This window comes from Mercenaria mercenaria, chromosome 3 (assembly GCF_021730395.1).
Source record: "Mercenaria mercenaria strain notata chromosome 3, MADL_Memer_1, whole genome shotgun sequence".
In the NCBI taxonomy this organism is placed as follows: domain Eukaryota; kingdom Metazoa; phylum Mollusca; class Bivalvia; order Venerida; family Veneridae; genus Mercenaria; species Mercenaria mercenaria.
Window position 1 is genome coordinate 73,992,365 of NC_069363.1, and position 138,227 is coordinate 74,130,591.

The 138,227-nt window shown below is 33.9% G+C and overlaps 2 protein-coding genes across 10 annotated transcripts; both read right to left on the reverse strand.

Moving 5' to 3' along the window:
• Positions 1–10,159: 10,159 nt before the first annotated feature.
• Positions 10,160–19,176, reverse strand: LOC128555926 (uncharacterized). The gene is made up of 3 exons (XM_053539751.1): positions 19,137–19,176; positions 10,923–11,360; positions 10,160–10,697 (listed from the first exon to the last, which is right to left on the reverse strand). The coding sequence occupies exons 1-3, from the start codon at positions 19,174–19,176 to the stop codon at positions 10,378–10,380; spliced, it is 798 nt and encodes a 265-aa protein (XP_053395726.1). The 3' UTR covers positions 10,160–10,377.
• Positions 19,177–25,121: 5,945 nt separating this feature from the next.
• Positions 25,122–118,645, reverse strand: LOC123524389 (prostaglandin E2 receptor EP4 subtype-like). Of its 9 annotated transcripts, none has more exons than XM_045302546.2 (4): positions 73,896–74,054; positions 40,875–40,918; positions 27,856–28,738; positions 25,122–26,956 (listed from the first exon to the last, which is right to left on the reverse strand). In XM_045302546.2, exons 3-4 carry the CDS (start codon positions 28,729–28,731, stop codon positions 26,255–26,257), a joined length of 1,578 nt encoding a protein of 525 aa, XP_045158481.2. In that variant the 5' UTR covers positions 28,732–28,738; positions 40,875–40,918; positions 73,896–74,054; the 3' UTR covers positions 25,122–26,254. The 9 variants fall into 9 exon arrangements, with proteins under 9 accessions (XP_045158481.2, XP_045158483.2, XP_053394881.1 ...); XM_045302548.2 differs by lacking the exon at positions 73,896–74,054 and adding an exon at positions 46,873–46,972; XM_053538906.1 differs by lacking the exons at positions 40,875–40,918; positions 73,896–74,054 and adding an exon at positions 118,611–118,645.
• Positions 118,646–138,227: the final 19,582 nt, after the last annotated feature.

Consider the following 138,227-nt stretch of genomic DNA (forward strand, 5'->3'; position numbering starts at 1 on the left):
GATATTTTAATATCACATCGTACATCGCACATCGTTACGAACATATCAAATTTCTCAAAAACATATCAGCTTTAAATGGATACGGTGAAGTTAGTCGGTAGAGATAGTACGGGGGCCAATAAGGTCTACCATGCATCCCCCTAGACTTGTTTTCATAGATACCAAATTGTTCGTCAGCGCCAACTCTTTGAAAATAAAAAAGTTCCCATGAAAAAACTCTTTTGAACTATATATGATTTCACTTTTTCCATGGCAACCGTTCATTTTTGAAAAGGACAACCATATAGATAATAAACAGTCATATCCTGGTCAGTTTATTATTATTATTATTATTTACCAGATTTTTATAGCGCTCTTTTCATCTATAAAATAAATGCTCAAAAGCGCTATACAAACTACATAGCACAGAATTATATGGACATACAATACAACACAAAAAAAATAAATCAACAATAAAAGGTATTTAGCCTTTTACCCTACATTTTAATTGTCCTGAATATTTTTTAAAGAACAATTAACAATAGGAAATAATTTCCATTGCAAAGCTTGTTTTCCAGTGCAAAGTGAGTTTCAATAAATCTTGAAGAAAAAGTGTGTTTTCAATGATCGTGTAACGATTACTGAATGCATAAAGGGAAGTAATTGCATTAATATGCAAATTTGTAAACCTGTCAATTGTCATTGGAGTAAAATGACAGTATATATGCACATTAAATCACCTTTGGTGATGAGCTAGCTTTTCACCGACGGGATTTGTGTGGCACTGAAACGTTACAAATGGTGGCAGCGGTGGGATGAAGTCAACTGCCGGACTGGAGTTGCCTTACCCATGTATTTCCTAGGCCAAATCTCGGGACGAGATTTCTCGGAGGGGAAAGTAATGTGACGATTACTGAATGCATAAAGGGAAGTAATTGCATTAATATGCAAATTTGTAAACCTGTCAATTGTCATTGGAGTAAAATGACAGTATATATGCACATTAAATCACCAAATCACCCTTTATGCATTCAGTAATCATTACAATCGTTTGAAAGCATCCAAAGCTTTTAGTGTCTCTAATGCAAATATGGTAGCCGGAAGAGCATTCCATAACTTCGGTGCAGCTGATGAAAAACTACGATCACCGTACTTCACAGTTTTGCTTTTTGGAACAATTAGTTGTTTTGAGTTGTTCTTGGATCTCAAATTTCTTGCTGGCTGATAGACTTCCAGCAAGTCTTTAACACAGACCGGTGATTGGTCATGCAATGCTTTGTATGTGTGAACTAGAATCTTAAAGTCCACTCTATGAGTAACTGGTATCCAATGCAGTTCTTTTAATACCGGCGTAATGTGATCATAACGCGATATTCTAGTTTAGGTGATAAAACGATAAAAAATGGTGTCACAATCGAGCTAAGACATTGGCCTTTAAATAGCAACATTTTTACGTTAATTTACTAATTTGCATATTCATGAAAATTAATGAGAATGTTACAAATCACAAAATTATGTTAAAAAATAAGATTTTCTAAGTTTCAAATCAATTTAAATGTACCAAACAGCTTTGATCTGGTCTTAAAGTCTAAAGGTGTGTTTTAATAATTATATTATTTTGTTACTCTTATGGTATTTATTTTTTACTCAAAACTGGATATGTTCATCTAATTTGCATAAAATAAACCAGCGTCACAATCAACAAGTAAAATTCTGAGACCATTAAAACTGAATAAAATGATATAATTATTTGTTATCAATGAATTAACAATTTTTTGTTGTGGTCTATTATGTCCGCAGACATCGCGTTAACATTTTATTGAAGAAAGTTTAAAAATGTAACATACATTACACATGTTACGTTATTTTAACAACCTTGTTATACTGCATCAATTATTTAGAAAATATTCCAGAAACATAAAAATATATCTTATTTTGTACTATAATAATACAATATGCTTCTTTATTTGTCAGACAGGACTATTTTTTCCGTAACACACTTTAAAATACGCTACCACTACCATTTCTTTTTAAAAAGATATTTAAGAAGAAATTGAAGCCCAAATTGTCACACACTGATTTATTTAAAACTGTTAGTGGTTAGTTTTAAGAAGGTTTTCTTCTGTTATTTCAGAAACTGCCTAAAATACATATTGCAACATCCATCTATAATTTTAGCTGGAATTTCAATAAAACATACAATAATACCCATCTGTGCGTTCATAATATTATGATCATACAGGTGATATGTGCCGTCGTCCTGTGAGTAAAAATCAGGTTCTATAAAAGTGTTGTTTTTTTTTTTTATAATTTTAGAAATAGTTTTATACGAACACTAGCTCGATAGGACGAATCATAGGGTCTTGAGTCAGATATCTGCATGAGGCCTTTGCTCTCCATGACGATCCAATAAAGAATAGTTTGTCTGAAGTCAACAGACTTACACCTTTATAATACGGAGAACTTAGCACTTGCTTGTAGAGAACTGAGTAATTCCGGTACAGAATCCGGTTAGGTTAACTGCTCAACATTACATGACTGAATTTCTGTTGCAAAGCGGTGCTGAACCAAACCAACAAACAGAAGAAAATATGCAGGTATATTTAAGTAAACACTTTAGATTTAAAACTTTTACCAAGTTGACAAAACTGTTTTAGTGATACTCGATCAAGAAGTATATAGAAAACTATTGTTGTCATTTTGAAACATTTACAAGAATGACAGAATGTACAAAATGTTTTTTAATATTTTAAATTGTACAGACAAGGACTAAATTGTATTATGCGATGGAATATTCCTGGATATACCGGAACATTTAGAGAAACACTACTCAGAGAAGCTATGCATCAATCATAACAAAGTTTGATTATCAATTAAGTTACATACCAGAGATTATGACAAAGGCATGACCCGTCTTTATCAAAAGTTCAAACTGTAGCAAGTAACTAGAGACCACGATACAAATTGCTTCAGAATCAAAGTGTAATCAAATGTCATTCATAAAAATAAAGTGAATTTTGAGAATATGAAAATATGTATGATCTTCTTTTGTCAGATGCTTTCTATTTTATAAATAATATGTTATAAAGCAACATATTATTCATAACAGCTAACCAACAAAAGAGCAAATATGCTATCTTAGGTAACATTAAGTGAAAACATATTAAGTCACATCTTAATCAAGACGTGCAGAATGTGAGTTTCTCTAACACTGCTGCCTCGAATTGTGTGAAGTTCATATTTTCCCGAAATTTCATTTAATTTTAGATTCAGATTTTAACTAATCCATTCAATTTTACTATTACAGAACGCTGTTGAAGTTAGTGCTGGGGGTGTGAGGGCAATTTCACATTTCACTACATCTAACGAACAGACACAATCAAATCAAATCAGCTGTTATTTTGCTTGGTTTTGTTGTTATGCTTCCAAAGGATCATCTTAAAAAATATTTATTATCGCAAAAAAGTCTTTAAGTGCCATGTGATGTTTATAAAATGTCTCCTTGTACTCGGTTTCGGTGTTGTCAGATTTTCTGGCCCTTTTGGATCATGTATACATACTAAAACAGAATTACTCTTAAGCCAGTGCTAGGGGGCGTAAGTTTCACATTTCGTTATATAATGACGTGGGACTTCCAGTACGTCTGAATAAAGTTGTCTTTAAAGATTCTTAACGTGGGAGAATTCCTGTGATCTAATAATAGCTGGTTCCAGTCTGTGACAGTTGATGGCAGATAGGAGTTAGCAAAGAGTTGAGTGTGACAATGCAGGTTTCTAGTATCATCGGCATTTCTAAGATTGTATACGGAGGTTTCTGCAACAGTTTTTAGGTACCAAGGAAGAAAGATACTGGGGAGTTCATTGATTTTTCATTTTACAGAAAAGAGAAAGTTTGTGTTTTTGTCTTCTGAATTTTAGGGGCTGGAAACCAGTTTCTTTGTAAAGATTGTCAAAGGAAACGAGTTTAGTGGCTCCAGTGATGATTCTGCATGCTTCGAGTTGGATTTTCTCAAGTTCAAATTCATCATACTGGATGATGTTATCCCATACGACATCAGAGTATTCCAGGAGAGGCCGTATAAAAGACAAATAGATAGTTTCGAGTGATTTGCAGTCAAGTATAAATTTTAGGGTTCTCATTATGTTTATACGTTTCCATACTTTTTCTTTGATGCTATCGATATGTTCGTGCCAGTTTCCGTCGTTAGAGAATATAACTCCAAGATGCTTGTGAGACGTCACCTCGTTTATTGGAACACCATTCATATATAGAGTAGGGTGTTGTGGCTTGTTCGTTTTACGAGAAATGAGAAGAGATTCAGTTTTGGAGGGTTAAAATCGACCAGCCATTGCTTTGCCCACTCATCTTTTTTCATTAGGTCCGAATTTAGGTTTGCGGCTGCAATGATGGGATTGTCAACAACAATGTACAGGCTAGTTTCATCTGCAAAATGTCTGATGATTGATCTGATATTAAGGACAATGTCATTGATAAAGACGATGAAAAGAAGACGGCCTAGATTGGAACCTTGTGGTACCCCTGCTGAGATATATACAGTATTAGAAGAACCTCCTGGAAGAACTACTTTCTGCCTTCTACCGAAAAAGTAGTCATGAAACCAATTTAACAGACATCCAGATATACCGGTAGATTCCAGCTTGAACAGAAGACCTTTGTTCCATACTCGGTCAAAGGCTTTAGAGATGTCACAGAAGACGGCGCGAACTTCTTTGCCTTCATCTTATGCTTGACAAAAAGTATTATATATAGAAACAAGTTAGTTGATAGTTGAGTCATTGGGAACAAATCCGGATTGGAGAGCTGAGATAGTTGTTTGCTGTAAAGAAGTTATAAACATGTTTATGAATGATTTTTTCTAGTGATTTGCTGATAGAGGATAGTGCTAAGAAGCGATATAGGTCTGTAATTAGCTTGCAAGCTGTGGATCATTTTTCTTAAGGGTTTCGTTCTGAAGTTTGTTTGAAATATTTTGTGAAAGTTGTGCTTTAGCATTTCGTAATAATTGTGTAGTTGTGTTTCTTATTTGTTTGTAAGTATTCCAGTGATGTTCAGTTTGGGTTTGCTTGGCCTTGTCGTACGCTCTCTTTCTCTTTCTGATGTGATTTCTTATATTGTTTCAGCATCCAGGGAGGGTCTGCTTGTCTGATGGTTACGTTTATGTTTGGAATATGGTTTTTTGATATGGATAGGATTGTATCAGTAATTTTGCCAGCATATATGTCAATATCATCATCAATTAAGGAGTCCCAGTTTACGGAGGCAGCTTCTCGTCTCAGGTTGACATAATCCCCTTGATCGAACTTCCATATATTACGTTTATAATTTTTTGAGTTGGGCTTTGAGCAATTAAGACAACAATAGACGGGACAATGAAATCTAAGATTTTGATCAAGAAAGGGATCTCCAACTCCAGATGTATAAACACTACATGTAGAAGATATCAAAAAAGATCTGTAAGAGAGTGAGATGTTTCAGTGAAATGAGTTGGTTCATTTATGATTTGGTTCATGTTGTACTGTGTAGCTATGTCGTTTACTTTTCTGTGTGTTGCTGGTTTCATCATATCTAGATTAAAGTCACCTGTAATAAGTATATTGTTTATGTTTGTGTCGAAGGCACGACCGATAGAATTTTCTATATTTGACAAAAGAATAGGAGAGGAGTTTGGAGGGTGGTAGAAAGTACCAAAAAGAATTTGTTTACACATATGTCTAAGTTCTATGCATATACACTCGACTCCAGCTATCTCTAGATCAAATCTCCTAATAGCAGGTATGTTGTTTTTAACGTAAACAATAACTCCACTATGGTTGTCTTCTAGTCTGTCTTTTCTGAAAGGTACAGCATAATTATCGAACATGATAGAGTCAGACTCAGTGTCATTACTTAGCCAGGTTTCTGTATAAGAGATGACTTTGAAATGCTGGAGTTCTCCTTGTAATATATCTCGTTTATGGAAAAAACTCTGAACATTATAGTGTACGAATGAGAGAGCTTCTTTAAACTATCTATGAGATCAGATATAGACAAAAACAAAACAAATTTTAATCCAAGTGTTTTGTTTATAACATATTGTATATGTAATACAATATTGTTTATACATTCGTGACAGATATCAGTTCATTATGTTATACTGCAGTAGAGCAAATTAGGTGCCTACCAGTAGGGGACTTTGTATTGCATGGCAATACTTCATCAATTCACTCGTTCTATATAAAAATAACCTATTTCCAATGACCGCTGCACACATCCGGACTCATTTTAAATGTCTGTAAGCTACATTTTCTTGAAGTATATTGTCAGTGCTAAAAAAAAATCAAAAGAAAAGTAGGGGGGTCATGTATGATGCAAGAAAAACAAGTGAATGAAGTATTACCATGCAATACAAAGTCCCCTACTGGAAGGCACAAAATCTTCTCTTCTGCCGTATAACATAATGAACTGATATCTGTCTATGATGTATAAACAATATTGTACTATACATACAATATGTTATAACAGAACACTTGGATTAAAATTTGCATAATGGAATTTTTTGGCCGATTATAAAAAAGTTATTATATCAGTTATTTATAGTAACAACAAAGGGAAATTAATCCTAAAAAAAATCTATATAATATAAGTCCACAAGAAACTCTTTACCAGGTAGAGATAGGTCAAAATACACCTAAAAATTGAATGTAACATGGATATTGTACCACAGAAAAGTGGTCTCGATTTTCCCCTACAGCCAGTAATAAAAATGTTATAATATAATCTATTTATAGTAACAACAAAGGGAGGTAATTCTAAAAACAATGCTGCCTCATGGTGCTGAACATTTGTGCCAAGTTACATCAAACTGCCTCCATGCATGAAGAAGAAATCTCCGGACAAAGTCATTGTTGAATTTGACCTTTGATCTGCAAGTGTAACCTTGACCTTTTAGCTAGGGTTCTGTGTGTTGTGCATGACACGTCGTCTCATCATGGGGTAAATTAATGCCAGGTAATATTGTAATACCTTGATACATGACAGAGTCCTGGACCGGACACGAAAAATGTCCTATTGACTTTTGACCTCCTCCAGTTGTGACCTTGACCTTTGAGCTAGGGGTCAATGGTTTACGCATGACATGTTGCCTTATCATGGGGAACATTTGTGCCAAGTAATATTAAAATCCCTTCATGAATAGCAGAGTTATGGACCGGACAGGAAAAAAGTCCTGTTGACCTTTGTCCTCCAATTGTGACCTTGACCTTTAAGCAAAGGGTTCGAGATTTGCGCATGACACATTGTCTCATCATGGGGAACATTTGTGCCAAGTAATATTAAAATCCCTTGAGTTATGGACCGGACACAAAACAGACCCTGTTCATGCCATGTTAACATTTGACTGCCAAGTGTGACCTTGACCTTTAAGCTAAGGGTCTGAAAAGTGTGCATGACACATCATCTGATTATGAGGTACATTTGTGCTAAGTAATATTAAAATTACTTCATGGATGCCAGCAGAGTTGTGGACCGGACAGGAAAAAAGCACTGTTGACCTTTGACTTCCAATTGTGACATTGACCTTTGAGCTAGGGATCCGAATTTTGCGCGTGCCACGTTGTCTTATCATAGGTAACATTTGTGCCAAGTAATATTAAAATCCCTTCATGGATGGCAGAGTCCTGGACCGGACAGGAAAAAAGTCCCGTTGACCTTTGACCTCCAATTTTGAACTTGACCTCTAAGCTAGGGGTCCGGGTTTTGCGCATGACACGTCGTCTTATCGTAGGGAACATTTGTACGAAGTAATATTAAAATCCCTTCATGGATGGCAGAGTTATGGACCGGGCAGGAAAATAGCCCTGTTGACATTTGACCTCCAATTGTGACCTTGACCTTCGAGCTAGGGGTCCGGGATTTGCACATGATACGTCGTCTCATCATGGGAAACATTTGTGCCAAGTAATATTAAAATCCCTTCATGAATGACAGAGTTATGGACCGGACACGAAGTTGCGGACGGACGGACGGACTGAATGACGGAATTACGGACGGAAAAGCGCATTCCTATAGTCCGTCCCCGAAACTTGTTTTCAACCAGTAAGGGACTTATAATTTCAGTTAAACACACAAACTGCTAAAACATCTAAAGAATGAGGCCCCAATTTATACTGGTGATGTATGATCTAAGTTTCCATGAAAAAAAAATTTTGTCATGTTATTTCATTATGAAAATGCTACCTACATGTCAAGCATAGATCTGTCATGTGATTTTAGCAAAAAATGCAAAGAAAGTGAGAAAAATAGCTCTACAGTGCAAAAAACAAAACAAAACAAAAAAAAACAAACAAAAAACAAAAAACTGAGGACTATTTGTATCCGCCATTATGCGACTACCATTTGTTTACGCGCCATTTTTCTATTTCGTGTCTGTATGCCCCAAGCGACACCGAAAATCAAACATATCCTGTTAACCGTATTTATATGCTAACAATAAATAAAGAAAAACTGAAATTCAGAAGCCTGTTTCAAGGTCATTGGTATCGATAGTCATGCTTATTTAAGATATTTCTCGAGTACAATATCAGACTGATATTTGAAAGGACAACGATTCAACAGAAATAATCAGGTATAAAAACACAACCTCCCAAACACGAATCACTACTACATCAGTGCATGTTTTGGATGTGAAGTTGTTATCTTACAAAAGAATTTTCTATTCCTTGTCTAAAGAAAAGATGGAGTGTAATTGTTTTGTGTTTCTGGCCTTTTAAAGAATAAATCCATCTTTTTATGTTAGCTGATTTCTTTTCTACACAAGTAACTGCCAAAGTCTTCAATGAGTCTGAGGCAGAGATTGAATAAGAATTACTTCAAAAGCAATGTCTTCCCTCAGATAAGCCCACCCGCTTAGCTCAGTAGATAAGAGCGTTGGTCTACGGATCGCGGGGTCGTGAGTTCGATCCTTGGGCGAGGCGTATATTCTGCGTGACTATTTTATAAACTACATTGTGTCTGAAATCATTAGTCCTCCACCTCTGATTTATGTGGGGAAGTTGGCAGTTACTTGCGGAGAACAGGCATGTACTGGTATAGAATCCAGGAACACTTATTAGGTTAACTGCCCGCCGTTACATGACTGAAATACTGTTGAAAAACGGCGTTAAACCCAAAACAAACAAACAAACAAATTTCATGGATATCTGTTACATTTTTTTACAGATACCATCAAAATCAATCTACGTCGTCACATCTTGAGAGACAGTTTTACATTTTGTCCAAATAGACACCGTCATTCAGGGGCGGCGCGTAATCTTACGTGCTTAATTATACTATAAAGCAGTCTGCTGTAATTTTGCTAACGTCACATACTTAGAGAGGACAATTTTAGGATAATTAATGTGCGGCTGAAGGTTAGAAATTCCGCTTGTTATATCAGGGTTGATACATTGAATAAAGGTACAGATGAATGAATATGCGAGCAAATATAAAAGAAAAAATAACAGAAAATTTAATCAGTCTCTGCAAATATTACGCTTGTGACACAGAAATTAGATCCACTTTTAAACATGAAAATTTAATTTTAAAACATCTTATCCAAAAATATGAATTCTAACACGATCCGATTCATTTTCCTATTAAACAAAGAAGGCTGGAAACAGTGAATTATTAAACAACAATTCACTGTTCTGACGTCACAATTATTACGTCATAGCGTCAAGCGGCGTAGCGGCGCGCTGGAAAAGAACCCGATTGAAAACGGGCAAATATTTAATGCATACCGACAATGATGTACTTTAAAGTCCTTAATAACGTGTTAGAATCAAAATAATATATCTCATTTAGTGATTTGCTCTTGAATAAATCACTGTTTGTCGTTCAGATGCGAAGCATTATATCACTCGGGCTGCACACTCATGATATAATTCCTTCGCATCTGAACTCCAAACAGTGATTTATTCAGCGACAAATCACCGATGAGATAAATTATTTCTTAAATATACCATAAACTTACATTTATAATTTATAACACAGATCACTAGTCACTGTGTATATTAATTAAACTTTCCATACTGTTTTAAAATTCCTCACTAGATCTACCCTTGCTTTAAATGTTGATATAAAATGTATTTTAGTCCCTTTTTTCTAACAATTAACTCAAAAAACGAGAGCCTCTTACAAACCGTGAAAGAAACTGCATTTATTAGTAAAGAAGATAACATCAAAGCATTGAATGAGATCCAAAGAAAATTGTAACAATCATTGTAGAGAGTGCAGTATAGTATGTAGCTGTTTTCAATGATATAGTGTAACATTTAATGCCAAAACAGGACGATGTTAGCCTTTGTGAGAATGTCGAATCTTATAGATTATCAAAAAAAGTAAACTCCTATATGTTTTTTTCTAAAATTTTGATCTTAGAGCATGACAACTTAAGCTTTGCGAAAACATGTATAACATAAAATAGACACAGTAAATAATGATATTGATTAACAAAAGAGTTTCAGTATAGTCTATATATCTTGCCAAAACACTGCTTCCTGTAGAAAATGTCTCTTGAATGTCACATAGTTTTCCTGTCCAACCTTGCATACAACTAGAGCAATATTCCATTGAACACAGTTCCTCATCACAATTTCTAAAACACCGCCTTAATCGGTTCTCTTTGGGACATTCAGTCCAGACGGCATGGGTGCAGGGATGTTCTTCTGAGCACTGGTAACCTTGAATATAAAAAAATGTGTCTACATTTGGGATTATTATTTTAAAAACAGTGTCTGGTCAAGGACTATAAATGCTTAGTTTTGTATTCTGTTCGGTTTTAACGATACAATAGTCGAAAAAGCTTAAATTGAGGAAGCGCGTGCAAAGTATGTTAAGTATATCTCCTGTTTACAAATAATTGGGGATTTTTAGGATAGAATTATTTAGGACTGGCATATACGTACCTGTCAGTCCCATGTCACATTCGCAGAACATGACGTCATACCTATCATTACAAGTAGAGTTTGTATGACATAAATAACCGTACATATATATGGTGCAGGTTTCTTCCATCGCATAGTCGGATGTAGAGTTTGGTGATTCTGTTAAATCCGAAATTATCGATTCCATAACTTTATAGTCATCTTCCATTTGTGGTCCGTTTGTATAGGTATCTAAATTCATTAAATAAGTTGGCAGGTCCCATTCTTTGGTATTATGAAACTTTGTATCTCTTGCTTTATCCCAAATATATACAAATGTACTCGCGCGTTTGCTTGAATCTGAATATCCAACTGTTGAAGTGAAGTACTCCCAAAAATCAGTGTCAGAACTTCTGTCAAAACCATCGCTAGTTATATCCTCCAAAGGAAAACTGTTGCAAAGGCAGGATTTTGACAGACCTGAAATATATCATTGTTTTACATGAAACAAAAGGCAGCTGATTATATGACTGGAGGATATTACGTATTCCGTATGTTGTTACTGAAGACAGCATTATAAATTATTATTATGTATATTCTAGTAATATATACTGTCTTCAAAAATGAAAACATTTCCATAAAAAATTGAATAACTGATTCATGAAAAATCAGTCCTTTATCTTGAAATATATTTGTATTGTTTTCATTCTTTAATCCTTTTTCAGTTATAAATACAATTTTCTCCAATTCTATTAGTACCCAATAAACGTAAGTACTTGAGCATAATATAGAAATTGAAATAACACTCCTGACTGCCTCCATGTCTCGATATATTCTGAATCGTTAGTGTCTTATAAACTAAAAATAGAGAGCCATTCAGTCTGTAGTCGCTTTTCTGTAACTAAATGCACACTGTTTGTAAAGCATTATTGTGAAACTTAATAGATCTACACCTTTTTAATCAAAGTCATTAAAAATAAATATATTTGACCAAACGTAATGTTTTGTTCGGAGACTACAGACATATTTTCGAAACGAAATTTTAAAAACAAGTCCATACCGTACAATTCACATTTAATAAAAACTAGTTTCATTCGCACTTGTAACTATGAATACTTTTGGCTATTCTTGCCTACCTAGCGGGAAAAGTATACATTTATCCGAGCACGCGCCGGGGAATATCAATTTAGTGCATTCACATAGTATTGGTACCATTATGACGTCATAAACTTTATAAATAATGTCAGGAAATACCAAAAACCTATTTGTCTCCACGATCTATTTTGAACATGATAAGCAAGAAATTTTAAAATGATCCTACATGTCTGCCTGTGTAAGACAGCTGTTTTCAATACCCTCAGCTAATGCTCGGTTTTCCATTCCACACTGTCCCTCGAGTAGGGAAAACCCCGTCTTACACAGGCATGCATGTAAGATCCTTGTATTATCCCCCAAAAATGCGTTACAAACAGATTTGTAATAAAAACCAGATTTGTAATAACTATAACATTTCTCGTTTTTATTACAAAAGTAGTTGCAAAGGTTCAACCACATTTGTAATAACCAGATTTGTAATAAAAATCGCAAACTTTTTTGGGGGAGATGTGTTTTCCCACGTGATATTCAAGCTTATGCATGAGTTATTAAGTACGTGCAGGTCGAATTAAACTGTCCTCGGTCATTTAAGACTCCAAATGTTTTACCTGAAAGTCTTGTTCATGGACATATTTTACTTTAAAGAATTATTACATTTCTCGTTTTAATTACAAAAGTGGTTGCAAAGGTTCAACCACATTTGTAATAACCAGATTTGTAATAAAAAATGGCAAACTATTTTTTCGGGAGATGTGTTTTCCCACGTGATATTCAAGCATATGCATGCGTTATTAAGCACCTGCAGGTCGAATTAAACTGTCCTGGGTCATTTAAGACTCCAAATGTTTTACCTGAAATCTTTGTTCGTGGACCTATTTTAGTTTAAAAAATTATTACATTTATCGTTTATATTACAAAAGTAGTTGCAAAGGTTTAACCACATTTGTAATAACCAGATTTGTAATAAAAATCGCAAACATTTTTTTTCGGGAGATGTGTTTTCCCACGTGATATTCAAGATTATGCCTGTGTTATTAAGCACTTGCAGGTCGAATTAAACTGTCATGGGTCATTAAGAACTCCGAATTTTACCTGAAGTCCTTGTTCATAGACCTATTTTACTTTAAAGAAATTTTTACATTTCTCGTTTTTATTACAAAAGTGGTTGCAAATGTTCAACCACATTTGTAATAACCAGATTTGAAATAAAAATCGCATTTTTTAGGGATATATGTTTTCCCACGTGATATTCAAGCTTATGCATGAGTTATTAAGCACGTTATTAACCAGATTTGTAAAAAATGGCAAACATTTTTTTCGGGAGATGTGTTTTCCCATGTGATATTCAAGCTTATGCATGCGTTATTAAGCACGTGCAGGTTGAATTAAACTGTCCTGGGTCATTTAAGACTCCAAATGTTTTACCTGAAATCTTTGTTCGTGGACCTATTTTACTTTAACATATTTTGGGGCAGGTGTGTTTTCCCACGTTATGTTCAAGCTTATGCCTGCGTTATTAAGTACGTGCAAGTCGAATTAAACTGTCCAGGTCATTTAAGCATTCCGTGTGTTTTACCTGAACCTTGTTCATGGACCTATTTTACTTTAAAGAAATTTTTACATTTCTCGTTTTTATTACAAAAGTGGTTGCAAAGGTTCAACCACATTTGTAATAACCAGATTTGTAATAAAAATCGCAAACATTTTTTTTCGTTTCGGGAGATGTGTTTTCCCACGTGATATTCAAGATTATGCCTGTGTTATTAAGCACGTGCAGGTCGAATTAAACTGTCCTGGGTCATTAAGAACTCCGAATTTTACCTGAAGTCCTTGTTCATAGACCTATTTTACTTTAAAGAAATTTTTACATTTCTCGTTTTTATTACAAAAGTGGTTGCAAAGGTTCAACCACATTTGTAATAACCAGATTTGTAATAAAAATCGCATTTTTTCGGGATATATGTTTTCCCACGTGATATTCAAGCTTATGCATGAGTTATTAAGCACGTTATTAACCAGATTTGTAAAAAATGGCAAACATTTTTTTCGGGAGATGTGTTTTCCCACGTGATATTCAAGCTTATGCGTGCGTTATTAAGCACGTGCAGGTCGAATTAAACTGTCCTGGGTCATTTAAGACTCCAAATGTTTTACCTGAAATCCTTGTTCATGGACATAATTTTACTTTAAAAAATTATTACATTTCTCGTTTTTTATTACAAAAGTGGTTGCAAAGGTTCAACCACATTTGAAATAACCTGATTTGTATTAAAAATCGCTAACTTTTTTTCTCGGAAGATGTGTTTTCCCACGTGATATTCAAGCATATGCATGCGTTATTAAGCACCTGCAGGTCGAATTAAACTGTCCTTGGTCATTTAAGACTCCAAATGTTTTACCTGAAATCCTTGTTCATGGACATATTTTACTTTAAAAAAATTATTACATTTCTCGTTAACCAGGTTTTCAACGAAAACCTGAGTTATTAGATTGGGGTAGATGTCGGGCGGGCGGCGGCGGCGGCGGTGGCGTCAAACTGGTGTTTCCGGTCAATAACTTTTGTTTCGGTAAAGATATTTGAATAAAACTTGGTATGTATGTAGCTTATATCAAGACAAAGGCTGGGATTGATTTTGGGGTTTCTGGAGTCAAGGTCAAGGTCACTGTTACTTAAAATAAAAAAAGGGTTTCCGGTCAATAACTTAACTTAGGAATGAGCTATCATGATGAAACTTGGTGTATAGAAAACTTATAAAAAGTTGTAGCTTGGGATTGATGTTGGGATTTCTGGGATAAAGGTCAAGGTCATTGTTACTAAAAATAGGGTTAGGGTTAGGGTTAGCATATCTTCTACATGCATGGAGGGATTTTGATGAAAGTTGGCACAAACTCGAAAACTTTTCTTTTCGGGAGATGTGTTTTCCCACGTGATATTCATGCATGCGTTATTAAGCACCTGCAGGTCGAATTAAACTGTCCTTAGTCATTTAAGAACTCCGAATGCTTTACCTGATACCTTTTTCATGGACCTATTTTAGTTTAAAAAAATTATTACATTTCTCGTTTTTATTACAAAAGTGGTTGCAAAGGTTCAACCACATTTGTAATAACCAGATTTGTAATAGAAATCGCAAACTTTTCTTTTCGGGAGATGTGTTTTCCAACGTGATATTCAAGCTTATGCATGCGTTATTAGGCACTTGCAGGTTGAATTGAACTCTCTTGGGTCATTTAAGAACTCCAAATGTATTACTTGAAATCTCTGTATAAATATTTGTCCTAAGACACTGAACTGGCATTTGTAAATGTTCTAGCTTGATAGAAGATTTCGGAAAATAGTTATGAATCTATTCTAGAAATTCTTACGTATATTTATCTTTTCAAGCAAATTTTACTTGCCATAAGGCCTGTAAACAAAAGCCATTTCATATCGGCAGATTTTAGTAGATTCTTTATGTAAGCTAATTCGTAGCTATATATCACACATGCGCAAAATAACTTGTGTTGGGATTAATTCCTCAAAATTTCATAAATACAATCTACTTTTAATTCTAAATGACCCTAATCCCGTTGTAAACAGTTGTCGTCTTGGGGTATTCAAGATCATCTTTAGTGAAAGGTCGTTTTTGCATTAAGCCTATACCCTTACAGCTTACTTGACACATGGACATAGACACGAACACCAATGGCAAATATTGTACTTCAGCAGAATCTTTTATATTTATCTTATATTAATATAGTTAAAAAAGCTTGTGCATTTTAATTATGTCTGAAAGATTTAAGATGCTATTGTTTTCATAGCTTCTCAGGTGAGCTGAGACGCAACGGAAATTTAAACTGGTATATTGTATAATGACTCTGCAGAAATGCTGAAGAAATTGATACCTTTTCAGTCACAATTTATGACTTCTAGTTCAAATAAATTGCAGTTATAACTTGCACTTTTACATTAAATTTGAAGTGTTTTATAGATTTATGACATAATACCCATATTAGAACCTTTCATATGTCGAATTGTTTTTCTTTAATTTGTGTCTGCAGATGAAATAAACACCTAAAATGATTACAGCAAAAAGTTTAAATGAGAATCTGCTGTTTCGACAAAGTCATCCACAAAGTATGAAATAACATATTATGCTTTAGCAAACCTAGCCACACCCGATGAAACATTTAAGAAATAATTTATAGCTAAACAATGCTTTATCACTATTTATACACGATGGGCGGTTATACGTCGGGCGTTATAATTTCACGAGGCCGTAGCCCGAGTGAAATTATTTCGGACGACGTATAACCGCCCGAGTGTATAAATGGTGATAAAGCACTGTTTTGCTATAAATTATTTCGATTCTAATATGTACTTTATTGTAAAATTTATATCAGATATGATGGAACTGTTTCTTCGCGCAAGCATGGCGCCAATAGTAGGTATTTGTTAAAACATGCCAGGACCGGAAACGGTAATACGTCTTGCGGCAGAATTCATTTTGAATGAAAATTATTGCGAATTATTTAGCAAAGCGAATAACTAATTCAATATGTGTATAAATTAATCAAAACATTTGTGCAGTGTGACATTTCGTTTAAAACATGTTATTAAGTAAAATAGTTCATGAAATTTGAAGGCGCTATTTCTTGATGCGTATCTGGCGCTAAGAATCACGTTGACGTGACGTCAACATAACATCGTTGTGATGATAAAAGCATTTTATCACATGTTTGACGTCGCTGGAGTGTAATAAAGCCATTAAATAAAAACGATAATACACTAGTGTAATAAAGCTTTGACGTCGACGTCGTTTTTAGTACTGGAAACGTTGGTCAAATTGACTTGTTTATATAGTAAAAGAAAGTAAATTTTTTGACGTTTCGACAGTAAAGACTAACATGTGATAAAAAGAATATTACATTTGTGACTTTCCATATTGAATTTATTAAACTCGTTGAATAGAATTGATAAAATGCTCGGCAGAGCCTCGCATTTTATCATTTCATTCAACTCGTTTAATAAATTCAATATGGAAAGACACTCATGTAATATCCTCTATGTGAGCCATATTAGAATATTGAATTAAAGACCTACAATATAGTACCAGTATTCCGTTTTAGCTTATACTAATCTATTTAAGTCCGACGGTGACGAAAACATCAATATTTTTTAACCACTCTCGAAACCGCTTCCTAGAAAAAGCCTGTACTAGAGTCACGTGAGAAGGCGTGGTCGAGACTCCAGTTAGCTCGAACACATGGCCTCTTGATTGAGCGGCTGACACCATATCCACTAGACAACTGTTCACTTTCTTTTTTCTTTTAATTTGATATACCTATGAATTTTAACGAATACAAAATACTATATATTCATCTCTGATCGGATACAGAAAATATTCAGTTGTGAATGACGAAATATAGAGAATAATAGGTTAGTGCCGTAGATGAGAAAGTTTATCTGGCGAGGTGGAGGAGGTTATCGGGTGAGCCGAAGGCGAACCTGATAACGTCCGGAGCCGAGCCAGATAAACTTTCTACATCTTAGGCACTAACCTATTATTCTATTTATCTTGTCATTACTTCATTTTCCGATATTTGGCAATTTATTTTACAAAAATAAGTGTGCGACAACCGTTTTAATGACGTCATATTCGTAATGACGTCACTTATAATATATTATGATGACGTAATCACCGAAAAAATCGCAATAACTTCTTCGTTTTTGAATAAAAACTCATTATTTGACCACTCATTGTCTTAATTCGGACATTTCCAATACAATGGTGATGGTTTCAATGCAAAATTTCTTATGACAACAATATCGATTATAAGGTCACATGATCAACTGACCGTATATCACTGGTCACGTGTCAGCTGACGGTATATCAAGAAAGATATACGGCACCCTGATATCGGGACGAAAATACTGCAAGTGACAGGATAAAATGGCATTCCATCATAAGTTCACCGTTTCAAACTAGGTTTTAGTCTTGTAAAATCTATCCAAAAACGATTGTCAGTTTGAACCAATAAAATAAGACGGGCATTATGTTAATTTAAAAAGATAAATTTGATAAGTAAAATACTATATGAAAGCAGATACAGTTTTGTTGTTAAAAACATGTACTTCCTAGTTTTAAATCAAGAGGTATACATTCATGTGATTTTTTTTTATATGTAGATAATCTGTCCTTGGCAATATTGGTTGGTACAATTATTCGTGAAATACACGTTAGTATATATAGATAGAAGGATCTACAGAACTTGCCATATGGGGTATATAAACATGTAAACCATCTTATTTCATGCAGAGACGTTACGCAAGATGTGTGTATGCCGAATGGTAATGTCGGAAACGTCAAAATCTGACGTCAAAATTAACGTTTTAAAGATTATGCAAGACGTTACTGAAATAAAAAACAAAAATGTAAATGACAGTATTTTTGAAGATAATTAAGAAAAGCAGGTTTCTAAATTGCTGTAACATTAGTAACTGTCAGTGAGTTTGACAAGACCTCTTTTCTTGAAAACCATGCTGCAATTTATAGAACATATCGTTCTTTGAGAAGCGTTTTGTTATGCTAGAGGATACAATGTGTTCCAGGGTTTTACACAAGATACAGGTAAGAGAGATTGGGCGATAGTTGGCTGGGTCTGACCTAGAGCCCTTCTTAAAGATGGGAGCGACATTCGCCATTTTTCATATATCTGACAGAGTGAATAGAGGAGATCTCTTGGCTAATATTCATAAGCACGACCGGTCTTATTTGGTCGAGCCCTACAACTTTATAGGGATTAAGGTTACAAACAAGTTTCTCGATACCTTGTGTTAAAATTTCAATATCAGACACAGAGCTCTAGGTTTTTGTGGGCTGTACGTTTCTTTTCCTGGGATCTATTTATGAGGACGCATTGGTTGAGAGGGCAAAGACGCTTTCCTACGGAGGTGAAGGCTCCTGATTCGAATCCTGGCTACTCCCATTGCGGTGTGTCCATGGGCAAGGTCCTTTATCATGATTGCCTCAGTCGACCCAGCTGTAAACGGGTACCAGCAACTTGCTGGGGTGAGGTATAATTGGTTTTAACTGTTCTTAATCATGAATATAGGGTCGCAGAAAAGCTCTATAGAGCTTATGTTAATTGTTTCACCAAGCGACGGTAAATAAAACTTACCTTTACCTTTACCTGTATCTGTGATATCCTGGACCTTCATATCAGCCAAAGATTTCAGAGAGAGAGGAGATTTTGAAGTAAAAACTGATTACTGAAATTGCTTATTGAGTATAGTGGCTTTGTCAGGGTCCTATGTGTGAAGTTTGTTGTCATGTTTGAGTGTGTCAATGCTAGTGGAATCTTGTTTTGAGTGTTTGAGAAGGCTGTATAATTTCTTGGTACTTTGTCTGTTTTGCTTGCGTTTGATTCTGTATCAGTACAAACCTGTTCTCCGCAAATAACTGACAACTTCCCCACATGAATTATCGGAGGTAGAGGACGAATGATATCAGACACAATGTCTTTTATCGAATGATCACGGAGAACATACGCCCCGCCAGGGGATCGAACTCGCGACACCGCGATCCGTAGACCAACGCTCTCCCTACTGAGCCGAGTTAAGCATAAAACTATAAGCACGGGGCCAGAGTTTACTGTACTTGTAACGAACCTTTCGTAACACCGCAATTGGCTTGTAGTACCGTCTGTTTGATATGTTAGGAAAGCTATGAAAGGAGTCGAGTTTCTGTTGTTTTCGTGTCTGCTATTTTGTGTCATTAATTGCTTTTATTCTGGCACTTTCTGTTGAAGTCATAATAGCTTTCCTAAAGCAAAGAGTTAAATATTGCAGTATTATGCAGTGTATTATGATAAAGTATAGAAGTTAAGTGAAAAGAAATATTTTACAAAATACATGGGATCAGTTTCCTAAATCTATTCTATGTAGGCTACATGAATGAATACATAATCATAAACTATAGAAAAAAACGCTACATACAGTACTATAACGTCAAGGAAATAAGACGTTACGACAATTTTTGTGACATTTTCACTGGACATTTAATTATAATGATAAAGTAATCATATATCTACAAATTTAATTACCGAGTAAAATTTCGAAATTATCTTGAAAATAACGTTACATGTAAATATCACGATAAAGTAAATATTCAGGTTGCATACATCGCCAAAACTTGCAACATTGCCGCGGTTACTTTTCTACTTTGTGACATTATTACTAGACACAGACTTTGAAATTAATTCCAATTTCTAACAAGGTTTGTATCATTTAAAATTATTTGCAAGAACATTTAGCCTGCAAGAATGAAAATATGGAAACAAATCTTAAATAAGATATATAATTTTTATAAAATTTTCAAATAAACCCGCTTACCGTTCTAAACTTTTCGCAAAATATCTGATGTCTGCTTGTTTATGTCTATCTATCTATCTATCTATAAATACTGCATGACACCCTTGCGAGTATTTTATGCAGGTGCGCGTCAGTGCATAAGAGTTTAAAAGCAGGAATGTACAGGAGAATTAAAGTAATACATAAAGTATTTGTGAGAATTTGAGAAAAAGCTGATAGTGCTAATAAAAAGGCGAAATGTACAGTAAAAGGATTAAAAACAGCCTGGTCACTCAGAAGTCCTGGCCCAGTTTGGTTACCCCTTGCCTAAACTGGTCCAGGGTAGGTGCTTGAGCAATGTCAGCCGGCAAAGAATTCCAGAGAATGATGGTAGCCGGGTAGAAAGAGAACTTGTAATAATTACAGGGTGTTTGAATTTGCCGGAAAGATTGGGAATGCATGTGTCTAGTGAGCCGGGTAGGAGGTAAAATATAAGATGGCATTGGCACTGCAACCAGTCCATGGACAATCTTGTAAAACATCAGTAGCCTGGCATCATTTCTTCTGTTTGCAAGGGAACGCCACCCCAATTGCTTTAACATGTGTGTGACACTGCTGTAATTTGAATAGTCTTGGAGTTATCTTTTTTAGGATTTGATTTGTGCGTATGACGTCAAATATTTTCAGCTCCGTCAATGACGTGATCTGCAGACGGCATTCAGGGTAACGATATTTGGCGTTATTAACAAATTTAACCTTCAGCCTGCTCAAGGCAAGTGATTCCATTCCGTCTTTGCGACCAGTGTAGACCAAGATCAGCCTGCACATCCGTATAGTCTGATCGTGGCCTGCACTGTTCGCTATTCAGTTAGTAAATTTTCAGTAAAGACCCCTTTGAACCATAAATGATATTGCCCTAATTGAATAATGGACCACTCCATTATAGCGAGCGTTGGAATGTATTCTGGTTGTGAAAATGTGTGATAACGGCACTCGCTCTACACGAATTTACGCAAAATAAAGTGGAAAATTAGGATCTACTTACTTTGGACTTCTTTTTATACCCCGGAAGATCATTTTCAATCGAATGCCTGACCTCATATAATACATATTATATATGTTAATAGTTTTAACTGTTTGTGAATAAGATTCATGTGACTTTTGTTTCGTTTGCTGTGACAGATGCTTTCTACTTCATATTAGAATCGAAACCATATAAATTGGCAATGTACTTGGAGCAAACTTGCACACAGTAAGTTCATTTGTTAAGGGTTCAATAAAGCGTGTTAGTCGATATGTGTGCGTATTTTTGTCATATAAAACAAAGAGAAGGAATAATAAGATTTATAAATGTTTTCCAAATACAAGTCACTTTAAAACAATGATGTGTCATAAAACCGCCTTTCAGACACGAATTGACAAAATATTTAAAAACAAGAATTAGAAGTAAAAAAATAATGTATTTTCAATTAAGCATAACATTTTGGTCAGCTCTTTGGTGGAGATGGGTTGGGGGAGGAACAATTAAATTGAATTAAAAGTCTTTTTAGTTGCACAGGACTCAAGATGGCTACTGTATTATATGTTTTATAAATTACCACCATTTTTCCAATATAACAAAATTTCAGAAATGCTTAAACAGTGAGTGAAGAGTGTTTGACTTGAAAAATATCTGAGTTGACGAAACCAAAGATAGTAGGTTATCAAGTATTACAACGTTCATACGTTTGAAGTCGTATAAGAAATTAAAAAGAAATATCATGGGCTCCCAAAGATTTAAGACCATTTCAGAACTCTCAACTCCTGTCGGATTTGTTTTTTTAAACGCCCGGGCCCTTATGATGGAATAACACCATGCGTTCTTTATGTGTATTTCTAGAATTATCGTATAGCCTGCAAAATTTTCGAAGACTAATACTAAAATTCAACACACTTCGAGAAAGTTAGCAAGCTAAATTAAGGGAGATATTTCTGTAGTGTCACACCTTAGAATGGTAGCAGTTACCTCCCGTATATCTTATTAGAAACTAATCATGTTTTAACATTAACATTAAAAGTTGATTACTTGTTGATTGAGTTCAGAAAAACTAAGCTAGCTGCGATTTTTTTTTTGCTATTAAACTTAGCGTGTTTAAGAGGCCTATACTGTATTGTAAACATGTTGTTGTTGTTGTTGTTGTTTTTTTTTTTGGGGGGGGGGGGGTGTATTTAATTTCAAACATTATTTATCATAAATTAGAATTATTATATTCTTACTTACATTCGCAGCTTGTGCATCAGGGTTTGAATACTGAAAAGATCGTAATTTGGTGTCCCAGCTCCAATATATAACGAACGCACGTGGATTTCGAGTGATTTTGGTGTTTGTTTCCCGGGAGAAACAGTATGGTTGAAGACCGATGTTGTCGGGACTACATTTGTTTAGTCTAGTCACATAAGGAACCCTTGGAGATTTCGAATGACTTATAAAAAAACCTAAACATAATTGAGCCATGCCATGGGAAAACCAACATAGTGGGTGTGCGACCAGCATGGATCCAGACCAGCCTGCGCATCCGCGCAGTCTGGTCAGGATCCATGCTGTTCGCTAACAGTTTCTCCAATTCCAATAGGCTTTAAAAGCGAACAGCATGGAGCCTGACCAGACTGCGCGGATGCGCAGGCTGGTCTGGATCCATGCTGGTCGCACACCCACTATGTTGGTTTTCTCATGGCACGGCTCATATTCATAATAGATGAGATACCGTTTATTAAATACATCACGGTTATCATTAATGGTAACATTTTTCATAATGAATTAGTTTTCTATGGAATTTTATAACATGTTTTATTCATATGATAAATCGTTTGATCAATAACGTCGCCGCTATCAAAATCATCAAATACCTGTCATGTAGTATAAAACCAGAATGGTTTGATTATACCATGTTGACAATTATATGCCTTGATTAATATGGAGTTATGTTTCTCTGTGCTGAGTAAAATCAGCTAAAAATGGGACGAAAACCAGTTTACTGAAACATGAACTTATTTCTCACCTTCTCTTGTCATTTAAGCTAATACATCCGTTACGCAGAGGAAACGACTTTCATTTACAAAGAGTCTCTTTGAGTTTACAACTGCAATAACTGAATCTCAGGTTGACATTGCATTTGCAATCACTCGCACAGAAAGCAGGGTAAAAAGCCTCCATTGGATCGGCAAGCTTCGGTCGTTTTCGTTGTTTTTAAACAAAAATCAATTCTATCATAATATCGTCACGTCAAGACGGTCAGGAAAACGCCCCCTACCGTTTAATAAAAACACAGCTCTTTGTCTTATAAAAATATAGCTTAAACATTAGTTAAAGGTATTTTATGGTTTAGTGTCTCATACGTCATTATCTGATAAGGTGTAGAATTTTACTGCATTTTAGTTATTTTATTGAAAATATCGACTAATCTTTTACATACGGCACTTAAATAAACAATAAAATTGTAACTGTAAAAAAATGTTGTAATGTTAAAACAATCATTTCAAAACGGTTATATATCAAATATAATAGAGTCATGAAAGCTCATAAGAATGTTTTTCAGCATGCGAAGTTGTGCACCTGGTCTTACCCATTCCATGCATTTTCACTGCAACAATGTTTTTTTGTTTTTTTTTATACCTTCTTATCATATTTATACAGCATGTTATAATGTTATAAACGTACACTATACCATAGTTTTCATTTTAAACTTTATAATGGAGTAACGGCCTTGTCCTAAATATCTTGTTTCGTTATTTTATGTGATTGTGTTACTTACATGTACATTTATCAAAAAAAAACTTTATCACCCATTTCATTCATTTAATTAACTGAGCACCAATAGTGGTTTTACATTGCCACGTGGCGGTCGTAAAATGTCTTCCCGTACTTCGATTCAGGGTTGTTATATTTTCTGGTTCTTTGGGACCATGGAGCCGATTCAACGTATATGTAACAGAGTTCCGCTTAAGCCGGTGCTGTTTTGCACATTTCGTTACCTCTCATGAACAGACTCAATAAAACCGAATGTGTTATTATTCTTCTTGGTTGCATTCTTTGCTTCCAAAGGATCTTTTACAGGTATTTTTTTTGTTTTAGTTGATTATACCTTTGCGGTTTTGTAATGTTTTGTATATATGTTTCATTTATATGAAGTCCAGCATTATCAAGACAGATTTTTGGGCGACTGCGTTAATACAGTTACGTGTTTTTCAAACACAGAGATTAGCTAGTGCTTTGTCCCAAAGACCGGCTAATGTATAGATGTGTATTGAACTGTTTATTTATAAAACAAATTCTGATAACTGTAGATACCTTTTGAACAGCTTAGTCTTGTTTTCTTTCAACAAAGTTTTTTTATGTTTTTTATGAGTGAAAATTATATTTTGTTTGATTTCTATGCAATACCAGTGTAAGCTTTCATTGTACTCTTAAGAGTATGAATTCCGCTACTCAGACCAACCAAATAATAACGTCTTTGGGGAATAATTTTACTTTCGAGTTTTGTTTCTGGAAAAACAATGTATGTTTATGCAAGACCTGCATTATTTTTTTGCTCAGTCCAATGAAAAACGCAGATTATTTCTAGCGTCTGTACATGTCAGTCATTATTGTAAGTTCAATTACTTTATGAAACGCTTTTATAGCGTATCCAGTTAGTTATAGTACATTTCTGGAAAAAGATTACTGTGTTGCAATTAAGATGTATTTAATGGCTACATTGGGATCAATCCCACGATGTTACGACTATTACCTTATGCTATAAGCTACTGGACAGGGAAAGAGAATAACAACAAAAAAGCAGATTTACAACATGTTACCCGTACATTGACTTTCAAAATTTCATCACTGTTGCACTATTCACTTAAAAAACATTTTATAACCATCACGTGTTATTGATAAACACATAAAATACAGTCTTGCTGTAACAGAAGTAGATTTTTTTCCGCAGTTAATTCAGACAAAAGCAATATTTTGCTCTATGCTCCTACTTGATTTTTATGAATCATGACATGTTCATAAACAACGAATCATGTGCCGTAACACTGATCTCCGGAAAGTGAATCAACTGCATTTTTATTACGTCCACTTGTTTGTATATTCTGAGAAGTATAGTCACGTGGTCGGTCCTACAACAAAAACTGATCCAATTTAAGTCAATCTTTTTACAGACTTTATTTAAAGTTTGTTACAAGAAAATATTGACGATTTCACTTTAGGTGGTCATAAGAATAACTTTTTCCCGAAACTTATACCACGTGGGTGTATTTTGGCATTTATGACAGAAAGAATGACAAAACGTTGAAGGGTAAGATATAACAAAAACATTCGACGTGTTAAATACAACACCACATCAGTTTACAGTGTAATTTTGATATAGTTCTATATAGTTCTATAGAAATCCTCTTAGAAGACATATGACCTATACTTTTTTTGTTTCATTATAATAGTATGTAAATTTTAGATTGTTCTTCAAAATGATGTGAGGATTAAACATTGAATTGTATAATGTACATATAACATTTCTGGGAATAGAATTTAATTCACCTAGAATTGAAACAGATATTATGTTATGTATTTTGTTCAACAAGAGTAATAAACACCTCAAACTAATTAAATATAAATACTACTTTAAAGATTCAGGATACTCCGTGTGAATTCATTTGAACAACATAGTATATTTCGAAAAGATGCGCGCGTCTCGGTTCCGACTGAATAACAAGAAATTGGTATACATCGGGATAGCTGAGCAGATACAAACAAGTGGCCCCAGTTATATTGCCTGCAATATCCCGGCATTAAGGACGATAGTCAATTTCATATAAAATACATTTTAGTGAGTCTGCTTATTCCTTTTTCCAAGATTGGAGTGTGCGTCTTTTCATCATTTCTTGCACATTTTTACTCTTCTTAAGAAATGCATTCGTCCTCTCGTTAGCTCAAATCTGTTAGTGACATATGAATACTTTCGCGTCGTGATTTGTTGAGACAAGAAACCCCGCTATCAGGCCTACTGCTAAATTCATGACTACGCGATACTTCATCCAGCAAATGGAGTTTGTCCATGCTTCTACTTTCTGAAATTGATGATAACACCATCATTTTAGGACGATTAGCAAAACAGAATAAACAAGAGGAATGTTTCATATGTAAACTGCATTTGTGCCCCTTTGGTACTCTTATCAAAAGAGTCGACTCGTCCTTTGCTTCGCCTTCCTCTACTGGAGAGTCGGTGCGATTTTCAAACGATGACTGTTTTTCTAGCTCAGGTTTTGTTTTAAAGGCATTATTGTCATTTTGATTTTGATTGTCATCACGTTTAGTGTTTAAAAGATCGCTTTCTCTTTTGATGTGAACATAATCACTTTCATATTTAATAAAAGGCAAGTTTCTCCTCTTCCCGCCATGCAGCCCATCTCTTTCACTATTGTTCTGAATACTATCTTTGCAAATACAATGACAATGGTCAGACAGCATGACCTTTAAACACCTATAGGCTCTAGCAAATAATTCCTTTCTGAATAGAATGTAAATCCACGGGTCAAGAATCTGGTTTAATGATGCTAGTCGAAGGGCGTGAAGATCCGCTTTCACATCTATTTGTTTCTGGTGTGTTTGGTTGACCAGTAATCGAATCTGTAAATACAAGTATAATTAAAATTAAATAGTTTATTGAACAACTATTTTGTGTATATATCGGTGCAATGATTTTAACCCAGTTATCACATACTAGTAGCTATACTGTATTCTAAATCACTGCTATTTTGGGTATTTATTGCTTATACAAAAATTATAACGAGAATAAAAACTTCTTATATAAATCACGGTCCATATAGTTTGTGCTATTGATCGGTCAGTAGTTCGACACTAAACATTGCTGGGCTAAAGTCAAAACAAGTAGAAAAATATATGAAAGCATGATTTCTGATTTGGGTAAAACTTACTGAATTTATTCACTTATTAAATGACTTGCTGGTCAATGGTCAAGAGTAAACGGACGGATCACAGGGTCGCCAGTTCGGTCCTCGGGGCGAGGCGTATGTTCTCCGTGACTATTTGATAAAAACGACATTGTGTCTGAAATCATTAGTCCTCCACCACTGATAATTCGTGTGGGGAAGTCGGCAGTTACTTGCGGAGAACAAGTTTGTATCGGTATAGAATCCAGGAACACTGGTTAGGTTAACTGCCCGCCGTTACATGACTGAAACACTGTTGCAAAACGGCGTTAAACCCAAAACAAACAAACAAACAAACAAGAGTACTCGGACATCGGGCAATATTATACACTTATTAAATGACTTGCTGGTCAATAGTCAAGAGTAGTCGGACATCGGGCAATAATATACACTTATTAAATGACTTGCTGGTCAATTGTCGAGAGTAGTCGGACATCGGGAAATAATATACACTTGTTAAATGACTTGCTGGTCAATTGTCGAGAGTAGTCGGACATCGGGCAAGTCATCTAAAATAAAAAGCATGATGTAAGTCAGGAAGCGTGTCGATTGAATCTATTAATGAAATTTACATACCAAAAATGGACACCAACAGGTGGAAAAGATGAAGATAATGCCCATCAGTAACACCATCATTTGTAACTCGCTGTCGCATGTCTTTGCGTTCGTCATGTTCATCATCTTTATGGCTTTGCGTCTCATTTTTACTAACACCATTGACACAACAATGTTCGAGATTGCCGTCATACCAATGACTAATAGCCCGATTATAGCGTAGAGGTAAGCAAATATCTGGTTCTTTACTTCGGCGCTTGTAAAGTTAAAGAAGCACCAGGAACCAGGAAATTGGTTAATATTTTCACCGAGCCCCATGATCGGTAGGCAGCCCATAAAGGCTGAAAAACACCAAATTCCGATGATGATGTATTTAGCGCGACCAGGGATAATATGTGTGTCGTAAAAGAATGGAAATTTAATTGCCAAAAACCGGTCCAATGCCATGGTTCCTATTATACATATCGTAGCGTACCCGGCAAAAATGAGCATGAATGACTCATAATTGCACAGAGGAACTCCACCGACCCATTTAAGATTGTTTGCATAAACAGCTAACGTCACCGGGGATGTTGCGCAAGTTCCAAATAAATCCGTGCACGCAAGGGCTCCAACGAGCCTATAAAATACCGTCTGTTTGTGTTCACGAGAAGAACGTGCTAACACAAAAATAGCTAACAGATTGCCAAACACTCCTGATGCAAACATTATCGCCGGAACCCTCAATGATATAAGCGGATCTTTTTCCGCACCATCTGTAGCGTTGTCAAAAGTCATTGGATATGACGTATTCCTCGAGACATTATATATATGAGAGGAATTCCAAGCGTCCTTGGCAACGTGTATCGCTCGAAATCCTTCATGGCTCACCTCCCCATTTTCTGCATCAGCCGGCATGGCGTATCTATAAAAATAGAACAAAGAACTTTTCATAAGACGAAAATAATAAAATCACATTCAAGTTGGCAAAACCGGCATCAGGGATTTTTCTAGTGAGTAATTCATCGCCTATCATCTCCTATCATAATATCCACAGAAAGTCCCTATGACAGTGCAGATAACAAATGGTACTTTCAATGTGAAATCTGAATTAATCTCAAACATATTTGCAGACTTAAAACTTTGCAACAGAAATATATCCTATACTATTATATATTTGTATAAACAAAAGTGTATAAACCACACACATATTTGTATGTTTTACAGTGAGTTACTGACCTGAAACAGTGGAACAGATCTATTTATTTTTCATTGGTACATAGCTTTAAAATGAGGAAGTAAAATTTGGTTTGATACAACCATTGAAATAGCAGCTGGAACAGACGTGTACAAGCATGTAACATAAAAACAAATTTCGGTGTATTTTCGCAAACATTACATCTATTGTTCACTCGGTGAAAAATATTTCTATCTTGCACTGAAACAAACACTATCCTCTACAGCATAATTTCATCTTTACAGATTTACTGATGAGGTTAGTGTTGCCGCCTGTCGTTTAAAGTTATAAAAGAACTGATCCGTATTCTTAACTGATGACGATACCATTTAGTAATTACACCACGTTAATAATTATCTTTTACCCTGCTAAATTTCCAAAATGGGCTGGTCCATCATTCACTTTGGGCATTACCATTTATTATTCAAAGGAGTATTCACTTAAAATTTACTGACTGAATAGCGAACAGTGCAGACCATGATCTTGGTCAGCACTGGTCGTAAAGGCAGAAACATTTGCCGCCATCAGGCTAAAGGTTAATGATATCATTTTTATAACACATTATTTTTTTATGATATGAAAGTTCTGTTAGATTTTATTACATGTTTTATTAATGTTATGAATCATTTAATCAATGCTATGAAATAGATTGATTATATTACGAAAGAAATGTTATCATGGTTATTATAAACATAGACTATGATGATTAGATTATATCATGCTAAAACAAAGTCACTTAATCTCTGGCGATATATCTGGAATTATCTCCCTTGAAGTTATATATTGCGATGAAAATCATCTTTCGCTTTGTTGAGAAACAGTAATTTAACATGCGATGAAAATGATCTGTAACTTATATTTCTCTTGAGGATTCCTTTTTTCGCACATTAATTGATATATAATCTGCATGATTTGCACTGACATGAATAAAAGATTAACCAGTTCTCACAAGCGGGAGTTACGCGTCCAGCATCGACACAGCGTTAATCAAAATAGCTTTTCACTGATTTTATGTTCCAATGGAAGTATTATTAATAACATGAATACTCCTTTAAACGATACGGGTACCACTTGAGAAATAAAACCAGAATAATGAAATATAAACACATGTTTCAAAGCACAAAATAAGTTATTTCCTTCCCAATTATCAGTGACCGTTTATGGGCTATAGTCGTGACCAAGTGGTTTGTTTTCATAATCCTTCTACATGAACTGAAACTACGATTTGTAATCTAAGACGAACTCAGTTTCCGTTCACTTTATAAATATATCTAACATTTGAGCTAAATACTTTGGCAAAGACTTAAAGTCTTATATCTAACATTTGAGCTAAATACTTTGGCAAAGACTTAAAGTCTTATATCTAACATTTGAGCTAAATACTTTGGCAAAGACTTAAAGTCTTTTGTCTTGGATATGATTTACATACAAATTGGTAATTATAACACGCCGTTCAATAGTTCTGTCATTCTTGCAAGTTTTAACAATATCTTTTACATTTTTTTTTCATTTCTGTAATTTCTATATTCAAAGCATACAACTTGTAGATCTAGAAAACTTTTTGTTGCTTCTACCATCCATACAGAAAAGCTAAATATGAAAAAAAAATCTAAGTTTTTTTTTTTTTTTTTTTTTTTTTTTTTTTTTTTTTTTTTTTAACAGTACAATACTTTTTTAATGAATTGTGTGCGTGTTAACGTATGTTTAAGACACGATCTGGGAAATTCATTATATTACAGCAGCGAATAAACATTTGTTGTTACAAGGCAACAATATAACATAAGTTAGGTAGTGGGACTAAAAATATAAAAAAAAAAATCAAGCAGCCAGAACTTATTTTAGATGGATATGTAGTTTAGAGCTTGAAAGGCATTAGAGGTAATAAAACTGCAACATACACTTCGCCCTCTAGCAATTTTTTAATAAATTAGTTGGCTAAAGGGACCATAAAATATTTAGCAGAGATATATAGATAAATGTAGTACAAGAAATAGACAGCCCCACAAACACAGACAGGAATATAATAGGGCACCGCCTTAGAACTATTCAAGCATTTGTATGTAGTGAAGAACTTACATTGGCAATCATTACATGAGCCGCGCCATGAGAAATCCAAAATGGCGCGCCCGCGACCAGCATGGATCCAGACCAGCCCGCACATCCGCTCAGTCTGGTCAGGATCCTTGCTGTTCTCTTACGATTTCTCTAATTGCAATAGGCTTTGAAAGCGAACAGCGTAGATCCTGACCAGACTGCGCGGATGCGCAGGCTGGTCCGGATCCATGCCGGTCGCAAACGCACTACGTTGGTCTTCTCATGGCGCGGCTCTTATAGGGTTATAGAGGATTAACGTTCATTCGTCTGTAAAATAAACAGTCTGATTTGTAAACACGTTTGTTCAAAAATCACACGGTTTTAGCTCACTTTTTTAGGAACACATGAGTGTTTGTATTGTGTCTCTCTAAATAGTTTTTTTTCTTTAATACAAACTTTAGCTTGAAAACATATTTCATTCAAACATTGCATTGCTTTATACCATACCGCAAAACCATATCAAATTTTTTTTTTTTTTTTTTTTTTTTTTTTTTTTTTTTTTGTAACCCCGTTTATTTCAAATTGTATACATATATAGATACATATAAACACATGATGCAAACGTACATATATAGATACATATAAACACATGATGCAAACGTACAATTACATGAGTTAATAATGTAAATATCAAGACATATTGTTCAACATGTAATCTTAGTGATCTATTATGTATACATATTTTTATAACTACTTCATATACTATCTTAAGTCGTATATTGCCATTGACAGTTGTTATCAGGCAATTTACAAATTGGGGTAATATTTTACGAAAATATGATGAAGTGTGTATGAGAAAAAAAAATATAGACAGGGAAAAAAAAGAGCACATATTTAACAGAAATATGCGCAAGTTGTTTAAGAAAAAAAAAAAAAGAAAAGAGGAAGAAAAAAGTGAAAAATGGGGGAAACTGATTTAATAAAATGAAAAATCCCTTAATAACTCTTAGTAGACAGTTATGGTTAGCTCTATTAATAAAAGATCGGAATTAACAAGTTTTTATTTTTCAATATTTTGGTATTATTAAAGATGATCTTTTGGCAGGTTAGGAAATATTTTACTTTGCTTTATTTCTTAAATTCTGTTGTTAATTTTTGCTTAGTTATCTATCGTTTCGATAACTTGAGACCAATTCTTTTCGAATTCAGATATTTTATTATTTATGGCTGAAATGTATTTCAAACTTATAAGTTTATCTTTAAAATAAACTTTGAACATTGGTACAGAGAGGTACCTACAACAGTTTTCTTTAAACTTTGTTTTATAAACATAATACTTTAGAAGTAAAGCAAGATAATTTCCAGCTCGATTGGTACAGGTATCATACGAAAAAATGAAATTTTTTTCCTGTAAATTAATGTCAATATTAAATCTTTCTTTTGCCCAATTACTTAAGTCAAATAAAAACTTATTAACATGTGCACATTCAAATGTTAAATGTTCTATTGTCTCTTGTTGTTGACGACAATATGAACATAAATTGCTGTCGACTTTATTTATTTTATACAAAAATGATTTAGTTACTAGAATGTTTTGATTTATCTTAAATTGAAATTTTTTTAGTTTGATTTCCTTGATTGTTTCTATATTTTTGCAAAATAATTTAAATTCTAATTCTGAGATATGTCCTAATGTTTGGTTCCATTTATTTGGTATGTATATTTCCTTAATTCTTGTAATGGTATTATAAAAAGAGCTACTGCCCTTTTTATCTTTAACAAGTAATCTTAAGTATGGGTTAATATCTACGTTGTATTTGCGGACAGCTGTTTTATTATTTCTTATCTTTTCTTTCCACTCGTTTGGTATATTATTCATAATTCTATGTAGGTCTAAAATGTACCATTTACTGAATATATACGTTTTAACTCATCTATCGTATAAAAATTTCCATTTTCATTTAGAAGATCTATAACATTGATAATCTTATTCTTGTACCAATTGTTATTCATATATGTTTTGAATCTGAAGTTGTGATTATTCCAAAGAGGAGAATATAAAATGTGTTGCAGGTCTGTAATATCAATAGATTCACAAAGACAGTACCAACTTTTAAGAACGTCTTTCCAAAATGGATTTTGTATTCTCCCTGCCATTAACTTGGCATAACTTGCACCTAAAGTGAAAATGTTCTTGAAAGGAAAATTTATTAAATCTTTCCAAGTATCACAATTATTCAATGAAAGTCTTCTTAACCAGCTCAACTTCAAACTATGTATAAATGTGTTAATATTTATCATCTTTAAACCACCGGAATCAACATCATTTGTTATAATTGATCTCTTTACTCTATCCGGTCCATTATTCCATAAAAATTTAAATGCTATATTATTTAATTGATTAATTAAGATTGACGGGGGATTTGGTAATGCTATAAACAAATGCACAAATTTCGAAATTACAAGCGATTTGATAACTGTTACTTTGCCAAATAAAGTTAAGTTTCTCTTTGACCACGAGCGTATCAAATCTTTGCATTTTTCTAAAACAAGTGGACCATTTAAATCCCAAATATCTTTGACATGTGAAGAAAAAGTTACACCTAATATTTTTAGAGGTGTTTGCGACCAGTCTAAATGTAAATCTGGACATAATTTTATCAATGACTGACTCAATGATCCTATCCAAAGTGCTCTTGTCTTTTCAATGTTTATTTTCAATCCCGAAATTTTATAAAACTTGTCTAGTGTACTCAAACAGTGACATAAAGATTGTTCAGTTCCATCTAGAAACAACTGCGTATCGTCTGCGTATTGACTCATTTTATATTCTTTGTTACTAATAGTTACACCTGAAATATTATTGTTCATTCTTATCATTAATCCAAGTATTTCTGCACACAAAATAAAAAGATAAGGAGATATTGGATCTCCTTGTCTGCAACCTCTTTCTAAACGAAAAAAATCTGACAAATGCCCATTTTGTAAAATACAAGTCTCACTTCCTTGCTGAAATAATTTTATCCATTTTCTAAAGGAAGGTCCAAAATTGAAATATTCTAATGTTTTATGAATAAAATCCCATGAAATAGAATCAAAAGCTTGTTGAAAATCTATTGATAACAATAGTCCTGGAATATTTTGTTTTTCAGTTTCAAACAAAATGTCATAAATCAATCTTATATTTTCTCCAATGAATCTGCCTGCAATAAATCCCTTCTGATCGGTGTGAACTATTTTGTCTAAAAACATTTTAAGGCGGTTCGAAATGACTGTCGAAGCTAGTTTATAAATGACATTTAAAAGGGATATTGGTCTCCAATTTTTAAGGTATTGTCTATTTTTATTCGGTTTTGGTAAACAAGTAATAACACCCTGTTTTTGTGTCACTGACAATCTATCATTATTATACCCAAAATTAATTGACCGCAAGATAAAATGTGCAATGTCTTTCCAAAAAAAGCTAAAAAACTCTACAGTATATCCATCTAGACCGGGGCTTTTATTTTTTTTCATACCATTTATTGCAGCAGTGAGTTCGTCAAGTGTAATTTCTCCTTCTAGCTTCTGTGATTCCATATCAGAAAGTTTAAATATGTTTTCGCCAAAACTTTCAGTCAACGATACATCTGATGGTATAAAATTGTTTTTTATATAATTTGCCATAGTACTCTTTCTGGTAAGATAAAATATCTTTAGTGTTAAAAAGTTCTTTTCCATTCTCATCTATGAGTTTGTTAATTGTTTTATTTATAAAGTTTCTACTTTCTAGACCTAAAAAATAGCTAGTTGGTTTTTCACCAAGATCTTCATATCTACATTTTGATCTTAACATAACACCTTCTAACTTATGTTTCCGTAAGTTTTCGAGATCTGTCTTCTTTTCTTGAAGTTGGACTAATATCATGTTATCTATAGTGTTATAATTGTTTTGTATATCATTTTCTATTGAAACAATTTCTTTTTCTAAATCAATTTCCTTTTCATACTTTCTTTCTTCTTATATGATGAGTATTTGATAGTTTCACCACGGACAATGACTAAAAATGTTTCCAAAAATAAATGATCGTCTATATCTAAATTAATATGCTGATGATTAAAGTTGTCATCTTCTACTGGTATATTTTCATTCTGGTTGACTACCGTATGTACCTCAATTAAATTTTTAAGGTATTTTTAACTAAACTTATATAGTCTTCATCTTTCAGTAATGAGTTATTAAATTTCCAGTAGCCTTTTCCTTTTTCATTATTATTCAATTTTAATTTGAGTGTTATAGCTGAATGATCGGTTCTGTAACCAGGGATGATATTAGAATCAGTTACAAAGTTCATGGTATTTTCAGTTATTAGAAAAAAATCAAGTCTAGATTGCTTACGGGTTGGGTTTTTTCTCCGCCATGTGAATTTTTTCTTATTATCATGTAAAATACGCCATATGTCAATAAAATGTTCATTTTCAATTAAGTTCGTTACAATTTTTCTTGCTTTTGGGTTATTGATAGATACATAGTTTTCATAGTCTAAACTGGGATCAATGACTAAATTCCAGTCACCACAAAAAATAACATTATCATTTCCAATGTTATAAACTTTCTGGTAAATATTTTGATAAAATGATGGATTATCTTCATTCGGGCCATATAGGTTAACTAATGTAAATCTTATTTGAAATATATATAAATCTAGAATAAGAAAGTTTCCGTTTTCATCTTTTATAACATTTTCAACTTTTTGTTCAAAATTATTTGGTAGAAGGGTCATAACTCCTCGACTATTGCTTGTAAATGGGCAAATATATATTTCGTTTCCCCATTCAGACTTTACAAACGCACAAAGTTGTTTTGTTATGTGAATATCTTGCAAACATATTATATTATATTTTTTACTTCTAACATAATGAAATAAGTCTCTTCTCTTTTGACAATTTCCTAAACCCTGACAGTTTTGTGAAAAGATTACTACATTATCACCTATCTGGATATTTCAAGACACGTAACATAAAGCTACCATAATGTAAGTAATATAAAAAAATAACGGTAAGAAAAAAATAGGGACTTTCGTGAAAGTTATATGAAAATAAACAAAGAAGAACGTAGAATGAGAACAGTTTGTTTTGACAGTGCATTATATAGCACATCGTATAGTTACAAAACTAAAAGTCGGAACACAGGTGTTTTTTTTATATACTTTGTCTCCCTTGAACAAATGTTAAAGATATAGTTTAATAGTTTAATAGTTTAAGTAATACTGTGAACTTCTATACCATTACTATACATTGTCAGTAAAGTGCGAATAAAGACAAAAAAAATCTAAGTTATTAAGCATTTTCCCTTATCAAAATTATACGTACTTAAAATGTATTATGATATTCTAAGAAAATCTTCTATGCACTTTTTTTCAATATTTCATCAAATGTTAGACTTATTACAGCCTGAAAAGTATGCACGTACACAGGACATGAATACTTGAACTGAGAATCAGTTTAAGCTGACATTATTGTTAAGCTATTATAGACAGTTTTATAATGGTATCTCTAATTTTTGCATCAAAAGTATTTTTTAATATTCGGACGCAAAGTCGAAACAACACGATTTAACAATCTACTTACTTATAATTCTGTTAAGGATAGCATATGTATTTTCATTAGATTTTATTATGTTTCTTTTTCTGTGTTAAAATACGATGAGACGTAAATAAACTGTCTGAATTGAATTGAATTGAATTTGAATTTGAATTCAACTTCATTGCAATTCAAGTATCAAATAAAACGCAAACATTTTGAAATACACATTCTATTCAAAAAGTACACACCACTTTTGTTGCATCTGAATTCACCAAATCCTACGTATTTTATGCTACTTGTTTTTTAACACAAATTATTTCGTACTCCTTCCAAAGCAACCTAAATGCGGCCAACGAATGGGTGCACAAATTAAACCATCGCTTTTTTCTCGATGCAGGAGACAAACTATTCAATCGTGATGAAAAATTTGTTATGCATTTATTTGTTTGTTGCCTGCTTTTAGAAAATATTGTTTAGTGTTATCTGCACAGAATGAATTACACATTTTTGCTTTAATTGAAAACAGCGGCAACAGTTGTCTAATTATGAATTATCGAAGTCCAGCTACTCCTGTGCGAAACCAAATCATAAATGTAATTCGTACAATCTGATTAAAAATAATTAAGTCAAAATTGTATGCGATAAACGATTTTATCGGCAACGGTCAATCAGTAAACTTCCGTAAGTTGCTCTTGATGTATATTGCACTATGTAAAATTTACTTTCTTGTTCACAAATATTTGTCAAAATATTCGTAAAATAAAGATCACACTTCAGATTAAATTTCTTCAATAACATACAAGCTAGCAAATATATTTGTAATGTTGCTACGATACATATGTGCACCATGTCTTAAACTTTTCTGTTTATGAATTCATTTCCAAAGTATTATAAAACGTATCAACAAGAAAGTTTCTATGAATGTGTTGATAACATTATTTTTATCATACAATACTTAATGAAATATTATTGCACTAATTATGAAGAAAAGAAAAGAAATAAGACTTGCTACATGTATAACAGTATAACTTGATATTTATAATTTTAATGTTATTGTGAAAGGAATATCTAAAACCAGGTAGTTCTCACTTGTAACAGCAATTTAAGCGCTTGGCATTAGGAAACCTACCAGTTGTTTAGAACTCCGCCAATCATTCAAGTATTCATAATTCCACTTTTTTTAAACAGCCCAATTTGAATACATTAAGAAACTGCGCAATGTATTTTCATTTCAGTTCAGTTTATTTCAATGTTATGAAACAGTTAGTTCTGTATTTAATTGATATTGCAACGAAGCAAATGAAAAATGAAAAAAAAGTCAAATATGCAAAACATTCTTTTACAAATACAACTTACTGTTCTATCATTTGCTAAGTATTCCAATGTCTGTATTTTCCAGCTATCTTTCCATGTGCAATACAAATGGGTGGTGCGGCTTATTATAATATATTTATATCAGTTTTTGTTACGTAGGAGTCAAAGCCTCTTTCGAGACAGGCTGTTTAACCCAATCATGTTATATAATTAATTAGAATTCTACCATTTCTTCCAGTTTCATACAATTTTATAACAATGTAAAAGAAATTCAATATACTGTCTATTTGTATGTTGTCACAATTTATTATGTCGTTATCCGTTGTTTGTTACAGCCGAATTTTCTAAATATCCCGTTGGAGTATAACTGAAGAAAATATTGATACATCTACACACTTGTGATATTGTCTATGTTGTGTATTTTATCTTCCTACATGTAAATAAGTACGTATGTTCTTACTCTCGCTTGAAATCATTGTACCTTAAAACTGCGGTTTATTATAAAAGCGTAACGTCTATAAAATCAAATTTGTCCTTAATATCTACCTTTTCACTTTTATAGGTATTAAATTGTAATCGACAGCCAAAAAGAAATATCGCGGTTTTTATATATATATTGATACTTCATTGAAGGCGGACAGAATTCATAGTTCGTAGCTATGCTACAGCACAGAAGGCGAACAGAATTCTTAGTTCGTAGCTATGCTACAGCACAGAAGGCGAACAGAATTCTTAGTTCGTAGCTATGCTACAGCACAGAAGGCGAACAGGTCGTAGTGCTGATATTAATAAATATTGTTCAAGCAGAGCAAGAGAAAAAGATTAAAAGCATAGAAGGCGATCACACTTCTTAAGGCATAGTGAAGATACATCATTAAAGTCAAACTTAATTTATATGTCGTTAGTGATACCACAGCATGAAAGGCGAACAGAATTTGTAAGTCGTGTTAATGCTACATTTCTATTTTACAATATGTCGTACAGAAAGGAAGGAAAACACTTTACTCCTGTCGTTACATACATGAATTGTTTTCACCAGCTGCTGCTAAATTACAATAGCATTATTGATATTGCAAATTCGTTTGCCGGATGAGAGCAATTAGATACATAAAATGATGCACAAAGTTCCCGCGACAGAAAAATTGAAGGCAGTCAATGGATAATATATTCCAATATTTTGAAGCAAATTGAATTGTCAAATTCAAACACAGAGCGATCTAAAAATATATCAGTACCCAACGCGCAGTATTATCTGGTGTCTGACATTTGTATGCTAAGTGGTCCTAAAGCAAAGGCCATTGTTCACCGCAACCAAATACCATTTAGGTTGTCCCTAAACCATCGACCATCGGATTTAAATATCCACTCCAAAACCACAATGTTGCACACAATCATTTTTTGTTCTATTTCGTCTTGTTGTTAGGTGCTTCGAATACAGACGAGGTAAGTTAAAACAGAACTTACTTCTGAAACAATTTATCTAATCAACAGTTTCATCCCCACAATGTCCAGTATCGTTATAAGTGTGATAGCTCTTTATCCGTTCATTATCAAATGAAAACGGTATCCAACATATGTTGATTTAATACATAGTTATTTCACCTATGAGAATAATTCTGTAGATTTTTTTTTATTTGATGTTACACTGTCAAATTACGATGATTATCTGTAAATAACATGGCCAGTATTATCGGCCGCCACAGAAGCATTTATCTGGGTTTAGAGGGCGTTTGTTATGGAATCATGACAGACTGATACAGTGGTAACAACGGGAAAGTAACCCCAGTGAATTTCAGCGACTGAGTATAGTTTGGTTGTCATACAACACTTCAGCTTCTCGTTGATGAGTCACATTTTGCCATAATTATACCGAAGATATTCAATATAATTTTTATCGTAATGAATGAATATCCCTCAAACAGGATTTTAGTAATTACATTATGCTGATCTGATTTCATTTACATAATGCATTAATTTTATGAAATATCAAAGTTCTATGTAATTTTATACGTTTTGTAAGCACATGGTTAATAACGCCTACACTGTTAAATTGATTATAAAACTGACAAGACGGGATGTGGAAATTCACCGAAAACCAGGTTTTTCAAACGTGTTCCATTTCAGTAACAGTTGACCTGACAGTGACCTTGACCTAGTGGCCACAAAATAAATCCCTGAAACTTTCTTCCCTATTAAGCTACCCACCTGGAAAGTTTCATTGCTATATGCTGGAAATCAGATTTCTAATTTTAGTAACAGCTACCCTAAGTTTGATAGCAATATATCAATCCTTATTCAGATTTCAATTTGATGGTATTAGCGAACAAAAATCTATCTGTAGATGACCCCTGTGTCATCTAATCTAAAGCTCGGACCAAGATTAGAGCCACAAGTCTTCTGCTGCCCTACAAAATTTCCGTATTCAAAAAGACATGGGGTATATAATTCTTATCCTCCAAAACATAATACATTGGAATTTAAGTGTTTCCCTGTTTTATTCTATTCTATTTCGTTCTTATTAACTGCAAATACAAACTTTTGCGAATCCACCTACCCTGACCTTGCAGGAAAAAACGATTTTAAGGGTTGTTCAATTAAATCTGATTTGTAAAAACAAATGAATTCTGCTAATAAAAGTAACAACAACAACAACAATTATTTGATTTCAGCAAGGTTGGATTCACTTTATTTTTGACAGAACAAAATAATTCCAAGTAGTTCTGATATGATATTATATAGTATCTCCCCCACATCTTTCAAGTCCAAAATACTTCAAATGAGTAATGATTAGTTAGGCCTAGGTTTAAGGAATATTTCAGTCTTTCGTTCATCCAAAACAAGTGATATGTCGACAACTATTAAATTAATTACGACTGAAAAGTGATAATTTCTAAGTACAAAGGCAAAGTACCTTTAATGGAGGAAAGTCTGGTGTCCGCCAGTCATTTCCTGAACCTAGGAAAAATGGAAAATGAAAAAATAAATATCAGTTTCGAAAGGTCATTATTTTAGAAAATAAGAAAAGTTTCCCAAGAGGTCATTTGTAACTAGGGCTTAAAGATATTTTCTTTAAGATAGGTACGAAAGACAGCATGTAATGACTGTGTTATAATATAGACTATTTCTATGTATAATAATTGGCAATTAAGCAAGGTTTTCGTGTGGTTTATCGTCTCATTAACGACGGTTTAGAGTTATGAACCACGAGGGCGTAAGCAAGCACCTGGCTGTTAAACCGTGGCTAATCCGAATATAAACCACACGAAGATATTCATTCTAAGATGTAAATTGAATTATTATAATAAAAATTATGTTAAATTCATCAACCCTAGAAGAAATGAAGCGCACATCATGTGTCTTTCTGGCGTCATAAAAAACGTCATAATGTTCTCTCAGCGGTCCGCGCGTCAAACGTTGTTTTTGGCAAATTTTATCACCATTGTTGTTTTCCTTTTTTAACTAAACAATAAATCAGATAATGTAAGAATTGTTCCTATAATAATTATATTCATTGTTCAAGTAGTATTTACTAATGTAAACTGCACAGTAACTTTTTACTGTTGGGATGTGTCTTTTATTAAAGCAATTAAACGTTCACCGTACAAATTCTAATCTAAATTCGTTCTTATTATGTCCAAATAAGGAAAGCTTTGAATACATAGTGATAACGCATTCGTTGATTTTATGGTCGGAGGCAAACCCCATGGTGTAGGATGAATCTCGTGCTACAAATGACGTATATCGAATTATTTATAATACGCAGCAGAAATGTGCGGTAAGTTTTATCGTATTATGTAAATCCGGATGAAAGTCAAATACCTTGATAATTTTTTTTTTAATTTTATTACGTAAATCCGGATGCACATTAAATACCTTGATAATTCCTCTTTGTTTCTCTTGGCACATTTCTCAATTCCTAAAACGTTATATGAAAAAAGAAACAAAACAAAACAAAAAAAAAAAAAAAATAAAACAAGAAAAAAAAACAAAAAAAAAAAACAACAACATAGCGTTACGCTATATATGATAATATATTACCGGAACTCAACCTTTGTGGATGTGAATTTCCCGCGCTGTGTTTGAATACGATACTGTAATCCAAGGAACGAAGATTTTCGTTTGATTTTATTTTCATTTATTTTTGTGTTGAAATGACATGCTTAAAATAATTCTACCGCTTGCTGTATGCTATTCAGATCTGCACTAACAACTAGATAAAGATCTTTCTATATTTTAACATGACTACTTGTTTTTTTACTTCGGAAAACCATAACAGATTAATGTCTGCGTCTACTGCAAATATTGGAAGCAAAGAAAATGCAGTAAATGAATGTGCACAAATTAAAGTTTTTAAAATTTCTTACAGCGTTTCAATTCTGTGCATTTATGTGGGATACAATGTATTTACCATAGGGGAAAAGTCTGTGATCCATTTATTTGTTTTCTGATATGCTATTTGATTAATTTTGCAAACAAATTCTTTTTGTATTGGAAATTAACACGATCCAGATTTCCCTGTAGGAAAGCAAAAATTTAAATGAGCCGCGCCATGAGAAAACCAACATTGTGCGTTTGCCACCAGCACGGCTCTAGACCAGCCTGCGCATTTGCGCAATCTGGACAGGGTCCATGCTGTTCGCTAACGGTTTCCCTAATCGCTATAGGCTTTGAAAGCGAACAACATGGATCCTGACAAGACTGCGCGGATGCGCAGGCTGGTCTGGATCCATGCTGGTCGCAAAGCCACTATGTTGGTTTTCTCATGGCGCGGCTCAAATGTTATTGGCAGTGTTGGCCAAAAATTGTGATAAATGATTCTATCGATATTTATCAATTAGTGAATTTCCGTGATCCATATATATATTCACGATGCTTTTCCTTATTGAACTGTATAAAATTTATTTTTGGTTTATGACAACGGAAGGCTTTAATGAGATGGCTAATTTAAGTTCATAAATTTATTCATTCACGTCTATCTTTAGTAAAATCATTAAACTGATGTTACTTTACACTTAATAAATCTGTGTACGATAACTTTAACTTTTCTGATCATCTACTTATTTAAGTACAAGGTCTTATATATGGTGCATTAATTTCTTCAAACATTTTATATCATTAAATGTATCAACAAGAAAGTTGCTATGAAGTGTGTGTAGGAGTAACGTTAATTTTATCATACACAATCTTGATCTGAAGAAAAGAAATCCTTTATATGCATTACTATTTAAGTCTTTATGTATATTTTCCAGCTGAATATATTTTCTTTTTAAAGGTTTTTACTCCTTGTAAATTGCAAAAAAAAAAAAAAAAAAAAAAAAAAAAAAGACAAAATGAGTAAATATAAAAATAGCCCATGTTAGTACAATCTATTTTTCCGTCATATATTAAGCCCATTCCATTTATCTATGTACAGTTTGCAATGTTTTGTTGTTGTTTTTCAGCACGAATGTTTGACTAATCGCATTTAATGGTTATTGTAATACTCGTCAGATAGCATCAAATAACCTTACTTTTGTAGAAAATGAGTATATTGTGAAACTGATCGTTGTCAGAAAGGTTATTTACGTATATACATTAAAAATGCCCAATCCGTTGTTTAAGACCCTCTTTTTAAATCCTAAATGCGAGTTTCACTTTTATCGTCTGTCTTCGTGTCGTTACCATATTTTTGCTTTATTTCTAGTTAACAGTTAGCAATTACAAATGGGTTTTCAAGCTAGGAACAAGGCCTTTCCAAATGAAAAGTGCTTTTGTTTTCCTTTTTGAGTAACTGGTCGACGGTATACCAGTATATTTGGTTCCCAAATCTTCCAGTCTCAATTATGTAGAACATTAGCATAATACACGAGCTGCTGATAGCTAACATGGATTGGCCTTATATAATGGTTAAAGTCGTTACCAAGCGTTTAATAAAAAGAAATCTTTTTTTTTCTCTGTCATTTCTTTTATAGTACACACATCCCAACTAGTTCTAATAGCAACCACCTTTGAAATAAAATCTTGAAAATTACATGAGAAATTTTCTATGCCTAAGTTTAACGTTTCTTTACTTCAAATATAACCAATACAGCATTTATTATTAGATTAATTATATCTTACAACTTCACATGTGCGGAGGATGAGAACACTCGAATGGAGGAAAGTATAGTTTCCGCCAATCATTCCATGTAAAAGAGAAAAATGGAAGCACGCAGAGATATTCATGTATCACCCTGAACGTTCATTATTGTAGAAACCTCAAACAGAAATATAAGAAATCTTTTGTTCGAAAGAAATGGCATGTCAAACGTTGCAATTATCGATGATTGATGACTTTACATTAGTACCGTACAAGACAAGATAATAAAACTAAACCTGATTATTATGTTGTTTTTTTTTCACCAACAAAACGTTATGTTTCTTCGAGGGCGTATTTCCTGCGTTTCATATAAATTCACTTCTGTAAGAAAATATAATGCTGTATAAAAAGTGAATCATTTCGTTTATCTTCTTCTTACGGTACGAAAAAGTATATATAAACATGAGGTATTTTACCCGACACAGCATGGTTACCTCCTAATATTCCCATCTGCACTTACAGCCAGTAAAATACTCTTAACAGTCGCAATGTCGCGCTATAATTTCTTACAAGAAAGCTAGAATGACGTTCGCTCGGTTCTTTTGGTGAAATGACAATATCATCTGTAGGAGGGTCCTTTGGAAGCATATAACCAACCAAGCGAAATAATTGCAGACTGGTGCGATTGAGCCTGTTAATGGGAGGTAATGAATATGCGACGAATCTCATGCTCCCTAACACCGGCTTAAGCGTAATACTGTCATATAGCAAAATTGAATGATCGCCATCATCCCAAAGGACCAGCAACAATGAGACCATGTAAGGGTTGACTTTTTACAGCCGCCATACGGCATTTGAAAACTGGTGTTGAGATAGTTAATGAAATCAGTAAGGAACAGAACTCATCGAGGCGAAATAATAGCAGCCTGGTTCGACTGAATCTGTTTGTGAAAGGTAATGAAATATGTAACACCTTCCACGTCCCCTATCACTTGTGTATGTAGAGTTCTATTACAGTCCTATGATGCCAAAATACCAGATATATAACAACACTCGAGTCCGCATACGGGGAGACAATTCACGACCGCCAAAGAAGATCCTTTGGAAGCATGGAAAGCAGCGAAACGAAATAATATTAGATTCGACAGACAGAAATGGAAGCCACATTGTTCTTTCTGCCACATTGAACGCTTCTTCATTTGTTTCTTTCCGCGCCACTGAACACTTTTTGTTCGGTAATGATGGCGCTAAGCTGGTTCCATCTCTTTCAAAATGACCGGTTATACTTTAAAAGTCCCATTTATATTGGTCACTTTTTGATAAACCAGCCGCCCTTCATCTTTCATAGTATTTCGTCACCAGCTTCATATTCGTAAAGAAAGGAGAAGGTACAAGCTATGCACTTCCTGTTTCTGGAAAACTTCCGGCGCTTTAGGTACTTAGTAGTTTTTATAGTAAAGTCCTACCCGTAAAATAGTCTCGCCTACAAGCAAAGCCCGCATTACGCATCTTCAAATGTACAGTCCATAAAATAAACAAACATTGTTTGTAAACATGGACGGGTCCAAACGGAAGGTGAAGAAGCATTTTATAGAAATATTTCGATGGCAGAATACAATACATATCCGTAGCATAGGGCTGTCATTGATAGAAACGATATCGATGTATCAACGATATTTTTTTGTCGATCGATTATCGATTCCCATTTTTAAAAATCGATTTTTTACAGAGAGAAAAAACTATCCAGATAAACAACTCGACCCCAAGGATCAACTTAAGTTTCACAAGGTTTGCAAATTTGGTAAATGCCAAGAACGAGTGAAGGCAAAATAAAATTTATTGATGTATTAATTTTATTTACTTCTTTTATTTCATAATAAATACAAAATCAAACTGTAATATGAAAGTAGGCAATAAAATAAATGTACATTTACAGGAAGGTATTGTAGGGCATATGAACAAATAGGCTGTTATCTAACTAAATAAAGATAATCGATGTATCGTCGATATTTGTCTTCTGATATATCGGTATCGTCGATATGCTTAAGACCCAATCAATGACAGCCCTACCGTAGCCCTGACCAACCTATAAACCTAACCAGGCTATTTTATATGTACAACAACACGGTTGAGCCATTTAAACGAGCTGTACCATGTCTTTAACCTAATCAGTGTTTTTGGATTCTGTACCAGTACAAACCTGTTCTCCGCAAATAACTGCCAACTTCCCCACATGAATCAGAGGCGGAGGACGAATGTCTTTTATCAAATCGTCACGGAGAACATACGCCTGTTAAGGGATCAAACTCGCGACTCCGCGATCGGTAGGTCTGCGCTCTCCCTATTTGTATTCGGTTCGAGTGGATTTTGCCAGATCGGATGACACGAGGCGCGCAAGCGCCGAGTGTGATCCCACCTGTCAATATCCACTCGAGCCGTATCTGGCTATTGATATATTGACCATTTTATTATATACCTCTACTTGTTTGTATGTTAATTTGTTAAAGATCGAAATATTCAATGATTTAACAGTTTATCGATGTTAAAATTTCAGAACTGAATTAATTTTTTGTGTGCGCTATTTGTAGAACTGTGTCAGGTCATGCATATCAAATGAAAGTAGTCTTGCAACATGCACTACAAAAGGTACAGTACGGATTTGTTTTCTGTCTGTTCTTATTTGTTTGTAAAATACAAGTCCTACTTTTGACAGAATTTATACAGGTATATAATAAAAATAAGATTTGTCAAATCCAAATATGCAAACACAGAATATAGATATAGAATAAAAAGAATTCGACGTTTGACTTTCCATAACAAAATAATAATCTATTTACGAAATTGTACTTACACTTTTAATATTAACCCTGATAATCCTCATTTTTCCCTTTCGATCTTTAACTTTCACATAAAAATGAGTCTAAATTCACACACAAAATCGAAACAGCAATCTGTAACATTACACTGAATCTCATAAGTTTAGAATTCGAGCAAGTATCAAATAACTACTCAAACATACTCTACTTAAGACTAGCAGGCAACATTGTAACAATTGTTTTACAATATAGGCTCCAAATGCAAAGTGATAATCTGAGAATGTATTCAAATAATATCTGCTCAATGAAACAGTACACTTAAACTGGTTTGTTTTATTCATGCAAGTATCAAATAAGGTGCAAAATCGTCAGCTAAATTCGGCCTGACAATGTATAGATATAAGGAGTGTTTTGAATAAAATTATGTAATTTCAAAGTGCACTACAGTAAACTTTAATAGCTTTAATTAACACCGTTTTCATATGCGACCTGTTGACACTTTTCAAAGTAATGTAAATGCATTCAATAAACGTGCACAAGTTAGACACCACTTTTCATGTTTTTCTTTTCATCAACAGCGTCATGACATTTTTCCTGCGTGTTACAATGCACAATGTTCTTAACAAGATTAGAAACCAGTATAATAGTTATATTTTATATTGGCATATAAAAAAACAGCGGTAAAGTGCTTTAATAAGTAAAAGTCAAGCTGTAGCTATCCTTTGTAAGTCTAAAAAGGAATAATTAAGTCAAAAATTGTAAGCGATAAGGCCACACCAAACTGAAAAGTTGTTCATCGGATTTTTTTCTGAGAAAAATTGAGGCGGCGAGCGTAAAAATAATTTAAACATTTTGTTTTTTGTTTTTTGAGAAAATCAGGAGCGAGCGAAGAGCGAAGAAATATATTTGGCTTGATTTGGCTCTCGACCGATTAATAAAAACCTTAAAATAGAATATACAGCCATTTTACATTTAAAAATAATTCACCTGGGATTGAAAAAATTGACCTGCAGATGCACAACAAAGCAAACTCAAAAGGTAATAAAATTGGCATACAGTACAGTGTAATCACATAATGTATGCTTTTGAAAATGCTGTTAGAAAATATGTAATATACAACAATGCACAGTCTTAAACCATAATCATGACATAGATATGTGACTTGAATATTTACTGCTATGAAAATGTAGCATTTTTAGCTCGACTTTTCGATGTTTTTGATCAAAGATCTCTGTTACTATTAAAGCTTTTGACTTGAAAGTTAAAATAGTTATTTACTATCAAAGTCTACACCAGGAGAAACAATCCCCATAACTCTGAATTTTGACAGAGTTGTGCCCCTTTTTACCTTAGACTAGTTTTGTTTAAGTTTTATATAACATCCAATAGCTCTGTTACTTTCAAAGCTTTTGACTATTATGTCCCTTTTATTGGCAAAGCTCTAATTCAGAGTCAAGCACTTAGAAAACTTACGGACATCTCTTGTTCTAACTATTAAATTTCCTAACAGATTTATCATTAAACTTGTTAAAACAAAGTCTCAATTAAAGTCTGAAATGGATATTAACGTTGATTAACATTATTCTACTCAAGGATTGGAAAATTTGAAAATCCAAACTGGTCTGAACACAACTCAAAATGTAAATTCCTTACCCCACCCACTTTCGTATACAAATGCTGATCATCTGGACAGGAAAAACAGAAAACAGAAAACAGAAAAGTGGCATGAATCAATACGTATTTACCCTTACCAAACTAATGTAGATTGATGTTATCAAATAAATTAGTATGTTTTTCATCCGATTTTCAATTAAATAAATCCGATTTTTGTAGCAACACTATTTGGTAAACATTTGAAGAAAATGGCGTAACTGCATCAAGGGGAAATAGCTTTAATTCAACTGAAAATAAACATTATGATACATTATTGACGATGTGTGCGTAGTATGTATTTATTGTGATTAAAGTTCATTTTAAAACAATCTGGGACTGGAATTATAAGCATTTGTACATTGTTACGTCCGTAAAACGTAGCGCACCAAAACATATTGGCACGTGTGTTTCTGAAAATATACGAGCGGCAAATCCGATGAACAATTTTTTAATTTGGTGAGGCCTAAATGATTTTATCAATATATACCATATTATATATTACATGTATACACGTGTCACTGAATGTGTAAAATAAATGCAATATTAAAGATGATAAAATTTAAGTGAAAGTCTTTTATAGTAAATATTATTTAAAGGTTTTTGATACATTGTAGGATATGCTTTTTATTTACACAGTTGAACTTGTTTGTTTGCTCTCATACATCCAAACCTTTGGAAATGGTACATTTGTTTCATTATTCAATTTCAAAGTAGGTATGGATCTGATGAAGAGTGTTTCGGAACATACGCCTCTTTAACTGTTACTTTTTACTTCTTTACGTCAAAAAAAAAGTAAATAAGTAAAGAAAATAAATAAAATTAAAAAGAAATACTGAAAACAATCCTACATTATGTATGTCTAATATTGCGTTAGCATTGTTTCATATAGTTTATATTTAGTATAGTAAGTTCTGTAATAAAGATAATTGAAAATAAAAGCATGAAAAAAGTAAAACAGTAAAGTAAAGCGAAAAGTAGTCAATACTACTGCAACTTACTATTTCCCTCAAATACAAAATTATTCCAATGTAATTGAAATTCCAGCTCTCCATGTTCGCATTCACTAACATTTTATTTAAAGTGCGCCTCGACTTCATTTATATAAAGTTTTTGTTACGTCACATTTTGTGTCAAAACCAATAATCCGATATAGTTTTTTACAGTATAAATGCTCTACTTGCACATTATTAAAGAGCTCTTTGATACCATTCCATATTCATTTTAGTTTTGTATGTATTTTTATATGTTGTTTATATATTTGTTGTCGATCACCAAATTAATCTAAACATTGTTTATTCCGGCCTTCTTGCCAAATATCCACCTTGGTTTTAAAAAAATAAAGGTATCGCCACAGAGTTGCAATATTGTTCATGCTAATTTCAAATATGTGTCGGTGTTGCGTATTTTAATCTTCTTGAATGCTTCTAGATATGTACTAAAACATGCACGCTTGTAATCATTGTATTCATAGTTAGGTTTATTACAAAAGCATTAAATCTGTAAAAGCTATAAACTGCAAAAATGGCGTCATTTTAACTGTTAATAGATATTAATCCGTACTAAATATCAACGCTATAACACATCTTGCTTAAAGTTAGTTGAGCAAACCGGCTAGAAATTTCTAATAATGCACACTCGCAATTACACAACATAATCAAAGTACTGAAAGTACAGAAAGGCTGGCTACCACAAAACACTGGATAGAATATGTGCGGGAAAGATGTTTGCAAAACCTTAGATATTATGGGTTTTCCATATCAAACTAAAACGAGCATAGGGTATTGATGTGATGAACCATCTTGATTAACTTGTGAAGGTAGTGTAAGGATATTACAGACTACAGATGGTGAAAAAAAACACTGTGTTTGCTTCATTGAGGATAACATAATTAGTGAGACAAACGGCACATAATGCTCACTAGGGAATCTGAAACCACAACAATTAATATCTTACAAAATAGTCAGGTTCCGAGAACGTAATCCAATCAAACCACATAGGATAATGAACGAAATTCATAGTTTATTCGCGAAACGTAGTTTATCAAAATTAAACCATGGTTTACGGTCGATATATCAGGATTAAAAAATCAACCATGAATTTCGGATGTGAACCTGCGTTTACGAATCTTGAACCCCTGCATTGTACCACGCCCAGGTTTATGATCTAGAACCATAGTTTACAGACGTGACTTGTATGGAAATCTTCCAATAATTACGTGAATCCAGGTTCACAGTCGAAAACTAGGATTCACGATAGATAAACTAGGTTATTCAAACTTAAAAGCATGTAAACCTATTCTTTCGCGCGAAAACAAAGGATAACGTCGTAAACCATAGTTCACACTCGTAAACATATGTCCACGTTTGTAAACCCAAGTTAAATTCAAACGAGAAACCTAGTTTATCGAACATAAACATGGATTCAGCGTAAACTATGGTTTACGCCTGTTGTCCTATGTTTTCGCTCGAAAATATATGTTAGTATTCGATAATCCTAGTTTTTCGACCAAGAATATAATGATTGGATTGCCGCGAACCATTGTTTACGAGATGAACCATAGTTTACGAACGTGATCCTAGGTTTACGTTAGTAAAATTGGTTTCTCGAACAAAACTATGATTTTTGGTCGTAATCCTATGTTCATGAGCCAGAACCTATGTTTACGGTCGTAAACCCATTTTCACGGTCGTAAACTTAAGTTCTCGATCGTTAACATATGTTCACGTTCATAAACTATGGTTTACACTCGTGAACCATGGATTACGCCCGTAAACACCGCCCGTTATCTTATGTTCCGCTCGAAAATATCGGTAAGTGTTTGAAAAACTTGGTTTTACGTTCGAAAAACCTAGTCTGTCGATTGTTGATTCTAGTTTTTCGATCATGAACCTGGGTTCACGTTATCATTGGGCAACTGGCGAGCCATAACCGTTTATATATGTTTATAAAGAAGCAGTAATAAACATTGAGGGACATAATATCAGATAAAGTATAAAGGTAGCAAACACAACATTTATACTTCGATATACAAAGCCCCCCCCCTCCCCAACACACACACAAACACATTTATCAATGTATGAACACTGATCAGATGGGGTGATTTTCTTGTCGGTATCAGGGAATACCACTATAAACCGGACTGTTATCATTGGTCTAGTCCTGTTCCTTCCCTATTACGATGATTAGGAAAATTGCCGGACCCGTAATAGTATACCTCCTTTTTTTGAAAAGTATTCCATTCCTACCATAGGCTGCTTTAACTAATTTTTCAGGAAGGCGTAGGTTCAAGCCCCACTTGGACCAAACTTTGTTCATTATATTTCTTCTTTCAAGTAAGATAAACTGTTTTTTTTACAATACTTATTATCATTGATTTGTCGTACAAAAGCGGAAATTTTTCATTTGATTAGCCATTTCTTGCTGTTTAAAATGAATTTAACCTGAAGGGTGAATGTTTAGACACCTTTGAAAATACTTTGTTATATTTTGCATAAGTTCTTGATTTTGCTTTAGTTTACAAAGTTTGGAAGAAATGTAGGTAGGTTTTACTTCTGTCCCATGGTTCTTTTTGAATGCAGAGAGCAAGGCTATAATTCTTAAGAGTTGGAGCTTAATTTCTGTCCCATTAAATTCTCTTACTCGAGGCTCCGAAGAAAAATTGTTATGGACAATTTTATTTTGTGTTTTGTAATTGTTACGCAATACCTTGAGGTTTCATTTAGAAAAATATGAGGTAAAATGACTTCTCTGCGATCGTTTTGCGCAATGCCTATCACTCTGAAACTTGTCTCTGTTTCAGCTGGAGGAAAAACATAATTTATACAAGATTAACAAATAAAAAAAAAAACAATCAAACAACAACGACACAGTAAAAGCCGTTTAAAGATGCAACACAGTGCGAAAGAGTGTTAACTTCAGGACTATATCAATTAATGCATTTGTTAAACATTACCATTACGGGTCCACTATCTTAATATAACCTGAAATACAGTTGAAAACGTGTCTTTAAACAAAAATCGGTTACATCTATGCCCCCACCCTTTAAACAAAATGGTGATAAAGCACTTTTTACAATATATCTTTCAGCATTTACCAGAATGTTTCTAAAATGAATTTAGTATAGAAATATCAAAAAAAAAGAAAGAAAGGAAAAAAGAGTATATAACATGGTCACTCTTTAGACATACAACTCGTAGAAAGTGGTCATTTGTTTCTTTTCACGTTACTGTGGCAATTCCACGCAGCGGTTAAGTCCCGTAGTACCTATAGCAAATGATCTGAAAGAATAGATTCTTACAACTTTAGCCCTAAATATAAGACCTAACATAACTCATATCACTCTATGTTCATTTTAATTGATATTTCATATTTCTCATTTTCCATGTTATGTCAGGTCGTCGAATAATGCACAGTGTAACTCAAATCGACAATTGTTTCTCGGAACCAGCGCTTGTTTAATTAGCTATTTACAGACCGGGGTCATAATTTATAACGAAACGGTCAACAGTGTTGAGTTACGAAAAAGTTCCATTTATACAGACATTTCATTCATAGGGGCGAATTGATTTACCATCATAATGTAATATTTTCTAATATTATCTTTCAAGTATTTACCGTTAGAAAAATAAAACATTAATATAACATGTTAAAGCAAATAGATTTACTGAAACAGGTAAGTTTAACAATCTTTATACAACTCTATGGCAAAACTGATAAACGTGGCGAACTATTTGAATTGCGCATGAAATGGTTTTGTGTTGTCAGTCTCAGCACCTTTGAACTTTAGTTGAACTGTGTAGAATTTCGATTTATGGTTATAGTAGTCTGGCGAATAAATTTGCCAGCCTAAAAAGCGTATACAGAGCTTATACGTTTTATTTTTTAGCTTGTATTTTGTTATCAGCAATTTTCAAAAGAAAAGAAATGTTAACATGGTTACGAAAGCGCATCTTCCGACTTATGTTTTTACCTACATCATTTGTTTTCACCAGCTGCTGTTTCATTGCAATACGAATATCGGCAATACACATAAGTTTACCCAATAAATAAACAGACAATTAAAGTACATAGAATCTTCTATTATCAGATGCACTCGGATGGAACAGCTTCATCACATGTAAGAATTCTACATCCACTCGGCCATGGAGACCTTCTATAGAGCTAGATCTTATTTTACATCGAACGTGTCATTAAGTAGAACAACTCCAACTGCCAGATTTACTGATGTTTGACTCGTCTTTTACTGCTTCTTCGAAATGTTTGTGTTTCACGGTATAAGAAAATGTGGAGACCGTAGTCAAATTCCAATTTTGTGCCAAAAGCCATCGGCATTAGACTTAAATGAGTGACATCCTTTTCGAAATTACTGTGTTTAAACAAAGAACAATAGTTCTAGGAGCGAGTAGCTCTATTCTATATTGGTTTGATTTGGCTGTTTTGATTATCTAAATACAGGCGCATTGAGACTCTCAGTCACCCTCAAAATAATGAATCTTTCGTCGCTGCAATGCCTAACCAATGCTGTTATAACTTGGCAATTCATTATCAGCATATCAAATAAAAACGGTAATATTAGATTTGACTCCATCAAATGTGGACACAATACCTTTTATTTCACCTGAGAGAATAATTAGAGGCTAAACTGATGATTATTTGTAAACAATAACAGGGAACGCATTATTAGTCGTCGCTGAAGTGGTAACATAATATTGGTTTGGTTTTTGAAACTGATGAGGAAGGAGAAATTATTGCCATTGAATTACATCGATTTTCATTGCTTTCCAAAATATTACATCAGGCACAAGAAGCTCAATAAAATGCAATTGTCCGCTTAAAATCTCTGCATTTGATAAATGACCCCTTCGGAAATCGGCTCCTGTACAGCCCGGACGAGTCTACCCAGATCTTATAAAGAGGAACCGTGCGATCTGGACTATGTTTTAGAATGGTTTTGAATACACATTGTAACAAATAAGATGTTACGTTAATGTTTGGAATAATCATATCTACAGGTTTTAGAATGTGTTCTTAATATATAGTCATGAAAACCGGAGTCAAGATATTTAACTGATACTATAATAATCTTATTGTGCAATTATAAATAGTAATTTCAAATAATTTTGTTAATTGGTAAAGGGTATAGTAAGTGGTTTATAGCGACTTTGATATTATGCATGCTTTTCTGATTAATTCATATCATTAATACAGGGGCGTTAGAAGCATTTACTGTATCATTACCTTCAATAATAGGAAAAAATTAATACGCGAAAAAGCCAACGAAAATAGGACTCATTTAGTATTCCATTCCAAAACGATACGTCTACCGTTGCTGTGGCCATTGGCTACTGAGTGGATTTCCTGTTACGGTCACTCATTCAAAGCTCACAATATTTATGTTTTGGGAAACAAAGACGTATGATAATAATAATAATAATAATAATTTTACATGATGATAATTAATGTAATGATGATAGTAGTAATAATAATAATAATAGCTGTAGTAGTTATAAAACATTTAACAACAAGTGATGGTGACAGGCGGTAAATCCAAAATAAACCCTCAGCTGCACAACTGCACATGCTGAAAAACATTCCTAACAAGTTTTATTACTCCATGTAAAATACTTTTTGCGACACATACGACAAAAACATTTTTGCATTTTAATGCATATTTCTGATAAAGTTAAGAAAAATGGAATTTCAGAGTGAATCCCAAATACCCTAGACGCGCATTACCACATACTGAATAACATTCCTCTTTGGTGTTATGGCCTTAGGTCAAATACTGTTTTTAGATATGTGCGAAACAAACTTTTAAGTCCTTCGTACATATTTTGTACAAAGCCAAGGGTCATAACTTTGATCTAACTGAGAGATATCCAAAACAAAATCTCAGGTGCACAATTTCAAATGCTATATAATAATCCCTAAATGTTTCATGACTAGGTCAAATACTTTTTGAGATACAGATGACACAAACTTTCATGCACTTTATGTATATTTTGACTTCCTAAACAACCTCACGTACACAAATTTTAAGGTTTTTGTAAATATTTTAGACTAAGTCAAGGGCCATGACACTGATCTAGTTGCTTAAAATCCCCAATCCCCCCTAAACACCCCCACCCCCAAGGTCCTAAGCTTAGAAATCATTTAGTATTTTATGACTCTATGTCAAATACTTTTTGAAATGCCTGCAACACAAACCTTTATGTTCTTTGTAACGTGCCATAACTCTAGTCTGACTGGGTAAAATCCAAAATAAATCCAAAGGGCACAACTTCACATGTTGAATAACAATCGTATGATGTTTTATGATTCTAGGTCAAATATTTTTGATATGCACCACACCAATCGGAAGGACAGACGGATATTCGGACTGAACACGGTAAATGTAAGTCCTCCTCCCCCTCCCCCCCCCCACCCCTGTTAAAATAGAAATGTGCGAGCCGCAATATGTTATTTGCAATCCGCGCACATTACACTTACAAATCTGTTGAGATCAAGTAATCTGTAATCATCCAGTTTATTTCTTCATTTAGTAAATTTTTTTCAGAAAGAGCTATGAAAGAGGATTTTGTGGAAGAGATATTTATGTTAAGGACACTAGCGACTGATGTAAGTACATGAAAGGGTTAGGTGACTTTAAAGACGAAATATTATTGTTGCAAAGAAATTCACCATGCTTTCAGAAAGCATTAAACATTTTTGCATTTTAATGCATATTTCTGATAAAGTTAAGAAAAATGGAATTTCAGAGTGAATCCCAAATACCCTAGACGCGCATTACTACATACTGAATAACATTCCTCTTTGGTGTTATGGCCTTAGGTCAAATACTGTTTTTAGATATGTGCGAAACAAACTTTTAAGTCCTTCGTACATATTTTGTACAAAGCCAAGGGTCATAACTTTGATCTAACTGAGAGATATCCAAAACAAAATCTCAGGTGCACAATTTCAAATGCTATATAATAATCCCTAAATGTTTCATGACTAGGTCAAATACTTTTTGAGATACAGATGACACAAACTTTCATGCACTTTATGTATATTTTGACTTCCTAAACAACCTCACGTACACAAATTTTAAGGTTTTTGTAAATATTTTAGACTAAGTCAAGGGCCATGACACTGATCTAGTTGCTTAAAATCCCCAATCCCCCTAAACACCCCACCCCCAAGGTCCTAAGCTTAGAAATAATTTAGTATTTTATGACTCTATGTCAAATACTTTTTGAAATGCCTGCAACACAAACCTTTATGTTCTTTGTAACGTGCCATAACTCTAGTCTGACTGGGTAAAATCCAAAATAAATCCAAAGGGCACAACTTCACATGTTGAATAACAATCGTATGATGTTTTATGATTCTAGGTCAAATATTTTTGATATGCACCACACCAATCGGAAGGACAGACGGATATTCGGACTGAACACGGTAAATGTAAGTCCTCCTCCCCCTCCCCCGCCCAACCCCTGTTAAAATAGAAATGTGCGAGCCGCAATATGTTATTTGCAATCCGCGCACATTACACTTACAAATCTGTTGAGATCAAGTAATCTGTAATCATCCAGTTTATTTCTTCATTTAGTAAATTTTTTTCAGAAAGAGCTATGAAAGAGGATTTTGTGGAAGAGATATTTATGTTAAGGACACTAGCGACTGATGTAAGTACATGAAAGGGTTAGGTGACTTTAAAGACGAAATATTATTGTTGCAAAGAAGTTCACCATGCTTTCAGAAAGTCGACGGAAGCTAAACATATGTAAATAAACAGGCTTAAACTGATAAAATTTCAACTTTTAAACAGCAAGCGTTAGAGAATGACAGGAACATAAACTATATTTCAGTTTGATTTAAAGTACATTTAATTAATACAATATAAAAAGTTCTAACGGGTGTAAAAACTAATTTATTCTATATTATATTGATTTTACCGGTTACTAGTGTTTTGTCACAAATGAATACCTGAAAATCAAACAGTTAATGTGGCGTAGAGAACCAACATCTCAACATATAATGCAAAGGTATTACTTCAAGATAAAAGACTCATTAATACCTGTGGGAATGCCTTTCAACACTGTGATATTTTGATCTTCTGGAAGTCAAGTTTAGTCAATCAACAATTTTACCAGAATGTATGTATATACATTGGCTATGATGATATTGTTTTAGCCAGAAAGCACGATTTTTTCCAGCAAGAAACTGATGCTGACTAAAATATTTTATGCAGATATTTATTTTTTTTTACGTCTTTTTTCACGTACTCGCTCTTGAACGTTATTTTATGTATTTTATGTATATTCTCTTGTATGTTGGTTTTATATAAAAATGAGGCGCCGTATTCAGGAAAGTTCATATTGCATGAAGACAGTGTGATTTGAATTGACGTTTGATACAAAATGAGGCCTTTTGAATTTAGTACAAATTGTAACATACTATTAGGATCATATCAACCTTGTTTGCCTGTAAAATGTGTTGTTTACTTGTTTTTGTTCTGCTCTTTAAAAGTAGCTATATTATATTTCTATGAAGGCTTTGCAATTACATAATAATAAAAGTTCTACAACGTTATATGGGCACAATGCTTTAAAAATCAAACATTATCTTCCAATTAATTTGAAAGGAAAAAATTACTATTTACAGGAACACCTGAACCAAGTTATCATACAGACAAATCTTTTCGTTAAATTAAGGAAAAATACAATGTTTTCTTTGCTCGAATTTATAGAAGATTCTATTTTTAAACGTTGTTCAAACATATTTCAAGAATTCATTGTAAGTTTATACATTTGTACTAACTTATCTTAAGTCGATTACGGAACAAGTGTTCTACAGCTTACATTCATCACTCCCGGTCCCTCATTATTGATTGAATCCATAACCACGAGGGTATCAGAAAAGAGCAGCTATTTTCTGTTACAGATACCATTTTAACGTCTTTGATATGACGCGACAGAGGATCGAATCCACGACCTCCAGCTGTCAAATGATTCGTTGCTCAACTTGCTAAACCACTGACCACTTTATTTAAAATTCAATCTATAATTATCGTCTATTAATACGAAAAAGAACGTTTCCATTCTTCTTTCAAATGTTGTTTTCTATGCATAGCTATTGGATGACAAAGTAAGATATTCGCGGAAGCTGAAGAGCAAACTGACCTTTTTACTTGTCTGTCCCATGATAAATACAAGTTTTACACTCGGAATAAAAAGAAATCAGTATATATTTGACAGAAAAGGAACTTTGTTTGATAAAGACCACAGTTGCCTTAGTTGAAAAATAATTTGAGTCGTCTGTCTTTAATTTATATCTATTATTATCATTATTATTATTATTATTATACCACATTTATATAACACTCTTTTGAACTGTATAAACACTTTCGAAAGAACTTTACAGAACACATTGCAATATTTAAACGATTAGAATTCAAAGTTCTTTTTTGATGTTAGAGAAACTAAAAGATATTCACGCATTTTTTTTCAGACAGAGTATTAATATAAAATACAATTAATAGCTTTCAAACTTAACAAATCGTGCAAGCATATTGTGAATTTCACTGACTCCGTCTAATAAACGTTCATTACGGTATTGTTTCCTTTGAGTTGTCCTCCAATAATTACAGTCTCGGGTACCGATGAAATGGAATAACAGCAGCGAAGGACAAATAGGAAAAAGTAAGCAAATTATTTGTTACACAGGATATTTAACAGTAAAAATACGCAACATGATTTGGAAGAAATTGTATCCGCCAAATGTTATACAACTATATAGTACACTTAAACTGCCCGTATAAAAGCTTAAATAATAATGTGCAGATTTGCTTTTATTCAAGGTAGCACTTTGTTATATAATCATGTACAAGACGTTTTTTTTTTAAAATATGTATAGATGATAGCAGTTTGTTGGAGATACAATGTTAAACGAATTCTCAATTATATTTGCTCCATACCTTCAGACAGTTTTAATAAACATTAGCTTATCTATGACCTATAAGCAAATTTTAAAGTACATTCCATAAATGCACATTAGTTCTTTATGCAGGGGTACTTGATATAATTTAAGTAAAAAAATCTAAGTAAAAAAATTTGTGTCTGTCTGTCTATCTATCTATCTATCTATTGTGTACTATTTGAAAATAATTTTATATCAATCTGTTCAAGTGGAATTATACCAGGAAATGATTAAAATTGGAATGACCAGGCTCCGGCTTTCGTCGGGATTTTTTTTTTATCTATAAGTCAAATAAAAAATGTAATTTGCAAAGCAAGTTAGAACTTCTATGTAATTTGTTTGATCGACCGGTACCCTCTGATATACGTTGATTATTTATTGAACAAAAGGTTTTAATTAAGAATTATTTAAGCAAAAAATTGTTACAATAAAATAATATTGAAATTCATACAAAATTTTCAAAAGTGAAAACACACTTTTTCAGTAAATGTATATATACAATTGAAGATTGTAACTTTATAGCGAATTTACATCTATGATAATTGGTTGAATAAATCTATTATTCATATTCGTTGGTTTCAAAACCTTTCTACATGGTTACTGAAATCATATAATCGTTATATATCTTAACCAAGGACTTAATGAAGAATGTTTGGGAATGTAACAAAAATATCATATGGACAAAAAAAAATTCACTTAGTCTAGCATTTCTCTTTTTTAACAACTTCTTGCATATCATTGTTAGAAACTGTATAGTCTCACTCAGTTCTGTATATTCTGTTAGATGTTTAATTGATACCGTATCAAAATATGAACAAATGAAACAAGCGAAGAAAAGATGTCTTACTTTTCCCTAACGTGCAAGTGAATTCCAGTGTAGTATTTTCCAGCTATTCGTGCACTGTTTTCTAATATTTTGTATTTTTCAATACAAATGGGCGTGCGACTCGGCTTTATATCCGTTTTTGTTACGTATGACATAAAACCTGTTTATGTCAAGAGGGTCTTTTTTAAACCAATAATCCGATACAGCTTTTGTTATAAGAGTTTGTTTTGTATCATTAGAGCTTTGTTACCACTTTATCCGCTTTGATACAATTCAAACACCATTTTTGTCAAGGTTATTTTCTAGTTTATAAAATAATCAGTTGACCACTTTAGTCATCTTTGCAAAACATTTTCTCTTTCACAATACTAGATTCAAGATTTTCAAGATTTTATTCATAACACTTAGTTTGCACTTTGGTACAAATACAACAGCAATATCAGACTATGATCATAGTAAATATTGTTTGCTTCTCTAGTGTAATACATCTGCAAACGTGCGAAATTATTTGCGAGCTTTATCGAATTTTCAGCTTGAGACATCACCAAACAGGCTTTTCTCATGAATCCATCAGGTTGTAGAGTAGAAAGTGATTTCCTTAATCCCGTCTATTTAACTTGATAATTTGTATGTATAATTTGTATGATAACGTCTATGTAACGTACCTTGGTTTGACAGAAAAATACAAGTTAGACAATATAATGCAAGAAGGCAATATGCAGAGACTCAATGTATATATCACCTGCGTTGTCAAGAAAGAAAATACATAGCGCTTATTCTCTGTTTTCAATTTCTTTCGGTACCTACATCAGCTCCATCAGTAAGAGACAGCTGCTGCTACAAAGCATTAAGTTGATTGGCATGTATCACTTCCCGGTAAATAAACATGTTAACGGTCAATTAAACATTACTGAGATCCCATGTTTTACACAATATGTCACATTATACACACTAATCGCATATACAAATTAGATAACAAAGATATTGTACAAATAATAATTGTAATTTGCAGCAAGCTTTAACAAGAGTGAGATTGTTGGGGCAAATACATCGGTGGTCAATACAATTTGTACAAAGACAAAAATGAATTGTCATATTTGCGTCCAAAGAACCACAACTTTTTATATACAAATGTATTGAAGCTCAAGGACCCAATATTTACAAATTAGGTTTCATGACGAAATCTGTTGCACTTTTAATGTTACCAAAGGCTCTATATTTCATTCGAGTCTGATAGAAAGATAGGCAGACAGACAAATAGTATAATAATGTACGTCTTTTTCTCCGTATTACATTATATCTATATCCCACGTTACATGAAACTATATAAAAGAATCCACCGTGATTTCGTTTTTTGTCATATTGTTTTTTTTTATTTCAGGCACATTTGATGCATATTTTCCATATTGTGATCCGTGTAGGGACCACGTTTCATGAACTGTAATATTCTAGCAGAGTACCGTATTGTGTGTTTGATGGACATACGGTGAGCGTTGTGATGGCGGGGGTGGGGGCAAACCATAACTCCCGTCCGAATTAATCGACAAGGGAATTACAAGGAGCATGTCTGCCAATTACTTTGAAAACTGCCAAGCAGATTTAGGGGACTCTTCAATAGAATCATATTGAGAAATTTAGATTTGCTCCTTTCAAGTCATTGTTTTTATTTTCCGGCTTGAAAGACTTTGTATTTCAAAATCATACCAGCTATTTTTCTATTTTTCTGTTTTAAGCTCTGGTGGCATTTCAATCTTGGAGTCATTAACGGGAAACAATTTAGAAATCGGGTCAGCAGTTTTTGACAAGACGATTTTTAATATTACCATTACATACATATTGCGGAAGTGCCCACGACATCTGACAGTCATGTTTTTTTCTCTTTTTTTTTTTATTTTCTTTTTTGAAAAATCGGAATAATTGAATTATCTTGGTAACGAACATTTGTATCAAATTAATTCTGACCAGCAGTTGAGGAGAAGCTGCCGTATCTTGACTCTGATAGCAAATATTTGTAATCAAGCTAAACTTTTGAACAATTTTTGTAGGGGACCAAAGTTATTTTACATCAGCTTCCGTAAGAGAACATGTCGTTTAATTAAAGAAAAGTGTGAACGGTCAGTGTGAACGGTCAGACGTACGTATGGCGGTCAGTAAGCATGTGAGTTAAAGACGAAATCTGTATGGTGTTGTTGCAAGTGGACTGTAAATCAAATTGAAACGAAAGGCGCAATCAGTATGTGATTATACACAGACCGTATAGACATTGACTGGGTTCTTTGTTCAAATTTTACTGACAAGAAAATTACTTCACATAAGAAAACGGACAAAGTGTAGCATTCACAGCTGCAGAAATTTAGATATCATAAGAAGTTATCTTAAGACCCACAAAATATAGGGACTGATTGATGACTTCTTTTACAGAATAACAAAAACATCCCGACATAAATGGAAACCAAAACTAATTACAATACAGGCTAAAACTGATATATGTTACATTATTACACTTTTATATTGCTATACTTTATAAAGAACGTAAGAAAATGACAGCTATATAAACTGCAATTTTATTTTGTTTTAAAATTAAAAACCGTTCCTTTTAATGCTTAAGAAAGTTTAGGAAGTGTTCTTCAAGTAACTTACCTATAACATGTTTACTTTACTCTATATGTTTAAACGTATTGAACATGTTTTATTACAGGTAACGTATGTTGAAGCAATCAAAAGTTTCTGCTTAGTTAATGAAGCGTTGAAAACTTACATTTGTACGATGGATACAAAGGTATGACTTAAAAGACAAATAAAAGACAAGGTAAATATCCATGGGGAATGAATTTCAACACTTTAGTAGTTAAGATCTTCTGCACGTCAAAAAGATAAGTAAATCAATCAACAACTAAGCAAGAATGTGTTTGTGCAATGAGCTTGATGATGTTGTTTTAACCAGAAAACACTCAAGTTACTCCGGTGAGAAAAACAATGCTATCAATGATATTTTAGAGAGTTATCTAGTGCGTATGTTCGTATAAGAAAAACGTGTCATTTCAGAACATTTTTGTTATTTTTGATTCAAAGAATTAAGATGATAATGAGACGCCACTTCCTAAATATCATCTTACATAACAACACTTTAAAGCGATATGACGTTTTATATGAATTGACCTCGCATCTTTTTTAAAATCATAATAATCTCTTAAATCATAAACCAGATGTCTATGTAAAAATATAACATTTTGATTTTGCACATGCAAAATAATCAGTGTATAATGTCGGATAAGGACAACGATATTGAAAATATATGTCCTAATTTATTTCTCGCCAATATTTTGAAACCATTGTAATATTTAAGGACACAAAAGTTCTTACAGTAATGCGGGGAACAATTTTTCTACAAATAAAATCAAAAACGAAATTCACACTATCTGTTAAGAATGACTGAACTTAAGATTGCAGCGATAAAGGATGTTAGTCAACTTCCGTGATCTTCGTTGACTTTGTGTATTGATCCATATAACGTATAATTCAAATTAATATTGCAAAACAATAAAATACTGCTTTAAAACATATTATATAGTTCAAGTGAATACAATTTACTGCTTCCTCAAATCCTCTGTAGTAAGTGCATGTTAGCTATCCATATACATTTTCCTGATATAATGTTTTGTTCATTACAAATATCCAGTTTTGTTGTAAAGTCTGTCAAGTGAGACTGTTTAAAGCAACAATTCGTGTAATAATATTGATTTTTTGCAACTTAGTATCCGCTTCGGTACCATAGACATTATCCTTTCAATTTTAATAACATTTAAATAATTCTTTTGTTCTCATGATATATTAATGTTACAATGCTTTAAGAACTGTTTACAAATTTAATCGTCTGTGCCTAATCCATTAATGTTATTATAATGTAATAAGTTCGAAAAATCTGTTTCAGTATGCAAAGTATTTTAAAGTAGCAGATCCGAATATTTTGTCTGACCACTGCTTGATTGATTTTACTTTTGTCTTTGATAAGCCTCATATGAATACAAAATGTGAAGATAATTGTTATGAGCAAGTAAATTATAAATATACTTGGAATAATGAAAAGGTGAGTGAATTTAAAGAGGGTTTGTCAGCGAATGATACAAAAGTTAAGTTGCAGACTTTACAAGCAGATATTGAGAAATGTACATGTAATGATGATATTAATTACTTTATACATGAACTTGCCGATATTGTTGACGGAGTTGCTTCCCCTTTGTTTAAGCGGAATGTAAATTCTGAAAAAAATGATTATGTTGAAAACGGTCAGAAGTGGTATACTGTAGAATGTGAAAATAAAAGACGTTTATTTTATTGTGCATTAAACCAGTACAGGGCTGAAAGATCAGCTTTTAATAGAAATAATATGGTAAATGCAAGATCACAGTATAAATCTTGTTTACGAAAATCTAGATATGAATATGATAAAAATGAAACTAATAGGTTGGTAGAGGCGAAATATAAAAACGCAAAGTTATACTGGAAGATGTTAAAAAGCTGTGCTGGTATCAAAGAAACAAATATATCAATAGATGTTTTTGAACAGTATTTTAAATCTGTTAATAATCCAGACGATCATTTTTTCAATGCTGACGAAGATGTATTATATTTCATTGAAAGATATGAACAAGGGGAGTTTAATATTATGTTCGAAGAATTAAATGTGCCATTCACCACATACGATTTATCGAAAGCGATAAAGCAATTAAGCACAAATAAAAGTGGTGGCCTAGATTTATATCTAAATGAATTCTTTATACATGGAAAGTGTACTTTAACCCCAATTTTGTTATCATTGTTTAATAAGATTTTTGCAGTTGGGTATTTCCCCGAAAGCTGGTCTGAAGGGTTTGTAATACCGTTACACAAAAAAGGTAGTATAAATGACTCAATAATTATAGAGGCATTACACTTTTGAGCACATTAGGTAAACTTTTTACAAGAATGTTAGACAACCGATTAAAAGATTGGGCTGAAAATTATAGTGTGTATATTGAGGCACAGGCAGGTTTCCGTTCTAAATTAGGCACAGTAGATAATATATTTGTTTTACATGGTCTTATAAACCATATGATTAATAGTGGTAACCGATTATATTGTGCATTCATAGACTTTAGTAAGGCTTTTGACTTCGTAAATCGAGAAAATTTATGGCAGAAATTAATTCAAATAGGTATTCGAGGTAATATTTTGAATATTATAAGGTCAATGTACAAAACAGTAAAGTCAAGAGTTAAGTATTGTAACGAGCTTAGTGACAGCTTTGAATGTGTTTTAGGGGTCAGACAGGGTGAATGTCTATCTCCTTTTCTCTTTTCAATGTTCATCAATGATATTGAAGATATATATGTAAAAAATGGTTTTGAGGGTATAGATGTTAATTTGTTTAAAATATTTTTGATATTGTATGCAGATGATATAGTTATATTTGCAAATAATAGAGAAGAGGTACAAGCCAGTTTAAATTTATTATTGGATTATTGTAATAAATGGAAAATGGTTGTCAATACTGTTAAAACAAAGGTAATGATATTTAGAAAAGGTGGTCGTTTATCAGAAAACATAAATTTTTATTATAATGATACCATTGTTGAAATTGTTAACAAGTTTGCATATCTTGGTATAGTTTTTACAACAGGTGGGTCTTTCTCACAGGCTCAAAATACTTTGGCAGGACAAGCTCTTAAAGCTATTTTTAAGATGGACAAATATTTATATAAGTTTACAGATATATCTGTGAGACATAGATTAGAATTGTTTGATAAACTAGTATTACCTATTCTGAATTACGGAAGTGAAGTATGGGGGTTCAATCAAGGTAAATCTATAGAACGTTTACATATGCAGTTTTGCAAACGTATATTAGGTGTAAAGAAAACTACCCAAAACGATTTTATTTATGGAGAATTAGGCAGAATGCCTCTACAGAACACAAGATATTATAATATTATTAAATTTTGGGTAAAGTTATTAGGAACAGATGAAAATAAGTACATTCAGAAAGTATATACGATGTTAAAACAAGATATTGTTGACCATCCCAATAGAAAAAATTGGTGCTCATTGCTGAGAGATTTATTATGTACACTTGGATTTAATGAAGTATGGTTCTTTCAGACTGTTGGAGATCCTAAACTATTCTTACTTAATGTTAAACAAAGGCTGAAAGATCAGTTTTTACAAAACTGGTCTGGTAGATTGAACGACTCAAGTAGAGCATTATTTTATAGATATATTTCAAATCATAGGTTACAACCATATTTAGATATTATTCGTATTAAGAAATTTCGTGTATACCTGTCACGCTTACGCTTATCATCACATAGACTTTTTATTGAAACTGGTCGATGGACCAGACCTGTTAGTACGCCTTTAAATGACAGAAAATGTAACGTATGTAACAAATTAGAAGATGAGTTTCACTTTGTTTTAGAATGTGTTCTTTATAATGATTTGAGGAAACAATACATATCAAATTATTATAAGAGACCGAATATGCATAAATTCATTGATTTAATGAATACAGAAAATGAAAATGTCATAAAAAAATTAAGTATGTATGTTGAAAAAGCTTTTACGGTTAGAACAAATGAATTATACAGAGATATTTATATGTAAGTAAATGTTGCACATCAATTTGTTTAATGAGAGGTGTTATGTAATATGACGTTTGCATGTATAAACTTAATATATGTTACATGCTAAATAGTTAAACTTACATTTCAAATACTGGTATACTAATAGTAACTGCGTATTGTGCATACCAAATTTTATGTACATGTCATTATTCTATCGTTTTTCCTTATTATTTAAAGGGACTAAATGTCTAAGTCCGCGTGTCTATTTTTGTCATTTTGCTTTCGGACAAAAGTGACAGTGTGTGGATTTTGTTTAGATTGCAATCGACTTGTACATTTTATACTTTTCCTTTTACATTCTATACTTGTCCTTTTAAGCTCAATCATGAGATCGGATCTTGTTGTTTCGGATTTTCGGTTCAAGATTCGTACATAAAGTGGGCTTACTCTTATAACGCCTAAAATAACATTACAAAAGAAAATGAAGATGTTTCAATAGAATATAGAGATCACACAATTATTTAAATAATACATATTTAATTTTATACATGCATGTTAAATGATAATTGTATGGTACAATAAATGTAACTTTTGTGTTGTGTATAATTGACTTGAAATTATGTGGTAATTGGATATGTACTTGTTTATGATGATATTATGTGAAGATTTGTCGCCATATTTGTCTGTATTGTTGTTTATTCCACATGGGTCTAAGACCTTCTGGATGAAAATGAAATAAACTTGTAAAACTTGTAAACTTGTAAACTTATAATCAAAAATTAATATCACACACTTTTTTAAGAACAAAACAAAATCTGGAAAAATTATCATCACGCTTTGACCAAGAAGAACTAGTATTAAATTTTCAAGATCTAGTGCGGTGTATTTCAACGTTAAATAAGTATACTTGAAAATTTTAAACTTTCGAATAAACGTGTAATATAAAATTTTAAGATTTATTTCGTTTAAAACTGAATGTTCGAAAAATTGTGTCGTCTATGTTAAATTGTGTGTGTGTGTGATCAGTCTAAACTTATCTTGCTTTTTATAAAGAAACAAAAGATCGTAATATTTACGCAAATAATACACCTGTATAGTATATTAGCATATAATAGACAAATCAAATTCATAAAACAAAGTAATACGACTGTCATTTTTATACACTATCTGCAGTTTAAAAAGGAAAAAGAAAATATTACGAAAATTCATAACAGAATGACCCTGCTTGGTTCAGTGTCAGTATCAGATATAACAAGGAAGTTTGTGCTATTTGTCCATTCGTTGCAAGGTATCACAGAGTTACTCACTTAAATCAAAGTACTGAGAGGACTGATGGGGGCAATGCTTTGCAGTTTCAAGACTTGATGTAACCCATTCATGTCAGGGAAGTACATGCAGGCATTATGTAATGCACTTGTGTGTGGCAAGAAATAGTGTGGTCACAACTGTTACAATAAAATTTATTAACTTTGTGTTCATTACACTTGTATATTTTGTTCAAAAGGTAAAGATAAAAAATCTAGTCTTGTTCAATAGCAGTTGTTCATCGACAAACAATAACCTTTCATTGCCAGGTTTGACAAAATGAAAAAGATAAAGCTATACAATGTATTTGAATTTCTTCAATACTTCTGTTTGCAACTCTGTGTCCTGACATCACGTGTTCTTGACAGTCTAACAGAAACAGGCAAACGTTGTAACACTTTATGAAAGTTTGGAAAGAAAGTCAAAATATTCCAATATGTGAAAGTTTAAAGGAATAGGATTTCCTTGGACTGACACCGAAAAAAATCTAGGCTATGTGTTCTAATGTGTACAATACTTATCAATTAAAAAATGTCAGGAATGTATTTTTTGTTACAAATAAGCATCATTTTAATAAGGAGTCGTCATTAGTTAACACACAAACACCTGTAAAAAATATTTTTTATAGATCTACCTTTTTTCCATTCCAACTATTGCTAATTCAGTAACTGTTTTCTTAAAAATATACATGATATATGATGATATTATTATTCATATTGTTTGTTATGTTTGTTGATCAAAATAACATTTTCTGTTTCAATTTTAGGTTATTTATAAGAAATACATTAAACACTATAAAAACCGTGATTCGTCATATCAATGAACCTACCGAACTGGCGTATACAGCTAGGCTCGAGTAAATTAGAATACGAAACGCCCGTGGAAAAGAACAAGATTTCTGGTGGTTCCCAAGAAAATGAGGCCAAAATATTACGGGCACCTGTGGAAAGTTATCATCTCGGAATGGTGGATTACCTACCATAGCAAAAATTACTCGTTCTGAAAAATTATGAAATACCTATATGTACGCGCAATTATAACAGTATTTAGCGCACTTTTTACGTTAAACGACAATTTTCCTGCAGAGAAATACCGGTTTGATCAGCGTATATGGCTTATCTTTTTTTAAATAAAAATCTGGGAATTAATTTTTTCTTCGGTCCTTCTTCAAGGATTTCCCGAACATTATATGTTAAACACGTCATATACATGCAAAATGTTCTGATCTTTGGACTAAAGAATCGGGCACATGTTCAGTTTGGGGAATGCTGTACTTTTCCAGAATAAGCGCGTTTCTATTGGCCCTATATTGAGGCCGGATTTCAGGAAAAAGTAAAAAAAAAAATATCTCTCCTGATTTGCGGTGGCGTGGTGGTTGCTATTGATGTTACTGCATGCCCGCAAGATTCTGATGCCATAACTTTTGACAAAATCTCCATGGATTCAAACCTTCCCTAGATGACATGTACATTCATGATGCTCTCTCCAAATTCACAGTACATATCCATATCGACGCACTCTTTGCGAAATCTCTATATTGGCTGTTTCTTTGCGTTGGCATCGGCTATTTTTTGTTATAAACAGTGCTCAGGTTGGTATGGGAGGCGAAAAATCGAGCTGACATCCATGATCATAGGTATGCTGCTCAAAAATAAGTAGAGCACGGAACATAATATTGTCTTTTCTATGTTTTATAGGGTTTACTTTTTAATTATCAGCGATTTTGCTCGATGACTCGATGAAATTTGTTGATGGTGTACTGACATGGAACACTAGCCCGACTTTTTCCACAGTCTCTAACCAGTTTTTGCTTTGATATCATACATATCAAGCGCACTACTTGTATTCATTTATCAATATTCATCCAAATAATAAAGATAAATAGGCCGAAATGTAAATGGAATTTTTCAAAACCACTTACTTTCGGGGTTTTGTCGTGGCACCGGCGGCCTCTCTGCATACCAGTTTTTTTTTTTTTTTTTTTTTTTTTTGGGGGGGGGGGGGGGGGGGGGGGGTTATGCACAGGCAGGCTCTCTATGCATTACGCACAGAGAGGCTCTAGGCTAATGACTATCTGGAAACATTATAGCTTAATTAATTTGGCGTGTTCATCTGACTTTTTATAACTGCCAACCTGTTTATAGCAAAGAATCGCCGGTGCCGACGCAAGACACCGCCGATAAAGCATATTTCGCAAAGAGTCCGCCGATATGGATTTTGCGCCGTGCAACTGTGTATTAAATTTTAGTAACTATTTGAAATTCATTTCATTTTTATGCAACTTCTGTGGACAAGACATTTTGATTAACGATTTACAGCTGATTTCGAGATGAAAATATATAATTATACATCATATACAATCACGAATAAGGACGGTCCGACCAAGTACATAAATATGCCTTTAAGCTTAAAAAAATCTACTGACGATTATTAGATTAGATAATAATTACAAAAAAATCAAACTGTCAAATTAATCCCCGCCCCTGCACTGTATTTTCTGAAATAATATTTTAGAAATAACACCTGCACAGAAAAGATATTTTAACATTGCGAATCGGGATCTATAGGATGTTGCCGCATATTTATAGATTCGCCTACTGATAAACGGTACTGATCGCCGCAAACTGATGAAGTTTCTCCATAATACACATCCACAACAGTGTCGAGGCACGGCAATGAAAAAATCAATAATCTATCGGCTTATCAGTGGCGTTGCAATTCCGTTGCTATTTTCACGCAGAATCATGAACACATTTTTTTAGCGTATTGAAACTATTTATTGGATTTCAGAATAGGTCACATGATCAAAACAAGTGTCGGTTTCAGATTCGATCACGTGATCAAATCAAGCGACTTTATTATTCTTACGCTTAAGAAGATCTATTATAATTTATATTTATAATGCAGTTTGGTTTTCTTTACATACTGTTGTTAATATAAAATGTGTAGATCTATTTAATCATATCTGGATCAAAAATATAATTGCAAAATGCAATATGAAAGTTGTTTGGTAAATACTTTGGAACTTGTTTTCTGTGTGTTGTCAGGTTGGTCATAAGCTCGACAAGAAAATTGAAAGACGGTTTGTTAAATCTGGGGGCATTTCCCCCAAAAATGTTCAAGGAAAGGTTTTCTGTAATTACGTTACACGCTGGAATGAGTCTGTTACCTCAGTACATGGAACCAGGAAAACAAATGGAAACAAACTTAGAACATATAAAAAATTCAAGCACGACTATGAGACTGAAACATACGTTAAATGTAAAAGTATAAACAGATCTTGTCGAAACGCCTTAGCTAAATTTCGAAGCGGGGTAGCTCCACTTAAGATAGAAACAGGTCGTTATCAGGGACTAGCTGTTAATGAACGTGTATGTTTCAATTGTCGAGAGAATGTTGAAGATGAATTCCATGTTTTGATGAAGTGCCCTTTATATGATGATATAAGAAAACATTTATTTGAAAAGGCTAAGCATATTGACAATCAATTAAGTACATATAATGATGATGTAAAATTTATGTTTTTACTTTCGAATGCTGAATCTGTTAAACATTGTGCAAAAGCTTGTCATGATATCTTAATTCATAGGCGAAATATTTTGTACAAATGATTTTAATATACTATTTTAGTGTAAATATACTATAAGGTTATTACTTGAAATTTACTTGTATGTTTAATATGTCTTAATTTTGAATATCTTATAGTCTTAATGTTAACAGTTGTTTTAAAAAGTTTTATACTTGTCTCTCATAACTCAATGCTGAGTGGTTTTATGCATTTATATCGTATACTTCATATTGTTGTATACAAAAACTAGAAATGTGTCCATGGGACACAGATGCCCCCACTACATGACATTAGTCAGGGGCCAGAACTCCTACAATACTGAATGAATCCGGATGCGAAACCCCAGGTGCACAACTACACATGCTGACCAACATTCCTGTAAATTTGGTGATTCTAGGTCAAATACTTTTGGGGCTATGCGCGACACAACATTAAAATGACAAATTTTTTACTAAGTCAGGGGCCATAACTCCTACATGACTGGATGAATCCGGACGCGAACCCCCAGGTGCACAACTACACATGCTGACCAACATGCCTGTAAAGTTTTGTGACTCTAGGTCATATACTTTTGGAGCTAGGCACGACACAACATTAAAATGACCAATTTTTACAAAGTCAGGGGCCATAACTTCTACATGACTGCATGAATCCGGACGTAAAAACCCCAGGTGCACAACTACACATGCTGACCAACATTCCTGTAAACTTTGGTGATTCTAGGTCAAATACTTTTGGAGCTATGCGCGACACAACATTAAAATAACCATTTCTTTACTAAGTCAGGGGCCATAACTCCTACATGTCTGGATGAATCCGGACGCGAAACCCCGGGTGCACAACTACACATGCTGACCAACATGCCTGTAAAGTTTTGTGACTCTAGGTCATATACTTTTGGAGCTAGGCACGACACAACATTAAAATGACCAATTTTTACAAAGTCAGGGGCCATAACTTCTACATGACTGAATGAATCCGGACGCGAAACCCCAGGTGCACAACTACACATGCTGACCAACATTCCTGTAAAGTTTTGTGACTCTAAGTCAAATACTTTCAGAGCTACGCGCGACACAACATTTTCGGAAGGCCGGACGGACGGACGGAAGGACGGAAGGACGGACGGACAAGAGCAAATCTATACCCCCCCCCCCCCCAAAGTGGGGGCATAAAAAATGTATTATAGTATTATGTATGAAAGTGAGACGTTAATAAAACATCTGTCTGTCTGTCTTAAACGTATAGGTTATATTTATTTCTATCTGTAATTTCTGTAACTGCTTTGAGATTAAAACAGCCAATGAACGACAGAAGGTTTTAATCCAAGGAAAGTACGAGCAAAGAGACTTGATAAATATTAAGTTATTTTTTTTTCTGTGGTGAAAAAAAATCGTTAAAGCGAGAGTGTTGAATTTACTTGTTAGCCAGTGCTTAGCTCTAAATCACCTACCAAGTTTCAACCTCGCGTCATTTGAGTTTCCCTTCTATTTCTATGTGACTTCATCACACAAATATTCTGGACGTGTAAAAATAGTCCCATATTTATTTTTTATAATCTTGGTATTGTGTGAGTGTTTGAGCAATTGAGGACTACTGTTTTAAACAACAAAAACAAGCAGCAACGATTTCTAGAATAATTATGAACTGTATATTCACATTCAAAATATTCGGAATCACTCCGCTCTAGGGTTAGGGTTAGGGTTACAATTACGGTTGAAATTGGCCCCATCCAAACTTAGTTTTACATAGAGTTGTATAGGGAAAACCTTTAAAAATTTTCTTGTCTCGAACCACAATGCACAGAGCTTAGATATTTGGCATGTAGCATTATTTAGTGGACCTCTACAAACATTGTTCAAATCATGACTGGTCTATGCACAATGAAATGATGATTCTTCATGTGTATCGGTTGACTTATGCTCAATAAGCACTGGCTATCAGTTTTTCAGGGTTTTGAGTTTTTTAATTACTTGGCCAGTGACCGCTGTCGAATTCCTCCTCAGGTGTGCACTTACCCATGAGCTTTAGGTGTATTATCTGACACTGTTACCAAACTATAATGCCTTGCTGATTTTGTTTATATAATGAATGCTAAGCATTTTAAAGAAGTGTAGATTTAGTTAATGTAAAAAAATGCTTTACCTAAAACGTATCTGTACGGTGTCTAGTCCGGTCTAGACTTTTGTTCAAACAATAATCTCAAGTTGGTCTATTCCGCACAGGTTATCGTTCAATCTAGGGAATATAGCCAAGTACATATCTTCGCACGAGTGCTTTGAGCAACCTTTTTATTTTGCCTATGTCACTGACACGAATAATTGTTCCGCAATACCGTTAACTAAATATTATTTATATCTATAAACGTGACAGTTTTAAAAGTTTCCGCTTTTAATGGTTTTCAGCTTTCCAACGTTAATATCAACGAAATAACTGCTATCAGCCGTTCAGATAGGATTTTGGTATAAAACATTCACTGTTTTGTTGTCACTTATTAGAAAATAATTAAATGCCTATTTGCAAAAAGTAACTACGTTTCTTCTGTAATCAGAATCAGCAAATGGTGTGGTCCAGTTAGGAATTAACAACCCTAGGGGATAACTTTTCTACAATCCGAATCAAAAATGTAATTCGCACAATTCGATAAATAAGATTGAATTGCAATTACATTGTGATAAGGAGTGGTTATCTATTTCGATCAATTAGTAAACTTCCGCGATTTTATCTATTCATTTTGTGCTATATATAAGTATTTTGACAAATAGTTGTCATGAAATGGATAAATTAAGATCTTATACTAAAACGTAGTAAACAGGCAGACAAAATAACCAATAAAAATTGCTTTAAAACTACTTTAATGTTAACTAAATTTTGCATCTGAAAACATGAACACTTAATTATTACATACAATTTATGTAAAGTTATGTGTATTAACAGTACTATGCATTAGATTTAAAATAGTACACACTTTATACATGTATAGCTAAACAGAGTATTTATGTGTAACATGACATTTAATTATGATTTTTTTTTGTTGGATTTAACGTCGCACCGACACATGACAGGTCATATGGCGACTTTCCAGCTTTAATGGTGGAGGAAGACCCCAGGTGCCCCTCCGTGCATTATTTCATCACGAGCGGGCATCCGGGTAGAACCACCGACCTTCCGTAAGCCAGCTGGATGGCTTCCTCACATGAAGAATTATGAATGTAGCTCTAAACACACAATTAATTTATATTTTTGGTAAAGTTAAATACATTTGATGAGGATTTTCTACATTTGAAGTAAATATCTAAATAAAACATTTTACTGAACGATGGCCATTAATATATCTTTAAAAATAAAACGCCAAATTACAATCTAATTTACCCCCTGCAAGCTAAGATCCGTTTATAGAAGAAGAAGTAATTTAACGACTCGGCTACAAGCAGAGAAAACAGTTGTTTATTATCCAGAAAATGTGCTTATTATCCATATATTGTAAGTAAAATATTGGTATGGTCTACCGATGCATTTCTGCGAGTTCAATAGGCATAACTTTTTTCAACGTTGTCAATTCAGTCATTTTGGTGTGTTGATTGTACTTGCATCTGTTTCATGCCATTTTATGGCGTCTTTTGTTTGTTAACTGTCCAGTGTGTCAATTAATTTTCGGTAGAAGCATGTTCTAGGCACATCGTGGAAACATTTAACTTAGAACCAAAAGAAGTGTAATATTTCATAGAAAGGAATATCAAAGGCGAGTGGAATTTATAAGCCTTATTGATTTGAGTTTCATATAACTTCCATAAATCTTTTTTCAACAACTCCTATTAGTTTTGATTTCTGTCACTGCCTTACTTAATGGTTGTGCTCCTGACAGCTGTTGTATGACTACTGTTCAGATTATTGACGTAACATGATAAGATTAGACCTTACATTGTACAAGATGTCACAGATTCACAATAAAATGCATTCAATGTCTGTTACATCTATTTCAGCCCAGAGGGGTAAGAGCGAAAGCCGCATGTCCATAATATGATAAAGTAGTTCATCCGTCGAGGTGATGGATAAAAAATATAAGTTTAAGCACTGTTGATGCAAGCAACACCTATTTTGAAATACCATCAAAGAACGACAAGACTTAGTATGATAGAGAAAGGCATTCAACGAATGATTTAGACTCCGCCTGCATCTACTGTTCATATCACTGGTCTGTACCCATACCTTGCATTCATGTTCGTAATTGATCGGCCATTGACGGAGAATTGCAGATAAAAACCTGAATCTTGGAACATTCTTTCGTGATCATTGTTATTAAAACATAGATTTCGCTTATAATATCTAAAACATGTAGCCAAATGTTTAAATATTAGTAATCTACAATGAATAATATTATTCAATTCATTATCAATGCTGTAAAAGAACATTTTATCATATAGTTTATATATATTTTCATTTGGAAGTCAGAGTAATATACATTTTTATCCGTGTTGTTTTAAGCATGGTGTCAGCGTTTATAGGGAGTTATTTGCTGTCCTTTAATTTTGCACTGGTTTCTTTAAATGAGTCGTGCCATGAGAAAACCAACATAGTGGCTTTGCGACCAGCATGGATCCAGACCAGCCTGCGCATCCGCGCAGTCTGGTCAGGATCAATGCTGTTCGCTTTTGAAGCCTATTGGAATTGGAGAAACTGTTAGCGAACAGCATGGATCCTGACCAGACTGCGCGGATGCGCAGGCTGGTCTGGATCCATGCTGGTCGCAAACCCACTATGTTGGTTTTCCCGTGGCACGGCTCAAATGAATTCCACGCAAGCTATTTTGTAAGATCACTGTTTTCTTGCAATTATCTAAATATCGTGAGATGTAAATATAGCATGATTAAAATTGATATGACAGATACAGTCAAACTGTGCTCGTGAGACCACGTCTGTTAAAATAGCACTTTCATTTTCAGTTCCTTTTTCTGTCAAGATACAAGATACAAATTTTATTTAAACTCGGTGTTACATATATAGACAACACTAGCTATGTATAGCTATTAACTACTAGCAAAGTAATATTATGCTGTATTTAAACTGATCATTTGTGTATAGAGACCTCTTTTATTTTTTGTAATTTCTATTTCTTTTAAACAACATGACATAATCATTCAGCTGTATTGAAATTAATCTGGAGAAAAAAGAAAAGTATTCTTAAAAACGTCTTAATTAAATTATTATACGAACACTTATTCCGTTAGGTAAGAAAATGTTGACTGTCATGTTTTAGTTTGTCGTTGCCTTAAGATTGATTATAATCAAAACTAGGTCAAACTGTGTTAAAATAATTCAAGAATTAGTTATAAACTTTGAACACAATTATCACTTTATTTAAAATTAATTTCATTATGATTGTTGCATATTCTTCTCTGTTCTAATGTTTTTTTTTTCTGTACAGACAAAATGTTGTTACAAAATCCTTGAAAGTTGAGAAAATCAAAACAAAACAACAAATTTTTCATCACTACATATTGTACTTATACTGTCGATATTAAACACAGTGAGACGCAGTGGTCCAGTGGTAAAACTGTCTGACTACGAAACCAGGGGTCGTGAGTTCAAGTCCCCGCTGAACACAAATACTAGTAAGTGAATCGTGGAATGAGTTGACACCTTATTTACATAAATAGTCTCCGACAGGAATAATTTAATTTATTCGAAAGCGGGGATATTACTGGCCCTTTAAATGGAATGCATAAAACCCCACAGCTTATGTTTATCAAACTGCCAAAGTATACAATTATAGTGTAAAACAGTTAATTTATAGTCCCACAGGAAAACTATATGGGCGACTCACCCAAATGGACGATATTGCAAGATACAGAAAACGCTCGCGCCTGGCGGCCTAGTGACCTGAAGTCATTTAAGAAGCTTTCCTGATTCTTCTTTGCGTACCAGGTATAAAGCACCAATGCACGGGGCTCTTATCTCATTTGTTTTTGTTATTTTAGTTGAACGAACTTGATGTTACGTACTGGCTTGGATAAAGCAAGGCATACCACTTTAAATGATGAACTGTTTTATCACTCCAGAACGTCTAATATTATTCACTGACATTTTAATATCACCCTATCATATCAAAACGGCAATATTAGATTCATTCCATCATGTGTGGACTCGGTACAGTTTTCTATTACGCCATTGAGAATAGGTCTATATTTATTTTATTTAAGGGTTAAATAGTTCTACATTTGACATCAAATAACGATGATTATCTATAACGATCAATAGCAGCAGTGAACGTTTAGGCTCATTTCGAATTAATTAATATTTTCCTGATTAAGATGAATTCATTCCAATCTGCTACTTCTGCTACAAGTAATACTTTTTTCATACATAAAAGGTAATAAATATTTTTGGTTTTATAAAGGCCTTAGACATCGATGTCTAAGCTTTCTGTCTTAAGTTTGAAACTTGAAGGGTTTATCTCCGCAAATATTCCTTTCAATGTAAGTATGTGAAGCTGAAGTGCAATAAATATTCTGTTTTCGGTATCGCCAAAAGTTAAGATCAGGCAAAGAGACACAAATGTTATAGATAATTAAATAACCTAAGAATTATATCCAGTGCTGCAAAAAACAGCTACGCAACATTCCGGAAACTTACAGGACATTTGTCATGCTAGGAAATACAGAAAGAAGTTAAAACTCGTGAAAATACTGTATAAATCTTGTTAATCTAAAATGATAATACGGCATAATAAACGTTGAAAATATAAAAAAAAAAAATTAAACTGTACACAATGAAAACTGTACAATATACTATATTGGAATCTATCTTGCCGACTTAAAATAAGTAAATAAAAAGTAAGAAATTTAAAATTTTGTCTTATCTTATCTTATCTTATCTTATATTTCGTTCACAGGAAAGCATCATATACTAAGTAAGTTATAATATGTTATCTTTTTGAACATATTGATCATAACGTGTGTTAAAGCAATCAAAATGAACTACCTGAAAATTAAACTGCCAAAACGTGTCTTGCACGGTTAATGAGGCAATGAAAACCTTCATTTGTACGTAGGATAGAAAGGAATGACGTTGAGATAAAAGAAGTGTTAATCCATTAGAATGCATCTCAACACTATGATATCATATTTTCTTTGAAAATCAGCGAGATAAGTTACTCCTGAAATACACGCTTTAGATAACAATTGTAGCAGAGTGTATGTAGTTGATGGATTCGCTTCTGTGAAAAAATAGGCTGCAGTCACAAGGCTTTTTTATTTATTTTTATGGGAGTGATATACTTTGTATGCCATTTTAAGACATCACGGGGAAACAGGTATTTTAGAGTACAATAATGCTTTTTCTGATTATAGATTTGCCCAAGAGGTGTTGCATTAGTAAACAGCCATCTTGTGGAAATTTACTTTGTTAAAATGAACTGCCTGAACGGTTTGAAGTACTTCATTAAAACAAACTTAAAACAAATAACATATGTGATTGAAGATATAACTTCGTTGGTTTCTGCTAAAACGAAAATCTAGAAAATTTCAGTCAAATACGCGTTTTCATGCTGTCATTCCACAACATATTTCTGCTTGATAGAATCTAGAGATACAGGATCCTGTGTTTACATTTCTATATTTGCATTCACCCTATCCTTTTCCATTAAAAATTATGACGTTCAATTCGTATGAACAGCAAAAGGAAAGGCGCGAAAGTTACGTTATCGCTGCTTAGTGATAACCGACCGCTATTTTGACGACGTCCGCGTATAGTTAGGGAGAACGTTCCTTAGATGACGTCACAGGTGATCCGTCTGGTAAACAGAATGGCCGAGAAGCCGATTTTAATGTTAAATGCCACAGAATATGTGCAATTTGTAATATTATCTTGTTTACAAATGGAAAGGAATCATAATGTAAATATAAGAAATGAAACTATTTTTTTCGGTGTTCATGCGGAATGAACGACAGCATAGGATCGGCAAATTGGACTTGCCGATCCTATGCTGTCGTTCATTTCGCATGAACCCCGAAAAAAAGCATTTCATTTCTTAAATGAACAATTTGCTTTATAAACAATTATGATCTTGGTCATTCTTTTGATGGCGATTGTCACAATATATTCTAATACACACCTTTCCAAAATGCTGAACTTTATAATTAAGAGAAAAGAGTAAGTGTGTTGAAATATGGAGTAGATATTAATCCATTGTATACTAATGTTTTAAAAAAATACGTTAAAACACTGTTTCGGATTGTACACTCAGCAAAATACAAAATATATATCATAATTTGCAAAAGAGAGTATCGTCAGTATACAAGCCGTACAAAGTGATACCGTTACAGGTAAATAGCTTTAATTAGCGTATGGTGTGAGTAACATCAATATGTTATGATATACTTTGGCTAATTTGACCTGTTGTTATTGACAGCATAACGTTACAACGTGTTTAATGAAGCAATTACGTTGAATAACAACTGCAGATACATTACAATGTCATGTCTGTGCACAATATACACTACCATAGAGACCACCCATCACAATACACGGGAACTTCAGGTTACTCTGTACAAAGTGTTGCATGCATAGTGAGTCAACTGTTATGTACAATCAGTAATGTATATATATTAATTGTTCCTAAGTTTGTTTTGGCCGATATTCTGTTATACCTTTGGTCTCGAGTTATGCTGACATGTCTAAACAATGTATTAGCAATAATTAGCTATGGAAGCACAGACCACTTATTAATATACAAAACAAATATAGTTCTAAATATAAATACCATTTGCTAATTAGATGATGCTATATTTTCGCAGTATCTGACTAATTAGAGCATATGTAAATGACCCGCGAAACATCTTCATCACGCTCTAAAATGAATATCACTTCATTGTAAGCTGACCATTGCGCGTACAGTCATTATTATATATATAGTGAACCGCTTTACTTCTGCAATTTGTTGTCTAAATCACTATCCATATGAATTTTATTTATTATTACATACTCATAAATAAACTCCGTTAATATACGGTGGAACCTGAAACGTCAACAGTTTTCCATATTGACGTTCAAATTTCCTATCTCGTGCGTGACGTCATTTGTGGCGTCAGTTTCATGCATGTCATCGCGTTTAAAAGTTCTTAAACGATGATATTTGAATTTTACTCAAGCTAAAGAACAAATTTATATCATTTATATAATAATTATAAGTGTAGTATGTGTATGTTATATAAAGATTATTAGATCTGTACTCGTTCTTTCGCGGTATGATATTGCGACCTAAAGTCGCGCAATATTTCCGCTGCAGAACTCGTGCATATTTCTCGATACAAATCTAATAGCCTATAATTATTTTATTATTTTTATTACTCTCTGATATTTACCTTTAAGTGTTTTTACAATGGTTTAATCAAAACACTGAGTAATAACTTTTATTCCTATAAGTTCGTTCTAACGAAATATAAATATCCAAAATTATCTGAATTAATTTCCATGCTCATCTGTAAGTGCTAGACAATATACAAGAAAACAGTTATGGTTCTTTGCCTTCTTACTCATCATAATTGTGACAAAAATGTATGTAAGTTTCAAAGCTATAGTAAGTACTCAAGAAAAGTGAACTTGAAACAAAAATCAACCAAGAAATACTGATTTTCTAAGTTTAAAAGGCCCATAATTCTTACAAAATTGTTGTTGCCTTACTTACTAATCTAGTGTTAATAAACAAGTGTACAACGTTTCAAAGCTATAGGTTATATAAATTTCAATAAAAAAAAAATAGACCAAATAAAAAGAAGTTTTAATTTTCTAAGTACATAAAGGACCATACTTCAGACAAATGCATATTAGACCTATGGTTCTTGGCATTTTTACTTGTCTAATAATTACAAACAATTGTGCAAAGTTTAAAAGCTACAGGTCTTATTGTTTTTGAGAATAGGTGGGCCTAGACAAAAAGTTTAACCAACGCCGACGTTAGCATTCTTATAGTATTCAAGTAAAGTGGACCTAAACAAAAATTTTAACCAAGAAATTCAAATTTTCTATATACAAAAAGGGTCATAATTCTGACAAAACGCTTATCAGATTTATAGTTCTTGGCCTACAAAGTCACCTAATGATTAGGTTAGAGTTATGGTTCTTGGTCTACTTACTCAGGTAATGATGATTTATAAACAAGTGTGCAAAGTTTAAAAGCTGTATCTTTGATAGTTTTTGAGAAAATGTGGACCTAAACAAAAAGTTTACCCAACGCCGACGCCGACGATCAGGTGACGACAATACCTCGTAGATTTAAGAAAAAAGGGGCGAGCTAACAAGTACCAATAAGAAAGGGAAGATGTTTTACGGCCACTTAAAACAAAGACAACAAGAGCTCCAGAAAGCGCCATAGTTCTAGATCAGATGAGGGTGTGTGTGTGTGTGTGTGTGTGTGTGCGCGTACGCGTGCGCGCGCGCGCGCGCGTGTGTGTGTGTGTGTGTGTGTGTGTGTGTGTAAGATGTAATGTGGCATTGGGTGGGGATTTGTGGGCTTAGCACGGCAGCATTGATCGAATATTAATAAACAAACAAGAATTATAAGTGTGTTGTTAGTTTGTGTGTGTGTTATGGCGTGGGGGGGGGGGGGGGGGGGGTTATGGTAAGGGTTAATGTGTTTGTTTGTGGCGGGAGTGAGTAATGTGGATTGTTGCACTCCCCAAGTCACTTCATCCCAACCCATCCTTATTCCAAATTGAAAGTCAACACCTTAAATTCTTTTGTAGTTGTGCTCCTGATACAAAATACAAAGCAATACTCTGCAATTCGTCTTACTGCCTCCTACCTATATGACATATCTTAAATGGTCATTAAGTATGCTCCGGACACGTAATATGAAGGTCAAATTTGACCGTTGAACTTCATTTGTGATCTTGACCTTTGACCTGCTGACCTGGTTCCTGTACTCTGCATCGTCTCATCGCTATCTACCAATTTGCCAAGATTAAAGTCAATACATTGAATGGTCATTTATTTATGATCCGGACACGAAAAATGACGCGGATCATCACATAATATGTAGGGATTTTTTTCAAAATGGGCGTATAGAGATACAAAACTCTGATATTGCAGATATAAACTTGTTATATCTTTTTCTGTTCTTTTATACGGGACATTTGGAGACCAAACAAGCAAAAGTCAGGAAAATCGCCATAAAGATATATATACAGTTAAATATTTCTGGCTGAAATAATTGATTGCCTTTGAAAGTAATATGAAATGATTTCTGTTCGGTTCATGCTGAATGTTGTTTTGTCTATTTATGCAAGGTTTGACAAATGTGATTGGGTCTGTAAGTACAGTTAGTGTTATTATTTATTAGATGTATTATTTTGAAAACTCAGCAAATAACTGATGTTTTCTCCTGATTTTTTTTTTATATTTAAGCTTGAATCATTCAATCAGTGACCAAAATTCCAACTAAAACTAGATCTATGATAAAAAAATAAACACGATAATACATTAATTTCAGCTGCTTCCCGAAATTCAAGCACCTTCAAACTGCGGTCAATTTATGATTAATGACCATGGAAAACAGCTAGATAGCATTATCATTTTGATGAATGATAGCCTCATGTATCTTGAAATGCAAACTCACCTGACTGAGCTATCTAAATTGCATGTTTTCACCAACCAGAAGATTGCACTTCACCCTAATGGCCTCCATGCCGAGTCAACGACATATGACAAACCATTAAATCAATTCTCTAATCAGATAAAATATGGATATTCATTCTTTACTGAAAGTAAAAAATGTTAACATAATAGATGAAAACAGGCAGAATAAATGCTCAATCTACTTTACATATAGGAGTTATAAATATCTTTTTTACAAACGTATATAAAGCATGTGAATACATTTCTTTTTCTTTCAATGTATACCACGTACAAAATGTATGTATACTAACCTTTTATCAATATTCAAATAATGCATTAAATTTTGCTTCCGCATTATAGTAAAATGTTTAATTGAAACAGGCTGATTTTAAAAGCTCAGCAGAACTGAATTTAGCTGACTATAAAAGTTCACCAGGGCTTGCTTTACCTACTTAATTACCTATATAGATAAACATAAATAAAGATGTCTTGACTTCATTTGACCGACATTTAAATCTGGAAGGCATACATCGGGAAAACAAAAGTGGTAAACAAGAATGTTTAGTAGTTTAAAACATGAACAGCAGCCCCTATCCAGTTTACAAAATAACAATTGTATTAACTGTTCGAAGCACACGTGTTTATTTTCGGTAAAAGGTTTGGTTCAGATGCACGTACCAACTCTTTGAGTACAACCATTTCCCTAGGACATTTTCTGCCATTCAAATAGTTCAGTGGGCATACAACATAACGTAAAAGCAGAACAAAATCAGGTGGTAATGGAACGTTTAGACATATAAGGCCCCTGATAAAATGTTAATGCTCATTTAAATTAAAAAATGTCATATGTGTAATATTCGTATTTTTACAATGACAAGAAAACTTTCTAAATCGAGCTATTTTGCAAAATCATGTGCATAGATCTACTTCTGTGTTTTAGGCCGATAGTGAAGAAAGCTTTATGTTTAATCTTAGACAAATAAAAATGCTGGTAGTGTATATGGATGTACGGTATTGCCTACATTGGGACTCGTATCCTTCTGAACCGCTCGCAGAGAAATTGTTTAATACGATAACATGAACATCAGATTGCTTTTTTTAATCATGAAAAAAATACAGATTTATGAAGTATTTTGACTAAGTGATATTTCCTTTAGCTTTTGAGAAAATGTCATCAAAAGGACATTAAGACAAGTTATAAGAAACTTTTACTTTCGACAACATAAGTTTTGATTACTATACGAAGAGACTTTTAGAATTATTAGAATATATCAAACATTTAGTTTTGTTGACTTAATATTTTTCATTGCTCATACCCTTTTGGAATAAATATCTTCATATTAACATGTACTTGGAAATGACTCAGTTAAAAATAACGCTGCAACTTCAACAGATTTAGCAACAAACCTAATAGTATGTGAATTGCCATTTACATATTTCAAGTCCAAGAAGTAAACTGTCAAATTTGATAGCGAAAAGTTTGAACTTTGTTTCATATCAACTTCCTATAAGTTAAACAGTACACACACAAGTAAATTATCGGGTACGGAAAGTTCACGTATATGCTATATAATTCTAGATGTATCAGTTTACATTTGTGTAGAGACTAATAGTATTTGGTCAGACACGGCCTCCATGCGTTAATTAAGCAAGTCACGTATTCCATACCAAAATGAAAATTACTAAACTGCGACTGAATCTTATATTTACAGTTTTGTTTTCCCATTGGTTAACATATTTTTAAACTGAACGTACATTTGTCTTTAAAGTTATAGATACCGGAAACGACACAATCGCCAACTAACGACATATGATGGAATAGGAAACGTTCTAATATCGCGTCATACAAGTAAGTTTTTCATGGGTAACGCCTATATATCTAATATGACGATCTGACTCTTGGTTGCTTTGTACATGTTAGCAACGATAGCGGATCGAGCATTGAGACCTCTGGAATATATACGTCATAGCCACGTCATAAAAGGTCTTACAGGTTCATCGTTGGGAATGCAGAAGCAATATAAATTAACTGAAAATGATTATTGTATCATGCAAAACACAGATGTGGTTTATTTTTTATAATAACGCAAATGGAGATAGAAACAATTGACAGATATCGGAAATGGTAAAAAGGGTACATTAGGAGCACGATGCGTTTCACGACAGGAAATATTTGAAATTGGAAATATCGTGAAAATTAATCTGTTTTTCAATGATAATAAATTAGATATTTTGTTATCGAGAATTGTTTTCCATCATTTTATTACTAATGATAAATTACGTAATGTGATGACAATTAAACCAGTTAGCGTGTCAACAGGATTTTTTCATTATATGAAGCTGCACATTCTCGCAATTTCATGTCAGGTTTACGCCGTGCTGTCGTGGTTTGCGCTACATTGGTAGTATAGATAGAAAAATATTTTAAAAAGTCAAAAATAATTTTCTTGCAATTGCCTTAAGCAGATTTTTATTTTGTTGTGATTAGGATCGAGGAGTAACATTTGTTACGACAGTAACTTGTGTACCACTAGGATCGATCACGTGGCATTTGTTACGTCAGTAAAATCTTTGCCACACGTGAAACAATACAATATCGTCTGATGCTTACCTGGCAAAATAACATCATTCGATCGAACAGGGACATATAAATGTTCTTTTATTCAATTATATTTAACCATTATTTAGTATAGATACAGACTATTACCTGTTTGCTTTATTGTACCCACCCCCACAATGTAAGGGGGTATACTGGTTTCTCTGTCTGTCTGTCTGTCCGTCTGTCTGTAGACACAACCTTGTGCGCACCAACTCTCCTCATCCTCTTGACACAATCTAATGAACTGTGCATGGTGCATGTTAGGTTCTTTCAGTTTTTTGTTACTATATACAAAGAGTCTGCATAATCAATATTGTACGCGCCTAATGTACCCATGCACACAATATTATGAAACTTCTCATAAGTGTTCAGTACCAACCCTAATTGTGCATGGTGCATGTTGCGTTCTTTCAGAAAAAAAAAATCTGCACACTTATGGACTTTGTTTTTGGTTAATATACTATATTCATACAGTCCGCATATGCAATCTTGTGAGCGCCTAATCTCCTGAACCTGTGCACACAATTCAATGAAACTTAACACAAGTGATCAATAGTAACCCTAGTTGTGCATGGTGTATGTTTGGTTCTTTCAGAAACAAATTCTGCACACTGTTACTTTGTTTTTGTTAATATACTATATACTACAGTTTGCATATGCAACCTGGTGCGCGCTGCAACCCCGAGCCCTTATAGACAATTTGATGAAACTTCACACAAGTGATCAGTACCAACCCTAGTTGTGCATGGTGCATGTTACGTTCTTTTAGATAAATATTCTGCCGAGTTATTGGACTTTATTTTTTGTTTCTACTATATACATACAGTCTGCATATGCAATCTTGTGCGCGCCTAATCTACCGAACCATTGCACACAATTTAATGAAACTTCACACAAGTGATCAGAACAAACTTCACTTGTGCAGGGTGCATGTTAGATTCTTTCAGAAAAATATTCTGCAGAGTTATGTGACTTTGTTTTTTTGTTACTTAACTATATACATTGAGTCTATATACATACAGTCCACATAATTATGCAATATTGCAAGGTAGATCTACTGCGTCAGTATGTGGTGGTGGTGGTGTGTGTGTGTGGGGGGGGGGGGGGGGGGGGGGGGGGGTAATGTATCACATTCAGTGATACCAACAATAATGCTTCAAACTAAGAGTCTCTTGTTACAAGTGTACAATATATTTGTTGATGCATAATTGTTTACCACTTGCCCAATATTATAATATTATGGTAGTGAAGTTCATTAATTCCAATAAATGAAAGTTTTTGTTGCTTTTAATGGAAGAAACAATGGGTCATAGTTCCTAATATTTTTCCACCACACTTTTGATGACTATATAGATTGTAGCTAACTTTATCAATATCATTATAAACCGTAAACTGCTTCACTTAAGGTGGAATAGCACTTTGTAATTTTTTTCAACCCGCATATGATTTTGATATCATATCAAAGTAGAAGTCATCCCCGGCGTGAATGTGTAACTGTTTTCTTGGTTACTAGTGACACGTTTTAGCTATGACGTCGCAAACATTACCATGCACGTCTGTTTTGGCGCCAAGTTAAAAAGCGATAAAAATCGGTTTATTTTCTCTCATTTGTTTATTTTTCTAATTACAGCAACGAAACTTACATCTTTATGTGTGATATACAAAGGTCTACGGCGCTAGACAATATTTGTCACTTTTATTTTCAAAATTATGAAAAAAATGAAGAAAAACGACATTCTCAATTTTTTAGATTTTTAGAAAAAATGGCACACTTGTCTAATTAACGGAAAAACGGCTCGAAATATTTTTGCCAAATTTTTATATTTTCAAGATAGATTTATATTTGGTAGAATATTAAAAAATTAAATACTTTTACCATCCAGTTATTTTTTAATTAATGGTTTATTAAACATATCCGTCAGTAAAATTTGACGTCAAAATATAAACTCTATCTAATTAATGTTGCGTCAATAGAATAATATGGATAAACAGATACAATACGTTTTCACTCACGCTTTGTTTGTATGTGCATATGACAGAAATAGCAAAGTATCAAGCTTCAAGTATTTTGCATTATGTACTGTTCTTTAAAAATATACTTTATGTTAAATGTATTTATGCATGTATAACATGACACATTACGTACTCTTCCTGTGTGGAGGTAATAATAAAATTCTATTCTGTTTTCTTTTCAGAACATTTTTAACTAAAAAAAAAATCATCTTATAGGAGAAATAAACCACTGAACATAAGTGAAAAATGTCTTGCATATCACAACTTTGTTTTTAGAATAAATAAAAAATGGCTATTGAATGAAAAGAACACATTCAAGCAGTATATGCATTAACTCATTTTCGTAACAGTTGGGAAAAATGTATTATTGCATTTTGTTTAAACATATTTTATTCCCAGTAATACATATACAAATTAAATACATACATCATATTTTGGACAAGATAAGTAGGAAATGATAAGAATGAAAGACACATAGTCTTACAGAATTATTGCATTTGATTAAACATTCGACATAGGTTGTTCCACGCAATGCATCGATTCCAAACTGTTACACGTACGTGCAGTGAACTTCTTTGGATGTTAAAAAAAACTTGCATAATTTTTACAAATAAATTCCATCTTTTTGCCCACTACACATAGCTAAAAGTATAGCTTATCAGATTTATGTTTTACAAGTGCATTTTAAGCGTGTACAATAAAATTGCACAAGCTGTCGTATTCCAGTGAATTTCAACAACTGGGAGTTTAAAAAAGTACGAAATTTAGAAATGAAATGCTACTCGTATATGTGCACTTACAATAGCGCTGAAACCAGGAAGGTCTAATTCAGTTGTTCCAGCTGAAATGTACATTAAAATTGCACATTACATTTTCATTTCCTATCAAAATATAATAACAACGAGTTCATTATTTTTGACCTGTTAGTTACACTAGCTCTTTTCACGACCTTCTCAGTTAATATTGCGCGTATTCCCTGCTCACGCATGACATCTTATCTTGTGTGTCGTGCGCGCATATAATCTCCTGCGCATGACAATTTATATGTTCCCTTGAATAATGCACAAACGGGAACATAGGGTCTCCTCCATCATCAAAAGCTGGAAAGCCGCTATAGGACTAAAATTGTGTCAGTGTGACATAATTTCTCAACATCTGTCTGTTTAATGTTTGTTGCTCCACATTGGGAAAATGCTACATGCTTGCCTCAATGTGATGATTTTTGTGAGCACAACCTTTGTCTAACCCACTCAGTCAAGTGTTACATTTACTTTAGAGATAGAGGTCCTATGTTTGCTCCCGAGAATCGATCTCACTGAGTAAAGCATGAAGTATTATCAAAATATACGATGATGTTATGATCTGTACAAAAAATAGCCGGACAGATGGACGGACGGACGTACGCACGCTTGCATGCACTCACGCATGAATATTTCCCTGTAGCAAATACCAGTTATTACGAAGTAGATCGGTATCCTGATTAATAAGGATGTGCAACTACCCAGGGGGTAGGTCCTTACAATATCATAACTATTCATTAATTTCATCACTTTCTATCTCAGGTTTGATTAATACAATCGTATTTCGTTATTCCGGAAGGCCAAACTTGACACGATTTTTTTTATCTTTGTTTTTTTTTTTTTTTGATCAAAATAAGCAAGAAGTTATTGTATATCGTACAGTCAAGTATTATAATGAGATTTGTTTAATACTAGAACAGAAATAGACACTATCCTATACAAACAGAAATAAATCAGATTGCGAAATAAGGTTCATCTTTCCATTCTATGATAACTATCTTTTTCTCAAAATCCTTGCATTTTGTATAATCAATGGTTGGGTGCCAAACCATTTTAGTAACAAACTTCTTTTTATATACGCTGTAAATGTCTATGTATTTATATCCATAAAGGATGGCTGTAAAATTACATGTACTTTATTTTATTGAGCATATATTAATAATAAATTTAGACGATCCTGTCTACATAATCGTTTAACTAATCTTTATCAATGTATATAAATGTATAGGAAAGATAGAAGTCTTCATAAAAATATTGCTGTTCCAAATCTCACAGTAGGACGTAGAGCAAAAGGTCGAATCTTAACTCGGACGTCAATTCAATTATCGCAAACTGATTTCATCTTAGAATGAAACATATTTACCAATAGCTAATTTCTGGCATTTACAAATAATTAGTTGCATTTGATTGGAAGTAAGAATGTCTTTAGTGCTGCAATAAGTAATCTCTGATCTGCACCACTGATAACTCTCTATAATTGCTTTATTTCCTGAGAATAGTTTTAATACGTGATTCAAAATTTCTGCCACTGTTTCCTTTGATTGAAATGGCTGAGGATCAAATGAAATGAAAACCATGAGAAAAAATCGGCAATTATATATAATAATACAAATGATGTAACATTAAGAATGATTACGCGAAATGATTATGATTATTATCATTTATTTATGCAAGATGACATAATAATTTATACAACATACCAAGATATTAAGTAATCACGATAAAGTACTTTCAAAACTGATATTATAATTCATACAACATATCAAGACATTAAATAATTACAATAAAAATACTTTTAGATGTATCAAGTATCTGCAAAATTTTCAATGAACATGGTAACATGCATCCTCTGAAATAACGAGCCTGTTCGGTCGTACTGTCATATGATCAACTAAATGTCTAATATCTTGAAACGTTTTGACAAATTTGTGAAATTAAATGATCTAATATATGATATATATGTTTACATATAGATATTGTAATACCACGGTTAGTTATATCCAGTTCTACTAAATGTAACTATTCTGTAACAAACAACATATTCTCCTTGCAATTAAAGCACCAATGACAGGAATACATTGTAAATCTGATATGCAACAAAATTATACAGCATGATCAGCTTAGGTGGCACTGCTTAAATAGTTATATTAATATCTTACAAAATAGAAACCTGTTTATTACATAAACATTCTCCATGTAGCAAGTAAGTTATAACATGTTTGCATAGCTCTATCTTATAGAACATACGCTGAACCCCACTTACATATTTCTACATAACTCATATTCTAAGCTTAGTTTTGATTTAAAAGTTTTAAGAATGATGCATTATATGTAACTAATATGTGGCATTTATCAACAAATGATTATTCGCATATCTGTTCTGCCTCACAAGACACAAAATGAAACTCACAAAATGACACAAAAAAATCGTAAAGGGAGGAAATTTTCTCCTGATATGCTCATAAAATTAGCTAACATTTTCATCTAAGTATGTTAGTTTATTTTTTCAATTTCTAATATGTATGTTTAATATCAAAACAACCTATTTTGTGCTTATTTGCATCGCGGTGTTGCAGGTTTTAAACGAAAGAACTCTCCTTAAGGCTGTGTCATCAACAGCGTAAAAAGTGAGCTTAAAATGTCGAATACATTGAATAATTTTACCAAAATTTACATGGTGTTTCGTGATTTATTCAAATCAACACTTTAGAACGTGGTGCTTTGAAATCTCGATTTGTGACGTAACGTCACACACAAAGGAAAAAGTCAACATTACCCATGCATTTGTTTGAGGTCAGACAGGTAACAGAGGTGGGATTTTCATCATTATGACCTCGTATATCGCAACGATATGAATCATGATATCAACTGTGCATCATTTACTCCATTTTCACATAATGTTTTACAAATCAAACATCGGAAACTCTACAAATAGGTTATGTTGATATTTATGTTGATATTGTTATCAAAAATTGAACATTGCTTGAAATTTTCACAATAATATTTAGCTAAACGTCAAAAAGCGTTGCGTTTTATAAACGGTTATAAAGCAGCCAAACTGATGAAACTTGCATTTAATGAGACTATAAACAGGGAGCAGTATCAGTTTATAATACATCAAGCTATAATATATCAACACTGAGATACTACAGTCCTTCTGTATGCTATAATGTAGCCGTTCAGCAACTTTACTCGAATGTTACTTTAACTGATTTGATGATATTGTTTCAACCAAACAATTACTGCCAAGACTTGCATCAGCGAGGAATGGCTGTATTAAAGAGATGTTAAAGAGACGTTTTATGGCAGGCATACCGCATAACAACTGGAATTAGATTGCTTTTCCTGGTTTACTGGGCAATTAAGGATTACTGCATCGGTAAACCTCTAACATATTTCTCGCATACCCTTATGTCCCCTAAATTGTAATAACTTGCAGAAAGTGTAATAACTTGCAGGTACAATATCTACTGAAAAAAATATTGTTTGCGTCAGTTTAATAAACTCATCCTTTGAAAGCATTAATATTCGACATCTTTCATCGTATCTTATATAAATAGCAAAAACGCTTGTCCTTAAACGATAATTCATCGTAATCTACCATTTTTTTAGAACTGTAATCTTTGGTTCAGGCTAACGTTTGCTCTTCAAACCATAGAGAATTCACGCTATATGATTTACATTGGAAATGGAACTACGTGTCTGTTTTAGCTTTAGGAAGTGACCTATTCTTAACTATCTGTTCACATTTACACAAAAATAAAGAAGATAGTTAATCGTAGTTTTATTCTTTTTAATTACAGAGCAAATTGACAAGATGTTTGGAAATACCATATTAAGCCCTTTAGTATTATGATGTCACAGTTCCAGTTTCTATAGATAAGCCGTTGCTATGGAGACGTAATTGGTGCTTATGAATTTGTAGAATCTACAAAGTCTGAGATTCTGACACATTAAGCTTTTTCTCTGTGACGTTTTCTGCAGGTCTCCGGGATATAGCAAGACTTTTAGAATGTGACAGTAAACTTTACTCTTGACTAACCACTTACATGTCTGGTCAGACTGGTTATTGCAATTAATCTTCTAAATCATTTTAGATTACATAAATCATTTAATTACATTACCTCATATATAAATCATCGGAACACTGATTTTGCTATATGGTGGATACATAACTAAGCTAAAGCCAAAAGTTGAAAAAGATCTTTAAAAAGTTATTTATGATGTTATATAATAAGATACGTGTTTAATGACTTGGCGGTCTATAGCTAAATGTCCGATGTCTTTGCAAATCAGGCCAAACATTTAGACTATTGATATTCAAGTAATTTGAAGTACGAGATCTTATCCACCATGTGGCCTAAAACTTAATTTAATTCCGCAGAAGAATTACAGTAAACTATGTCATGCAGAACACTACTTTATTTTCTGTCGCAAGCAACAGTGATTTAGATCAGACACTTTACAGATAATGGAAAAATCAGCTCAAGAATATTAAGCACATGGCGTGTTTGACGACAGGAAATAATAAAATTAAATCTGCTTTCCATGAATGTAAATTGGTTTTATTGCTATCAAGGATTGTTTTAGTGTAATGTAGCTATAGATAAATTACTTAATATCATGCGAAACTCCTAGGATGTTAAAATACTAATTGTTCATCCGAAGGGTTTGTAACCAATATAACACTTAATATAATGAAAACAAATATGGCAACACTGATAAAATATCAGCTCTAAGTGTCCTTGTGGTATTAAATTTAAATGAACTATACAGTTTTAAAAGATTTCATGTAGTTCCTAGATTTTTTCACTAATCTCTTTGCATCAAAACTTATCATGCGATTGCATATAAAACAAAACGTTTTGAGAACTGACGTCTCATTGTTATACAGTATATAAAGATACAAAAAAAAATTCGTATAAAAATTACAAGGTGTTCTGCCTATTTTCTTCCTTTGGGAACTAAGAAAAGTTTTTTTTCTATGAAAACAAAACTTAAGAAAATCATATTGCTATTGATTTGTGAATGGCTTTGTTAATAATTTGAGTACACTTATGTATACGTAAAACAGAATAATGTTATTTTGAATAATGATGAATAATTACAATAAATTGTGTAAAAAGCCATATTGTAAATAGAATGGTTTTTGTCATACATTATCCGGTGCTTCATAGATAAGATTTAAATTATTGACGGATAACTAGTGATTTTTCTTGCTCAAGAAATAAGCATGACACAGATACCAATAACATCTTTGAGACATCCTGTTTTTTCAGACTCTGACATTCATGAAAATAAGACATCAGGTATTCATTCAGAAACATATATTTTGAACTGACATATCATCTTTTCAAATGAACTACTGTATTCTAGTTCATGTTTTTTGTCTTTTTTTGTAATCGTACGAATATACGTATTCCTCCGCTTATATTGATGTGGATTTTACTTCGAGTCACCAGTCGCTTTGTTATAATATACAGACACCAGCGAACAAATCGACTTTGCGAGGCATATTGAGATTTTGTCAAGTCTATGAATATAAATGAACATTTTTATTACATCTTAACAGAAAACTAATGCGTTAACCACAAATACATTAGCATCTTAGACAACAAAGGTTTAATCTATTTATTCCAAAGCCAGTACATGGTTGGTTAAAAGTGCATATGACACTGTCAGCCTCAAAACGTCCAGTAACCTACGATGACAGAATGTAAAGGTCGTTTGACTTGTTTCCGCCTCATCCTAAGTTCGCTCTTAAGTACAAATGTTTGGATAAAAATACTAATGTGCCTTATCAAAGTATGTCATTATTTCAATGTTATACTTGAAACAGCCATAGCGTCTACCATAGCCACACAATCTATGCATTTGCGAAAGATTGGGCGCTTACATAAAAATCTTTTTTTCCAGTCCATAAGGTCTAAGCCTAAAGTTCTCATTCAGACTCAGAACATTCAGAAATACCGGGCCTGCTAAAAGATATTCATATTTTCTTTTACACTGATGTAACAATTGTATGACCAACCGAAATTTCACAATATAAAATTTCTGCATTTGAAAAAGTTCTATTGTCCACGGCATGAAGAAAATTGGTGGATTTATTCGGGAAGTTACCATTGTCTGAAATCATGCCCCCCTAGAGGAGCGTCTGACCAAGATATTCCTCTCCATACACTACTGGATGCACATGCCATTAAAAGGCTCGTGAAATTGGCCTTAATTATTTCAAACATTTTTAACAGAGTTTTAACAGGTCACCATTAAAATTCACCTCTTACTTTTTACTATTTAAGGGCATTTTCATGACCATAGCTTTAATGCCATATATTAAAAAGCCATGAAATAAATACATTAAAACCCTGGTAAAATATACCTTGTTAAAATGACTTTGAATGCCATGAAAAGCTGCTAAAAATAAACCATTGAAATGATTTAATTGGTTCCTTAAAACCCCATGAAAATTTCTTCATTGGCATTAAATTAATGAGCCATTAAAAAAGGTACCCCTTAATTTCACAAGTAATTAGTAAATACTAAGAGGGCCATTAATTTTTTTAATACTCTATTAATGGCTGTTAATTATTAAGAATTAGTTTATGGTCTCATTAAATACGCCAGATTCAATTTTAATGAGTTTGTAATATTTTAATGGCATATCAGATTAAGGGCCATGAAAATTTATCACCAGAATTAAATTTACTTCATATTGAGATTTGCGTTATTGATTTAAACTACGTATTACTACACATGTAATAGTATCTACACATATGTACTGTTTTGTAAAATGCTTGAAGAATATTTGATTTTTTTCTCATTATGTTGTTATGTAAACAAATGTAACAGCCTTGTACAAAAATTTGTCATATTGTATCCTCATTCTGTCATATGTTCATATGAAATGAGAAAATAAATGGATATTTTATTGTATTGTGTTGTTCTGAGAAGGGTTTACGGGTAACGGTTTCACTATTAAGACCAAGTGACCATGTGGGTAGTTTTAACTAACCAACATTTCTATACTGACAAACATTCTGACAAAGTTTTTATTGGTACAGACATTAGGCGTCATGTGTATTCAAAAAGCCACTGTTGATGACTATGTCAGCACACAATGGGCGATCACAATTTAGCTCTCCTTCTGTACTTTGTGCTCAGGTGCATGTACTTAAACAGCTAAGAGCAAATGTTTCAGGGATTACATCACAAGGGGCTCCCCCCCAGTCAAGCGTACCACACTCTTTGATTCATTGAAACGAAGAAGCAAGCCATTGGTCTGCCCATGCCCCAAGTGAATTTAAATCTGACTGTAAACTTCACAATCATGTGTACTGTTCACTTCTCTATAAACCTTAGTTTCTCCTTGAGGATTGGAAAATTTGAAAATCTAAACTGGTCTGAACACAACTCATAATGTAAATTCCTTACCCCACCCACTTTCGTATCCAAATCTGATTATTTGGACAGGAAAAACAGAATACAGAAAAGTGGCATGCATCAATACGTAAATACCCTTACCAAAATAATGTAGATTGATGTTATCAAATAAATTAATATGTTTTCATCCGACTTGTTATTTAATTGAAATGAATCCGATTTTTTTATAGGAACACAGTTTGGCAAACATTTGAAGAAAATGGCGTAAATGCATCGAGGGGAAATAACTTTAATGCAACTAAATATAACGTCATGATATATTATAGACGATTTGTGCGTAGTATGTATTTATTGTGATTAAAGTCCATTTTAGAACTGGACTGGAATTATAAGCATACAATGGGGCGAGCGCAAGCCAAAAAAATAAAAAATATATAATATTTTTTTTTGTGTTTCTGAAAATATAGGAATCACATTTTACAGAATGTAGGATTTAATGGGCATCACATTGCTGTTAAGGGCCATTAATTTTACTCTTAGATGAAATCGTACAGAACCTAAACATTTAATGGGCATTAAATTAAAGTTAAGGGCCATGAATAATCCTGTTAAATTCAAAATATATTGTTAGTAACAGAATTTCATTATTTTTTCAAAGCCATTAACTTTTTAGCTACCAAACCAAATTTTTAACGGCATGATTCATGGTCAAAAATGGGTGTTTTAATGGTATATTTACATGTAACCCATTGATATTGTGAAACCTGTTAAATAAAGTGATGCACGAATTAATGGGGTTAATTAACGGTTTTTCCTATTTTAATGGATATTATACATGATTTTAAACCATGTTTAATGGTATGTGCATCCAGTAGTGATATCAGTCGTCCTTCGGTCTGAATTTTGTCTGATTGTCATTGAACAGGCATCAGTAAATAAATGAAATCTTTTACCAAATATTTACTTTATTGAATTTATTGAATTCAATGTAAGAGGCATGTAAGTACAGTAAAACATAACTGATTAATGTTTTACCTTTGTAAAGAAAGGAATGAGACGATTTAGTTGGTTAACTTACAAACACAGTTTACAGGCTGTATGTTTTTAGATTGTTTTCTTATTTACAGACACAATTTGCAGACAAATTTGTAGGTAGTTTCCTTATTTACAGACACAGTTTGCAGACAAAATTTGTAGATAGCTTCCTTATTTACAGACAGTGTTTGCAGGTTTTAATCTGTAGATAGTTTCCTAATTTACCGACACAGTTTGCAGACTGTAATTTCTAGATAGTTTCCTTATTTACAGACACAGTTTCCTTATATACACAGTTTGCAGACTGTAATTTGTAAAAGTTTCTTTATATACAAACACAGTTAACTTGCAGACTTTAATTTGTAGAAAGATTCCTTATATATAAACACAGTTTGCAGACTGTAATTTGTAGAAAGTTTCCTTATATACAAACACAGTTTGCAGACTGTAATTTTTGGACAGTTTCCTTATATACAAACATAGTTTGCGGATAGTTTCATTTATTAACGAAAACAGTTTGCAGACTGTAATTTGTAGAAAATAAAATTTCCTTAAAGGCAAAGAAAATCTCCTATATAAGTGACCCCCCCCCCCCCCCAAATTACAAGATCCTGTCTGGTCCACTCTGATAAGGGTCCATAAAAGCCCTGTAGACTTGACATGTAGCCTTATTATTGTCAGAGAATCATAAATTTTATTGCCTACAGGTAAATTGGTTATTTCCTGTGTTTTGCATTTTATTAATTGAAATGCTGTTGTTTTTTTTTAGTCTTTTTTTCAGCATGTACACAAAATTATTTTAATTGATAAGATACTAATTTTGATTGCTCAGTCATGTTGAGTAATGTCCTGGCCAATTAAATTATAACTCTTTAATATTTTAAAGAAGCATTTAGGCTAAATCAAAAGTGGGATATTTGGTGACAATGCATGTAAAGAATTTCAAATAGGAAAAATAACGGTCAAAATCACACCCGGTAATCATGTCCAGCCACAGAGTAGTTAATCAAAATTAAAACAAAATCAAATTTACTCCTTTTCAGAAATGTATCTTGGGTAATATTTGAGGTATTGATGTAAAGTGTATATGGTTCTTGGTAACCCTGGCACATCACGGGACACTATTAAACAAAGTAAAAAAAAAAATCAGTGTCTTGTAGTAGCCGCAATGTTTTGTAAGGGTGGGATTTTTTTTTTTGCCTTCAGAACGAACGTGCATTATTACATATAGATCTGTTAAATTTAAATAACATACAACTTATGACAGACAAACTTTGTGAACATGTGCAGCGATCATACCACACTTCAATTAAAATTTATTTCATTTCATTTAAAATTTATTTCATTTGAAAGACACTGGTCAACTATGAACAAGCAAAGCATTTCTCACTATAAAATAATTATTCAAAACTTAATAAGAGAAATTACAAGTTTGTTTATTCAATGATTATGATCTTTTTATCAAAAGTAACAAAATAAAAAAAAAAAAAGATAACTGCTGGATTTTATTAGAAATTAAAGAAGCGTTCAGTTGCATTTTTAATAGATAAAGAAGGTATATAGACAGAAGGATGTTATATATCAAAAATGCTTAATTCCTCTTGTGTTATCTAAATAATGTTAACTTTCTTTTATGTATAATAAAATCCAGCAATAAAGATATATCATTGTTCAAAATACACAATAATTTATTACTTCTAAAAGCTATGTGCCTGAATGCATTTTTTATATTTTTGATAATAAAAAGCAGCAATAATGAGATGTAATTGTTAAAAAACTTACTTTATCAAAAATATGATAAAACACTGTTGTATCTTATCACTTTGTTTATTTAGCCCTAATTCAATCAAGCTTTCTAAACTCGTTATAAAGGTGAGAACTAATTTGCTATAAAGGTGAGAAATATCACCTGCAATTTATTTACTGCACAGTAGCTATACAGTAGCTTATTATGATAAACAGAAGCAAGTCTACCAATGGTCCTGACTTGTGTATTGGCCCTTATCGCCAATACGCAGACCTTATCATCTCCATAGGCCACATACCAGGCATACCAGAGTCAGTGTCTTTAATATATACAAACACAGTTTGCAGACTGTAATTTGCAGATAGTTCCATATATTAACAAACACATATTTTGCAGACTGTAATTTGTAGACAGTTTCCTTATTTACAAGCACATTTTACAGACTGCAATTTGTAGATTTTTTTACCAAATTTTGTTAATAGAATTTTCAAAATTTTAAATACATGTCATTGTGCAGAATACGAAATAGTTTATATAACTAATATAGAAATTCAATCAAAACATATAAGACTTTATGTTAAAGGGTTATAAAATATTTACTGAAGTCTAAATCAGGCAAGGGGTAATACGGGAAATGAATAATGGCACGGCCTTTATTTGTATAAAGGATTGGCTTTTCGACACACAGTGGTATTCTCTTCGAAATATGACATTAGGTTAACATTTTTGATATTACTAGTTGCATATTGTTTGGTTCACTAACTATAGTTTAAGATTCGGTGTGCAACCAAGACCATTACTATTATTGTTTATATGGAATCAACTCTGCAACAATGAATATAATATATATCAGCTCCCAATCATTAATTTGACAACCAAAATTCTATATTTATGCATTGTATAGTAATTTGGTTTTGTGCTCTGTCACTTTCATTGTTAAAAATAACTGGAGTTAAATGTGTTTTAGGACCATTTATGGCGCCTGTTTCTGTGATCTCATTTTATGAGACTTTTACAAACGATTAATGATCGATGACTCTTGTAAAAAATGTCTGATGAGAGATGTATGTCATTCGTATAGACAGTCTCTTAATTAACCTCTTTCAATCGATGGATTGAACATTTCTAATGTTTGGGAAAAATATCATAACGTCATTACTTAACCTTACAAATGATATACCATCTATAAATAGATCGATACTATCAGCATGTGATGAAACTCTTACTTTTTTATCTTAATGAAGACAAGTATTACAGATGTAAATGTACACTTGTTCTCTTTGTTTTGTTTATACTTTTTCCTTAGTAAAAAAGTAAACTTCCAATAAAGTTATCCGATATTTAGTAAAGTAATTGTATCTTAATGTAGTAAAATGTTTGGATAAATTCCCTGGAGTTTTTAATTCATTACCTTTTGCCGTTAACCTACAAGACTGTTATCTGAATGTCAGCGTCCTTGAACTACATACGTTTCCAGAAGGCATAGACGTGGATCAGCTAGTAAATGTATATTCAAAAGGATTATCCTTACTGATAGATAAACATGCTCCCTTACGCACAAAAACCATCGTTCTTCGACCCAGCTGTCCGTGGTTCACAGACGAACTTCATGAGGCTAAACACTTGAAACGCAAGCTTGAGCGGAAATGGCGTAAATCTAAGCTAACAATCGACCATCAACTTTATAGGGACCAATGTGCTACCATGAATAAACTCCTAATTCAGGCCCGAACCGACTACTTCTCTGAGAAGGTGAAGTCGTGTGGCACTGACCACAAAAGTTTGGCCAAGATAACCAAAAATCTACTAGGAGACAGCCATGATGCTTCCCGTCCCTCTAACTCATCATCAAGGGAACTTGCGCAGAAGTTCAGTGACTTTTTCATCGAGAAAATTGCAAACATTAGGAATGACATTATTTCGCACAGCCAAACTGATTGTGTTTCAGATGACTTGCATTGTTCAGAACACCAGGAAGTAGCAAACTGTCTTATTGATTTGGCTCCTACAACGATAGATGTAAAACAAATTATACAAAAATCTCCAAACAAATCCTGTGAACTTGACCCTTTACAAACATGGCTTTTGAAGAAATGTCTCGATGAGCTCTTGTCGTTGATAACAAACATTATAAATACATCAATGGAATTAGGTTATGTACCAAAAGAGTTTAAAAGTGCTAGGATAAGACCCCTGCTTAAGAAACCAGGTCTTGAACCAAACATTCTCAAAAACTACAGGCCTGTGTCTAACCTCCCTTTCATTTAAAAAATCTTAGAAAAGGTAGTATATGCGCGTCTTGAGCGGCAAGTGAGTGAAAATAAGCTACATGAGGGACTGCAGTCTGCTTACAGAAAGTTTCATTCAACTGAGTCGTCTTTGATAAAGGTACAGAATGACATCCTCACATCCCTCGACCAAAAGTCTGTAACAATCCTCGTGCTACTCGATCTGTCTGCAGCTTTCGACACGATTGACCACCAAACGCTGTTACACCGACTCGAACATCACTTTGGAGTCACAGACAAAGCATTTGCATGGATGTCATCATATCTTAGTGACCGTTATCAAACTGTGTGCGTTGACGGTGAGTTGTCGACGCCTATGTTGATGAAATACAGTGTGCCCCAGGGATCAGTGCTTGGTCCAAAGAACTATATCATGTACACTAAACCCGTGGGTGCCATATGGACTTCTTCACCATTTCTACGCCGATGACTCTCAATTATACCTATCCTTTAAGCCGATAGAGGCTGTTGCTAGAAGTGAGGCTTTGCGCCGCATTGAGAGCTGTCTGGCTGAAATTGTCACGTGGATGCATTGCAACATGCTGAAGCTCAATGCTGATAAAACGGAGGTAATGCTATTCACATCAAAGCGTAACTCCAAGTACATTGATGACGTCTCTGTAAAGGTCGGTGACTCTGTGATAAAATCCACAAAATGTGTTAGGAATCTTGGTGCATTACTTGACAACAATATGGATATGGAACAACAAGTCAACTCTGTGTGCCGGGCTGGATATGCACAACTTCACAGAATAGGTCACATCAGACGGTATCTTACCAGTGATGCCACAAAGACCCTTATCAACAGCCTGGTTACTTCACGGTTAGACTACTGTAATGTAAAGTATTGACGTTCATTTGCCGCCTTTCTTTACGTGACGTCTTCCGCATTACGTAACGTTTATGACGTCACGTCCGTTGTATTGATATGTAACGTTAGTGATATTAATAGGTACGAACCTGACACAACGTGTATTTTATACATTCTTATTCCCTTTTCGATATTGGTGCCGTGACCAGGATGTAGGACTCTAACTGGTCGTAGTAGATTAACTACTTTACCCTACCAGAAATCTACAGATGATTCAGCGATGAATACTAACCTTAACAGTGGTGTTGACTTATCTCGACAAGCCAGACTTCAGCAGAAGGTCGTACACCATTTCAGAGATAGGTGACGCCACGAGTACCTCACCGCCTTACGAGAACATCACCAGACGACAGGAATCAACGAGCAGAAGATAAACGTTGGAGATGTCGTCCAAATTCATGATGAATCTCCCCGTTCCCAATGGAAGCTTGCGGTCGTGCAAGAACTAATTTACGGAAATGACGGATATACCAGAGCAGCCAAAATAAGAACGAGTAACGGTATTACGAATAGACCCATTGTGAAATTGTATCCATTGGAAATGAAGTGACTTTTCCAGTTATTAGTGAAAGATTCGCGTGAGAAACAGTATACAGAGACATTGCAATTTTAGAAATTTGTGCTATTTCATTAAGTGACTGTGACTGTTTTAAGTGCCAAAAAGAGAACTTTCGATAAATGAATAGTGATATAGAATACTAGAGCTACATAGAGACTTTCAGAAGAACTATACATATCCTTATAACTTTCGCGGCCCCCAGTATGTAAAGTATTGACGTTCATTTGCCGCCTTTCTTTACGTGACGTCTTCCGCATTACGTAACGTTTATGACGTCACGTCCGTTGTATTGATGTGTAACGTTAGTGATATTTAAAGGTACGAACCTGACACAACGTGTATTTTATACATTCTTATTCCCTTTTCGATATTTGGATTTGGACGACATCTCCAACGTTTATCTTCTGCTCGTTGATTCCTGTCGTCTGGTGATGTTCTCGTAAGGCGGTGAGGTACTCGTGGCGCCACCTATCTCTGAAATGGTGTACGACCTTCTGCTGAAGTCTGGCTTGTCGAGATAAGTCAACACCACTGTTAAGGTAAGTATTCATCGCTGAATCATCTGTAGATTTCTGGTAGGGTAAAGTAGTTAATCTCCGGCCGTAGAGAAGGTGAGCTGGAGTCAGGGGTTCTGGATCTGACGAACCGGATGTTATATATGTGAGTGGCCTGTCATTCATCACGGCTTGTATCTCTGTGACGACTGTCTGTAATGCATCGAAACTGATGTAGGATCGACCCAGTATCTTCTTCAGTGTTGACTTCGTGAGACCAATTAGACGTTCCCACCAGCCGCCGTACCATGGAGCACGTTTCGGGATGAACTTCCACCGGGTACCTTTCATGCTAAGAGCGTCTTGTACTGTCTGGGATTCGAACAGGCGTTGTATATGGTTGGAGGCTGCAACATATGTGGAGGCGTTGTCTGAAATCATCAGTGAGGGAACGGATCTACGACTGGTGAATCGTCTGAACGCTTGCAGGAAGGCCTCTTCGGAAAGGTTGGGTACAAGTTCCAAGTGCACAGCTCTGGTGGACGCACACGTGAAGAGGCAGATGTATGCTTTGGTCTCGTTGTTGGAATTATCTCGAACGTAGAGAGCTCCGGAGAAATCAACACCAGTTACAGTGAATGGTGGTGCGTCTTCTACTCTGTATTGCGGTAATGGAGGTGGGTCTGGGGCTGAGTATGCCTTCCCTTCTGTTCTACGGCAAACAAGACATCTACGAAGTACTGTACGAACACTCTGACGTATGGAAGGTATCCAATACTTCTGGCGAAGGTAAGTAATAACTGAGTTCTGTCCTGCGTGAAGAAGTCTCTCGTGAGCGTCGGCAACAAGGAGCCGGGTAAGTGGATCTTTGGCCGGTATTAAATATGGAAATTTAGCCTCTTCATCAAGATCTGCATTGTGGATTCTCCCTCCACATCGAAGGAAACCATCTTCATCAAGAAAGAGTCGTAACTGTTTCACAATCGGGAGTCGGGTCTCATTGGGTCTCGAACGAACTGTTCTCAGGTTTGTAATCTCTTCCTGGTAAGTATTATGTTGGCAGCTGTGTAGTAAGACTTTCTCTGCTTTCTGTAGTTCACTAGTTGTCAGTTGATCATGATGTGGGTAGGTTTTCTCTCTGCATTTATTTATGAACCGTAATACATACGCTGTCACTCGTTGAAGCTTCGTGTACTTGCTGAATTTAGTTACGTCAATAACGTTACGTAACTGTACGCGATTCTGGTGAATATTGTGGCGGTTGTCTCCCTTGTTCATACTCAAATGAATCACTCGATACCGTTGTCATCACTGTCGCATCGTTAGTATGCCATGTTGGCCAATTCAATGATTTGGTTATCCAGGAAGGACCATTCATCCAGATCTTGCTGTTGGTAAACTGTATCGCTGATATACCGCGTGTCATTAAGTCAGCTGGGTTGTCTTGGGTAGGGCAATATTTCCAATTCCGGGAACAGGTAAGTTGTTGAATCTCTTCAACCCGATTTTTCACAAATCGCTTCAATGATTTGGTTGTTTGTAGCCAATGTAGAACAATCTGGGAGTCCGACCACAGGTAGGTATTATTTGAATCAATATTGCATGAAGACTGGAGATGGTTGGCTAAGCGTGAACCCACCACAGCTGCCATAAGTTCTAGGCGGGATAACGTAAGTTTCTTCAATGGAGCTACACGGGTCTTCGCCATAACAAAGGTAGACTGGTTTGATGTACACAGGTAGGCTGTAGCACCATATGATAATGTACTAGCGTCGACGAAAATATGTAGAGACATCTCTTCTGTTGTAGTGATACGGTCGTCTGCTGCACATGGATCTCTGAAGTAGTATCTGGAAACCTTGGTGTTCATGACGTTGTTAAGGTATGTCACAAGTGCTGACCATTTCTCATAAACGTGCTTAGGTAAGGCTGTATCCCAGGAGTATTTCTGTTGTCAAAGTTCTTGTAGTAGGATTTTTGCTCTAACGGTAACTGGACTCAATAAGCCAAGCGGGTCGTAGATACGGGACGAATGTTGAAGAATCTCACGTTTTGTGATCACATCTGTAATGGGGTTAGTTTTGCAGGAAACATCATCTCATATGTAACTGTATTCCATAACATACCAAGTACTTTCGTGGTGTCGTCTGCTTCAAGCACTTTCTCTGACGTAGCTAGGTTCCTCATTTGTTGACAGTTTGAGCTCCATGACCGAAGGTTGAAACCAGCTTCTAGCATGAGACTTCGTGCGTTACGATAATATGCGAGTGTATCCGATTCTTCGGGAAGGCTTGTCAATATGTTGTCAACATACAGGTCTCTCTTAAGGATCTGGCATATCCAGTTGTTGTTGTCTTGGAGATGCTTCAGAATAGTCGCATTAAGTATGAAGGGGGAACAGGTAGCACCAAATAACACTGCCTTGAATCTGTAGGTTTCTAGGGAACTATCTGGGTCGGTAGGGTCACTTAACCACAGCAATCTTGTGTAATCACGATCCTTCTCGTCTAATCTCACGTGTAGAAATGCTTTTTCGATGTCAGTAGATATGGCGTATTTGTGAAGTCTGAATCGCACCAAAATACTGGTCAAGTTGTTCAATAACGGGGGAGTAGATTCTAAGCAATCATTTAAACTTGGCTGGTTCCGGGATTCTCTGCAGCTACATTCGTACACTATACGAATGGGGGTCGTCGTTGAGTCTTTTCTGATTTCATGGTGGGGAATATAATGGACATCTTGGGAAGCTATCTCTGAGTCTGGGACCTTTTCTATGAAATCTCTGCGAACTTGTTCTTTTATGATTTCGCCGTACTTATTAAGTAGGTGTGGCTCCTGACGTAGGCGGTGAATCGTTTTCTCTGTGCGTCGTTTCGTTATGAAGTAACTGGATGGTAAGGAAGGGTGATCTAGTTTCCATGGCAACATGGCGGAATAACGTCCATCTTCGAACTTGATTGCAGTGGTCTGGTAAGTCTGTAGGTATTCTGTACTGGACGGATCCTCTTCTGGTGTAATACCCATGCACTCAAGTTTCCAGAAGCGCTCTAACTCGTGAACATCTGGTGGTGAGGTAAGTACATTCATTATGTAACTAGTGGGCGTATTCGTAGGTGAACTCGGGAGTGGACCGGATAGGAGGTACCCAATCTTGGAGCTTACTGCGGTAGGTCCATTTCCGCGTACTATTCTGTTCTGTACTGTGAGGCATGATGCCTCACGACCTTGTTTTGATGCAATTGTTTTGCATTGTTTTTACGGCCTATCAGTAGTTTTCATTTTTGATGTTAAAATTGTCAGGCTATCTGTCAGCTACTTTTTAATCATAGTTCATTGTTCTGTAACATTTCCAGACATTGACTGATAACCAGTCGCATTGTTAAATTGTTGTTTACTAAATTACATTTCAAAATGTTAGAACTCTACTTATGTCATGCTTGTGTCAGTTAGTGAAACTGTAATTCTAGCTTTCACAGGGATTTTCTATAAAAGTACGCAATGTCAGCCTGAGTTATTCAACAGTTCAATCAACAATCACCTGCTGTATTAAATTAAATCGATGTTTTCATGTAATGTCCATTGTTGACTTTGTAAAACTTCATAAAAGTTTATGTCAGTTGAAATTTTGACAGTTGTCAACCATCTTGGATTTTTGTACGTATGCACCGGGTGACTAAAATCTCGTACAAGCGGACTGAAATCGCTTCATATTCTGCAGAAATAGTTAACTTTTATTGTCAGGTATTTGATATTTAATACTTGGCATGTAGTGTTGATTCGTAGCGTTCTATATTGTTTTATTATTTATTTCTGTCCGACTTTGTTTGTTTACACTAGTTTAGAGGTTAAGCTCCGCCTTCTTTGCATATAAGGAAATGTTCGTATCCCGAATGACGTCATGGTCGGCCGAAGTAAGTTCGTAGCATCAACTCGGTTACGGACCTGTCCGGGTATTTCCGACTTTGACCTTATTCAGACTAATTTAGATTCTGGTATTCATCCTCATTTGCATACCATGCATACCACAAAGGTTAATTATTAGAACGCTAGAATCATCACTTTGCCTCCGTCTCTCGTACTGAAAGGCTGTTTGTCAGTTTGTTCTTAGACATTTTTTTATTTACGCTTCTAAAACCTATACGAATTATTCAAACTTTGAAACTGCACGGCACTTATTATCATTAAATTATACAGTTATATTTATTAGCAGTATTTGGCTGTTTTTCTCTTAGAAAACTCTGTAATTTTACAGTTGGTTCTCGGTCCGCCTGCTACACGACTTTTGCCTAATATTTTCATGGTTTATATTTCATTACTGATTATTTTATTCAGTTATAATTAATAGTTATTGTTAAGGCTTCCCATAAATAAAAGTTGTTTGAAGCCGAAAGGAACGTTGTCAGTAGTTTATTTTAAACTTTGAAATAAATTTGAACTCGGGCGCTACCAGCCTTTGAACTCGGGCGTTGCCAGCCTTTTAACTTGGGCGCTACCAGCCTTGTCTTGGGCGCTACCAGCCTATAGGGTCGCGACCAGACCCTAGTTTAGTCTACATATTGCTTATCCCTGAACAATGAATAACCTTACAGTATTGTAATTGGTGGACTCAGTCCACTGACTGTAGTCCCCTTGCCCTTGGTCTGTTTACATTTAACATTCTTTTTACCCTAACCCAAGTAAAGTACAGTGACCCAGGGCGGGGGCACTACAGAATTTGGTAAGCAGCGGTGGGATCCGTTCTTCATTTCGGATCCAGTGATACGAACTCTACACTCCATAAATTTGTTGAAAACGCTACCATTTAGAAGTTGTTGACAGCGAGCACATAATATTTTCTCAGTCAGAAAGAATGCAGCTTAGCAGGATATAGAACCACACATCAGCATAACCAATGACCTTATTTACTGCCAGTATCGATCGATAAGCGAGTGTGACATTTGTAAACATTTGTGAACTTGACCTAGATATTTACTACAGTGATGGTGTATCAATTGTTAAACTACCCCAGTATACCGAGGAGTCGAGGACTTGATTTAACCGAAGTCAGAGCTGTTCTTTAGCAGTGCTGATTTAATTGTGGAAACTGCAGCCTTATTATTTTTTTTATATATATAAAATATTGTACATGTTTAATCTAATATAAAATTTAGATTTCAGTCCAGGTTTAATGTAATAGACAGCAACTTAAGGCTGTTTCCAAGCCTTGGTGAGTAAAAAAAAAAAATCAGTAGATCAGGAGTAGTATAGACTTTGTTAAAAATTTAGTACAAAGCTAGTATAACCACCAGTGACTTGTTTTGTTGTGAAAGTCGCCTCCAGACTTTGTAAGGGTCATTACCAGACCTTACTTTTGGTAAAGTCGTTACCAGACTTTGGTAAGATTTTGTTTTTGTGTATCTAAAAGTTGTTTTGTTGGCGCGTTGAGCTTGGTGTGCCTTGTTCTTGGTACATTTCATAGAGCCGTGCCCTGCCGCTTATTAAATATCTAGACAACCATTCTGTTGAATATTGTAGCCATCTCCAGGCTTGTATTGTGACCGATACCAGGTCAGGGTATAGCGCTAAAGCCGCTTCCAGGCTTAGGTAACAAATATAATTTCATTGAATACTAGTAACTTGTACCATTCCTGACCTAGATGTGAAACAGCTGTTTCCAGGCTGTGGAAAACCAGTTCCTTAGAGACAGTTAAATTGCTGACTGTTTCCAAGTTAGCTTTAAAGAACATTGTTAAACTTGATTAACTCATACAAAACATTTTGTACCTATTAATTTTGATATAACTAAGTGCCAAAACCTTGAATATTTAAATTCTGTAAATATTTTATATTTACTGTACTAGTAAAAGTTAAAGTAAATATACATTTTTTGTGTGTGTGTTGTTTAAATAAAACCAATTTAGTTACAGTCCATGATGGAGACCATTAGGGAAGTTACCATGGACCCAGGTGATATACCATCCACTGAAGTACAGCATGACATAGACCATGATTACCAACCAAGTACCTACGTTTAAAACCTAACTAGATACACCTTATCTACCCAGATTTCTACCACCACCAGTACACTGTCAATCGCCCGTGAGACGGAGGCAACGTCAAGGTCAAGGTTACAGTCAATGGACGGTGGTGATTTGTACGAAGACAACTTGGTACCAGCTGGCAGTCAGCCGGTGGTATTTGGCACGCTTTCCGGTGAGGTGACCTGGCGCAGGCGCTCAGGGGAGGACCGAGTTTCAGAAGACCAGGGTTTTATCCATCCTGGCAAGTACTGCATCATATCCAGTGGAGAAGCCAGGGCCCCGGGGGTCAGGAACAAAGCCTTGCAAGGTGGAACTGATATGGTATTGGGGGGATGGGGGGAAAACAGGGATTTTTGTACTTATGCTTATTATTGTGGATCAGTTCCTTTATACGCGGACAGGACCTTGGCCGATGGTATTATAGACCAGTGTCAGGTACCTGGGGGATATATTGGTAGGGGATTGGAACAAGGGATTTTTTTTTTTTTTTACTCTGATGGGTAGTCAGAGTCTGGCCTGCTGGATGAACCTTTGACGGGATATCAGGGTGTGAGGAGTCGAGTTGCTGTAGGGGCCAGTACAGAACGGCTCCTTGGTCCCCGTGATACTCGTGTTGATGCAGACTTCAATGCTTTTTTACCTAGGAAGAGAGATGTTGGAAGGGAATTGTCAGCATACATAGCATCTACACCTCGACCACAGAACTAAGGACCTAGTGATAGACCATGGGAGATCATTCCATCGACCTTAAACCCTATAAATTTTATAAATGGACTAAGGGAGGCAAATCCAACAATCTTAAACATTTAAATTCCAAGTCAAAGATGATAATGAATTGATAGAGACAGAACAAGAATCAACTGAATGCATGGGACTGTCAGTCAACCTTACCTTAAAGGTATTCAGAGTTTGCATGAGAGAGAACGGAATGGTTATACAGGAAAGAATAAGAGTGAAGTTACAGATGACCAACCAAGAGCTCTGGAAGGTGATCTGTTGATAATTGTTACCGAGATGCTTTTTCTAAGGTTCCAATAAGAATTCTGACCCCCTGAGGAATACTGTATGGACCGCTTGAGGATACACCAGAGGTGGATTGGTCGACAATCCCGCAGGAAGATCCCAACATAGGCCCCCTTCAGTGAGGAAATTTCACATTTTATAATTATTTAATAATACTGTATGTTAGGAAAATTTTAAGTGTAATATTTTGGTCCGGGCTACTTTTTGTGACATTTTAGTAGGGTTTTAAGCTTTAAATAGTAAACTAGTCGTTTTCGTAAAATGCTATTATTACCACACTTTCTTTTCTTGTAATATTTTTGGTATCCGTACAGTAACAGTTGATTAAAGGTAGAGTGTTTTGTAATGTTTACCTCTGATATAATAAGTCATAAGTATATCTTTGGTATTTTAACTTTTATAAGTGAAAGTAGATTTTCAACTTTGTCAAGCTTTTAGCACTGTTGCCAGTCAGTGGTTATAAGTAATCATTTGATAAATTTTCAACATTCTGTTTAAAGTATTTGGTACATTTCAAGTTTAACTATTGAATATTACTGAGCCCTGGAATAAACAACTGTTACAATTGTTATTTATTGTTAAGAAGGTCATTATTAATATTGTTATACATTGTATTACTTAAAGGACACAATTGCTTAATTGTTGCTCAGGCAAACTCTTATGTACTTGTCCGAAATGTTGTTTTTATTAAGTATAGTATTGCCTAAAATCCGGATGCAGTGTTGGTTATAGGTCCGAATTCAGGTGTCTGTATAAATTATTTCAGTATTTATAAATGTTGTTCAAGGTACATGTGAAATTTTTTAAATGCATAGCATAAATGTTGCATCTATGAAATTTATTAAATTGATGACATATTTGAGAATTAATTATTTGGAAATATGTAAATGCAATCTGTGCATGTGTGTTCTACCTTCTGTCTAAAAGTAATTATAGTGCAAATGTATTAAAGTTATTGAAACAGTACTTTGTAATGGCAGTACAAAGATTCGAACCATATTGTTCAATGTAAATGATTATATTGCTATGTCTGTAGATTACCGGGTGCATACACATGTTAATTGTATTTAATGCATGTTGTTAATTAATATGATTCTCATCATTGTTGTTGTAAAGTAATTATTATTGTTGTATTTTGTGTAACAGGCTGTATTTTTTTTCAATTTCGAGGACGAAATTTTGTCAGTAGGGAGGGTAATGTGAGGCATGATGCCTCGCGACCTTGTTTTGATGCAATTGTTTTGCATTGTTTTTACGGCCTATCAGTAGTTTTCATTTTTGATGTTAAAATTGTCAGGCTATCTGTCAGCTACTTTTTAATCATAGTTCATTGTTCTGTAACATTTCCAGACATTGACTGATAACCAGTCGCATTGTTAAATTGTTGTTTACTAAATTACATTTCAAAATGTTAGAACTCTACTTATGTCATGCTTGTGTCAGTTAGTGAAACTGTAATTCTAGCTTTCACAGGGATTTTCTATAAAAGTACGCAATGTCAGCCTGAGTTATTCAACAGTTCAAACAACAATCACCTGCTGTATTAAATTAAATCGATGTTTTCATGTAATGTCCATTGTTGACTTTGTAAAACTTCATAAAAGTTTATGTCAGTTGAAATTTTGACAGTTGTCAACCATCTTGGATTTTTGTACGTATGCACCGGGTGACTAAAATCTCGTACAAGCGGACTGAAATCGCTTCATATTCTGCAGAAATAGTTAACTTTTATTGTCAGGTATTTGATATTTAATACTTGGCATGTAGTGTTGATTCGTAGCGTTCTATATTGTTTTATTATTTATTTCTGTCCGACTTTGTTTGTTTACACTAGTTTAGAGGTTAAGCTCCGCCTTCTTTGCATATAAGGAAATGTTCGTATCCCGAATGACGTCATGGTCGGCCGAAGTAAGTTCGTAGCATCAACTCGGTTACGGACCTGTCCGGGTATTTCCGACTTTGACCTTATTCAGACTAATTTAGATTCTGGTATTCATCCTCATTTGCATACCATGCATACCACAAAGGTTAATTATTAGAACGCTAGAATCATCACTTTGCCTCCGTCTCTCGTACTGAAAGGCTGTTTGTCAGTTTGTTCTTAGACATTTTTTTATTACGCTTCTAAAACCTATACGAATTATTCAAACTTTGAAACTGCACGGCACTTATTATCATTAAATTATACAGTTATATTTATTAGCAGTATTTGGCTGTTTTTCTCTTAGAAAACTCTGTAATTTTACAGTTGGTTCTCGGTCCGCCTGCTACACGACTTTTGCCTAATATTTTCATGGTTTATATTTCATTACTGATTATTTTATTCAGTTATAATTAATAGTTATTGTTAAGGCTTCCCATAAATAAAAGTTGTTTGAAGCCGAAAGGAACGTTGTCAGTAGTTTATTTTAAACTTTGAAATAAATTTGAACTCGGGCGCTACCAGCCTTTGAACTCGGGCGCTACCAGCCTATAGGGTCGCGACCAGACCCTAGTTTAGTCTACATATTGCTTATCCCTGAACAATGAATAACCTTACAGTATTGTAATTGGTGGACTCAGTCCACTGACTGTAGTCCCCTTGCCCTTGGTCTGTTTACATTTAACATTCTTTTTACCCTAACCCAAGTAAAGTACAGTGACCCAGGGCGGGGGCACTACAGTACTATCTTCCAATAGTGGTCTGCGCCTATCAACAGGGAAATTTCGTAGGATTCGTCATCTGTGTTTGGGTGGGCTAACTTAAGTCCTCGTAGATAGGGTAAGTCTTTCACATCACGCTGTAGGTTACGTAATGGTACTGCAATGGTTGGTACAACAAGGACCTGGATGGCAATCTTCCTTCCGGAATCTGTTACTAGGTATACAGTGGACGTATCCATGAAGCGTACATTCTGGTTCGAGTCTCCAAAGGACGTCAGATGAATTATCTCGGGATTTCCACGAGGTAAATGTAGTTCGTCGGCTAATTTTTCTGTAATAAATGAGCGTTGAGCTCCCTCATCAAAAAGAATTGTGGCGTCTACTCTGAACTGTTGGTTGCACACTGGGGCGATGGCTGTCTTCAGTAGTACATTGGAAGGGGACTGCGTCGAAGAATGGAGTATGGCTGTGGCTTGTTGGTTTCTCTGTTGATCTGAGGTTGTTGGGGTTGTAGGGACTGTGGGAGCTGTCGGCTGGGCAGACTTCCGGTCACATATACTGGTGTGGTGTTTCCGTTGGCAACGGCGACATCGAAAGTTGGATCGGCACTTTGACACTTGATGACTACCAAGACAGTTAAAACACAATTGTTTATTATTGACAATGTCAGTACGGGACTGGTAAGTAGTTACCTTGGTACAGTCGATCGGGGAATGCTGTTCACTGCAAAACACACAGGCTTTCTTTTCAGTAGCTGCAGGGTTTCTCATATCCAAACTTCTTGGGGGTCTTTGTTTACCTCTACTTCCGGTGTAAAAAGACGCCGTAACTCGAGGGTTGTCATGCACTTCCGGTATGACGGACTGACCTGCGTCCATGCAGTGATTTCTTTATAGATCGCCTTCCGAAGTTCTGCTAGAGTCCATCCAACGTTTCCGTGTTCTCTTGTTAAATTTTTGCGTACTTCCGCCGGAAGTTTACTGATAATGACTGGAATGAGTAGCGAGCCGTAAGTCTCTTGAAATTGTCCGATTGACTCTAGACCGCGGATGTAGGACTCTAACTGGTCGTAGTAGCTCTGGAGGCTGGGTAACGTGTTGACAGGACGTGGTTGTTCTAACAGGGCTTGCATGTAGGCTTGTATAATCTTATGGACCTGACCGAATCTCTCATGTAATAAGCTGACCGCTCTCTCGTAGTTTGCGTTCGTCAAAGCAAATCCTGCTATAGTATAGGCGGCGGGACCTTCTAACTGGGCTTTTAAGTAATTAAACTTCTGGATATCAGTAAGAGAGGGGTTAGTATGTACTGCTGACTCATAACTGTCCCAAAATGTCTGCCATTGTAATAGATCTCCAGAAAATATCGGAAGCGATAATTTTGGTAATCTATGCGAATGAGAAAAGGTTGAACTTACAGTCTGTTGCGATGTCTGTATAGCGGGAAATACCGGTAACGTCTGCTCAGGTCGCATGATATCTGTCTCTGAAACGAAGCCCTCCGAACGTCTGTATTCCTTGAACATGTTAATCTGGATCTCTAAGTTCAGGTGATATTCGTCGGCCTCTATCATCTCTGTCTCGATCTCCTCTGGTTGAAGTAGCTCTAGAATCTTCTGATCTGACTCTCTCACAAACTCCTGTTTCTTCTGGATGTTGTTCAATACGATATTGAATTGTAATGCCTTGTTAAGTAGTATTCCAAACAGCACACTTAACAACATGTCCAGAACACGGCAGCTCGCATCATCACCAAGACGCCCCGTCGCAATCATATAACACCGGTTCTGAAGGAGCTCCATTGGTTGCCAGTAAAATACAGGGTGCAGTACAAGGTTCTGACCCACACCTTTAAAGCTTTACACAATCAATCCCCTGCCTATATTAGGGATATGATAGAAGTGTATAAACCGGTGAGAAACCTAAGATCACAAGACACGCTGTCACTGGTTATGCCAAAAACTAAAACCATGATATATGGCAATCGCAGCTTTTCGTGCACTGCTCCAAAGCTTTGGAACTCCCTTCCCGTCAAGATCAGGGAAGCTGACACGCTAGCTGCTTTCAAAAGCCTGCTAAAAGCCCACTTCTTTGTACAATATTGTGTTAACTGACCGATACATTGATGCTTTTTCTTTTCTTCTTCTTCATAAAACTGCGTAGAACAGTATTTTATCATACTAGGGTACCCTAAATACTTTTAAATATGTATGTATGTTTATCTTGTTAAATCTATACGTTTTACATTTATAAATTTTGTTTATGTGGAATGCATTATTTTTGTATGCGTATTTGTTAGTATTTTTGCAATTTTTCTGTGAAGCACTTTTGAACGTGTACACGTGCATGAAAAGAGTGCTACATAAATGTGGTATAATAATAAATAAATAAATAAATAAATAAATGAATAAATAAATAAATCAATCAATCAATCAATCAATTAATCAATTAATGAACCAATCAATTAATACAGACGACTAGTTTTTTATTATAAAAATTAGAGCGATCTCTGAAAAAATTCTCATAAAGATCATAGACTTATGTAAAACAGGTTATTAAATATTACTCCAATATTTCCTGCTACATGCTTCTTCGTCTTAGCAATCGTCTATAGGAAAGATAAAATCTCACGGCTGGAAGTAGTACAGAACTTCATCTCGAACGTAGATACAATCATGGAAACTCTTTTATGCTCTAGACTAAGTACTAAAACGTATTTACTTATTGCTAATAATAACAGGCACAAACAAACATGCACCACATATGAATATTTACAAGTAATGTATATTACACTGCAATAATTTGTTCGAAGCGATAATCTCTGCATCACAGATACACGTCATTTCGCCGGTTTATTCTATGTAGAATGTTTTTATCCAGTGCTTTAGCAACAGGCTATAGCTTTAAATCAACTACCAAGTTTCAACCTCGCGTCGTTTGAGTTTTCTTTCTATTTCTATGTGACCGCACCACACAAATATTCTGGACGTGTAAAAAAATAGTCCCATATTCATTTTTTGTAATCTTGGCATTGTGTGAGTGTGTGAGCAATTGAGGACTACTACAACAAGCAGCAACGAATAATTCTGAGCTGAAATAGGGTTAGGGTTAAGGTTAGATTTAGGGTTAGGGTTAAGGGTTAAAGGTTTGGGCTAGGGTTGAAATTAGCCCCACCCTTGGGCAAACTTAGTTTTACATAGAGTTGTAAAGGAAAAACCCTTAAAAATCTTCTTGTCTTGAACCACAATGCACGGAGCTTAGATATCTGGCGTGTAGCATTGTCTAGTGGACCTCTACCAACATTCTTCAGGTGTATCGGTTGAAATATCATTCAATAAGCACTGGCTATCAGTCCTTTCAGGGCTTTATTTTTTATTTGTGCTCTATGTTTCTGTTACGATAGTATATAAAGAGAAAACAGTTAGAAATATTAGAATACACATCGTCTGTAGAAGATTCGAAACCTAATGATGTTTCGTACTCTAAAATTACCACAGGATCCACATTTTGTTAATTACGAATGGATAGACTTAGTAAATTCATAAGGATTGACAAACGTCAAAACAAAATGGTATGTATCTTCAATAGCTTTCCAGTGACTACCTTTGTCGCCTTTTTTAACAATTTGTTGCTTTCTTACCGACGCGCTTATTCTCCACATTACACTTTTGTTCTGTAGCGGGTTTCTGAAAACATATCTTGTTGTTTTGGGTAATTTTTAAAGAATGGGCATAGGATCCCCATTTTGTCAGACAGACGGGGGAGAGTAAATCATACGCCATCACCAGAACCATTGGGAAATGCTTATAAATTGCGTTAAATTTGACAGATCGAAGGTGAAAATCTAACATTCAAGAGAAGTTCACAAATTTTCAACCCTTCTTGATGTTTTGCCATTTTTCGTCCAGTCTATTGCACAAATTGTACGTCTGCTAATGATGCGACGCTTTTGCATTGTCAATAGAAAACGGTTTGTTGTGTAAAGCACAAGTCACACTGTCGAGCATTAAAGGCTAGGTATTGCTACGTTTCCCACCCCTACGGATTGCCCAGTTTTTGCCTCGTCTTGGGGATATTAGGCTTTGTTTCTAGTAAGTTTCCACTATGTTTCGTTTTTACTGATGATTAGGGATTACTATGTAGAGACAAAAACCAAAAACGTAGTAAAACTAAGCTACTCGTATACGTACTAATACGAAGTGATACGAAGCAAAACTTACTGATCAACTAAATAACAAGGTAGAATAAAACGTAGTAAGACGTAATAAACAGGAATTAAAGCTTAGATAGTACATAGTATTATGGAGGTGGCACGTTTTTAATTTTTAATACGTTTCTACTACGTTTTAGTAGCAGTATGCTATTTATATCTAAACGCTAGGTTTGTTTAGGTTTGTTTTGAACGACTCTGGAGAAATCATCGTTACGTGTATGACAGTGTGACTAGGGCTTCACGGCTACATGTTTTTTTTATATAAATATAAGGCATGTTTAACGTTAGTGCCTATTCAGATGCTGAAATACATATAGAGTGACAACCATAATTTCTATTATCCAGTAAAATTAACAAAGTTTATTAATGCAAACAGAACAGTGGGATAAACTTTCTGGATTAACAGCAATTAAACATAAAACTTTAAAATGCAAAATAAGCATTTGAAAGCCATGGAGCGTATATCGTCATGTTGGTGTAGTACTTAGATATTTATGTTTATGTACATCTTTATTGAAATATGTTTTGTAAAATCCGATTGTCTTTCGCATTCGAGCGCAGTTCCGTGAAAATGAAAATAATATAACTCATAAAGATATGTATGCTAAACTTTCAGCTACCTATAGTATGATAATAAATATATATTTAGATAATAATAAAATCGTAAACAGAAGTTATAACAGACGTTTGCATATACTACAAGTAAAGAAAGAGGCAAAAGAGTTATTGTACATTCTTACACTAAAACAGCATTCACTGGAGGTGTATAAACGCGGAATTAAAAAAAAAATGCACACGCTGTACATGTTTACTAAAGCATAGATCAGAGACTCGTTAGTAACATACACATGTATTTGAAACTGTTATTATAAACTCATTTTTATTGATTTCAATAATTAAGTAAATGGCATTTTTGTCCCGATCTATATTGACTCGATCACATTTGCGAAAATAACGATGATAATCACGAAGACGACAAGAGATAAAATGAGGTCAACACGTTCGAAAAATCTCTAAGAAGATTGCTGTTTGGAAAAATGAAAATGGGTAGATAATATATTTTTAATTTATGTAACAATTATATCAAATTATTTTAACATCTGCAGAATACACCGGCCTGTTAATGTATGACAAAATGTTAACTCAGCATATATCATTAAAACGAATTGTCAACAGTTGAAACAAGGATGGTCATATTACTGTGAAGGTTAATTCACTTATCATTCTGAATTCAATGTATAATGTTTGGACAAAATATGTATTTCTTCAGTTTTTAAAACAAATCCATTGCTGAAACATCTTGCCGACTGTTGAAACATGTCTTTTGTGATGTTTCAATATGTTAAAAATGTCTACAGAGAGGTACTAAGTATTGCTTAAGATTGTCATTCAAAGGATTATACACGCATCCTTCAAAACCACAATTTAAACCTTATTACCTCCTTCCAACTCAAACCAAAATATCTGTCCATCAACGTTGATTACCATAATGCAGATAACAAATAACTGAAATTTAGATATGTCAAACTCTTTGAAAGATTATATTATAAAGAAGAGACTCACCTGAAAAATAGCTCAAACATTTGTCATCAAACAGATCCAAATTATCTTTTACACTTAGATCCGCCTTTGCTATCTGTGAACGATATAAATATATGATAAGCCATTTAATCTAAATGCTATAAATTCCAGAACACAAGATAGGGAATGGTGCAAAAGGTCGAATCTTATAATCGAACGTCAATACAATTATTGTAACTGTACAACCAAAATGTATTCACCTATTGCTTATTACTGGCACTAACAAATAATTATATACACTTGATGGAAATAATGAGTATTTTTGCATCTTTCATCGCACTGTCTGATACAGTGCAATCATTTGCTCCAATAAACATTCCGCTATGTTTCCCCTGTTGCTTTTTCATACTTTGTAGTGTAAATACGTAGTAAATAAAAATCTGTGATGAGATCCTTCGGAAGCATAGAACGCAACCAAGCAACATAATAGCAGACTCGGTTTGACCGGGTCTGTTCATGAGAGGTAGTGGATGTGCAACACCCCTCACGCCCCTTAGCAGTAAGCCATAAAAAATACTGATGCATCAGAATTTTCGTTTCAAATATTTGAATTCAAAATCAGAATTGAAATAAATATGGATATGACAAATAATGAGAGATGAGGTTAATTATACTCAGAATTTGAGAACTAAGAAGAAATGAAAATATGATTAGTGATCTCTAAAAAAAGGGGTATTTTAAAACGCATCCAATATTTGCTAAATATTCACATGGTCTTCATTCTATGACTATGGAACATGATGTACACAGAACTATTAAAACACGCCTGAGGTGCTTCGATAGACTGGCATCAGTCGTTAGAGTCATTAAATGTAAAGCATCTGGCCATAAAATCAATCCTCCCTAATGGCACTTTCTGAAAAAAATTACAATATCTCTTGCCTCTGTCTCTAACGTTGAGATAAGCCACAGAAAAGGGGCCACAGAAAGAGAATGGGCCCGTTGACATATTTTTTAATAGAATGGGAAATGTTTAATCTCAACAGACTGTGTAAGTCTAGTGTTTCGACAATAAATTCCATAAGAAAATCCTTTGAAAGCGTAGACTGCAACCAAGCAAAAGACAACAAAAGGCTTAGTTTGACTGAAAAAAGCAACATAATTATCTGACACTCCCTAGCCTTGGCTTATACATCCCAAAGGACATACCCTTTACATGCAAATTAATTTTTATATGAAATAGCTTAATTTCAAACGTTTGACAAGACTAGTGTAAATGGGTTTTCCAAATAAATGCATTAACTTGTTACACTTTTATTTATTTGAAAGAACGGTAAAAGCAATTTATTTGCCATCAATAAAAGTAAAGAGGAATAAATCAGAAAGAGAACTCGCTTACAATCAGCATCTAATTTAACTTTCATCTGTAAAAAGCTGAAACTATCATTTGATTTATCCCGTAGTGACATAAATTTTATGTCTTACAAAGGCATTGCATCAATCATTGGGAAAATATTTAAAAAATAAAGAAAATTACAATAATTGATTATATTTTCTGATTATTGAACCTTGATATCCAAGAATTTGGATGCCACTGTGGCCGAGTGATTAAGATCGCTGACTTCGAATCACTTGCCACTTACCAATCTAGGTTAGAGACCTCGCTTGGGTATTGGAATATTCTCCCTATTTGGAAGCAATCAATCTGGCACACCACAGTTCGGTGGTATTACGTAGGTGCAAGCCCATGCCTAAACAATACCTGGGGTCTTCTTCTATAACCAAAAGCTGGAAGATTCGCCATATCACTTATTAATAAATGGTATTGGTTGTACATTGTGTATTCTAAACACAACAAACAAGTAAAACAATACTTATTTTATTCGCTGAAAAAAAAAACAGAACCCCCCCCCCCCCCCCCCCCCCCCCCAAAAAAAAAAAAAAAAAAAAAAAAAAAAAAAAAACCAGACTGGAATAAAATGTTGTATCTAATTTCAACATGGTTTAAATATTGATTCTGTATTTTTTTCCAACTTGAAAGCATAGTTTTTTTTTATCAGGTCGGACCTCATCAAATTTGTCTTTTTTATGTCAAAATATTCTTTATTAGACTTCACACGTTACATTCAGAATATTAAAACTTATCGCTGTTTTTGTTTCTTTGTAAATATGTACAAAATACTTTGCCGAACGAAATACATGTTCTTTGTTTGTTTGTTTGTTTGTTTGTTTTGGAATTAGCACCGTTTTTCAACAGTATTTCAGTGATGTAACTGTGGGCAGTTAAATTAACCAGTGTTCCTGGATTCTGTACCAAACATAACGTGTTCTCCGCAAGTAATTGCCAACTTCGCCATATGAATCATAAGTGGGGGACGAATGATTTCAGACAAATTTTTTCTGTCAAGTCGTCACAGAGAACGTACACCTTGCCCGGGAACCGAACTCACGACCATGCGATCCATAGATCTGCAGTTGCCCTATTATTGAGCTAAGCGGGCGGACTAAACACATGATATATTTCAATGTGCTGTATTAATTTAGGTAACTCTGCAATCATGTTTCCACTACGTTTTAATGCTTCGAAGTATTATTATTGGCAGAAATATCTGAATCGTGAGCTGTATTTAATGTTTCTATGCGTGTGAATTTGGCACTTCGGTTAAATAGATAATAAAAATGAGAATTACTGCCCATTTATGACATACTGGCAATAAATATAAGATTAGTAAGAAACTAAGTCAACAATTTTTACAGCAGTATATTGCTCAATAGATAATACCGCGTGCATAAATCAAAGAAAATGATTATATTTTATGATTTTAAATAATGACGTAACGTTACGGTAATTCTGCACGTGTGATAAACCGGATGTCATGGCATAACGACATTTACCTAGAAAAGACATAGACTGTTTGGACCTAATACACTGAAAGAAATATCGCCCTACAAATAGATGACATATCGATGTTACATTTCTAAAACGGCAACAACGTAAGTTTCTTTCTAAAGATAAATAATATAAATTAAAAAACATAATCCGGAATAGTGCCTTCATTATGCGCTTGCAATTTGCAGAAGTCTTAAACCATAGGCAAATATTTCAAAAGTAAGCACATAGACCTAGAAATGTTATTTGACCATATTTTACCTTGAACAGATGCAGAACACTTCTCTTGGTAAAAATGCCACCAAACGTATAATTTTCCTACAGATTATTTGAGTGAAGGCCAATCTTTTCAAATCAGTCTATTTGCAAAACCAAGCACACGACCCACCTTTTATTTCTGCCGAATTCTAAGTTTCGAAAAATCGAGGTTGAACGAAAATGTCAATTGGAAACATATTTTGATCGGAACGGTAGTCCGTTCCAATTCTGCAAGTAGTACAGCATAACATTTATGTATTTGAGAGAGCAAAATTCTTACAGGTATTTTATTTTCGTTTGGCTCTTAAGTTGCAGTAACTGCGACATGCTACATGGCTAACACTGATACTATCATTTCAAAAAGATTTTTTTTATATCTTTTTACAATTAATCATCACACAAATAAATTGAATTACCAAAGAAAACTGTGATACCATTGCAACCCTGTTAGATTAATTAAAATATCTAAATTAACATTGACATTAAAAATATTGTACTTATTTATACGAGTTCTTTGTACATATTCGAAACCGATGATGTGAAGGTTTGAGGCTGACCTATGCTGCAGTGTCAAAGGAAACAGCACAGAAAAGGGTTTCATCATGTTCATAGGAATATCAGCCCAAAAAAGGGTTTCATCATGTTCAAAGGAATATCAACACAGAAAGGGGTTTCATCATGTTTTATAGGAATATCAACACAGAAAATGGTTTCATCATGTTCATAGGAATATCAACACAGAAAAGGGTATCATCATGTTTTATAGGAATATCAACACAGAAAAGGGTTTCATCATGTTCATAGGAATATCAACACAGGAAAGATTATGTTATGCTTTACCTATGCGAAGTGTGACAAAGTTATTGCCATGTTTTAGATATTTTTGATATCGTTTCTTGAAAATTCAACAATAGATTTCATTTAATTTAAACGGGAAGTAAGAAAAAAAATGGAATAATTAAAATATAAGCGACAGTATTTATTCATTAAAACATAGAATCTTGCGTTGTCTCGTTCTTTATTACCAATTTAAGACAACATTAACAGGATTTAGACTTTTTTATATCGTTAATCACAAAATAATTATATACCTTTTGAAATTGATTTATGAAACTTCATAATTTATAGAGATTCCAGTCTTGATTCCAGTTTTGCCATGAAGAAAAGAGATTAAGTGCCGATAAATTACAATTTATGACTGATATATTAAAAGTGCAATAATGCGCTTATGAATTTAGGAATATCGAAGTTAACGATTTTTTACGTACATTTATACTTTGATCGAGCTATCCAAAGTTCCAAGCGCATATTATCCCATACAGACTTAATGTAGTGGATCCGTATGCGATATTGGAATTTATTCTATACCTATTTTATCTATCCAATCGCGAACGTTCATTTGCAACACGTGACCGTACAATATATTACGGTATTTGGATGCACGTGCGTACAAAAATCCTGTATTTTCTGTATTTGGACGCACGCGCGTACAAAAAATCCTGTATTTTCTGTATTTGGACGGTTCAACAGTCCCATGTTAAACATACGATAAAGCCCGAAACGCGTGAAAATGTTCCGAATGTAAATCGGATGAAGTAGGCGCTCTATATACAGAGTTTGATTATGCATCTTGAAATCTGGATTTAATTTGAGATTTTTTTTTGTTTACAACACACAAAAACGATTCAAGGGATAACAATGCTATCTGATTTAGATATTAAAACGTTCTTTAATAATCAAAAACTTAAAAATACTGTAAAAAGGATTATCAGATGTTGGAATATTTGAAAAGTCGCTAAAAGAAGCCGTTCCGGACGAAACCTAGAAATTGGTATCAGCCCTGACTGTATGAATAGCTACCTCAGCAGTTTCTATTTAACGGTTAAGAAACAAAATGGAGAAGATTATGAATGGCAGCGGACGGGCGGTCAGCATCCAAAACATGTCTGCTCTATAATTCAGTTTTTGTCGGATCTTCACAAAACTTGCTGACAATGTTTGTGGGCATTACATCTCGGCCAATTTCGATAGCCAGCCAAATTGTACCAGGCACTCTTTGATTATAGTCCTTGAATTACTCGAAAAACGGGGAATTTAGCCTTGTCCGCTCTTTTAAGTCGAACAGTTTTCATCCGATCTTCACCAATTTGAAACTTGCTGACAACGTTTGTGGGCATAATATCTCAGCCAAGTATTATTACCACCAAAATCGCCAAAATGGCTGTTGTAGGGAGGTTGCACTATATACTTTTTTTCATGATGATACGCAGAAAAAACAACATTCAATGAATTACGTATTTTACGTATGAAGTGAAATAAATATAGAATAAAAAGGTTATTTAAGGTCTTACATTGTTCTGTATAATATATATTTGCACTCATACCAAGCTGGGAAAAGCTAGAAAAGGCAGGAATACAATATTCAGTGAAACATTTTTAATTTAAACTATTATTATAGTAAGATAAAATAGATATAGAATAAAAAGGTTATTTAACATTGTACTGTACAATACGAGATATAGTTGGACTCGTACCCAGCTGAGAAAACCATATTGAACTCGCCTAGCGGCTCGTCCAATATGGTTTTCTCATATATCTCCGTATTGTACAGAACAATGTTAAAGAACCTAATATTCCCGCCACTACAGTAACGACGCAGAATTCGATGATAACATAATCGCATAGAAATTGCTGAGCGTCATTACGTGTCCATTACCTTAAATGGTTAAAGGGAAAGGTCATGTTGGTGATTCATCCAGACTACTAGGTCTTCTTCAAGCATTTAAAGCAGCGGAAACATTCAGTAAAACGGCTAAAAAATAGGAACTTGTTAATATTTCAATATTTGAGCAAACTGGTAGCAATATTGTTTCCGTGAATTGTTATAGATATTTGTTTGAACTGCACTGTCCTAATTCTGAAAACTAATTTATCTTCTTTATTGTTTTAAACATGTTCCTTTTCATTATTTATTAAGTCTTAATGATTTGCGCGTTCTTAGTTGGTATTGCTTTGATTTTTCTATAGCTGGATACAACAAAAAGGTTGTACAGTTGTTTTATTAAAATATGATAAAGCAGAAAAGGAAGTGAGAATCTGAAAACTATTTTCATATCACTCCTTTTTTTATTCCTTTTGCCGTCTCACCAGTCATTCAACAATGTACGTGAAAGGTATAAACACTTTTCAGTGTTATATATTCCAAAACTCGCTGTAGGAATGCAAAAGAGTGCAAAAGGTCGAACAATAATTGCTTTATAAATAAACGTATTTACCTATTGCTAGTTGGTAGCAAATATTTAGTTGGAATTGATGGAAGATGTAGATTTCTGCACAAGAATCATCAAGCATAAAGAAAGGTATTTATTTCACTGCTAACATATGTTCAAGATGAAATAAAAATCACACTACTCCATCTGGTTTTATGAAACACTGCATTCTTATTTTTTGAAGAGTTTTGGCGCTTTCTGTTTTTGTTTATTTATAACTAAGACTTGTCAATATACATAGATTTAAAAGAAGTAAATGAAAAGAATCAAGCTTGTCATGAATCTAAAGCGAAAGATGTCATGAGCAATATGTTATAATAACTTAAAGATACCTTATACAGTTACCGTTTTCCGCGAGGTCAATAAGAGAATTAATTCGAACCTTAAAACAACTGTTTAACTATCAAATCCAACATCTCAAAGGATTTGTAAACATTTGTAGCGACTGGCAATTTAATATACTGTGATGGTGTTAAATCATGTCCGACGTCTAATTTTATGACATCATAACGTCACTAACGTTAAGGTATAAGATCCCTAATAGTAATGTTTAAAAAATTGCATTTGCTTGGTATATTCTTACAGTTGACCGCGCTTTGCACTGTGTTGCAATTTTTTAACAACTTTTACCGTGCCATTTTTTTTTTTTATAAATTTTGTGTAATTTATGGTATTTCCTCAAGCTCAAGTAGAGAGAAATTTCAAAATGATGGCCTTTATCCAAAACGTTTGCAGAGAATTCATTATACCATTATTTTTTATAAAAGAAACATAAAACTATTGGTAAACAATTATAAAACTTAAAATAAAACTGTCAATATCATTTTTTCTAGGGTGCCTCAATTAAACGGATTTAATGAGACAGATTTCTAACTCCAACATTGAAAAATAAGGTTGAATCCTGCGGGTCTGTTTTGAATTTTGCTCACTTCATTCAAAAATAACCTTGGGGCAGAAGTAAAACCTACCCACATTTCTTCCACAGTATGTAGTCTAAAGAATGAAGGCAAAATAGAGAACTTTTACCGCATGTAACTAAGTATTTTTAAAGATGTCTAACTCTACCCCTTCTGTTTCAGAGGTATATTCACTTTGAACAGCAAGAAATCGCTTATCAAATGAGTTTTATCCACTTTTGTACAATAAATCAATAAGTCTTGAAAGAAGTTAAAACTTACTAGAAAAAAGGAAAATAAGGCGAAAAAAATTGGTCCCAGTGGGGCTTGAACCTACGCCCCCCCCCCCCCCCACACCCCACTCCCCCTCCTGAAAATTGCAGTCAAAGTAGGTTTATGGTAGGATTTGAATACTCTTCAAAAAGGAGGTACTCTATTGTGGGCCTAATACCTTAACGTCACTTCCGAAGGTAATATACTTGATTGTGACTAAAAAACGACCTGGAACGCCCGTGATAAATCATAGACTCCGGTATATACCGGATTCAAGCGATTTGAATGATAAGTATCTTTATTGTATATATTTTGTTACCATGATAATCCTAACCCTAACCTTTAGTCAGTATATTATACATATTATACACTAAATGCGTGCGGACATGCAAAAACTTGCGTATTTTTGGGGTGCGCTCCGATTGATATTTAGATTATAGAAATAATGGAATTATTTCGTGCAAGATGCTATTATAATTTACTACACAGACGATGTCTAAGCTTCTGAATTTTATCACTAGACCATGACAAGGTAATTTAGCAGATTTTCATCAAATATGCATTGATCGGGAACTTGTTCTCCTAGTGACATCATTGAAATTTCAAGGGCTCAAAATAAAATATTGTATCATAATGACACTGTCTGATACCTTTTATCAAATTACAGAAAAAAACTAAAGAATCAAAACAAGCAATGTAATTAAATCTACGTTTGCCAGATCTAAATACAACAGTAAATAATCATTGCCTCTTCTAAACGCTTTCGAACGACGTCGAGGTGGTACATTTATTTTAATTATAAATGGTCTGTTTTTCTTGAATTTATCTGTGTTTTTTCTGATAATATTGGTAAATTGTTTCTTGTATTCACAATATTTCCTGGGAACAAAAGTCACAAAGGGTAATGTAATGATGAAGACTGAAGATACTGTTGACGACATACATATTGTAAAAATATATATTAGAAAAACATATAATAAAAGTTTTTATGCAACTGAAGAAAGGTTATGGTAACCACAATAGAAGTGTTTTAAATGTTTCGCTAATGATACCTATTTTCACAAACTAGTTTCCAATTAAATGTGAATTGATACCCAATATAATAGTATCTACTTTGCACTATTATTAAGAAATGTAATTTCAATGTGACAGTGTAATCATTTATGTAGATAATGTACCCGAGCCACTCTAGTGAACATTGTTGTTCATTTGATGACTTTACAAGAAACTGTAAGAAGACCACTTGGAAGCATGGAATGCAACTAAACTAATAAATTAAAGGCTCGATTTGAATGGGTCTGTTCACGAGAGGTAATGAAATGTGCAAAACTCCTCGGTACTTTGACTCAACGTTGTTATATGTGCTGGTCCTTCCGAATTATGGAGATCAGTCAATTTCACTGTAAAAAAGAGTTCCGCTTAAATCGATGCAAGGTGGCGTGAGGGTAATTGTACATTTCATTACATTTAATGAACAGACAAAATTAAACAGGGTCTGCTATTTATTCTGCTTGGTTTCCAAATGATCTTTTCACAGAGTTTTAATTAGCTTTCACAACAGCAGTCTTTAAGTGTCTCCCAGTACTTAAACTCAGTATTGTTATATTTCCTGGCCCTTACGGATCATGTAAAACAGTCAATTTCACTGTAATAGAATTCTGCTAAAGCTGATGCTAGGGTACGTAATTCCTTTACCTGTAGTCAAACCGAGTCTGCTATTATCTTGCTTTCTTTAACATACATTGTTGTACTTTGGTCATGAAAACTCGGGATTTATTCGTTACTCTTCACGTTCATTCATAAGGCACTACATGTTAGATTCAGAATCTTAAAAATAGCTGTTTTATATGTTTGTAAATATGTGCAAATTATTAGGACATAACAAATGACAAAAATATTTGATTTAAACGTATGGAATTTTAATTCAGGAAAGAAGTAGTTTAAGCACTGGTTTGTTTAGGTGTAAGAAATATCTTTTAAGAAGTTTACTGTAAAATGCAGATCTTTTGTTTATGTATGAAAACTATATGATATTAAAAACAAAACAAACACATTTTCTTTTTATGTCATGCTGAAGGTCCGTAGCAATAATAAATATACTTGATGTTTTCTCTTATCAAATGACTTATACAATTTTCACTTACTAAACAACATCCATTAACTACTTCCTAAGACATAAAGTATTTTATTTTACCTAAACATAACACCGCTGATCATGAAATTATTTACAACGCGCAGCGCTGCTGTCTTTAATTTCGGGCTGCTTTGAAAGATCTTTCCAACCGTTTTCTGCTATTAAAGAATTTCAATATTGTAACATAAAGCTGCAAAACTATATAGTCGTTATTGGCAAACAAAGTTGGTACACCAGTTGTATCCGCTGCGTTCATTATGGGAATTTGATGCTTTGGTTAAAATAAATGCTGAAATTACTACTGGTGCTGTAAAATATTTAATTAAAAACTAATTGCTGTTTTGACCAAAATCACGAAATTTCATGCCTACGAAATTAAATGATTTTACAGTATATTTCGCCGGTCCATTGTTTGTGCTACTGACCGGTTTAAAGTTCAAGACAAATTTTGCTGTTTCAAAGTGAAAACTTTAAGAAAGAGTTATGAAAAATTATTATAGATGTCACTCTTTGGATAGCTTACCGATGGATGATCAAAACGATTTCCCTCGGATTTAATTTAGTGACCGGTTTCTGTAAACTTTAATACTTTATTTCATATATTCTATTTTATAAATTGTATTTCGTAACTTTTTTTGAATTATTTTATCGTTGCCGCTTTTCTTTCTGGTTACGTTTCAATTGTTCGTGACGTTTATGTTTGGACCAGTTTTCTTCTAAACAGACTGAAACTTTACAAAAATATCTAAATTATCATTAAATGAAAACAAGACTACGAAGTGTTAAAGATAAGTTTTAGACATGGAAAAGTATGTTTGATTTAAATCATTTCCTGAAAACTACAAAACAAACGTGATAATATATTTTTTCTTTCTGATTTGTAACCCTACACTAGAAAGTTATTTGGATCATTCATCCAACCTGCCTCACTGTACCAACATAATATTAATACAGTTTTGCAACGTCATGTTATCCAATTATGTCAACAGCTTGGGCACGGTTTTACTGGATTTCGAAACTGCATTTTCGTGTTTTGTATATTCTTATTAATATAATTATACAAATTTTGAAAAACAAAACAAAACAAGGTATTTATCTGTTTACCATTGTATTAAGATTTTTGTTCAGTTATTATGTTATTCCCGGAACTTGTCTTTAGCATCGTCATTATCAAAGGGGTACGTCTCCAGAATTAGTCAGAACACGGGGAATGGGAGAGTTCTATAAAAATAATTAAATATCTTGTAGTCCGTCAATTTTATTATATATTTATTCTGTAAACATCTAAAAATCAACGTAGTCAGCAGAATCATAAAAATACTGATTTATGTGTTTGCTATTTTGTTGCTTTTGCCATATGTAAAAAAATGATAAAACTATCGCCCCTTTAACGGAGACAAGATGTCGCAATAATATTACTGGATCTGCTGTAAAAAGAGAGATTATATACTCATACATTATAATCAATAATAGTTATATTAATGTACAAGGGAGATAGTTTGTTTATTGTGGAATAAAAAAGTTACGATATGATTTATACTTTGTGCCCGAGATACTAGCGTATCTTGCATGATATCAATATACCTTAACGTATCCCGATTAACATGCTTTAACTAAGATCTTCAAAAATAATTGAAGTGTTACGAAAAGCTATTCCTTTCCTACCGTTATCACCCAAAATATCTCCACAATCATTGTTAGTGTGTGCTACAGTGTAGCGGACTAATACTGGATTGATCTCTCTAATAATGCAGCCAAATATTATAACGTGAATAAACATGTGTTTTATAATGGCGCTAGTGCTGTCTGCCAGAGGCAATACGACATGTCGCGAATCTAAACTGTAATAATAATTCTTACAAGGTATAAGGTTTTTGTAAAAACTAGTTAAAGGCCCGTTCATTATGCTAATATGTAGCATAACATGACTGAGACTGAAAGATCTGTGAAGTACATGTACTGGTATACCATAATCTTGTTACGTAAAATGGAAACACCTTTCAATTAGAAAGTTTCTTTGGGTGTATATATATTGCAATAACTGCTGCCGACGCATTTGCAATTGTTCGCACGGAATGCAAGGAAAAAGATCGTCAATGGGATATGAAAGCATTTGTCTTTTTCATTGTGTTTAAACAAAAATCCTATCATAATATCGGCAGAAACAAGCTACATGTATAGTCTTATAAGTGTAACAGACATTGTTTTCACCAAACATATCAGTCAATCAAATATTGATTACCGCTACACTGCTAAAATTGTAAAATTTATAACGGTTGCAACTGTTTCAATTGAAATGTGATAAAAAAGAAACTTACGTCAGCAAACGAAGTTTGTTTTCATATTACTCCATGATTTGCGTTTTGTCGTTTCACCATACGCAAGAAAAATATCAAATCTTATAAACCACTAAAGGATATATTGCAAAAGGTAGTTGATGTCAATACAATTATAGCAAATCACTGTAGAATTAGACGTATTTACCTATTGCTAATTAATAACAGTAACAAACATTCAAATTAAATTGTTGAAAAATAAAGATTTCTACACACTAATCATAAATCATAACGTGCAGCGTATATTTCATAGGCAACACATGTTTAAGATTAAATAGAAACAAAGTTCTGCGTGTGAAGTTAAATCCCACTGCACCTTTACATGTATTTCCGCTTCCGGTTTTATTGATTTTTATTTTAGATTAAAATCTGAGGTACTATGCAAGATGTACAAGTGAAACAAGTTAAAAGTTAAAGCAACAAATAAAATAATTTAAAACAATAATCAGTAATGAGTGATAATCGTACCATCGTTGTTATTAGGGTAACACAATTATGACACTGGCAGTTGATGTCACAAGGACTTGAATATGGGGTCTTGGAATGCCATTTTCTCCATAACGTTAATATGCAGGTTACGTTATTCAACAATGAGATTAATTAGACTGACCTTATGCGATACAAACATCAGAGGGATGTGACATTATAATTAAGTATACTACGAAAAGGTATTAGTATGACATGTTTATAGTATATCAATAATAATTGTGACAGTAGTGTTTTGGTTTGGTAATTTAGAATATGCGGGAAGTAAATTGACTACACTGACATATTTTACGCCATCGGAATAATTTAATTCAATAGATGTATAGAGGCAAAGTACATCAGCACAATGTCATATTGACTTTTAAAGCTGGAAATTGTCCATATTTAATGAAATATCATAAGAAAGTTTTGAACGCTTGAGTGAGAATAAATGACATTTTGAAATGATAAATGCTGGCTGTATAGACTGAAACAGATTATTTCAAAGACAACATTGATTAATACACAATTTCTGCAATCAGTCTTTATTTTCTGGGGGAAAAAATGACGTTTTGACCTTTGACCGCATTGTAACGTTTAACGGACTCTATGAAACGATAGCCCGTACTTTTTCCGAAATTCAACTGTAGAAAAAAAGATTATCTTTAGATAAACATTGACTTTATAATGACTAGTATTTGTGCGAAAAAAAGTTTAAGTTTAATGACGCTGCAATAAAAGAGTTTGTTACACCAATCTGACTAAAGTACATCTCAAACTACGCTACGCTTAGGATCTGAAGACATGCTATTGATAGCCTCGTTCTGACTACCCTTCCGCTAGCCAATCAGAGCCTTGCCTACAACATTTTGAATGTAAAAGCAAATGTTTAAAAAATCTATATTTAGCCTGGGTTTTTCATATTTACAATTCTTATGACGACCACATTGCGACTACGCCCTCGTGTTTTGAGAGAAATCATAATTTTATGTCACGGTACGGACTTGGTCACGTAAGGTGCCAGACAACCGGTTAGCTCAGTCGGTAGGGCACTCGCCCTGTAAGCGAGGGGTACCGGGTTCAAGCCCCGGACTGACTGCATATTTTTCTAACCCTTTGATATTCGACGCTATTTTGATGGCTCAGCCAAATGCTTGTTGAAACGAGTCGTCTGATTGGTTCAAACAAAAATAGATTTGCAAAATTAAAAATAGCAATTTCGGAAATCCAAATATACAGAAAGATGAGGGTGAATGGGTCATCCTCAGATCTTCGTTTAGAAGATCAATAACTTTAGTCAGATTGTTTGTTACACATATTTTAATCACGTAAGGAAGTCGTGTCGTGTCCATTTCCAGTATTAAATAGACGAGAATGTCAATGAAATATACATTTGAACTACATTGTACTTTAAAAGGTTTTAATTTTAAAGTATGATATATAGTATACAATTTTTTAATGTACAAAATGTGCATTTTCATTAATGTATTAAAATTCCTGATCTAAATACAAACCGTTTACACCAAATTTTAAATTATAATATGAGCTAATTCCTTACTTTATACATAACAATAATCATTTCCAACCAAACGCAAATTCTAATGTCTAAATGCGAGATATATCTGATGAACACAGATCAGTGTTTTATCTCTGATACAAGAAGAACGAAGTAACATTTACCTCTGGTTAATATATAATGTTAGTATATACATGAACTTTAGATAAGATTTACTTTGCCGTGATTTTATCACAAAAACTGATCCAAGAGCAATTCATTCGGAGCTCGACTCATTCTATCACTTGATTTCAAGCAAGTAAAACATTAAGAAGTGCTTTAACTATACATTTATCTTTATTTATCTGTAAGTTACGATAATATATATCTAACGCTGAAATACGGTAACATCGTCGGCTACTTACCAGACAATTTATAATAATTTGCCATTGGTTAATTAGGAAAAAACATATGTATAACAGTACGAAGTAAAACTTAAAAGGATTTTGTACTGAATAAATAGTCACTAACAAACAAATCAGTTACTGTAAAAATGCTTCACGGAAACGTACAGACTACATTCTACATAACTTTATAACTTACATTCTGCCAATCATCATACATGTAGAAAGTTTTAAAACTCCGCTTTGAGATCATTCTTCAGTCTTGGTGTCTCCAGTTCAATACATTTTGTGTCAATAACAGTTATTTGGTAGTAACACTTTGAATTTGATAATTAAGATGCGTCTCTTTGTCTGCCTTAAAACTGTTTAATATTCAACATGGTTATATAAAGATAAAAAAAAAACAAAGACTCGAAATTTGTTTGAATATTTGCTAATTGGTTAGCTATGTGCAAAATATCCCCAAACTCACAATTTTGTTCTGATAATCCTATTTTGTTAACTCATACAACTACAGTACCCTATGTTCAGTTGGCTAGTTAATACTACGGATTTAGCTATCCAATTAAGGTTAGAAATCAGTTGTCATGATGTTTTAAGTAACTTATCTGTTTTGTACATTTGTATAACAACATGGGACTTGACAACCAGCAGTATGTAATTTACTCTGAACATATCGAACAATATGGTTAATTAGACTGCTAACAAGACAGAAAGTTAGATTACTGTGACACACATACCGCTATACCACACTTACTCTAGGTCATGAAATTTGACACTTTACACAGAATATGAATATCAGAAAACTGTCTAGGCACTCAATATCGATACCATGAAGACTTATAAGAGAAATGTTCAATCCTAGTAAAATCTCCGCATGTCTTTGTCTCTGTAAAAAAAGAAATGTAACAACGTAAATATTGCAAAGAAAATAAGATGGATATAATTCAGAATAGTTTAATTTAAAATACAATCAAATGTTTAAAACAATGAGATAAATAACAGCCTAATGTGACATATACAATGTTATGAAAATTTCACTTCGCACAACAGTCTAGGTATTTGTCAATTTACTTAACTATAATCAATTTCAACATTGGGTCAGTTGTAAAAATTCCATATATTCATTTTAACAATTATATGGAACCCAAAATACGACAATTCAAATGGACTTTGTTATGTTATTAAATATCATCTCAAAATATATGAAACCATTATAATGTGGAATAACTTCATGCAGAAAGGAAGTCATGTCACGAATCACGCAATAGTGTTGTCGACTATTTTGTAACATAATGTCCTAAGCTACAATGTACTCAACGTTTTTGAATAGCGTAAGCCCTGTCTGGAAATCCAATTAACTGTCCGCAATAGAATTCTAGGAGAGATTTAAACCAATCAATCTATCAAGATGATGATGCTTTTATTCTAAGCATTACTTTCTTTCTCAATAATAGTGATACCGATTTGCGTTCATTTAGAATTTGAGGACGCAGACAAAACATTTTCTCCAATTTGAAAAAACAGTATTAGGTAGAATATATGCTAAGCTACAAACAATAAAAGTGAATACAGAATATTTTGTGGGAAAATGATGCGGTAGTCACGTGAATTGTATTTTATTAATTTTCGTTACGTAGATAAGTGTTTCTGTTTGAGTAGGAATCAAGTATATTTTAATTTTGTCTTTTGGCAGTTGCTGTGATATGTAGGCTCCATAACCTCAGATCCCCATTCTAAATTCCAATTTGTTTAGTTCTGCTCATTGTTTTCTCGTTTAGGGCAAACCCATTATTTTATTTGGGGACCATACGCCGCTTCTCATGGAATTACATGCAAGTGTATCATTGAAGGTTCCAGGTGCATATGAACACATCTGTGGATGTCTCTAAATTGTTTTTGTACTCGTAGCATGTGTAAATGTTGAGTTCTGCTTAACCCGGGACTAGAGGGCGCGGACGGTAGCATGCTTTTCCACCGTCCATGAACAGGCTCAATCAAACCGAGCCTGCAATATTTTCGTTTTTGTCGTGTTGAGCGATCTATGGAGTTTCCACTTGTTCTATTTTATTAACGCAAGGTTTTCAAATACAACATTAGTTGGTTAATTGAAAGTAGTCAATTAAAGTTACGGTATGTTTGATAATTCACTGGAAAACCGTAAATAAAAATCAAGAAAACCTATTTTATGGAGACCCATACCAACACACCCAATGACTTGATAGTGTTACACCGCTTTTGTCTGCTGGCCACTGCTGGATAGGTATTTGATCGATACTTCACGGACGCTTTATTTTGGATTCAAATATACATTGCCGGGAACTTGTTGGTTCAAACTATGCTTAGATGTAGAATATTTGAAAAACAGTCTTCCAGGTCTCAGAAGAGGCAGATTTGTTGGAAACAGGACTGTTTATGTTACTGCGATGAATGAATTGAATATTATAGAGGTTTAAGTTGAGGATCGATGCGCGTCATTTACCAGTCTAAACACACCCGTGGCATTTAAATCACTGACCGTTCGAAGGTGGTGCACCATCGTGTTCTTTTTTGTGTTTCTTGTCCTTTAATTGCTTGGCAAATGTATTTTTTGTATAAAATGTGAATCTTTCAATGCCTAAATTGCTGTAGTGATTTGCTTTGGAGATGATAATTTTAATTACAGCTGCGTTAATGGAGCACTAATCTAGATATGAGTCATTTTGTCGAAGTTAACGTGTACTTTGTTCTTTCGTTTGTTTCTTGTAAACGTTTCTCGGGCTTGATTCTAATTTTAACTACAAAGGGCAGGACAATGTCGTGAACCACTATGTAGGTGACCTTAGACCACAGTTATTTTTACTCTATGCTCTGTTCAGACACTGGACACTATTGCAATTTTGCATGCATTCCAAACCCCCTAAAAATACATGAACTCAACAGAACTATTCAAGAGAAAAAACAATCCAGCCACAATAAACATGGGGTTGACCGGCTCTTTTGTCCACCATTTTGAACCAAATCACATGCGTATGAAGAATACTCTCTAGATGGCCGCAAACAGGCAAAACTGGTCCTATCAAAAAGTCATGTTATGCATATTTTGACATTCTCTTACTGTCAAATTGTACATGTACCTACTATTTCATATCTCTTCTATCCAACTATGCCAGTTATTGCAGGTATTTCACTGAAACATTCACCAATATTCACTATCAAACACAGGAAATATTTTCCGCGTAACCACTTCCTAATTGTGGTCAACCATGGGCAAATTACTGTGATCTTGTGTCTGTTTAAAGAGGGGAGAACGAGTGTACTATTTGGCCAATGAGAACGCTTTTTACTTCTTGGACAGCAGCCTCATTTCGACTCTGACAATATGATTGCTAGAAAACTATTTACCTGTTTGCTACTTATAAGAAAATGTGGGCAAAAATTAAGATTTGTCCAGATATTGATATAAATAGACTAGTTTAGTAAGATTTTGGTAAAAAAAGGAGCATTTCATTGAAATTATGCTACAAAAATTGATAAAAACCGAAAAAAAATCACATTTTCACTGTTTTGGATGTATTTTTAAAGGCACATTTACTCACTAAATTTTTCCATTTACAGCTTTCAGACGGGACATTTGGTATATTTCAATGTGTTAGTGTGTAATTTGCTTACAAATTATAGTGAAAATTTAGAAAATAGGGCAAAAACCAGCTCAGGCTAGGAAAACTGGTTAAAAATTATGTCGCGACATCAATTTCGAAGGAAAATTGGCGCAGAGACACGCGTTACTGAAAATGCCATAAAACCTTGAAAACTGATTGAATCAAGCTGAGACTTGGTATTTTTCATGCAGATATGTTACTGGTACTATACAAATGAAATTGAGACTATTACAAGACACCAGTTTTTCTATAAGAAAATGTAGGCAAAAATTGAGATTTGTCCAGATATTGATATAAATGGACTAGTTTGGTCAGATTTTGGTAAAAAAACAGCATTTCATTGAAATTATGCTACAAAAATTGATAAAAACCCAAACAAATCACATTTTCGCTGTTTTAGATGTATTTATTTTTCTAAAAATCCACATTTACCCGCTAAATTCTGCCCATTTACAGCTTTCAGAGGGGACATTTGGTATATTTCAAAGTGTTAGTGTGTAATTTGCTTGGGAATTATAGTGAAAATTTATAAAATAGGGCAAAATCCAGCTCAGGCTAGGAAAACTGGTTAAAAATTATGTCGCGACATCAATTTTGAAGGAAAATTGGCGCAGAGACACGCGTTACTGAAAATGCCATAAAACCTTGAAAACTGATTGAATCAAGCTGAAACTTTGTATTTTTCATGCAGATATGTTACTGGTACTATACAAATGAAATTGAGACTATTACAAGACACCAGTTTTTCTGATATGCCTAATTATAGTAAAGGAACCAGCGTTGGAGCCATCTGGCCTAGTCGCGTAATGGCGGACAGGTTTTTTAACACTATTATTTCAATTGGCATGGCAAAAGAGGTCTAAATTAAAGCTAGTTTCTGTTTAAATTTCATTGTGAATGTATTTTTGACATTTTTATAGGAAAATTGGGAGAGCAGGTTGTATTTGGTAAGGTGAAGCTGAATTTTAGTATGAGAAGTACTTCCAGGTCACAGCAGTATGATTTTGATGTGATTTTACAGTACGCAAATGTGACAAGAGAAATATAAGAACTATAATGAAAGAGAAGATATATGACCCCTACTTTTCTCTTCATTTATATCAGTTTTATCATATAACTCTTTAAAATGAGGTAAGGATTTGTTCTCTGAAAAGAGTCTAGCTATGTTTGGTAGCTCTTTACAAAATGTCAGTTTTATATAGAGTACATACGGAAAACTATTTACCTGTTTGTGACCTATAAGATGCTTTAAGTAAGATAAGGGTGTGTGAAGTAATAATATATAAGCGTACTTACCTGCATATGGTTTACTTATACTTGGACAAGCTGCGATCGTTTCTTACTAACGCAACTGTTTCTTTTCAATTTTAAAACCTTACTGAAATTAGCGATGACATGAAAATTATCTACCCGGGAACTGAAAGATACGTGTGTAGGTTGCTGTTGACATGCGGATATTTGGCCATGTACATTTTATTGGTTGAAAAATGAAGGGCAACGTGAAATGCAGCACTGCAGAATTAAATACCACCTTGACTTAGTCAATATATAATACATGTGTGCTGGATTCATTTTTTTGGTCCTGGACTGTCTATAAA

Bases quoted from the DNA above. Each gene is read 5' to 3' on its own strand.
- LOC128555926 (XM_053539751.1), bottom strand. From the start codon at position 19,176: ATGAAGGTCCAGGATATCACAGATACAGGTAAAGGTAAAG. The intron at 11,361-19,136 runs GTAAGTTTTATT...GATATATTTCAG, and splicing joins AGATACAGGTAAAGGTAAAG to GTCTGTCAAAATCCTGCCTT. The intron at 10,698-10,922 runs GTACGTATATGC...TTTATATTCAAG, and splicing joins ATGTGACATGGGACTGACAG to GTTACCAGTGCTCAGAAGAA.
- LOC123524389 (XM_045302542.2), bottom strand. From the start codon at position 60,433: ATGTCATACGTAACAAAAACGGATATAAAGCCGAGTCGCACGCCCATT. The intron at 28,739-60,299 runs GTAAGACATCTT...CTATTTTTATAG, and splicing joins CACTTGCACGTTAGGGAAAA to ATACGCCATGCCGGCTGATG. The intron at 26,957-27,855 runs GTATGTAAATTT...TTGTATTTACAG, and splicing joins CCTGTTGGTGTCCATTTTTG to ATTCGATTACTGGTCAACCA.